The sequence below is a fragment of the Oncorhynchus mykiss genome, chromosome 15 (assembly GCF_057628025.1).
Source record: "Oncorhynchus mykiss isolate SJ-2025 chromosome 15, ASM5762802v1, whole genome shotgun sequence".
Lineage (NCBI taxonomy): Eukaryota > Metazoa > Chordata > Actinopteri > Salmoniformes > Salmonidae > Oncorhynchus > Oncorhynchus mykiss.
The window spans coordinates 70,882,276-71,007,829 of NC_143036.1; the positions used below are offsets into that span (position 1 = coordinate 70,882,276).

General features: G+C 45.6%; 2 protein-coding genes across 6 annotated transcripts; both read right to left on the bottom strand.

Moving 5' to 3' along the window:
* Nucleotides 1-10,620: 10,620 nt before the first annotated feature.
* Nucleotides 10,621-99,880, bottom strand: LOC110490621 (voltage-gated potassium channel KCNC2). 3 transcript variants are annotated; one of them, XM_090200988.1, is made up of 6 exons: nt 98,561-99,665; nt 20,061-21,000; nt 18,896-19,072; nt 15,347-15,409; nt 13,104-13,194; nt 10,627-12,172 (listed from the first exon to the last, which is right to left on the bottom strand). In XM_090200988.1, exons 1-5 carry the CDS (start codon nt 99,110-99,112, stop codon nt 13,136-13,138), a joined length of 1,791 nt encoding a protein of 596 aa, XP_090057114.1. In that variant the 5' UTR covers nt 99,113-99,665; the 3' UTR covers nt 10,627-12,172; nt 13,104-13,135. The 3 variants fall into 3 exon arrangements, with proteins under 3 accessions (XP_090057113.1, XP_090057114.1, XP_090057112.1); XM_090200987.1 differs by lacking the exon at nt 15,347-15,409 and having other exon boundaries at nt 10,621-12,172; nt 98,561-99,880; XM_090200986.1 differs by lacking the exons at nt 10,627-12,172; nt 13,104-13,194 and having other exon boundaries at nt 14,840-15,409; nt 98,561-99,677.
* Nucleotides 99,881-107,408: 7,528 nt separating this feature from the next.
* On the bottom strand, nt 107,409-114,055 carry LOC110499783 (uncharacterized). 3 transcript variants are annotated; one of them, XM_090200989.1, is made up of 6 exons: nt 113,657-114,055; nt 113,129-113,361; nt 112,802-112,874; nt 112,501-112,591; nt 111,855-111,964; nt 107,409-110,534 (listed from the first exon to the last, which is right to left on the bottom strand). In XM_090200989.1, exons 1-6 carry the CDS (start codon nt 113,793-113,795, stop codon nt 110,230-110,232), a joined length of 951 nt encoding a protein of 316 aa, XP_090057115.1. In that variant the 5' UTR covers nt 113,796-114,055; the 3' UTR covers nt 107,409-110,229. The 3 variants fall into 3 exon arrangements, 1 of the variants encoding a protein (XP_090057115.1); XR_016486887.1 differs by having other exon boundaries at nt 109,675-110,534; nt 111,855-112,084; XR_016486886.1 differs by having other exon boundaries at nt 109,675-110,534; nt 111,855-112,122.
* Nucleotides 114,056-125,554: the final 11,499 nt, after the last annotated feature.

Consider the following 125,554-nt stretch of genomic DNA (forward strand, 5'->3'; position numbering starts at 1 on the left):
AAATCAGTTTCAATGATTGGCACCTGCTTGGGATAGAATTGGAGTGGGCACATTGCAGCCTTGGGAGAGGGACAACTCTCCATAGAGCTGCCCTCCAAAACATCTCATATAGCTGTTCTGGTTTTCTAGTATGGTGACTTTATTGACTGACAGGGGTTGGATGTTCCCATAGGATAACCCTTTGAATAACCCTTGTTTGGTTCCTGGTAGAACCCTTTTGAGTTCCATGTAGAACCTTTTCCACAGAGGGTTCTACATTGAACACAAAAGAGTTCTACCTGGCACCAAAAATGGTTCTCTTATGGGGATAGCCGAAGGACCCTTTTGGAACCCTTTTTATAAGAGTGTAGTCTTCATACAACACTTTACTAAAGGTTGACTTCATTCCACAGTTCAATCATTAGTGAGTCACCACTGCTTTACATATCTGGAGACAAACTACTATTAAACAACTAAGTTACTGCTTACTTCAACGTAGACTCCGTTAGAAGATAAACCATTCTGTCTGCTTCGTGTATAAGTCTATGAACCTATCTAACTTCAGAGTATATTAGCTTTGAGGAAATATCAGCCATCAGAATTTCTTACTGTTCATAGGAGAAGAGGAGGTTGGGGAGTCCACATCTTTAATTAACACTGTTCCTTAACGTTGTACGAGGCTCCAACAATAATAATTGAGTGCATTAGAATTTATCTCCAGGAAAGCTGTTGGCAGCAATCCAGTAGCTAATTAAAATAAGGTAAAAATGGATTTTGTGAAATACAACTTGCCATCTCTTAATTCTCCAATCGAGATCCATTTTCTCACCCATTCACACATGCTCTCCAAGGCATGAGAAGACACATGGATGTGGGCTTGGCCTAATACAACTGCTCCAAATATGTCAAAACTGCACAGTGATTCAATACACACTGTAGACCACAGTTTCCTGTCTAATTCCAGAGGCTGCTCTGATGTGGTTTCTCTGACCTACAATTCTAACATTACAGACATTACTGCAGTTTACAGAATGTTTAACTTGTTAATTCTAGGCCTGATGAAAATGAAGTTTCTGTTTGTAGTATGGGTCATGACAGATTTGATATTAGGCACAGAGCATGTTTAAATGTGAAGCATCCGGTTGGAATCTCCACTCCCCACCAAATATGGTGAAGAGAGGAAGCCCAGTGGCCGGCAGTGGGAGAGAATGGAGCGAAATGGAACTGGGCCGATGTTCTGCTGATTTTCTCATCAAAGATCTCAGTACAGTTTTCTGTTTCCAAAAGTAGAATGTGTTACGAACAGAGTGCACTAAGTCTTGTAGTCGTAACCCTTTGCCAAAGTTTCTAAACTTTGTGTTGTTTTCAAGGAGTGCAAGGGTGAATTGTGTTATTGCACACGTGCACTTCACAGAGAAGGCGTTCCCTAACGGAAATATGCAAATAAATACTACAACGCTCCAATAGAATCTCGCTAGCTCATGCTTGACTCTGCCCACCTCCTTGCTTGTTCTGTCCGCTATGTTTCATTTGCTCCACATAGAAAACGACTCAGATGAACTATCTTGGGTTAGTTAATAATATCTTTGCTAATAGGCCTATATTTTATTTAACTAATCAACCAATGATCAAGCCCTTGATGAGTTCTATCAGGTGTGTTATTAGTACTGGGTTGGGACAGAAATGTGCACTCTTGTGTGACCCCAGGATTGAAAAACACTGTCTCTAACAAAAGGACAATCTTTAAGAGACTGATATTACAAAAACAAAAAAACATTTGTTCGATGTCATTTCGAATCCTGGAAGTCACAATTCACAATGATTTCATCACTCGGATCACAATACTTGGCTTTGCCGCTGTATAAATGCAAGCCCAAATGGAATAAGATTAAGATTCGTGTGTGGCTCACACGCTCCACTATAGGAGTGGTTGGGGAAAATGACAGCTTAATTGCCTGTTACTTCATCACGTCTATAAACGCTCCACAGCGTAAATGACATGTCTGAGATGTGTTTTTCAATAACCCGCCCCATTCACAGTATGCATGGCACAATACATTGGCATATTCTTATGTGCTGTGCCTCCACCAGGAGAGCCTACTCTTCTGCATGTAGATTCAGTTTTTTGGCTGCAGGCCTAGTAAATATGAGTTCCAAATTGCACCTTATTCCCTTTATAGTGCACTATTTTTGACTAGAATATGGTGCCATTAGGGATGCAACCATGAACACATTTCAGTGAGTTATTCTGAGGCAGAAGCTGTTATAAACAGTTATTTATATTGTTCATGTTGATACAGTGGAAGGTTACTGCAGACATTAAGGTTGCTATACGGAAACCCCTTATAAACCAACGTGGAAGAGAGGCTATCTTAAATGGACACTTCGAGATTTTGGCAATGAAGTCCTTTATCTACTTCCCCAGTCAGAGGAACTCGTGGATAGAATGTTTATGTCTCTGTGTGCAGTTTGAAGAAAGTAGCTAACTAGCGCTAGTGCAATCACTGGCAGTCTACTACCTATTTCCTTCAAATCCCAAAGTATCCCTTTAAGTGCTCTAAATGGGAGAGCAACAGTGTTCTCTAATTTGCTGTCTGGCTGCACAGCAAAGCACAAATAAAAAATAAATAAACATGGCTTTGAGGTATTTAATGTATGAAAACCATTAAGATTGTGTTGACCTGAGTTAAGACAAACTAAAAAAGTAGAGTAGAGTAAAACATCCTAATTAAGTGAGTTAGAGTTCTTGCATTTTTTACGAAATCAATTGATAGTTTAGTTTAGTACCTGTTAGAGACAATAATGCATTCTCAATGTAACCTCTTTGATTTCAAACAGCTATGCAATTCCTGACAACGGAGACATCTTCTCTCGTTGATCATATCAACTCTATGTACAGTGCATTTCGGTTGAGCCCATTGCGGTGGGCTTGATCGAGCGTGTAAACACATTTTTTTGAGCTCTGTGCAATCAGATGGAGAAGATCATCAATACAAGCAGCCAGTCCTGCAGACACAGGGAACATGTTAACCTCGGCTCTGACCTTGAGAATGTAGATACATAATTCCCCATTACAATGCCCGATTTAATCAAGTCATCTGTCCAATAGTAACAGACCATTTTGTGGGCGGAGATACTGTATGTCCCCGGTGTAATGGGACCACTGCTTTGTAATTGGACGGTAAGGAACAGTTTTAAACGGCTAAGTTGTGTTATATAGTGGATAGGATAAGATGTAGATAGACATTCAGTACCAGTCAAACGTTTGGACACACCTACTCATTCAAGGGTTTTATTTATTGTTTGACTGTTTTCTACATTGTAGAATAATAGTGAAGACATCAACACTATGAAATAACATACATGGAATCATGTAGTAACCAAAAAAGTGTTAAACAAATCAAAATATATTTTACATTTGAAATTCTTAAAAGTAGCCACCCTTTGCCTTGTTGACAGCTTTGCACACGCGTGGCATTCTCTCAAACGGCTTCACCTGGAATGATTTTCCAACAGTCTTGAAGGAGTTCCCACATATGCTGAGACCTTGTTGGCTGCTTTTACTTCACTCTGCTATCCAACTCATCCCAAACCATCTCAATTGGGTTGAGGTCGGGTGATTGTGGAGGCCAGGTCATCTGATGCAACACTCCATCACTATCCTTCTTGGTCAAATAGCCCTTACACAGCCTAGAGGTGTGCTGGGTCCTGTTGATTGTCCTGTTGAAAAACAAATGATAGTCCCATTAAGTGCAAACCAGATGGGATGGTGCATCACTGCAGAATGCTATGGTAGCCATGCTGGGTGTGCCTTGAATTCTAAATAAATCACAGACTGTGTCACCAGCAAAGCAACCCTACACCATCACACCACCTCCTCTATGCTTCACTGTAGGAAGCACCCATGTGGATATCATCCGTTCACCTACTCTGTGTCTCACAAAGATAGGGCAGTTGGAACCAAAAAGTATCTTCTTATTATTGTCCTTTAGTAATGATTTTTTTTGCAGCAATTTGACCATAAAGGCCTGATTCACGCAGGCTCCTCTGAACAGTTGATCTTAAGATGTGTCTGTTACTTGAACTATGAAGCATTTATTTGGGCTGCAATTTCTGAGGCTGGTAACTCTAATGAACTTATTCTCTGCAGCAGAGGTACCTCTGTGTCTTCTTTTCCTGTGGCGGTCCTCATGAGATACAGTTCCATCATAGTGCTTGATGTTTTGTTGTGACTGCACTTGAAGAAACTTTCAAAGTTCTTGAAATTTTCCCGCATTGACTGACCTTCATGTCTTAAATTGATAATGGACTCTCGTTTCTCTTTGCTTATTTGAGCTGTTCTTGCCTTAATATGGACTTGGTCTTTTACCAAATAGGGCTACCTTCTGTATTGTAATGTTTTAAAAATGGTATAACCTGCCTTAATTCTGCTGGAGCCCAGGAAGAGTATCTGGGGTCCAGCTAGCTGGGGTTAACCTGTTATTCATGCTGTGTAATAAAACATGTATTATGTGTTATTACATTGTATTATACAATTGATAGTTTGGATCCTGGATGCTGATTGGCTGAAACAGCATTCCAGCCATGTGTATATCAGACAATATGCCATGGTGTAAAGCTAAAATAGTTGTTTACTGTTCTTTTTGAAGTATCACTACTCTGTTTGTGATACACCGAATGGAATCACGAGAGAAAAATGCCAATGTCTGTCCCTATGCCCAGCTTAATATCTCCAAGGATCTAAGAATAACCAATATGAAAGCTCCTGTTGATAATTACACACACACACAAAAAACATTTATAGCTTCCTGCGCTGGGGAATTGTCACCAACATCAGACACACTCACCGGAGTCACACTGGGATGCGTTTCTATGGTGACGTGAGGAGGGGCTGGGGATTTGCAGGATTTAAAAGCTTAATCTCTGTCATGCAGCTGTACTTCTAAACCACCAACATATGCCTGTCACTCTAACAAGGAGCTAATGGTGAACTGTTACCTGAGAATCCTGACTTAGGAGACTCGATCAACACCCAATGAGCTGCTTTTGATGACTACGATTTGCGGCTTAATGGTGGCAATGTCATCTTGGTAATGTTGCTCATCAATCATTCAAATACAACTTCTAGCTGATTGTTGTACAATAAACTAAAGACACAAAACTACATTGTTTACTGACAACCACATAAAAACATATATCTTTTAAATGTTTAACATTTCTCATGACTTTTCTCATTTTGGGTAGGCCTATTTAAATAGCAGATACATTCCATTATGTTCATTTGAAAACCAAATCTAAATGACACATTAAGAAAGTTACATTTCCCAAGAGCTATTATGGCATAGGAGGAGTTTATTTCAATGTGTAGCCAGCCGTCTGATCCAAAGTGCCCAGCAAACATTGAACAGTGTCGTCCCTTCAAGGTTCTCCTTTGGTTATTTGAGAACCACATCCACGGAACCAAATTAGCTGGGTGTTATTTGTTGAGAGGCAAATCTTCCATCTGTCTAGTTCAGGGGTGTCAGACACCTTGTCGTTGTAAAACAGATGTCAAGAATTCTGTTCATGATTTCTGTGTCTGGGGCTGCTGCAGTTCAATGTGTTTGTTAAACAAGTGGTCAGACACTATTAACCATTATTAACCTCTGACCTTGAGACTCACACCAAGGCGTCTACACAGGCCTCTGGAAAAAAGAGACATGAAACCATCTCATCATATAAGAAAATGCCCCATTTCCACATATCAGGAAAAGTCTGCAGCAACACTAAATACTAATATGACGCCTTCCCAGTAAAAGAGGTAGTATACTTCTTCTAACGAGACCTTGAAGAAAAAACTCAAGGTTCAATGTAGACGTTTTTAGCTCAACATCAAATAATTTCTGGGAAACAATTCATTAAGTACCTTACTGGGATTGTTTTCAATTCAAATTGACAAAAAGAAACATAAATAGCATATTAGCAAGAGCAATGCCTCAAGCAATAATGTATTAAGGACTTTCTGGGAGTGGTCTGAGTGGGGAGGGGAAAATTGAAAACTAGCTGTTATTGGCAGAGAAGTTTGGAACTTCCTTTCTTATTGGTCAAAACTCCATCCCACCAAAACAGGCTGAAATTTCAGGTGGTCTTTTCTAACAGCTCTTACACTAAAAGGAGATTGCCATCATTTTCACAATTTCACAGTATTATTCAACCTCATAGTGTGGAAATATACACTGAGTGTACAAACCATCTTAATATTGAGTTGCACCTCTCCCATTTTGCCCTCAGAACAGCCTTAATTCATCGGGACATGAACTCTACAATGGTGGACCATTCTTGATACACACGGGAAACTGCTGAGCGTGAAAAACCCAGCAGCGTTGTAGTTCTTGACACAAATCGGTGCGCCTGGCACCTATTACCATACCCTGTTCAAAGGCACTTAAATCTTGTGTCTTGCCCATTCACCCTCTAAATGGCACACATGCACAATCCATGTCTCAATTTTCTCCAGGCTTAAAATCCTTCTTTAACCTGCCTCCTCCCCTTCATCTACACGGATTGAAGTGTATTTAACAAGTGACATCAGCAAGGGATTATATCTTTCACCTGGATTCACCTGGTCAGTCTATGTCATGGAAAGAGCAGGAGTTGTTAATGTTTTGTACACTCGTGCATATGAAACACAGAAACATCACATGTTGGACTATACTGGACCTTTAAGGAGAAACACATTGAACACTATCAACACCACACATACACATTATACAACTATAACAGTGTTTAGCCCTATCAACACTACACTTACACATTATAAAACTATAGCAGTGTTTAACCCTATCAACACTACACATACACATTATACAACTATAGCAGTGTTTAACCCTATCAACACTACACTTACACACTATACAACTATAGCAGTGTTTAACCCTATCAACACCACACATACACATTATACAACTATAACAGTGTTTAGCCCTATCAACACTACACTTACACATTATAAAACTATAGCAGTGTTTAACCCTATCAACACTACACTTACACACTATACAACTATAGCAGTGTTTAACCCTATCAACACTACACTTACACACTATACAACTATAGCAGTGTTTAACCCTATCAACACTACACTTACACATTATACAACTATAGCAGTGTTTAACCCTATCAACACTACACATACACATTATACAACTATAGCAGTGTTTAACCCTATCAACACTACACTTACACATTATACAACTATAGCAGTGTTTAACCCTATCAACACTACACTTACACACTATACAACTATAACAGTGTTTAGCCCTATCAACACCACACTTACACATTATACAACTATAGCAGTGTTTAACCCTATCAACACTACACTTACACACTATACAACTATAACAGTGTTTAACCCTATCAACACTACACTTACACATTATACAACTATAGCAGTGTTTAACCCTATCAACACTACACTTACACACTATACAACTATAACAGTGTTTAACCCTATCAACACTACACTTACACATTATACAACTATAGCAGTGTTTAACCCTATCAACACTACACTTACACATTATACAACTATAACAGTGTTTAACCCTATCAACACTACACTTACACACTATACAACTATAGCAGTGTTTAACCCTATCAACACTACACTTACACACTATACAACTATAGCAGTGTTTAACACTATCAACACCACACATACACATTATACAACTATAGCAGTGTTTAACCCTATCAACACTACACTTACACATTATACAACTATAGCAGTGTTTAACCCTATCAACACTACACTTACACACTATACAACTATAACAGTGTTTAACCCTATCAACACTACACTTACACACTATACAACTATAGCAGTGTTTAACCCTATCAACACTACACTTACACACTATACAACTATAGCAGTGTTTAACCCTATCAACACTACACTTACACACTATACAACTATAACAGTGTTTAACCCTATCAACTCTACACTTACACATTATACAACTATAGCAGTGTTTTTTCCGACTCGCTGAAATGACCAGGCTGATGTAACTGTTATCAGGCGATGAATCATATTTTAACTGGAGGGCCATTATAGCAACACTCATCTCATTGCTGTTTGGGAGAGCTATAACGCTATCATTACTGCTGTAGTGCATCCAGCACTCAGCACACACCACTACAGCAAGCCCCTGTGGTTGTCGACAGAGGCCTCTGTGTCAGTAACTGTAATTGAGAGCATTTTCTGTGGCTTTCTGAGTACAGAACCTGAAACAATGGCTGAAAATGAGACCCACTCTATTCCCTGATTCACTTTGCTCCCTACTCAACTACACCTCTCTCATACCACAGTCATTACACTGTGATTATTAGGATTAAAGCACCACTCTGACGTTGAGAGCTTTGGTTCGATGATCTAAACTTGTTTCCATTCATCAGATATAAATATGAAGTCAATGAAGGTTGGATTCTAACTGATTCTGACAGGTTAATCATAATGGGTTGAGAGCTCATTGACCCCCGTCCCCACCCTCGTCCCAGTCCCCGCCCTCGTCCCAGTCCCCGTCCCCATCCCCGCCCTCCTCCCAGTCCCCGCCCTCGTCCCAGTCCCCATCCCCGCCCTCGTCCCAGTCCCCGTCCCAGTCCCCATCCTCGCCCCAGTCCCTGTCCCCATCCCCGCCCTCGTCCCAGTCCCCGCCCTCGTCCCAGTCCCCATCAGCGCCCTCGTCCCAGTCCCCGTCCCAGTCCCCGCCCTTGTCCCAGTCCCCGTCCCCGTCCCCGCCCTCGTCCCAGTCCCCGTCCCTATCCCCGCCCTCGTCCCAGTCCCCGTCCCCATCCCCGCCCTCGTCCCAGTCCCCACCCTCGTCCCAGTCCCCGTCCCCATCCCCGCCCTCGTCCCAGTCCCCGTCCCCTCTCATCAGTGTGTGTCCCCGTCCCCTCTCAGCAGTGTGTGTCCCCATCCGCATCCCCTCTCAGCAGTGTGAGTCCCCATCCCGGTCCCCTCTCAGCAGTGTGTGTCCCCGTCCCCTCTCAGCAGTGTGTGTCCCCATCCGCGTCCCCTCTCAGCAGTGTGAGTCCCCATCCCCGTCCCCTCTCAGCAGTGTGTGTCCCCGTCCCCTCTCAGCAGTGTGTGTCCCCATCCCCGTCCCCTCTCAGCAGTGTGTGTCCCCGTCCCCGTCCCCTCTCAGCAGTGTGTGTCCCCATCCCCGTCCCCTCTCAGCAGTGTGTCCCCGTCCCCGTCCCCTCTCAGCAGTGTGTGTCCCCATCCTCGTCCCCTCTCAGCAGTGTGTGTCCCTGTCCCCGTCCCCTCTCAGCAGTGTGTGTCCCCATCCCCGTCCCCTCTCAGCAGTGTGTGTCCCCATCCCCGTCCCCTCTCAGCAGTGTGTGTCCCCATCCCTGTCCCCTCTCAGCAGTGTGTGTCCCCATCCCCGTCCCCTCTCAGCAGTGTGTGTCCCCATCCTGTCCCCTCTCAGCAGTGTGTGTCCCCATCCCCGTCCCCTCTCAGCGGTGTGTGTCCCCATCCTCGTCCCCTCTCAGCGGTGTGTGACACAACATCATGTGGTCATCACCTGGCACAACTACTCCACAGAGTTACTAAGACACACAGTATACCACTCAACCAGCACTTACCGTCTGCCACCGACACATCCTTCTCTGTCTTTCTCTTTTTGTCGTTGTTTGTTTTTACCATCAAACCTGCAGACGATCAAAGTCTTTCACTGTAGGTTGCAGTAGTGCCCAGTTCACAGAGACTTTCAGTACAAGTCTTTCACTGTAGGTTGCAGTAGTACCCAGTTCACAGAGACTTTTAGTACAAGTCTTTCACTGTAGGTTGCAGTAGTACCCAGTTCACAGAGACTTTTAGTACAAGTCTTTCACTGTAGGTTGCAGTAGTGCCCAGTTCACAGAGACTTTCAGTACAAGTCTTTCACTGTAGGTTGCAGTAGTACCCAGTTCACAGAGACTTTTAGTACAAGTCTTTCACTGTAGGTTGCAATAGGGCCTAGTTCACAGACACTTGTCTGTGATGTTTCTCACGGCCAAGGAACAGTGCTCTGATGCTATATTCATAGTCACTATTTTGGTATTTAGAAAATTACGGTTGGTTTTTCCCCCTGGCTGTCTAAGGATGTCTCGCGCTCGCTCTTAAGGGAGTTGGGTACAGCCCGGGGTGTGTGGAGTTTCTTCCCCTGTAAAACACACTCCTATCCCCAGCTGTTTACATCTCCACGACACACGTTTGCTGTTTCCATGGTGATGGGTGTAAAGATAGTTGGGATGTCTCTGAGTTACCGGCACATAGGGGCTGATTGCCGCCGGACGCCAGCTGGAGAATTAGAGGCAGCACAGGAGAGAGAACTGGCAAAAGGCATATCATTATCACAACGACTGCTATCATTATTGTTGACGATAAGCCGTAGGAGTACAGGGTGATGCTAGATATCTGAATGAAAATGGATCCTTCTTCAATTTGTCAACAGCGTAAAATGGTGTAGCTTGAACAAAGACAATTACAATGCAATTACCTGTGTGAGTCTTATGAAAAAGGATGGACCTTAGTTGGATCAGCGTTGTGCTATAGCCGTTCCCCTATCAAAGACAGTACTTCTCCTGCATTTGTGTGAAGTAAAGAAACAACAATGGTTTAAAAGTTAAATATGTTTATGTGATTTTCTCACATGGCATTTCATTTTACACATCGCTTGGAACGTGATATATGTTGTCATCCTGTTTTACAATTTGACATGTTGTCTTTTTTTATAGCATGCACTTCAGAATGCCAACAAATGCTCCACAGATACAGACTTCGAACTAGAATTGTCCTCACATTAAAAGATACAGAACATGAAGCTGGATCAAGCCCAAGTGACAGTTGTGGACGTAATGGAGAGAAACAGTGTTGGGATACTTTGACTTTCACAAGCAAACCAAGCACTCCACAAGAGACACATAATTACATGTTCTGGATTACAAAAAATAAACACATTTAAATCACTTTTGTCATAGAATAATAGATACTGATTGGTGTCCCTTGACATTTCAGAGTTAAGCAGCATTGCACTACACAGAGAGTTGTGTGTGTGTGTGTGTGTGTGGGGGGGGGGGGGGGGGGGGGGTCCTCACTGTGCAGGTCACAGTATTCCAATCCCCCAATTACTGATGGTCAAAATCAACCCTCACTATCAAGTCAATGGAGGGGTGCTTTAGCATTGTCCTGTTATATAGGCTGTACTAGACCAGTGTATCATTTCTTGTGGCAGGTAGCTAAATTCACAGTGCAAATCGGTGCCTTTTGTTTGGGTGTCATTATTGCAAATTGTATCTGATTGTTGGGGTATGGTGTCCAGGATAACACATCTCTACAGGGTACTTTAAGCTTCCTTGTTATGTGTTCAAACTAGCTGGAAGAGTGAAATGGGTCTCTTATAGGTTTTCATTTTTCTGCTTTACAACTGCATGTTGTCTAGATGTTACCCTGGAGTTGAAAACACACGCATGTAAACGCACACCACAGCAATGTCATGGAATCCACCAAAACGTCTAAGGGAAACAAAAGCATTGATGAAACCCTATGTCACATTTATTCAACTTATCCCACGTTATTCTCTCTTCACTGTATATGAAGCAGAATTCACATATTAATACAGTCCATTTTCAGAACACGTAGTGCCTGATGCATCATAATAACACTGATTACGAGGAGGCAAACCACAGAGACTGATTCATCTGGAGGTCTAAGCAGGACCTTGTACCTGGCTCGCAATCCAGAGGACAGATGAGAGAGAAAGGAGCTCCTTGACCCATGTGCTGTATCATGTTATTATTTACAAACACAATATCTAGATAAAGTAGCTGGCCTCGTCTTCCAAGAAGGGTCCTTTTTCTTCTTCTTGTGACAGTTTTATGCTTCACTCAATATCCATGACATTGAGAATCTGGGAAAAAGACAACTTCCCCTGTCCCATCTATTCCCAGAATTCCAATTGACCTCAGTCTTGGACAGTTCCTGTTTTCCCAGGCAGCGTCATTGGACCTGACGCTTGTCAGTCAACAATCCTTCACCGATGTGAGTGTTCTGGTTGGTTCACGTCCTTGAGTGACGCTGTGTGATCCAACAGGATCCACACACCAATAGGTCTTGTTAGTCCACTGATTGGCTGAGGACTGCTGTCATTCCAATAGGACACGTAAACAGCTAAACAGAATGTAAAGCAGGTCACATCTCTAAATATCAGAAATGCGTCTCTCTAATGATACTAATCTATAGTCATTATATGAATAACCACATGCAGATTCATGCTATTTTTGTGTTCAGATATTTGCTTCTCATTTACAGTTTATATGTAATGATGAATATATACAAATCGATGGCATTCTATGAAGTCATGATCGTAAACACTCAATCAATGAACAGTATTGCAATGGGAGTAGGGGGTGATTCAATAATTATTTTAATATAGAAATATGGAAAGCGCTGGTCGTGAGCTTTTCGTTTGAATTAGGAGACAGTTTGTGTGTTCAGCAACTGTGAGATGCGTCTGACTATGTGCCAGTTGCTTAGCAACCTTCCTGCTACTAGTATAGACAAAGGATTGGGTGAGGCACATTGCTGAATGGTAATGTCCTCTGTCGTGCGACACACCTGTTAGCATCGGCAACAATTTATGTGAGTAGTAAATTCTCTCATCAATAATGAATTACATTGCTATTAATAAAACAAAAGCTCTGTTTGATAGGACCATCAAAGTCATTCCTGCTGTCTTTTAAAGAATATACAGAAATGTGTGTGTGTGTGTGTGTGTGTGTGTGTGTCTAATGTGTGTGTGTGTGTGTGTGTGTCTAATGTGTGTGTGTGTGTGTGTGTGTGTCTAATGTGGTGTGTGTGTGTGCACACGCCTGTCAAATGTTTGTGTGTGTATATGAGTGCACATGCACGCATGTGTGTATAAAGCCATGAGTCATGATGCAGAGGGGGTGCCGATGTCATTTCCGTGACTACAATTGTTGAATTACCCCCTTCTGCACACACACTAAAACAAAAGGCCATTAGCCAGAGGTGACCACCAGGGATCAGCAGCACAGTGTTCAGCAGGCAGTTCACATGCCATTCAGAATGACAATGTTACCTTTCCACCAGGGATGTGCCTTCCCCCAGCAATTAAAGAATGCTGCTCTCTGCTTGCGTGAAACCAGTAAAGACAATCTCTTTGCAGTTATCTGTGAGTAAACAATATCAGAGACACTTCAGCTTGGCAACACAGCGATTGACAGTTAAATAAGATCACAGTAAAACATATGAAACAGTAGCAAACCAGCATAGCCCACATGCAGAGAAAACAGAAAAACACTGTTGTGCATTTTATGTTGTGTGTTCAGTCCCCCAGGTGGAGGCCAATGGCACGATGCAGACACACAAGTCCCATGCACAAGTCCCACGGCCCAGGCCCACCGTTTCTAACCTGTCTTCCCTTTAGTTTTTATCTCTCCTTCTCTCTTTCTCACCACACCGCTGGCAGATGATTACACAGGATGATCCATGCAAACAGGATGACCGGGCCAGCCAGAGGCAGGTGAGAGCAACAGGGTGGCAGGTGAGAGCGACAGGGTGGCAGGTGAGAGGGACAGGGTGGCAGGTGAGAGTCACAGGGTGGCAGGTGAGAGTGACAGGGTGGCAGGTGAGAGTGACAGGGTGGCAGGGGAAAGTGACAGGGTGGCAGGTGAGAGTGACAGGGTGGCAGGTCAGAGGGACAAGGTGGCAGGTGAGAGTGACAGGGTGGCAGGTGAGAGTGACAGGGTGGCAGGTGAGAGTGACAGGGGAAAGTGACAGAGTGGCAGGTGAGAGTGACAGGGTGGCAGGTGAGAGTGACAGGGTGGCAGGTGAGAGTGACAGGGTGGCAGGTCAGAATGACAGGGGAAAGTGACAGGGTGGCAGGTGAGAGCAACAGGGTGGCAGGTGAGAGTGACAGGGTGGCAGGTCAGAGGGACAGGGTGGCAGGTGAGAGTCACAGGGTGGCAGGTGAGAGTGACAGGGTGGCAGGTGAGAGTGACAGGGTGGCAGGGGAGATGGACAGGGTGGCAGTTGAGAGGGACAGGGTAGCAGGTGAGAGTGACAGGGTGGCAGGTGAGAGTGACAGGGTGGCAGGGGAAAGTGACAGGGTGGCAGGTGAGAGTGACAGGGTGGCAGGTCAGAGGGACAGGGTGGCAGGTGAGAGTGACAGGGTGGCAGGTGAGAGTGACAGGGTGGCAGGTGAGAGTGACAGGGTGGCAGGTCAGAGTGACAGGTGAGAGTGACAGGGTGGAAGGTGAGAGAAACAGGGTGGCAGGTCAGAGGGACAGGGTGGCAGGTCAGAGTGACAGGGGAAAGTGACAGGGTGGCAGGTCAGAGTGACAGGGTGGCAGGTGAGAGTGACAGGGTGGCAGGTCAGAGGGACAGGGTGGCAGGTGAGAGTGACAGGGTGGCAGCTGAGAGTGACAGGGTGGCAGGTCAGAGGGACAGGGTGGCAGGTGAGAGTGACAGGGTGGCAGGTGAGAGCGAGAGGGTGACAGGTGAGAGCGACAGCGTGGCAGGTGAGAGCTAGAGGGTGGCAGGTGAGAGCGAGAGAGTGACAGGTGAGAGTGACAGGGTGGCAGGTGAGAGCGAGAGGGTGGCAGGTGAGAGCGAGAGAGTGACAGGTGAGAGCGAGATGGTGACAGGTGAGAGCTAGAGGGTGGCAGGTGAGAGCGAGAGGGTGACAGGTGAGAGCTAGAGGGTGGCAGGTGAGAGCTAGAGAGTGACAGGTGAGAGCTAGAGGGTGGCAGGTGAGAGCGTGTGAATCAAGACATAGTCCATGACAAGTCCCCCCCCCCACAAAATAAAGTGACATTTTTCTTATTTTTTATGGAAGCACGTATGTTCTAAGTATCTAAATATAGCAACATGTAAATCTCCCTGATTATGAATACGTATTTACTAAATGTTGTGGCTGCTACTTTTAGAGCCACCATTCAAGAGTCCTTTTATTGCCATTATTAAAGTACAACAAAACTGAAGTAATGGGAATACAAAGTGATGCACAGCTAAGCTACTTCAGGGGTGGTCACCACATCTACAGTTCAAAGCAACGTTTGTATGGAAGAGGAGAAGAGCAGGGTTAGTCTGTGGTCGAAACCACTAAGGTTAGTCTCTAAAGTAGCTAACAACATTCACAAAGTATATTATATGATTCCAGGATGCTACAGAGAGCTAACGCCTATGAAGCTGGCTTCTGTCGGGTGTTTTGGGGGTGGGGGAGGGGAGTGTGCTCAGACGGAAGGCAAGCCTCGCTCTGGGCCGGGCCTCACAGGACGGATGGTATTGGGGAGCGGGAACGCCTCAGGGGGCACGGTGAACCGTAGGGTGAGGTCACTGGAGACAGCCTCAGGGCGTTGCTTAAGCTTGGGGATTTCTCACAGCCTTCGGATGAGTGGGCGAGGGAGCAGGAACGGGACATGAACACACACAGGCACGCGGTCAAGTATTCCAAGTCCAAGCCAGCCACGTGAATGAAACAAGACAGGAGACGGGAGTGAGACAGAGCAGCAGTACATACATACGGTGATTCATGCACATATGTAGTTTCTCATGACACATGTCAGACGGCAAATGTCCATTTAATTGAACATGTTGACAGAACTTTGCTTTAATTACTGCTTATGAAGTTATGCCAATATGAATGTCTCATATAATGGCATCATTACTATGTTTTGTCACACACAATTTATTCAAGCAATAATCTCATACAGATGTGTTCATATTTCAATTGCTAATTAAATATATATATATATATATATCAGGCTGAAAACTGCTTTTCATTCAGGAGCTCTAGCATTTGTGCTGAAATAAAGCCAGCATCAAAAACACAGGGCGTGCAAATGTAAAATAACTGTGCTTAAATGTAAAAGAACTGTGTTTAAATGTAAAATAACTGTGTTTAAATGTAAAATAACTGTGTTTAAATGTAAAATAACTGTGTTTAAATGTAAAATAAATGTGTTCAAATGTAAAATAACTGTGTTTAAATGTAAAATAACTGCGTTTAAATGTAAAATAACTGTGTTTAAATGTAAAATAACTGCGTTTAAATGTAAAATAACTGTGTTTAAATGTAAAATAACTGTGTTTAAATGTAAAATAACTGTGTTTAAATGTAAAATAACTGCGTTTAAATGTAAAATAACTGTGTTTAAATGTAAAGCAAGATGATGAGGAGTATGATGATTGTGGAAATGACGGTGATGATAATGGGAAAGAGAACTGATGAGCCTGTAATAATGACTGTGATGATAGACAGTAATCAGGGAAATATCACACTATCCTTAAATGGCCTGATCAGCAGGTGGTGCACACCAACTAAATGTACATTCATTTCTATCAGCAGTCCTTTTTAAATGTCCAGACGCCAGTGAGAAACAAACAAACGACAAACCAGCCAGACCATTAACAGAGCTGGCCAATCAGCTGGCACAAAGACAGAAGGAGAGGAAGAAAGACAAGCTAATGGGATTGCAGCATCATTACCATACTGTAGATGGATCCATTTGTTTCAGCGTTTACTCAAAAGGGACGGCGCGCAAATGAGTCCGCTTCAGAACCAGCCGAGCTGCCAGAACAAAGGGCAGCTTCAGCTTGTGCCGACAGGTAGTGCCGGGGACTAGAAAGGACCTCATGTTTTATGCATTAATCGCTGCACTGCTGCGACCGCCACCGCCGGCTGAGGAGGCTGAGACGAGGGCACAGCTGGACGCTCGCCTTGTGGCACCCAACTGTTCCATAGCCCATGATGAAGCAGAGTCGCCCTGTGGTGGGCACGGGTCCAGGTGGTGGGAGGCCCAGGGTTGTCTCATGCCTGGCAGATTGCCTCAAGACCCAGGTGGGCTGAGCAGGGCACAGCACTGTCCTGGTCAACACGTGGGGGGCTGTGAGGTTTATGAGTTGGTACCCCAGAGAGATTTACTGACTGGCTTTGTGTGTGTCTCCATGTAATGGATGGTTTAGTTAAACAGGAGCACTAACTGTGCAGACATCAGAGCTGCTCTAAGTCAATATCAAATCAATGAATCAACCATAACAATGTAAACCATAGAACGTATCATAATAAGAAAAGACTCCTGCAACAGTTAAAAGTATCCTATAGTAATAATGCTATAATTAACATTAACCCCAAATGACAGTTATAACCATGTCCTTCTCCAATTACACACAGAGGAGTGGGTTGATTGCCAGGCCATACAGCAGACCCAGTGTAAGCATGAGATTTAGATTGCCTTCTGGAGAGGCAGTTCACTTCTGATAAGAGGCAATTAGCAAAAGCGTAACGGAGTTCCATATTACAGTGTAGAATAGGTTAACACAGCATTAACTGCTCAAGATGACAGAGATAAAGCTTGGGAATTAAGACAGTGAAGCACGATTTAGGCCTAAACGTTCATTAGGCCCGAAATGTAATTTCTCATTCCAACAAAAAGGTTATTTTGAAGACACTATACAGTATGGTAATGACTTCTAACTCAACACAGGCACCTGTACAAACAGCAGGTCATTCTAACTCAACACAGGCACCTGTACAAACAGCAGGTCATTCTAACTCAACACAGGCACCTGTACAAACAGCAGGTCATTCTAACTCAACACAGGCACCTGTACAAACAGCAGGTCATTCTAACTCAACACAGGCACCTGTACAAACAGCAGGTCATTCTAACTCAACACAGGCACCTGTACAAACAGCAGGTCATTCTAACTCAACACAGGCACCTGTACAAACAGAAGGTCATTCTAACTCAACACAGGCACCTGTACAAACAGCAGGTCATTCTAACTCAACACAGGCACCTGTACAAACAGCAGGTAATTCTAACTCAACACAGGCACCTGTACAAACAGCAGGTCATTCTAACTCAACACAGGCACCTGTACAAACAGCAGGTCATTCTAACTCAACACAGGCACCTGTACAAACAGCAGGTCATTCTAACTCAACACAGGCACCTGTACAAACAGCAGGTCATTCTAACTCAACACAGGCACCTGTACAAACAGAAGGTCATTCTAACTCAACACAGGCACCTGTACAAACAGCAGGTCTTTCTAACTCAACACAGGCACCTGTACAAACAGCAGGTCATTCTAACTCAACACAGGCATCACCTGTATATTCTATTTCTATTGTTTCTATTTGTCAAGTGTTTAGTATTGTTCTGTGTTGTGTTCTTTAGCCTACATTTTAGTGACGGCATTTAGCATGCCTTTCAAAGATAGAAGGCTTGTCGCACACTTTGTCTGCTCTGTCTGGTGCTGCAGATGGATACTACCTTCCAGATGACCTTTAGGGCACAGTGGTGGGAAGACTGGGTCACCACACAACATGACCTTTCCATAGACACACTACAGGACTGCGCCACTGCAACATCCCCCTATAGCCTCAGGCTGGATTACATTAGCAGACGAGGGCTCCGTCTTCCTCCCTTTTCCTGGGAGGAATTCAACATGTGGGCAGATACAGGAAGGAGACTTTTCGTGGATCATCTGATCGTTGTCCATATCCCAAGGGGTGAGTAGTGTCAACTGAATGTAGCAGTAGATCTCCCTTATCACACAAGCTAGACTAGTGGATTAGGTTTGGTGGCGGTATTTTAGTGACCAATATCACAAATGAAGCAATGACAGAAACGCCTAAACGATTTAGTTATGAATCACCGTTAATGAATGATGATTTATGAATTCCCAATAATGATGTAACAATGAATAATGGATCATGGATAAATGTCAGGGAAGAACATGACATTGACATTTGCCATGCCTTTCAAAACCAAACAAAAGCCATGAAAATAGACACATCCATGATGACGAGTGCTGATGCACATGCATAAAGATCCTGATCCAGAGGGGGGGGTGCAGTACCTGTCTTCCTGACCCCACCGTCGGCAGGGCAGGTGTAGTCACTGGCAGCCAGCAGGAAGCACGTCCCCCCACTCCTCCGCTCCTGCTCTGGGGTGCTGGACCTGCGCATGGGGACCCTCTCCTCTGTGCTGGGGGACATGGTGAGATCACTGCCTCCACTGCCGTCCCCTGACAGCACTGGTGACCGCAGGGAGAGAGGAGGAGGGGCAGGAGGAGGGGTTAAGGGTGGTAGGGCGGAAGAGGGGGCGAGAAAAGGCAGGTCAAGGGATCGAATCAGGACACATCAAACAGCCTCCCACATCAAGAGTGCTTGCCAAATGCCACGAGGACCAGGCGCGCTAGGGGACAAGGGTCAAAGGTGAAATAGACAGGACCCCAATCGATGGTGTCAACGCACCTAGTGTCTGCCTATAAAAGAGCTTGCCAATGTCAAAACAAAACAGGCTGAAATTTAGCATTTATCACATCTTATAATGAAAAGGCTTAGTTAGGATTCATCTATTAAAACAATTCCACTTTGAATTCAGCATACCATTTGATTGCACACAGCAAAAAAAAAGAAAATCATGCTGGCTTCTCAACAGATTGAATCTGTGTTTGAATACATTTATTAAAGCATGTCTAGTTCTGAACTTATTAAATATTAATATTTCACATCTAATAAAGCAACATATTGCAAAGAAACCAGAGCATGTGCATAGCCTGAGGGATTTCTGGATTATAGTTCAAAGACACTAAGGAGACAAGGGTCAACACTCATTTCCATCAATATCACATGTGTCAGAGTGATTTACAGATGAACGCCTGCAGGGGAAAAACGGCCACCTACAGTCACAAATGAACAATCCCTACTTTAAAACCTTAAGAGTCAAAGGCTTTTTCTGTTTTCGTCCAAAATCTTATTAGTGAAGAAATATTTCACAGCAATCAGTCTCATCTCCGACCCATCAATTCCTTTTGCGTCATTCTCTTATCTCCGTGGCAACAGAAGTGCAAAACATTCTAAGGACATCAGTGGTGCTAGAGTCTCTCAAGAGGAAAACCATGTTTAAACATGTTAAAAGACCACTGTTTTCCACCTGAATGAAACCCCCCCCCCTTCTGTCTATACATGAATAACCCCTAACCCACTGACAAATTCCACCTTAAGTTACAATGGTCTCACCTGATTGGTTGCGCTCCAGCACCCTGCTCCCCTGCATGTTGCAGAGGTCCCCCTGGGGGCTGTTGCAGGTGGTGTTGAGGTCTACTTTGAGGCAGGTTGGGGATCCCCCCAGTGCGACCTGGGGGATGTGCCTCTTCCTCTTCTTGGGAAGCTTCTGCTTGGCCATGGCCAGCGAGTAGTACATTCCAAAGTTGTTGACGATGACGGGCACAGGCATGGCTATCGTCAGCACGCCCGCCAGGGCGCACAACGCGCCCACCAGCATGCCCGACCACGTCTGCGGGTACATGTCACCATAACCCAGAGTGGTCATGGTGACCACGGCCCACCAGAAGCCGATGGGGATGTTCTTGAACATGGTGTGTTCGCCAGCCGTGGGGTCGTTGGGGTTGGCGCCGATGCGCTCGGCGTAGTAGATTGCGGTGGCGAAGATAAGCACACCTAGGGCGAGGAAGATGATGAGGAGGAGGAACTCATTGGTGCTAGCCTTCAAGGTGTGACCCAGCACCCGCAGCCCCACGAAGTGTCGCGTCAGCTTGAAGATACGCAGGATCCTGACAAACCTTACCACTCTGAGGAAGCCCAAGACGTCCTTAGCTGCTTTAGATGACAGTCCGCTTAAGCCTACCTCCAGGTAGAAAGGCAGGATAGCCACAAAGTCGATTATGTTGAGCAGGCTCTTGACAAACTCCAGCTTGTCTGGGCTGAAGATGACACGCACCATGAACTCCAGGGTGAACCAAAGAACGCAGACACCCTCTACGTAGGTGAGAGCTGGGTCCGTCTCGATAATGTAATCAGGACCCAGGTCCGGCAGGCTGCCGTTGAGCACCGCCTCAGACTTGTTGATGATGGTGATGGTGTTGAATGCCTCATGGGTCTCCAGGCAGAAGGTGGTAATCGAGACCAGGATGAAGAACAAGGAGGCAAAGGCCACAAACTGGAGAAGAGGAGATGAGATAAGGAGAGAGAGGGGGGGGAGATTAGAGAGAGAGGGAATTAGAGAGACTTTTGAATGTCAAACTCTGTTGTGTCATTGCAGCTCATAAAGCACAATATATGCAATCTGGATAACCTTCTATTTACTAATTAATGTATTCACTCATCACACAGAGAAAGAAAGAGAGAGAAAGAGAGAGAGAAAGAGAGAGAGAAAGAAAGAAGAGAGAGAGAGAGAAACAAGAAAGAAAGAAATAGAAAAAGAAAGCGAGAGAGAGAGAGAGAGGGAGGGAGGGAGGGAGGGAGGGAGGGAGGGAGGGAGGGAGGGAGGGAGGGAGGGAGAACCATAGCAACGTTAATTAACATCACCTTCATCGAATACAATACACTCCAGAGAGAGAGAGAGAGAACAATCTATTATTACTAGCAATAAACCCAGCCAGTGGCTCACTGGGCTGTGGCCCGGCAGTCTTAATGCAGTTAAACCTGCTGACTGGCCCACTCATTCCCTCAAACCTATCGGTGAAGGTTCATTGATGCAGAAGGGCTTACAGTATTTAAGTCTTAAAAAACGTTCAGTCACTGTTATAAAGTGTGTTGGAGTGAATGAGGTGTCATCCTGTTGAGTGGATGAGGAAAGATCTGTCCAGTCCATTCGGTAGCCTGGTAGTGGGTACCAGTCTGTTTCTGCCATCATGCCACTCCTTTCCACCCTGTCATGCCATGTTTGGTTTGCATGACCGTATGGAGTAGGTACAAACAGAGAAACGATCAGGCTGGGTTTTTTTCAGCACGCGAGTCACAAATTGTAACAAATATATTTCTAAAAATACTTGATTGATGGATCTCATTGTCTGCGTTTAAACAGGCAGCACAATTCAGATTTTTTTCCTCTCCACTATTTGGTCTTTTGACCAATCACATCAGATCTTTGGGTCACAAGACACCAATTAGTATGGAAATGCAGCCCCTTGTCCTCCACATTACAGATTTACAATCCAGCCCCAATGACTGAGTAGAAAGCGGTATAGAATTGTCGTTCTACACAGCACAAGCCCACATCCTCTGTGTAATGGACTCAGACTACCTCTTCAGGTCAGTTCAGATTGTCTCTGGAAAACTAGTCTGTACACATTGCTTTAGATGAGCAGAGTGGCACAAGGGAATTCAGCTTATAGGTTAGTCAATAACAAATAGAGGAAATCCTTGAAGTATATTATTTTATAATATAATAGACAACAAAAAAACATTATTTTTTACATGTGGTGAATGTCAACCTTATATTAGTCTAGAAAAACACCTAAATAATAAAGCAATTGTGTGATTTTAACCCAAATATCTGTCACGCCCTGACCTTAGAGATCCTTTTTATTCTCTATGTTCGGTTAGGTCAGGGTGTGACTCGGGTGGGAAAGTCTATGTTTTCTATTTCTTTGTTTTTGGCCGAGTCTGGTTCCCAATCAGAGGCCGCTGTCTATCGTTGTCTCTGATTGGGGATCGCGTATAAGTTGTTATTTTCCTTTTGGGTTTTGTGGGTTCTTGTTTTCTGTTTAGTGTCTGTACCTGGCAGAACTGTGCGCTTTCGTTTTCACTTTTGTTATTTTGTTTGAGTGTTTTTTGAAAATAAAAATCATGAACACTTTCCACGCTGCACTCTGGTCCACTCCTTTGGACGAGAGTCGTTACAATATCGATGCAGAGAGAGAGAGAGACAGTGACAGAAACATAGAAGGATATATATTCCTAGGAATGAGTCACCTTTTAATTAAACATCAGCTGTTGGTGAGACACAGTGAAGATTCTTTAATCAGTCTCTCTGTCCCCTGCCTATACCTCTTTCAGTCTTCACTAGCTGAAATCTCTCTGTCACTCACAAAACATATCTCAGGGTCTGCACAGTGCCCCCACGGCAAAGTCAAGCAGAGACAGGGATGACTAAATAGCCCTCATTGGTCCTATTCATTAACCGCTGTATGTATGTATGTATGTATGCGCTGAGAGTTGGAAAGCAAGTTCAGGGAGTGAGTGTTTTAATAAAATAAACGGACCATAATACAAAACAAGAAACACTAACAGAAAACAGGCATCAAACTGAAACAGAAACAATGATGCCTGGGGAAGGAACCAAAGGGAGTGACATATATAGAAAAGGTAATCAGGGAAGTGTTGGAGTCCAGGTGAGTCTGATGACGCGCAGGTGCGCGTAACGATGGTGACAGGTGTGCGCCATAACGAGCAGCCTGGTGACCTAGAGGCTGGAGAGGGAGCACAAGTGACACCCTGGGTCTAGTTTACTGACCAAAAACCTTGTCTTTATGGACAAGCCAGAGGAAGTGGGAGACGCCAGGGGGATTGATTTCATTGGGACTATGTTGTACAGCCTCAGTGGCAGAGATTGTGACCTTTCTGGTTTACATGCATCCCTGTTCATGTTTTTATGACTACCGTGAAACATTCAATGAATTAGTGTATTCTTCAGTGGAAGGCTTTCAGCTTTGCCCTTTAAAAGTAGCCACTGTATGTATGAATGTCAACAGCATGGTCGCTACACAAAACAATTTACTTCAGAATGTCCACTGCAGCCAGACCTGTTGTACTCAGAAACGGATTTCCTTGGCAGACAAACTTCAGTCTGTTTGACCCAGATGTGTAGACTGTGTGCGTGGGCGTATGCATTTGTGTTTCTATGTGCAAATGGAGCTGGGTCCAGAGAGGTGCACAATTTGCTCCTCTCCCCCTCCATCGCTCTCCCTCCATCTCTCCTAGAGCTCAGAGGAAGTGGTTTCACACCCTCCCTTGTTTTGAATTGTATACGTTTCTGGTAGAGCACTATCTAGGGAATAGTGTCCCATTTGGAACGCAGGCTATGACTCATGCGGTCTCAGAACGTCATTCTGCACTCATGAAGTGTATCTGTGCATTCATCCTGGCAGTCACTGGTTGCATGCAGCCTTTCACATGTATTATTTATGTCTATTCCAGAACGTGACTTTATTCATAAACTTTCTGTATTTTTTTCACCAGGAGGACAAGTTCTAAAAAGGCAGCAGGCATCAGGCAACTGAGAGAAACTATAAATGAAAACCCCTGAATTTACTTTGCAAAGTTAACAAGCATTCGTTGTTACAGAACCGAGGTACTAGCTATTTAATAATGGATCTCTAGAGCGAGCCAAGTGAATAGTCAAGGCCGCAACAGAACAGAACATGAAATCGTGAAGCACATTTACCATTTTGAAGTAGGAGGCACGGGAGCCATACAATGGACAGAAGCTCAGATGTTTAGTGATTTACAATGTGCCGCAGTGCCATCTGTTCCAGACAACATCTTTACTTTCCAGAGTTTCACAAAAGCCTTCACGTTTTTCTACTGCATCTATTTCAACATAATAATGAGCACCGAAGACAGATTCATAACGCGCTTCCCCCTAACCACAATCTTGTGCAACTTAGGCACAAAAACACCACTTTAACCAGAAAAACTGTGCGGCGGTATCAACAACAGCCGGGTTAAGTGTGTAAACTGGTCCTCAAAATGGAGAATATCCTCCTTTTAAAGTAACAACCTTACTAATAAATATCTAATGTATCTTGAGAAATAGTATAAGTTATTGTATGAGTTATAAAACTATTTATCTTTCTTCTGCCATTCTCATGAACACAAAACAAGAAGACTGGCGGCCATGATGCTTTCTTCCTTCCTACCCATGAGGCTCCCTTCTTTCATACCCATGATGCTTCTTTCCTTCCTTCCCATGATGCTTCCTTCCTTCCTACCCATGATGCTTCTTTCCTTCCTTCCCATGATGCTTCTTTTCTTCCCATGATGCTTCTTTCCTTCCTACCCATGAGGCCCCCTTCTTTCATACCCATGATGCTTCTTTCCTTCCTTCCCATGATGCTTCCTTCCTTCCCATGATGCTTCCGTCCTTCCCATGATGCTTCCTTCCTTCCCATGATGCTTCCGTCCTTCCCATGATGCTTCCTTCCTTCCCATGATGCTTCCGTCCTTCCCATGATGCTTCCTTCCTTCCCATGATTCTTCTTTTCTTCCTTCCCATGATTCTTCTTTCCTCCCTTCCCATGATTCTTCTTTCCTTCCTTCCCATGATTCTTATTTCCTTCCTTCCCATGATTCTTCTTTCCTTCCTTCCCATGATTCTTCTTTCCTTCCTTCCCATGATTCTTCTTTCCTTCCTATGATACTTCTTTCCCTCCCATTATGCTTCTTTCCTTCCTTCCCATGATTCTTCTTTCCTTCTTTCCCATGATGCTTCCTTCCTTCCCATGATACTTCTTTCCTTCCCATTATGCTTCTTTCCTTCCTTCCCATGATGCTTCCTTCCTTCCCATGATGCTGTGAAGAATAATGGCAACTGTCATTTCACGCTGTGGTGTAATTGTCTCGAATACGCACACACACATCATTCCCAGAGATGGGGCATATTATATAGTCTTCCCAGCTTCTGTTGATTAATACATACCCGTCTGCCCCCTGATGACCTGTAACAACTGAATCATGTCATGTAACAACTGAATCATGTCATAAATCAACTAAATCATGTCATGTAACAACTGAATCATGTCATTTAACAACTGAATCATGTCATATAACAACTGAATCATGTCATGTAACAACTGAATCATGTCATGTAACAACTGAATCATGTCATGTAATAGAGAGGGGCTGCCGTTGACACACAGAATACACACATGAATTATGTAAGATATTAACTGAATCATGTCATATAACAACTGAATCATTTCATATAACAACTGAATCATGTCATATAACAACTGAATCATGTCATAACAGAGGGGCTGCCGTAGACACACAGAACACACACATGGGAAGACATACATAATGCACACATATACTCTCTTGCATACAGACACACACGCAAGCATACACACATCCTCTCTCTCTCGCTCTCTCTCACACACACACACACACACACACACACACACACACACACACACACACACACACACACACACACACACACACACACACACACACACACACACACACACACACACACACACACACACACACACACACACACACGTTATGTATGACAGGCATCAAAATGCAGAAAAAGAGATGCTGCTTCCATTCCATCTGATGTAAACACTCTAAACACACTTAGTAGGCCAAATTAGTTCAGGGAGCATTAGCACGTGGAAAGCACACCACCATATAAATCCTACTTTGTGGTGCGTGGAGGTTTGACGCCGTCCCTCCTGGCTGAGTGTTTGGCCAAATGCTCCCCGCACTGAAACAAGTTCCATCCCTCTTAAGGCCTCCATAGTGGCTTGATCTAATCAGAGGGCTCCATCAGCCAACCCAAACACTTGATGGGAAGCAATCTCATGCCCTGGCAGAGAAGACGGGGTAAGACAGGCCCTCTTGACAAGATGAATCACTGCACTTTGCCCGTGTGCATCTGTCGCCGCCTCTTGGACCTACGCATGTTTTCAGAGACTTGTGAGGAAAGGGGCCATACGACACAGTTCCATCAGACCACTGCCCCACAGATGAGTTTAACCCCTTTGACTAGAGAGCTGAGAGGAGAGCCAAGCTGCACCCCAAATGGCACCCTATTCCATACATCGTGCACTCCTTTGGACCAGAGCCCTATGGGAGCCACGACCTGCCCTATGGGAGCCACGACCTGCCATATGGGAGCCACTACCTGCCCTATGGGAGCCACGACCTGCCCTATGGGAGCCACGACCTACCCTATGGGAGCCACGACCTGCCCTATGGGAGCCACGACCTGCCCTATGGGAGCCACTACCTGCCCTATGGGAGCCACTACCTGCCCTATGGGCCCTGGTTAAAAGTAGTGCAATACACAGACGAATCAAATCAAATCAAATGTTTTTGTCACATACACATACACATGGTTAGCAGATGTTAATGAAAGTGTAGTGAAATGCTTGTGCTTCTAGTTCAAACCATGCAGTAATATCTAACAAGTAATCTAACCTAACAATTTCACAGCAACTACCTTACAAGTGCAAAGGAATGAGTAAGAATATGTACATAAAAATATATGAATGAGTGATGGCCAAACGGCAGAGGCAAGATGCAGTTGTTGGTAATCAAGCCTACCAAAACTATCGGCTTGTATCGAATCTTCCATTCCTCTCAAAACATTTTGAACAAGCAACTCACTGCCTTCCTGAAGACAAACAATGTATACGAAATGCTTCAGTCTGGTTTTAGACCTCATCATAGCACTGAGACTGCACTTGTGAAGGTGGTAAATTACCTTTTAATGGCATCAGACCGAGGCTCTGCATCTGTCCTCGTTCGCCTAGACCTTAGTGCTGCTTTTGATACCATTGATCACCACATTCTTTTGGAGAGATTGGAAACCCAAATTGATCTACACGGGCAAGTTCTGGCATGGTTTAAATCTTATCTGTCGGAAAGATTTCAGTTTGTCTCTGTGAATGGTTTGTCCTCTGACAAATCAACTGTAAATGTCAGTGTTCTTCAAGGTTCCGTTTTAGGACCACTATTGTTTTCACTATATATTTTACCTCTTGGGGATGTCATTTGAAAACATAATGTTAACTTTCACTGCTATGCAGATGACACAGAGCTGTACATTTCAATGAAACATGGTGAAGCCCCAAAACTGCCCTCGCTAGAAGCCTGCGTTTCAGACATAAGGAAGTGGATGGCTGCAAACTTTATACTTTTAGACTCGGACAAAACAGAAATGCTTGTTCTAGGTCCCAAGAAACAAAGAGATCTTCTGTTGAATCTGACAATTAATCTTAATGGTTGTACAGTCATCTCAAATAAAACTGTGAAGTACCTCGGCGTTACTCTGGACCCTGAACTCTCTTTTGATGAAAATATCAAGACTGTTTCAAGGACAGCTTTTTTCCATCTACGTAACAATTGCAAAAATCAGAAACTTTCCGAGCAAAAATTATGCATAAAAATGTATCCGTGCTTTTGTCACTTCTAGGTTAGATTACTGCAATAATCTACTTTCCAGCTACCCGGAAAAGCACTAACTCCAGTGCTAGCCTCCCTACACTGGCTTCCTGTTAAGGCAAGGGCTGATTTCAAGGTTTTACTGCTAACCTACAAAGCATTACATGGGCTTGCTCTTACCTATCTTCCGATTTGGTCCTGCCGTACATACCTACACGTACGCTACGGTCACAAGACGCAGGCCTCCTAATTGTCCCTAGAATTTCTAAGCAAACAGCTGGAGGCAGGGCTTTCTCCTATAGAGCTCCATTTTTATGGAATGGTCTGCCTACCCATGTGAGAGACGCAGACTCGGTCTCAACCTTTAAGTCTTTACTGAAGACTCATCTCTTCAGTAGGTCATATGTAGACTGGCCCAGGAGTGTGAAGGTGAACGGAAAGGCTCTGGAGCAACGAACCTCCCTTGCTGTCTCTGCCTGGCCGGTTCTCCTCTCTCCACTGGAATTCTCTGCCTCTAAGCCTAATACAGGGGCTGAGTCACTGGCTTACTGGTGCTCTTCCATGCCGAGGGGTGCGTCACTTGAGTGGGTTGAGTCACTGACATGATCTTCCTGTCTGGGTTGGCGCCCCACCTTGGGTTGTGCCGTGGCGGAGATCTTTGTGGGCTATACTCAGCCTTGTCTCAGGATGGTAAGTTGGTGGTTGAAGATATCCCTCTAGTGGTGTGGGGGCTGTGCTTTGGCAAAGTGGGTGGGGTTATATCCTTCCTGTTTGGCCCTGTCCGGAGGTATCATTGCATGGGGCCACAGTGTCTCCTGACCCCTCCTGTCTCAGTAGATTATGTGTCGGGGAGCTAGGGTCAGTCTGTTATATCTGGAGTACTTCTCCTGTCTTATCCGGTGTCCTGTGTGAATTTAAGTATGCTCTCTCTAATTCTCTCTTTCTTTCTTTCTTTCTTTCTTTCTTTCTTTCTTTCTTTCTTTCTTTCTTTCTTTCTTTCTTTCTCTCGGAGGACCTGAGCCCTAGGTCCATGCCTCAGGACTACCTGGCATGATGACTCCTTGCTGTCCCCAGTCCACCTGGCCGTGCTGCTACTCCAGTTTCAACTGAACTGCCTGCGGCTATGGAACCCTGACCTGTTCACCGAACGTGGTACCTGTCCCAGACCTGCTGTTTTCAACTCTCTAGAGCAGGAGTGGTAGAGATACTCTTAATGATTGGCTATGAAAAGCCAACTGACATTTACTCCTGGGGTGCTGACTTGTTGCACCCTCGACAACTACTGTGATTATTATTATTTGACCATGCTGGTCATTTATGAACATTTAAACATCTTGGCCATGTTCTGTTATAATCTCCACCCAGCACAGTCAGAAGAGGACTGGCCACCCCTCATAGCCTGGTTCTTCTCTAGGTTTCTTCCTAGGTTTTGGCCTTTCTAGGGAGTTTTTCCTAGCCACCGTGCTTCTACACCTGCATTGCTTGCTGTTTGGGTTTTTAGGCTGGGTTTCTGTACAGCACTTTGAGATATCAGCTGATGTAAGAAGAGCTATATAAATACATTTGATTTTATTTTATGTATAGAGTACCGTATATACATATGAGATGAGTAATGTAAGAATGTAAACATTATATAAAGTGGCATTGTTTAAAGTGGCTAGTGATACATTTATTACATACATTTTTTCATTATTAAAGTGGCTAGAGTTTAGTCAGTATGTTGGCAGCAGCCCCTCAATGTTAGTGATGGCTGTTTAACAGTCTGATGGCCTTGAGATAGAAGCTGTTTTTCAGTCTCTCGGTCCCAGCTTTGATGCACCTGTACTGACCTCGCCTTCTGGATGATAGCGGGGTGAACAGGCAGAAGTTCTGGAGGGCAGGTAGTTTGCCCCCGGTGATGCGTTGTGCAGACCTCACTACCCTCTGGAGAGCCTTACGGTTATGGGCAGAGCAGTTGCCGTACCAGGCGGTGATACAGCCCAACAGGATGCTCTCGATTGTGCATCTGTAAAAGTTTGTGAGTGTTTTTGGTGACAAGCTGAATTTCTTCAGCCTACTGAGGTTGTAGAGGTGCTGCTGCGCCTTCTTCACCACACTGTCTGTGTGGGTGGACCATTTCAGTTTGTCCGTGATGTGTAAGCAGAGGAACTTAAAAACTTCCCACCTTCTCCACTACTGTCCCATCGATGTGGATAGGGGGGTCCTCCCTCTCACCTCCTCCCTGTAGGCCGCCTCGTCGTTGTTGGTAATCACTGTAGTGTCGTCTGCAAACTTGATGACTGTGTTTGAGGCGTGCATGGCTACGCAGTCATGGGTGAACAGGGAGTACAGGAGAGGGCTGTGAACGCACCCTTGTGGGGCCCCTGTGTTGAGGATCAGCAGGGTGGAGATGTTGTTACCTACCCTCACCACCTGGGGGCGGACCGTCAGGAAGTCCAGTACCCAGTTGCACAGGGCGGGGTCGAGAACCAGGGTCTATGGTGTTAAATGCTGAGCTGTAGTTGATGAACAGCATTCTTACATAGGTATTCCTCTTGTCCAGATGGGTTAGGGCAGTGTGCAGTGTGGTTGCGATTGCGTCGTCTGTGGACCTATTGGGGCGGTAAGCAAATTGGAGTGGGTCTAGGGTGTCAGGTAGGGTGGAGGTGATATGGTCCTTGACTAGTCTCTCAAAACACTTCATGATGACGGAAGTGAGTGCTACGGGGCGGTAGTCATTTAGCTCAGTTACCTTAGCTTTCTTGGGAACAGGAACAATGGTGGCCCTCTTGAAGCATGTGGGAACAGCAGACTGGGATAAGGATTGATTGAATATGTCCGTAAACACACCAGCCAGCTGGTCTACGCATGCTCTGAGGACGCGGATGGGGATGCCGTCTGGGCCTGCAGCATTGCGAGGGTTAACACGTTTAAATGTTTTACTCACATTGGCTGCAGTGAAGGAGAGCCCGCAGGTTTTGGTAGCGGGCCGTGTCGGTGGCACTGTATTGTCCTCAAAGCGACCAAAGAAGTTTTTTAGTTTGCCTGGGAGCAAGACATCGTGGTCCGCGATGGGGCTGGCTTTTCTTTTCTAGTCCGTGATTGACTGTAGACCCTGCCACATACCTCTCGTCTCTGAGCCGTTGAATTGCGACTCTACTTTGACTCTATACTGACGCTTATTTTGTTTGATTGCCTTGCGGAGGGATAGTGAATAGGGTTCCATTTGGAACACACTCCCAGTCCAGCCAACAGACACTATAGTTATACTACTGAGCTGCAGCCGTATCGGATACCACGAGAGCTTTAGCGAGGAGTAGGACATGTTGTTGGTACTGTATAGACATCCTGGATGCAATTTCTACTGGACGCAACAACATACTTACAATTGAGCTATAACTTTACCATAGGGAGTTTGTGAGAACAAATGCATTCAAACCCTGGTCTGTGAGCCACAAGCTTGCTAACTCTCTGAGCTAATGCCATAGGCTTGGGGAGCTAATACGAGTCTTCAGGTATCCGGAAAGGTAATTCGTCATGTGTGGTTCACCAAACCTCTGTTACACTTACAATGAAGCACTATACAGCACAGTCATCCCAGTGGGGGCAAAAACCAGACGGATCCATCTCAGCCTGGAAACAGAACGTCCATCTTGGCTCCAAGTCCACACACATTGCTTTGACTGCTGGCACAACAACAGACGTGGATGGAAAAACCCTGGCGTCAGTCCATCAGAAGAAAAACCCGATCCTCTGCTATCCGTGTCATCGACAGCCCGACACATTCGACCAATCAGAGGGCCCATTAGCCCTATTCAGCACTGAGCCTTTGTGACGTCATCACCCACCAAGGGGAACCCAGAGGTTTCTGACATTAACATGGAATATTTTCAAAAACCCTGCTTTCCAACCCAGGGGGGCACTGTGCATCTCCTAAAATGATTACTGTCGCACACAGACCCCCTCATCAAACATGCCATATGGAACATGGAGTATGCTGGTGGTGGGGGGTGTCATGTAGACGGTTTGGTTTCATCTGAATGTGTTAAAACAGAGGATAACAAGTCAAGAGAGGGATGATTGGTATCACTGGTGCACCACCATACATACTAATACTGAATAAGATAAATTAATCATGTCAACCATATTTGCTCGTCTTGTCGGCTCCAGTTTCCTGTGCCTGTTCCAGAAATAAACAGTAGTTAAAACCTACATCATGTACCGCAGTTTCCGGATCTGTTAATTTACAAACGACGTAACACATATGTAATTAACCTGCCAAATAATAGATTTTCATCTCAGCTGAATTCTTCAGAGACCTTGAAGAGTCTGGGGTTCATAATAAGGTGAAGCTGATGAAACAGTATTCCCAGGGAATATCCTCGGGAGGAAACAGGAGTGAATTGTCCCCATGTAACAATGAAGTCCCACACAAAGCCATTGTCACACACCCTGCCTGCTCTTCTCTCTTGATCAAGTGCATGGCGCCGTGGCAACGGCAACTTTTTCTGACAACTTGGCATGGTAAAGTCTTGTTGTCGAGAGAGAGACCAGGCTGAAGAGAGAGGGAATGAGAGAGACCAAAAGAGAGAATGGGGGGGGGGGGTGAATGGATGTGTTCCTGGCAGAGAAAGGAAAAGGGTTTCCTCCTCCTTTCCCCAAACACAAACGCAGCGGAGAAGAGATTTCTGTGCTGACAGACTAAGAGAGAATCCATTGAGGTGAAAAGAGAAAAGGTGGAATCAACCTCAACTGAAGATGATTAGAGGTAGAGAAAGCCCTTCCTCTATGAGAGACATTTGCTATTCTCTCCCTCGCTCTTTTTCTCTCCCACTCTACTTCACTGTCTCCCTCTCACACTTACCCTGGCTTCCGTTCTCATTATGCATCTCGCTGTGACATGACAGCAGATGCGCTCGGGGAACCCTTCTAAAACCCCATAGCTTTTGGCAACCAGCCAGATACCGGGTCTAAAAATAGCCTATCAAACCTTTCCAGACGTTCTAATTTGAATAATTCATTATTACTTTCCCTCATAAAGTCGACGTGGGTGGATGAGAAACTGACAGTTGGATCCTTGCCAGACACAATACTGTCAGTCCATGGAGCTTCGCAGGGCCCCGCAACAATAATACTCAAAGCAGCTGTCCAATAGAGACGAATTGTAAACGGCAGGCCTACACGTGTGCCCTACCATGTGTAGGAAATTAGTCGGAGAAGAAACGCTGACCCATTAGAGGTCAGAGGTCAGGGATGACACAACTACAAGACCAAGGTCATCCTGCTGCTGGGGCAATGACATCAATAGCGGAGACATACACGACAACAGCAGGTAAAAATAGACATAGTTGGTGGCCTGCCCAATGGGGAAACTATTTGGTTGTCATTCACAGGAATGGTGTTTCTAGGAAAGGAGTGTTTCAAACACCTTAACAAGTACCAATGTGCAGTTTGACACGTTACAGAGACTGAGGAATGGGCATTCTGAACATGTGAGTACGTATGGGGCATCAGTGAAGGTCTTTCTTGAAATACCCTCCACATAGAACATCCATGTGTTGTCATGCCAACATCACACACAACATACTCTATACGCCGTACTGTTCTTCATTCACTCATCTGGCCATCAATATTTCAAGGCGTGCTTCTATCGCAGACATGCTATTGACTCACCAGAGCTTGTGTTTATGAGAACGCATGATCACTAATCACCCACAAAACGCAGGTGGGAAAAGACTACCTAAGTATGATTCTCAATCAGAGACAACGAACGACACCTGCCTCTGATTGAGAACCATACCAGGCCAAACACAAAACCACAATATAGAAAAAGGAACATAGACTACTCACCCCAACTCACGCCCTGACCATACTAAAAAAAAAGGTCAGAATGTGACAAAAATACAGAAATCAACCCGTAGGATGCATTTTGCTAAAACTAAAATATAGTTTTTGGGTGGAGTTTTCCTTTAATAAAAGACAACTCTCCTCAGACTAGTCTGTAAAGTTCTAGTCAGGTTCCCTTCCTCCCTGACTAAATATCAACACATAGAGAAGGCTGTGGCCGGCAGACATCTTTAGCCTGCAGTCTTCTCCAGGTTGAGAACAAAAGGGAGATGAAAGCAGTACATGCTCCAGTTTCCTGATCAATAGCGTGTGTGTGTGTTTATATATGTGTGTGTGTGTTTATATACGTGTGTGTGTCAATGTCAGAATCCAGGCTTTTTTCCTCTTTGATAAAACCTAGTTGGCAGGCATTTGTTCAGCCCTCCCAGAGCTTCCAGAATACATGAATATATTATTGTCATTTTGAAAACCAACATGCTATCACCGTGTGAGGAGAAATACATGGGGGGAAAATCCTTACAGCATGTGTCAGTGCCTTGTCAGATGTATAACACACACACACACCCTGCATGAACTCAAGAACAGACATCCACATTCACGTGTACACACAAACACACACACACCTTCCTCCCGGCATGTCTTGATGAAAAATATCCACTCCTCGAATAAATAGCTCTTTAATTTGTCACTTAATGGACTGATGAATAGTTTGTTCCAGATTTAATATGATGCTTTTTTTAGTATAGCATTAGCAAAGTGGGTCACCCAAAAATAGTGGGTTGGGAGGAAGGTCAGAGGTACAGGCTGTCTGGGTAATTTCCCTTCCCACTAGCCCCGGTGCTGTTGGCTGATTGGCGTTGGCATAAATCATCTGTTTACCATCCACAGTGTCCAGGCCATCCGTTATACAGCCAGAGGGAGTGGATACTGTGTATCCTGTACCATCCACGGTGTCCAGGCCATCCGTTATACAGCCAGAGGGAGTGGATACTGTGTATCCTGTACCATCCACGGTGTCCAGGCCATCCGTTATACAGCCAGAGGGAGTGGATACTGTGTATCCTGTACCATCCACGGTGTCCAGGCCATCCGTTATACAGCCAGAGGGAGTGGATACTGTGTATCCTGTACCATCCACGGTGTCCAGGCCATCCGTTATACAGCCAGAGGGAGTGGATACTGTGTATCCTGTACCATCCACGGTGTCCAGGCCATCCGTTATACAGCCAGAGGGAGTGGATACTGTGTATCCTGTACCATCCACGGTGTCCAGGCCATCCGTTATACAGCCAGAGGGAGTGGATACTGTGTATCCTGTACCATCCACGGTGTCCAGGCCATCCGTTATACAGCCAGAGGGAGTGGATTCTGTGTATCCTGTACCATCCACGGTGTCCAGGCCATCCGTTATACAGCCAGAGGGAGTGGATACTGTGTATCCTGCGGACCTGAGAAATAAAGCTTGATAGGGCATTTAACAGTTTAGAGGTCAAGGCTATGGAGGATGGGAGGGAGGATGGGAGAGAGGGATTGAGGGAGGATGGGAGGGAGGTAGGGAGGGAGGATGGGAGAGAGGGATTGAGAGAGGATGGGAGGGAGGATGGGAGAGAGGGATTGAGGGAGGATGGGAGGGAAGATGGGAGGGAGGATGGGAGAGAGGGATTGAGGGAGGATGGGAGGGAGGATGGGAGAGAGGGATTGAGGGAGGATGGGAGGGAGGATGGGAGGGAGGATGGGAGAGAGGGATTGAGGGAGGGGTTACATTTCTGCCTGGCTGGATTTCCCTTGCCCTTCCCTTGTTTGCTTGACCCCAAAGAGGACTGGTCATGATGACAACAACATCTAGTTTGCATCCCAAATGGCACCCTATTCCCTACATAGTGCACTACTTTTGACGCAACCCTTGACTAAATGACTGTTCAGCAAGCAGAGGTTTTTTTTGAATTACATTTGCAAATGTCACATTAATTCAGAGATGTTTTGATCTCGGAGGAGTACAAACAAACAATTATGACCAGAACCGGCATCTCAAATTGATGGAGACATGCATTTAAAATGTAAATTCACATCCACATGATATAGTTGAGTTATTAGGGAGTATTCCACTCTATTGAGCATGTCCACCCCCCTCCCCCCGAGTCATAATAAAACAAGCTGCCAGATCTCTTCCTGAGGGAGCAGCACTGGGTCACTCTACCTGCCAGATCTCTCCCTGAGAGAGCAGTACTGGGTCACTCTACCTGCCAGATCTCTCCCTGAGAGAGCAGCACTGGGTGACTCTACCTGCCAGATCTCTCCCTGAGAGAGCAGCACTGGGTGACTCTACCTGCCAGATCTCTCCCTGAGAGAGCAGCACTGGGTGACTCTACCTGCCAGATCTCTCCCTGAGAGAGCAGCACTGGGTGACTCTACCTGCCAGATCTCTCCCTGAGAGAGCAGCACTGGGTGACTCTACCTGCCAGATCTCTCCCTGAGAGAGCAGCACTGGGTCACTCTACCTGCCAGATCTCTCCCTGAGAGAGCAGCACTGGGTCACTCTACCTGCCAGATCTCTCCCTGAGAGAGCAGCACTGGGTGACTCTACCTGCCAGATCTCTCCCTGAGAGAGCAGCATTGGGTGACTCTACCTGCCAGATCTCTTCTTGAGGGAGCAGCACTGGGTCACTCTACCTGCCAGATCTCTCCCTGAGAGAGCAGCACTGGGTCACTCTACCTGCCAGATCTCTCCCTGAGAGAGCAGCACTGGGTCACTATACCTGCCAGATCTCTCCCCGAGAGAGCAGCACTGGGTGACTCTACCTGCCAGATCTCTCCCTGAGAGAGCAGCACTGGGTCACTCTACCTGCCAGATCTCACCCTGAGAGAGCAGCACTGGGTCACTCTACCTGCCAGATCTCACCCTGAGAGAGCAGCACTGGGTCACTCTACCTGCCAGATATCTCCCTGAGAGAGCAGCACTGGGTCATTATACCTGCCAGATCTCTCCCTGAGAGAGCAGCACTGGGTGACTCTACCTGCCAGATCTCTCCCTGAGAGAGCAGCACTGGGTGACTCTACCTGCCAGCTCTCTCCCTGAGAGAGCAGCACTGGGTGACTCTACCTGCCAGATCTCTCCCTGAGAGAGCAGCACTGGGTCACTCTACCTGCCAGATCTCTCCTTGAGTGAGCAGCACTGGTTCACTCTACCTGCCAGATCTCTCCCTGAGAGAGCAGCGCTGGTTCACTATGTCTGCCAGACTGAGACATTGCCCACCCGAGAGCCATGACTGATTTTCTAAACAGCTGGGTTATAATGCATTTATTTTTATGTTGTTTTTCTCTCTCCCCGACACCTACAAAGGAATTTAAAAATAGAATGTTGGGGTTAACTGCAGATACGTATAATGCCCACGACGTGAAGTCTGTGTGATCACATTTTCCAGTTTTAGCTTTGAAGCGCGAATAAATATAATATCAGGACAACTATTAAAATCTTAATCTTATCGCACACACTGATAGTCCAACATAGTCCAACAGATAACAGCACTTTCAACACTTTCTCCTCTTCCTTTGACATGTAATCTAGAAGCATCGTTGCTATCATCTATGACTTATTATTGGGGCTGTGGCCCTGGCTGGAAGAGACGGATGAGGATGATGTAGTTGCTATGGTGATGCGGAGCATTAGGCCGGGGTTACATAAGTTGTCATTGAGGAAGCGTTCTGAGGACAGAGGACAGGTGTGACGAAGCCTGCCCGTTGTCCCAAAGGCTAGCGGCTGATTGTCATTACTTTTGACAATGTTCAGTCAACGTTCAGAGGACCTTATCGCAACTGAAAAACTCCCAGAGGAAAGAAACCTTGAGAGGAACCAGGTTCAGAGAGGAGGCCCATATTCTTCTGGCCACCCTTATCCCACGCCCAGGCCAGTTGATATGACTCCCCTGCATTTTCACACTTATTTATACACAGTGAGATGGACTCCCAGAGGTAACCACTACTATTCCACACAGTGAGATGGACTCCCAGAGTTAACCACTACTATTCCACACAGTGAGATGGACTCCCAGAGGTCACCACTACTATTCCACACAGTGAGATGGACTCCCAGAGGTAACCACTACTATTCCACACAGTGAGATGGACTCCCAGAGGTAACCACTACTATTCCACACAGTGAGATGGACTCCCAGAGGTAACCACTACTATTCCACACAGTGAGATGGACTCCCAGAGGTAACCACTACTATTCCACACAGTGAGATGGACTCCCAGAGGTCACCACTACTATTCCACACAGTGAGATGGACTCCCAGAGGTAACCACTACTATTCCACACAGTGAGATGGACTCCCAGAGGTAACCACTACTATTCCACACAGTGAGATGGACTCCCAGAGGTAACCACTACTATTCCACACAGTGAGATGGACTCCCAGAGGTAACCACTACTATTCCACACAGTGAGATGGACTCCCAGAGGTAACCACTACTATTCCACACAGTGAGATGGACTCCCAGAGGTAACCACTACTATTCCACACAGTGAGATGGACTCCCAGAGGTAACCACTACTATTCCACACAGTGAGATGGACTCCCAGAGTTAACCACTACTATTCCACACAGTGAGATGGACTCCCAGAGGTAACCACTACTATTCCACACAGTGAGATGGACTCCCAGAGGTAACCACTACTATTCCACACAGTGAGATGGACTCCCAGAGGTAACCACTACTATTCCACACAGTGAGATGGACTCCCAGAGTTAACCACTACTATTCCACACAGTGAGATGGACTCCCAGAGTTAACCACTACTATTCCACACAGTGAGATGGACTCCCAGAGTTAACCACTACTATTCCACACAGTGAGATGGACTCCCAGAGGTAACCACTACTATTCCACACAGTGAGATGGACTCCCAGAGGTAACCACTACTATTCCACACAGTGAGATGGACTCCCAGAGGTAACCACTACTATTCCACACAGTGAGATGGACTCCCAGAGTTAACCACTACTATTCCACACAGTGAGATGGACTCCCAGAGGTAACCACTACTATTCCACACAGTGAGATGGACTCCCAGAGTTAACCACTACTATTCCACACAGTGAGATGGACTCCCAGAGGTAACCACTACTATTCCACACAGTGAGATGGACTCCCAGAGGTAACCACTACTATTCCACACAGTGAGATGGACTCCCAGAGGTAACCACTACTATTCCACACAGTGAGATGGACTCCCAGAGGTAACCACTACTATTCCACACAGTGAGATGGACTCCCAGAGTTAACCACTACTATTCCACACAGTGAGATGGACTCCCAGAGGTAACCACTACTATTCCACACAGTGAGATGGACTCCCAGAGTTAACCACTACTATTCCACACAGTGAGATGGACTCCCAGAGGTAACCACTACTATTCCACACAGTGAGATGGACTCCCAGAGTTAACCACTACTATTCCACACAGTGAGATGGACTCCCAGAGGTAACCACTACTATTCCACACAGTGAGATGGACTCCCAGAGGTAACCACTACTATTCCACACAGTGAGATGGACTCCCAGAGGTAACCACTACTATTCCACACAGTGAGATGGACTCCCAGAGGTAACCACTACTATTCCACACAGTGAGATGGACTCCCAGAGGTAACCACTACTATTCCACACAGTGAGATGGACTCCCAGAGTTAACCACTACTATTCCACACAGTGAGATGGACTCCCAGAGGTAACCACTACTATTCCACACAGTGAGATGGACTCCCAGAGTTAACCACTACTATTCCACACAGTGAGATGGACTCCCAGAGGTAACCACTACTATTCCACACAGTGAGATGGACTCCCAGAGGTAACCACTACTATTCCACACAGTGAGATGGACTCCCAGAGGTAACCACTACTATTCCACACAGTGAGATGGACTCCCAGAGGTAACCACTACTATTCCACACAGTGAGATGGACTCCCAGAGGTAACCACTACTATTCCACACAGTGAGATGGACTCCCAGAGGTAACCACTACTATTCCACACAGTGAGATGGACTCCCAGAGGTAACCACTACTATTCCACACAGTGAGATGGACTCCCAGAGGTCACCACTACTATTCCACACAGTGAGATGGACTCCCAGAGTTAACCACTACTATTCCACACAGTGAGATGGACTCCCAGAGTTAACCACTACTATTCCACACAGTGAGATGGACTCCCAGAGTTAACCACTACTATTCCACACAGTGAGATGGACTCCCAGAGGTAACCACTACTATTCCACACAGTGAGATGGACTCCCAGAGGTAACCACTACTATTCCACACAGTGAGATGGACTCCCAGAGGTCACCACTACTATTCCACACAGTGAGATGGACTCCCAGAGGTAACCACTACTATTCCACACAGTGAGATGGACTCCCAGAGTTAACCACTACTATTCCACACAGTGAGATGGACTCCCAGAGGTAACCACTACTATTCCACACAGTGAGATGGACTCCCAGAGGTAACCACTACTATTCCACACAGTGAGATGGACTCCCAGAGGTAACCACTACTATTCCACACAGTGAGATGGACTCCCAGAGGTAACCACTACTATTCCACACAGTGAGATGGACTCCCAGAGGTAACCACTACTATTCCACACAGTGAGATGGACTCCCAGAGGTAACCACTACTATTCCACACAGTGAGATGGACTCCCAGAGGTAACCACTACTATTCCACACAGTGAGATGGACTCCCAGAGGTAACCACTACTATTCCACACAGTGAGATGGACTCCCAGAGGTAACCACTACTATTCCACACAGTGAGATGGACTCCCAGAGGTAACCACTACTATTCCACACAGTGAGATGGACTCCCAGAGGTCACCACTACTATTCCACACAGTGAGATGGACTCCCAGAGGTAACCACTACTATTCCACACAGTGAGATGGACTCCCAGAGGTCACCACTACTATTCCACACAGTGAGATGGACTCCCAGAGGTAACCACTACTATTCCACACAGTGAGATGGACTCCCAGAGGTAACCACTACTATTCCACACAGTGAGATGGACTCCCAGAGGTAACCACTACTATTCCACACAGTGAGATGGACTCCCAGAGGTAACCACTACTATTCCACACAGTGAGATGGACTCCCAGAGGTAACCACTACTATTCCACACAGTGAGATGGACTCCCAGAATAAACCACTACTATTCCACACAGTGAGATGGACTCCCAGAGGTAACCACTACTATTCCACACAGTGAGATGGACTCCCAGAGGTAACCACTACTATTCCACACAGTGAGATGGACTCCCAGAGGTAACCACTACTATTCCACACAGTGAGATGGACTCCCAGAGGTAACCACTACTATTCCACACAGTGAGATGGACTCCCAGAGGTAACCACTACTATTCCACACAGTGAGATGGACTCCCAGAGGTAACCACTACTATTCCACACAGTGAGATGGACTCCCAGAGGTAACCACTACTATTCCACACAGTGAGATGGACTCCCAGAGGTAACCACTACTATTCCACACAGTGAGATGGACTCCCAGAGGTAACCACTACTATTCCACACAGTGAGATGGACTCCCAGAGTAAACCACTACTATTCCACACAGTGAGATGGACTCCCAGAGGTAACCACTACTATTCCACACAGTGAGATGGACTCCCAGAGGTAACCACTACTATTCCACACAGTGAGATGGACTCCCAGAGGTAACCACTACTATTCCACACAGTGAGATGGACTCCCAGAGGTAACCACTACTATTCCACACAGTGAGATGGACTCCCAGAGGTAACCACTACTATTCCACACAGTGAGATGGACTCCCAGAGGTAACCACTACTATTCCACACAGTGAGATGGACTCCCAGAGGTAACCACTACTATTCCACACAGTGAGATGGACTCCCAGAGGTAACCACTACTATTCCACACAGTGAGATGGACTCCCAGAGTTAACCACTACTATTCCACACAGTGAGATGGACTCCCAGAGTTAACCACTACTATTCCACACAGTGAGATGGACTCCCAGAGGTAACCACTACTATTCCACACAGTGAGATGGACTCCCAGAGGTAACCACTACTATTCCACACAGTGAGATGGACTCCCAGAGGTAACCACTACTATTCCACACAGTGAGATGGACTCCCAGAGGTAACCACTACTATTCCACACAGTGAGATGGACTCCCAGAGGTAACCACTACTATTCCACACAGTGAGATGGACTCCCAGAGTTAACCACTACTATTCCACACAGTGAGATGGACTCCCAGAGGTAACCACTACTATTCCACACAGTGAGATGGACTCCCAGAGGTAACCACTACTATTCCACACAGTGAGATGGACTCCCAGAGTTAACCACTACTATTCCACACAGTGAGATGGACTCCCAGAGGTAACCACTACTATTCCACACAGTGAGATGGACTCCCAGAGGTAACCACTACTATTCCACACAGTGAGATGGACTCCCAGAGGTAACCACTACTATTCCACACAGTGAGATGGACTCCCAGAGGTAACCACTACTATTCCACACAGTGAGATGGACTCCCAGAGGTAACCACTACTATTCCACACAGTGAGATGGACTCCCAGAGGTAACCACTACTATTCCACACAGTGAGATGGACTCCCAGAGTTAACCACTACTATTCCACACAGTGAGATGGACTCCCAGAGGTAACCACTACTATTCCACACAGTGAGATGGACTCCCAGAGGTAACCACTACTATTCCACACAGTGAGATGGACTCCCAGAGGTAACCACTACTATTCCACACAGTGAGATGGACTCCCAGAGGTAACCACTACTATTCCACACAGTGAGACGGACTCCCAGAGGTAACCACTACTATTCCACACAGTGAGATGGACTCCCAGAGGTAACCACTACTATTCCACACAGTGAGATGGACTCCCAGAGGTAACCACTACTATTCCACACAGTGAGATGGACTCCCAGAGGTAACCACTACTATTCCACACAGTGAGATGGACTCCCAGAGGTAACCACTACTATTCCACACAGTGAGATGGACTCCCAGAGGTAACCACTACTATTCCACACAGTGAGATGGACTCCCAGAGGTAACCACTACTATTCCACACAGTGAGATGGACTCCCAGAGTTAACCACTACTATTCCACACAGTGAGATGGACTCCCAGAGGTAACCACTACTATTCCACACAGTGAGATGGACTCCCAGAGGTAACCACTACTATTCCACACAGTGAGATGGACTCCCAGAGGTCACCACTACTATTCCACACAGTGAGATGGACTCCCAGAGGTAACCACTACTATTCCACACAGTGAGATGGACTCCCAGAGGTAACCACTACTATTCCACACAGTGAGATGGACTCCCAGAGGTAACCACTACTATTCCACACAGTGAGATGGACTCCCAGAGGTAACCACTACTATTCCACACAGTGAGATGGACTCCCAGAGTTAACCACTACTATTCCACACAGTGAGATGGACTCCCAGAGGTCACCACTACTATTCCACACAGTGAGATGGACTCCCAGAGGTAACCACTACTATTCCACACAGTGAGATGGACTCCCAGAGTTAACCACTACTATTCCACACAGTGAGATGGACTCCCAGAGGTAACCACTACTATTCCACACAGTGATGTTGGCAGGTGTTTCACCACTAACTGTAATTTGACCCCTGTAGTATACATAGCTATTCTCCCTATTATATTTTTTATTTTTTTTTATTTGATTTCATCTTTATTTAACCAGGTAGGCAAGTTGAGAACAAGTTCTCATTTACAACTGCGACCTGGCCAAGATAGAGCAAAGCAGTTTGACACATACAACAACACAGAGTTACACATGGAATAAACAAACATACAGTCAATAATACAGTAGAAAAGTCTATATACAGTATGTGCAAATGAGGTAAGATAAGGGAGGTAAGGCAATAAATAGGACATGGTGGCGAAGTAATTACAATATTGCATTTAAACACTGGAATGGTAGATGTGCAAGGTCACTCAGGGAATGCAATCCTTGTAGACAGCATCACACAACGTGTGAATTACATGGATGCTTGGTGGTGCCATGACAATGGTGAAGGAATAGACCATTCTTTTTGCATTTATAGGGATGTCCACATAACATTTATAAGCACAATGGGATGGCTTGACTTGTTGAGGGAGTTCTCACTTCCTAGTGGACAACCCAATAATTTAAACCGTGGGACAAACCACTACTATAACGGAATTATTTCAGTGACTGAAATAATGTCAGACAAAGCTCCATTGGAAAAAGGCCATTTATGCTCCAATTCGCCGCCCCCTCCCTCTCTTCTTAATTACCCAGCCTCAAGGACAAGAGATTCACACACCCTGGGAGGCCTCAGCCAATGCTAGCCCAAACTGGTCTGTGATTGTCCACCCGTGTATGCTGGCCATGGTATAACTATGTCTGGGACTCCCCTGTGGGACCTAAACATGGGAATGGACTTCTGATTGATGAGTAGCCCCCTGGCTGAATGGAAAATACATTGTTTTTCCATTTGACAGAATCATAGGGAAATATATTTAGTTCACTAGGTCCCTGCCCACTGGAGCAACTAAGCAGCAGCGGAGATAAATGGTCCATACGATAAATAAATGATCCACTGTCAGATAGCAGGCTGCTGGGGTCTATACAGTATATTCTACTGGGAGACTATGGGTTCTGGTCTAAAGTAGTGCGCTATATAGGGAATATGGTACCATTTGGGACGGAACCGTGGTACAGACTGCAACAGGCTTGTTCGTTCAGACACCGGAGACACACATGACCTCAATCCAGAGGTCATTGAGAGTGCATGATGGGAGGTGTTGTATCTAAGAGAACAGCCTCATGCTCTACATCAGAATAATGACTGTATAATAACATGCATATGAATGCACACCTTATTCCCTGTTACTACAGAGTATGAAATTATGAAGGCCTTTAACTTTAAGAAGAATACATCACAATACTCATGCATGTGAACTAAACTGGATAAATCTAGACCTCTGTATATTTCATTATCAACAAAATATTGATAATAGATTCATTATATCAACCAACCAACCAACCAACCAACCAACCAACCAACCAACCAACCAATAAATCAACCAACCAACTAATCAAGCAACTAATGAATCAATGAATAAACCAATCAATTTACTGAGCATTCTGTGTGGATATTATTAGTATCATTCTATGACTGTTTGATTTCAGTGGGAATTTATGACACTGCTCCACAACCTTTAGATTACATTTGTTCTTTAAACAGGATCAAAGTGAACAGAGCGACAGCAAACTGGTGTTTGTCGCTTCGCCATTAATCTATTCATGGTGTTTCTGCTGAATTATTAATAGCACTCGTGCTTACAGTCTGATCCCAGATCAGCACCAATTAGTGCACAGGTAAAAAGTCTTGCCTAATTCCCTAAAACAAATGTCAGTTTACTCTGTGTTGCTAAGGCTGTGTGTAAAATGTTGATAACACTGAAATGAGCCATGTGTTTATAAATGGTATTTAGACATCCATTTGTACTAGGTGATCCTCATTTAGAGTCAGTCCAGGTAGGAGGTGCCAGTTGTCCGTATCTTTCAGGGTCAAATTATTTTCTATCATTAAGACTACAGGTGACACAGTCCTTGCAATTGACTACACAAGGTGGCACAACCATTTACCAAACTGCATGTTCATGAAGTAAACTGATATTCTAATTCAAATTTTCCTCATTGGTTTTCAATTTCAGTTGACTTCCTGTGTTGATTGAACTGAAATGCATCTATCATAGCTCTGGACTGTGGAATTCAGAATGGGAATTCCGTTAATGGAACCCCCAGTCTGGAAAACTCTAATGAAGAGGGATGATGGATGAGCTAGACCCCCAGAAACCAGCCCAACAATCCATCTCCAACCCTCCTCCTTCAATAATGGAGTTCAAATGAAAACACTCAGCATCCACGCTACTGAGTGGAGCAGCGGTCTAAGGCACTGCATCTCAGTGCTAGAGGCATCACTACTGACCCTGGTTCGATCCCGGGCTGTATCACAACCGGCCGTAATTGGGAGTCCCATAGGGTGGCGCACAATTTCCCCAGTGTCATCCGGGTTAGGGGAGGGTTTGGCCGGGGTAGAGGAGGGTTTGTCCGGGATAGGGGAGGGTTTTTGTCCGGGGTAGGCCGGCATTGTAAAATAAGAATTTGCTCTAACTGACTTACCTAGTTAAATAAAGGTTAAATAAATACAAAATCAATCAAATCACTCAAATGCAGAAAAAAATAACCTGATTAAGAAAGATTCGTGAAGATCCCAGTCACTGTCACTGTATATAAGGTTCTAGGGAAATAGTGTGTCGTACTGGAGAGTTCTGAATGACTGAAAACAGTCCTGTGACATGTATCCTCAAAGTGACACATTTTTAACTACAACGCAAATTCAATCTACAGGGAACACTTCAAGTATAGCATCTAGTCATCCATAAGGATGTTTCAAACACAATGCATTCAGATTAGCAGTCCTAATGATGCACGAACTTGGATTTGGTGCATTTTAATAAGAGTGTTTAGTGAATTAACATGCTTGCCTGACTTCTGTGCAGGCTGCCATGCAACCTGAGAGGCACAAAACGACATTTGGGAGCAGCATTAGCTCGGCTCGCTAGCAAGTGCATCACGCAGGCACGCACTGGCAGACAGCGCACGGTCGTATGCATATGCCTGCCTTACCTTGCTCAGAGGCAGGCAGAGAGGTAGGCAAAGAGGAAGACAGGCAAATAGGCAGGCAGGCAGAGAGGCAGGCAGAGAGGCAGGCAGGCAAAGACTACAATCCCCTAGCGGATACATATCAACTCTTAGCATTAGGGGGAAGCTATCTAGGCATTTCACATCCAGTTAGCCCAATTAGTCTGTAGGGAGCCAGGGAGCTCATGGAGAGCAGGGTAGAACAGTACAGTACACAAAGAACTATGGAGCCTCACGGCACCAATTACCAGTAGTGGGGGTGGAGGAGTGGGAGGGGTGGGAGGGGTGGGAGGGGTGGAGATGGGTGGAAGGGTTGTAGGGTTTGTAGGGGTGAAGTGGGAGGGGTGGGAGGGTTGGAGGGGTGGAGATGGGTGGAGGGGTGGAGATGGGTGGAGATGGGTGGAGGGGTGGAGATGGGTGGAGGGGTGGAGATGGGTGGAAGGGTTGTAGGGTTGTAGGGGTGAAGTGGGAGGGGTGGGAGGGTTGGAGGGGTGGAGGGGTGGAGATGGGTGGAGGGGTGGATTAGGGCGACTGCACTTCTTGATTTGGTCTCATTTCGAAGATTGCTCATTAAGAAATGCTAGTGGCCATATGACTGAAGCCAAACGAAAGCTGTCTTGGGGGTGTGGTTTGATGTGGGTGTGTTATGGTCGTATACTGTACCCTGGCTGGTACTCTTGTTTGTCCCTCCGTAGCAACAACATAGCCACTTCCTCAAAATAGTCACTTCCTTAAAATAGTCTGAATTAATCTAAGATAAAGAAATCTGTAATTAATTTAGACTTTTCTTCCTAGATGTTCTTAATGACACAATTCTACATTTAGCTAAGGTGTTTGGTGCAGCATTTCTCATGTAAAAATAGACATTGTACTGCATACAGTCTATCGAGTCGGGAAAGTCTGGCTGTGTGCTCAGGACTGATTTCTGAGAACAATAACACGTCTACAACTTGTCGAACAAGTTGCCAAACTATCGTAAATGAAGCACAAGCTACAGTACACGCTTTTTATCAGTCCCCAAAATCTCTTGCTAACTAGCTAAGTTCCAACTGTGTTTGTTAATGATGCTAGCTAGTAGTAGCTAACAGGCACTTCGAGCATCTAGGCCACAATCAGCTTATCAAGTCACTGGTGAGTGGCGACCTGTGTGCTTCCGTACTGTTTAGTTAACTTTCCCACTGTCTTTTACCAGAGTGTGCATCTGTCTGGCAGTGTTTCACTGGGAATCATGTTACAAATCAGATCACAAGACACAAGATATTTATACAAATAGGTTTTGGAATATTGACAAGTTGCAGTTGGTATACAAGTGCTCTCTGATCGTCTCAATTCTCATTTTGCCCCAAAAAGTGGCAGACTGGAGTGATTGACACTGTCAAACACATCAGCAAGTGGCCACTCCATAAAGGGCCTAGGGCCTGAGGTTATTTCAACATAACTTTGGTGACGTGATGTCTTACGAAAACAAGGCGCTGTGTAATGGGCAGGTCTGTCTCTGTGTGGAGGTTCTGGGAGCTGTGATTGGATAGAGCGTGTGCAGCTGATAGAGTGCAATCAACACAGCTGCTTCTGTCTTGTTAGTGGGCACGGTGCCAGTGGGCATGATCTTAATCCACCCTCCAGTAAGTCGTGGAGAACTCACCTACAAAACTCAGCTTTGGACAAGACAAACTTTACGACCAAAATTATCCTATTTATACTTTGTAGTCAATTTTGAAACTAGAGTTTAAAACCAGAGGAGCAGTTGACCTTTTTACGGGTGTCAGTGCAACAGACATCCCACTGGGCACAGATGTCAGTTCAACGTCTATTTATGCTTAAATTGTCAACTAACGTGAATTCAACGTGAAAAATAAAATACAAAGTCACAATGTTACTGGATTTAGGTAAAAAGTTAGGTATAAAAAAAACGAAATGTCTTGACTTTTTGCAAATCCAATCAGTTTTCCACGTTGATTCAACGTCTTCACATATCACTTTTTTGTTGAAATGATGTGGAAACAACATGGTTTCTAATAGTTTTTGCCCAGAAGGATTGATTTAAATGTGCTTTGTATAAAAATACAAATCCAAATTCAGCAGCATCGCTGTGAGGCAGAATGGATCATGTGTACAGTTGGTTATCCCAACTCGACTATGATAAGCATCACAGCAAGGCAGCGTGCATGCAGAGCACAGCCCTGGAGATTGACGTGGGGTAAACATTAAAGGGGTTGCTAGCGGGATGCGGACGGCTACAGTTCAGATAAGAAATCAAATAGCAGTGCAGAGTGTTGTTGTTGTGTGTAAATGAACCGCTGTGTGTGTGCGTGTTTGCGTGTACCTGTGTGCGTGTGTGTGTGTGTGTGTGGACAGAAGCAGTATGGACACTCAAAAGACTATGTCTGTGGCGTTACCAGTACCCTGCCTCCTGTCTGTACTGTGCCCTTGCACTTGGCTGCTGGTGGGTATCACCTTGCGTAACCAAAGCACACACTTGCTCGCTCTCTCTCCCCTAAATCCCTAATGTGAGGATCCTGGACTGCTCCTTCGAACAAACGGGTGAAATGAATCCCTTAAAACACTCCTCGAGTTCCTTCGCCCCTCTCCCCAAGTCTCCAAGTGGATGATTCCTGTAATTCCCAGCTGCTTCAAGGTCATTGTTTCTCCATGTCAGACAGAGAGAGAAGAAAGAAAGAGTAGAAGGGAGGGAGGAATGAAGGGAGGGAGAAAGGTAGGAAGGGAGGAATGAGTGCATCATCCACTCGCTCCTTGATTTCCTCAGTCTCTCCAGGCCCGAATAAAGGCCATCTCATAAATCGCCTACGGCAACCATCAGTCACACCCCGTCGCCAACCGGCGATGAGTGATGACCAATGTCGCTTCTCCATTGTGGAAGTGTGCGCTACGTCCTAGCGCTCCTGGCCATCCCAGGCAACAACACCATTTGAACTCTCTGTATGTGCTATTAACAATCGTTAGAATTTCTAACCCCTCAGGGAGGCCATAGTGCTTTTACCACTGGCAGGTGGACAATGGGTGATATTCTTATGAAGTGACAAGTTGAGTGATGTGGGGTTTTCAAATGAGTGGAGTCATGTTGCTTCACACCAATGGAAGTCTAAGTGGCGATAGGGTTCGTCTCAGAAGGTAACAGCCGAATGTCTCCTCTAATGGCACTTCTAAAATTTCTCAGTCTTCATGACGAACTGACCAGTCTTAATCCTTAATGAGAAACATGCCATTAGAGGCATGCTGGACACCCAGTGGAATATCACCCCTGTAGAGAGGACAGTGTGCAATTCTGAGGAGAAAAGCTAAAAAGGAGCTATTCACTATGAGAGTCCATGATGTGAAGGCAAGCCATGTGGAATGGTGGGATATTTATGGGTTAGTGTGCAGGCAGGGCTCATGGCAGCCTGTGACAGGTGTTAGATGAAGGAGACCCTGTAAGATATGGAGAGCCTGGAGCTGCCTGGGGACCCGGACAGCACCACCCTGGGCCCAGTCTTCCAGTAGATTGGCTGGAGATGACTTGGCAGTCAAACAGGGCTATTTCTGTTTTTAAAGTTTCATTTACTGCTGCTGGCTGGTGACAAATGGTCAATATCTGACCTCTCAGGCTTGCCATTTTCCACCTTCACATGGAGTTTTCACTTCACATTTAAAAATATTGACGCTTGAAATAACAAACCACCTCCACGCTCCCTCGGTGTGAGAGGAAAATAAACCCATTGAAAGGCGTTGGTTGGCTAAAGACCCAACAACTGAAGAAGTCTATGAATAAATAGAGCCATGCTGTGAGAATTGGATGATACAGCCCACCAAACGCCTTCCCTGGGTTTCTTGTGGTACAGACGGAAAGTGAGAGGCAGAGAGATGCATGCTGTCTCATAAAAACAGGGTGAAACACTTTTTCTTCAGTGGGAGAGGAGGAGAGGATTAAAGGAGGTGTGCCAGGGGATCAGTGCCAGCCAGACTTGCAGCGGAACTTGCCACGTCTTGTCTTACAGCACTGGGCGGGGGGCCGAATAGCGCTACAGGGGGGATTACATGGGGGGGAAAGGGGATATGGGGAGAGAGGGAGGTGGGTTGGGAGACGCACATGGATTGGACTGTTCACACTGTTCCATAAAAGGGGAGAAGTCCAGAGGAGAGTCAGAGGATGGATGGGGTGGAGGGCTGGGGTACTAAAGGCTCGAGGGGGATGGGGTGGAGGGCTGGGGTACTAAAGGTCCAAGGGGGATGGGGTGGAGGCCTGGGGTACTAAAGGTTCGAGGGGGGTGGGGTGGAGGCCTGGGGTCCTAAAGGTTCGAGGGGGGTGGGGTGGAGGCCTGAGGTACTAAAGGTCCAAGGGGGATGGGGTGGAGGCCTGGGGTACTAAAGGTCCAAGGGGGATGGGGTGGAGGCCTGGGGTACTAAAGGTACGAGGTGGGTGGGTGGAGGGCTGGGGTACTAAAGGTCCAAGGGGGATGGGGTGGAGGCCTGGGGTACTAAAGGTACAAGGGGGATGGGGTGGAGGCCTGGGGTACTAAAGGTACGCGGGGGGTGGGGTGGAGGGCTGGGGTACTAAAGGTCCTAGGGGGATGGGGTGGAGGCCTGGGGTACTAAAGGTTTGAGGGGGGTGGGGTGGAGGGCTGGGGTACTAAAGGATCGAGGGGGGTGGGGTGGAGGCCTGAGGTACTAAATGTCAGAGGGGGGTGGGGTGGAGGTCTGGGGTACTAAATGTCAGAGGGGGGTGGGGTGGAGGTCTGGGGTACTAAGGGTCAGAGGGGGGTGGGGTGGAGGCCTGGGGTACTAAGGGTCAGAGGGGGGTGGGGTGGAGGCCTGGGGTACTAAACATCCGAGGGGAGTGGGGTGGAGGCCTGGGGTACTAAGGGTCAGAGGGGGTTGGGGTGGAGGTCTGGGGTACTAAGGGTCAGAGGGGGGTGGGGTGGAGGCCTGGACTACTAAAGGGTGAGGGGGGTGGGGTGGAGGATTGGGGTACTAAAGGTGAGAGGGGGGTGGGGTGGAGGGCTGGGGTACTAAAGGTTCGAGGGGTGGTGGGGTGGGGTGGAGGCCTGGGGTACTAAACGTCCGAGGGGGGTGGGGTGGAGGCCTGGGGTACTAAAGGTTCGAGGGGGGTGGGGTGGAGGCCTGGGGTACTAAACGTCCGAGGGGGGTGGGGTGGAGTCCTGGGGTACTAAGGGTCAGGGGGGGGGGGGGTTAGGAGGTCTGGAGTACCAAGGGTCAGAGGAGGGTGGGGTGGAGGTCTGGAGTACCAAGGGTCAGAGGGGGGGTGGGGTGGAGGTCTGGAGTACAAAGGGGCGGGGGGGGCAGAGGGGTGGATGTCTGAAGTACCAGGGGTCAAGGGGGGTGCAGGCCTGGAGTATTAAGGGTCAGAGAATGGGTGGGGTGGAGGCCAAGAGTACTAAGTGTCAGGGGGTGCTGTTGATGATGATGATGAGGATGGTAATGATGATGGTGACGAAGATGATGATGCCTTTATTTGTATCCGTTAGGTAATGATTTCTGTCACACAGTCACACAGCATACCAATGCATACCTCTGTGATCCCTCTCAATACTAAAACCATCAGAGCAAAAACTCTCTATAATATCACAAAGCTGCCTTTAGAATCATCAAGCTCAATTATATGAAAATGTAGGTCAAGGTCAAATGTGGCACAGTCAAAGTCACAGAGGACAGGACTTTTTTGGTAAACCCCAGCATGTAAAGAAACAGCCGATCAACGGCCAACGTTAACTTTTTAATTGAGGCTATGACAGTCTAGGGAAGTTCACAAGATCATCAGGCTATAGTTTTGGATGATCTTCTGTGTAGAAAATAACATCATCATTACACATCTTACACGGCTTGGGGACATTGTGGAGTCTTTCAGAGAGTCTTTCAGTGATGGGGTCAAAATGTGTGTGTGTGTTCTACCTGTTCTGACAGATCACCTCAAGTTTCCACAAGTGAGAGGGCGCTCCATTCTCATCATATGCCCTGGGATGGGCCTGACTGCACAATTAGGTGAGATTGAGGAGCTCTGGGAAACAGCAAACACACACACACACACACACACAGGTCATCCAGGAACACAAGGAACGCTCCTCTCCCATCCTCTCACTGTGGATTACATTACTTCATCATTACGGGGTGGAGTGCGGCTGACAGCATCTGTCTCAAATAAAAAGTGATCCCATTGATGGGTAATCATCTTGGTCTTCAGGTTTATTCTGGGTGACAGCTCCTCCCCCTTCTCCCTCATTTACAGCGAGACAATGCGTGTTTAAGAGGTAATAGCTACATGTCATGTTCCTGCTTTATCCTCAGCGTTTAGTGAGACTTGGCCCCTGTTCAGGGCTATGTTTGACCTGACTGAAAAGTACACACCGAGCCACTTTGAGTCATTGTAAGCGCGTAGTGTTAACATTTCCCCGAGCACTTAAACATTTGCCCTCTGGTTTAATGGCTATTGATTGGACTTCCCTGTTTAATACATATAAAAAAACACTGTTATAAAACAGTGCCGACTGAAGCCGGTGCCAAGCCATAGGGAAAATATAGAAGTTGGCCAGCAGACAAGGATTCCCAGAATTAAACCGTTAACTATTGAAAAGAAGCATCCCCCTTTCTGAGAACGGTTTCCTGTGTAGGTTGGCACCGTTTGCCATTAGAACGCAGTGAGGGAGGAGGCATTTCGGAGAAAGTTCCCTTGGACTCCTTGAAGTCATCATTTAGCAAAGCCCCTTCAGTGTAGGCCTCCTCTCTCAGTGATATACAAACCAGGGCTATAATACTGTTAAGAATATAATACTATAATATAATACTAATATAATAATCAATATCATTAGTAATTAATATAATATAATAATTAATATAATAAAATAATAAAATAATAATATATTATATATAATACTATATATAATACTGTTAAGAATATAATACTATAATATAATACTAATATAATAATCAATATCATTAGTAATTAATATAATATAATAATTAATATAATAAAATAATAAAATAATAATATATTATATATAATACTATATATAATACTGTTAAGAAGTCAACGATGTGTCAACAGTGGTCTCCTGCTCACTCGTCTCCCGGGGCTGGGGCTGTGGCACTGCCGATGCCAGGATATATCAATGAGTAACTCTATGACTCCTGGTTGGAGTTGGATAGGATGTACGGCCAGAGGGTGACAGACCGGGGCTGTAATGGCCTTGTCACAGTGACAAACGGTGCAGCGTTGCTATTGGGTCATTCTCATGAAACGGACATTTGACCAACAAATTCTCAAGTGTCATTTTCACAAACGTTCCTCTTGGATCACTGATTTTAGGATCTGTATTTAGCTATTTCAGAATTATTATGATGTTTTTTCATCCGATTTGATGCATTTTATCACAAGTGCCACAAAATACCAAAACAGTCCTAATATATTTTTTAACATTGCTCCCCTAATGAAAAGGCCTGATTTAAACATTACACTGAAATTACAAATATTCCACTGACACTGTGTTTGTACGTAATAAATATTATAGTTTAACATAAACTTCAACAAGTATACCATTTTTATGATTTATGGACAAACTACAGCAACACATTTTGTGTTTCATTCAAATAAATTAGTTTTTTTCTGTTTACAATTATATAAAATGACCTGAGAATTTAATCTGGATGCATTTCAGTAATGACAGTTTAGGGTGAAAATGTTAAATGTATTTAAAATAAGACATCTTAGTCCTCAGAATAGTAGTTGATTTTTGCAGATGCATCTTTACACAATCTCCCTATTATGAGAGCACTGGGTTAAGTGTAAAACAATGCCACTGTGGTAGTTCACCGTGTCATTGGACTCCACAGGCCATAATCACCTCTATTTGGAGGGGTTAGGCGAGAGGACTGTAAAACGTGACCTTTCCTTGGGTGCTAGTGATTCTCGTGGGGCCAGAAACCTTACATTCCTATCCTGACAGGTTGAAACCTCCCTGATGACACTATGTAGACAGGAGGACCGTATTCAGCCACAGTCCCAGCTACAGGCTTGGATAATATATAGGCAGGAGGACAGTATACAACCACAGTCCCAGCTACAGGCTTGGATAATATGTAGACAGGAGGACAGTATACAACCACAGTCCCAGCTACAGGCTTGGATAATATGTAGACAGGAGGACAGTATACAACCACAGTCCCAGCTACAGGCTTGGATAATATGTAGGTTGGGGGAAGGGGTGAGGAATGGGGGGGGGGGTGAGGAAATTGAGAGAATTAAGGGGGAAGAGGAATTGGGGATGAGGGGGATGTATTCACAGTCACACTGCGAAACCGCATCTGAAAGAATCTGCTCATAGAGTTGTTTTACCCATGATGACTTACAAAAGGAATTCTGGACTTCTCGGAAAGAATCCAGTCCTTGGATTTGTCCGTTCTTGTCGTTAACTCTAGATAGGGCATGGCTATAAATACTGAGTTGCTGGATTTTTGACCTTATAAGCCAAGTCTTCTCAGAGACTTCTTGTCAAACATGCACATCACAGACTGCCAGGGAAGGAAATAGCTCAGTTTGTCTCTCTCTCTCTTTCATTTAGTCTCTCTAAGTTATGGCCAAGAATATCCTAACCAATCTGAGTTTCTGAACAAGAGAGAACACATGCCACCTTCACAGAGAGACAGACAGAGAGAGAGACAGAGAGAGATCATTTAATCAATTTTAGAAGAAGGCTGTAACGTAATAAAATGTGGAAAAAGTGAAGGAGTTTGAATACTTTCTGAATGCTCTATATATTATGACACATGTTATGACGTTTTTGTTCAATTTGGTGTTCGGCAGCGTTCGATAGGGATTTTTTTGGGTGGTCGAGCACACCATTTTTTTTCTTGAATCTCGTCGAAGTTCAGTAGCCAAAGTCTATGCCCCTAAGTCTGTGATTGGTCAACAGTAGGGATTTTTCAATGAAATGTTTGCAGTTAGATGTAAAATTGCTCGACTAAGACCTTGGCAAAAACGTCTAAATTAATTAGAGATTTCTTGAGCCATCTTAGATTAATTTGGGCTATTTTGAGGAAGTGTACTGGCTATGGCATCTAAAGAGGGACAAACAGTAATACTGATATTTTTTTCTCAATTTTCAAGCGAACCTATGTATGCAAAACCCTTTATATATACTCCTGTAACACCTGAATCCTCTTTATGAGCTGGCCAATGTCCACTGACGCTACAGTTGAGTTGAGTCCCAAAGGACACCCTATTCCCTACATAGTGCACTACTTTCGACCAGATCCCTATGAATTAGTGCACTATATAGGGTGCCATTTAGGGTGCAACATTGGCCTCTGTGTGACAGCCCACGCTGGCTGTCGCTGGGCGTTAGGGTGGGTTGGAACCCACAGTCCAAACACATTGCATCCTGGGTGTGTGGAAGTGAGACCCTGAGGGCCATGGCAGGGATGTCCCAGAATACCACTACCGTTGCTGGGCAGGAGACGCCACCTTTCACCCCTGTCCGCCACACCACCATCACCACCCCCTCACACACACGTGGCAACAACACCCAGGGTTGTCAAAGTCACTGGTTTCTCCAGAGTGGTTTTATACGTCAGGGTCCATAAAGAGGCCCACCACATATTATACCTCCTCAGCCGTGGGCTCAGAGGTTTACAGTACACAGGTCAGGGTTCTTCCATCAACAACAGTACAGTGATATTTGAAAGCATCCAGAAAACAAAACGTAGTTGAACCTTGTGATAAAGAGAGGATTACCAGGGATACTGTGGTGCTTATGGAACCGTTTAGACAGCATGGGTCAGGTATATTCCATGCTTGATAGAGTGTAGTGATATCAAGTATACCCAAAACGAGATGGTGGTAGTTGTACAGCGTGGTTTCTAGACAGAGGATCTGTAAATGCAGAGGTGCTATTTTGTTGAACCACCTCAGACATGTGGTCACTGTTAAGATACCAAATGAATGACTGAAGTGCATTATGCAACAAGGGGGAGATAGTGGACTCAGTCTCTCAACGGCAGTGGTTCCCAACCCCTCACAGTTTACCGGGAGGGTCGTTGGGCCTTACTTGATTTGAGAGGTGGCATGAAATGCCTCAACTGTGAGATATGTGAAATAGGGGTCCCTGGGGGGAAAAGCTTGGGAACCTCTACTCTAAGGTACAAAATGGCATACGTTATTGCTCCGCTTCTTTGCGTGCTATGGACTAACAACGTCATACTTATTTCCCCGCTGTCTCTCAGCAGATCCATTAGATCCAGTCAGCCTGCCTCGCCAGGGTTCTGGACAGACATCAGGGCAGCGGCATGTCGACAGTCACGAACAAACAATGCATCGTGGGAAAGATCAAGGCAGCGACTCTGACATGTTCAGCCGAGGGAGCCTCAGATCTGCCGTGAGCGATTAGGCCAGAGCTGTGGAGACAACGAGGCTTTTTCCTGATGGCTAGTGATATCGTCTCTTAACATTTACTATGAGCCGATCGCAAATTTATTTATTTTCTCTTTTCTCTCTCAGGACTCTCGGGAGTCTGAGGTGTGATGCTGTAATGTTATGTCTGTATGTCTGCCTCTGGCTGTCTATCAGTCTGTCTCTCTGGCTGTCTGGCTGTCTGTCCCTCTCTCTCTGTCCATCTGTCTGCCTCACTCGCTGTCTGTCTCTCTGTCTGGCTAGCTCCTGTAGTTTAGGAGTGGGGAGTGACGTTGGTGGCTCATGTGATCTTTCGCTCGCTTGGCTAGGCCGAGCATGGCACAGATGGTGTCAGTGCAGGGCTTCTCCAGTGCCACAGATATCCTGTGGTATATCACTCACTCTAAAACTGTCCAGTCAGTAACATAACAATGGTCTGTTTACTGAAAGGGAAAGAAGACTGAGAAATATGACTGAGAAATCCCACCCTAATTGAACATTGATAATAGTAAAAACATTTACATATTACAAAAAGCACACGACACCTCAAACAATGCGCTTAGAAAGTGCAATAGCGGTTTGACATCTACACCATCCAATTAGCTGGATGCTACATTGAGGGGTTGAGAGATCCATGGGAGGCCAAGCAAAAGCTAACTGGAGTCAGTGGCTCTGAGAGCAACACACACTCTCATTACAAATCACTAATGAGAAGCGGGCAGGAGGACACAAGACTGTGAGATAGCAAGATAGTCGCTAGACAGCGCGAGGAGGAGCTGCTATAGTGATGTGTTCTGGAGTGCCAGGAGAAGAGGGAGGACAAGTTCTGCATCCTAAATGGCACCCTATTCTACTATATAGTGCACCCTATGGGCCCCTGGTCAAAGCTAGTGCACTGTATATATGAATAGGGTGCCAGACGAGCTATTACGCAGACGAGCAGTGTAATAGACATGGATACAGATGGGGGGCCCTCCACCTCCCTGTCGAATGTCTCATTGGTGTTGATAGCCACTCAAATGGAGTGGACCTAGAGCTCAGTGAGAGACCCTCTAACAAGAGTCACTCCAGCACTGTGCTAAAGGGACTTCTAGACTGCGTCCCAAATGGAAACCTATTCCTTATATAGTACTCTATGGTCCCCGGTCAAAAGTAGTGCACTATATAGGGCATAGGGTGCTATTTGGGACGCAGGTATAACAAGAGAAATTCACGGTTCAGGCAGTGTGTTTGGCTGTGAATGGAGTGAATAGCACAATTGTCTGAGGAGGGAGGGGATACGAAGGTGTTGGAGTGAAAAGGGTATATTTACGTGCTTCTACACCTGCATTGCTTGCTGTTTGGGGTTTTAGGCTGGGTTTCTTTACAGCACTTTGAGATATCAGCTGATGTACGAAGGGCTATATAAATACATTTGATTTGATTTGATTTGATGCTGAGAGTGTTGTGAATGTAGCTAGACACAGAACAACGTTTATACCTGATACTGTCGTTAGTAGGACAGTACAGCTGTCAGACACAGAACAACGTTTATACCTGATACTGTCGTTAGTAGGACAGTACAGCTGTCAGACACAGAACAACGTTTATACCTGATACTGTCGTTAGTAGGACAGTACAGCTGTCAGACACAGAACAACGTTTATACCTGATACTGTCGTTAGTAGGACAGTACAGCTGTCAGACACAGAACAACGTTTATACCTGATACTGTCGTTAGTAGGACAGTACAGCTGTCAGACACAGAACAACGTTTATACCTGATACTGTCGTTAGTAGGACAGTACAGCTGTCAGACACAGAACAACGTTTATACCTGATACTGTCGTTAGTAGGACAGTACAGCTGTCAGACACAGAACAACGTTTATACCTGATACTGTCGTTAGTAGGACAGTACAGCTGTCAGACACAGAACAACGTTTATACCTGATACTGTCGTTAGTAGGACAGTACAGCTGTCAGACACAGAACAACGTTTATACCTGATACTGTCGTTAGTAGGACAGTACAGCTGTCAGACACAGAACAACGTTTATACCTGATACTGTCGTTAGTAGGACAGTACAGCTGTCAGACACAGAACAACGTTTATACCTGATACTGTCGTTAGTAGGACAGTACAGCTGTCAGACACAGAACAACGTTTATACCTGATACTGTCGTTAGTAGGACAGTACAGCTGTCAGACACAGAACAACGTTTATACCTGATACTGTCGTTAGTAGGACAGTACAGCTGTCAGACACAAGGAGAACATGTAGCAGAACGTATTTGGTAACACTTGTAGTTACTAAGTGGTTACTATGTAACTGCATGTTAATACAATGCTACTACAGTTATTACTGTGTAGTAACATACAGTGTAGTAACATACAGTGTAGTAACATACAGTGTAGTAACATACAGTAATGGGGACAGATTAAGGCAAAGTGTTACCATGTTTTTTTACTCCATAAACTGGCCGTGTAAAGTAATGCTATTTTGAGAGGAAACACAGTATTGCTTGAAATCAGATATAAATGAATTGCAGAAAGACGGCCATGGAAAAAGTAGCGAGGATAAATAGACAGCGGTCTTTGAAATTCTATCTGTGTGACAGATGACATTTGAAGCCTGTGATGTCTTCAGTGCTGTTTGTCCACTACTAACCTAACGTAGCAGGCGTATAAGAAATGCCTGAAACTAGATGCCCTACATACTGGTCTTGACAAGAAGAAAAAACCTGTCGGGGGAGGTTCTCTTCTGCACTGTTCAACCAATCCAGTAAATGTGGAGGAGGGGTTAAGATGGAGTGTCGCCTTGTTAACGTCAAATAGTGGAAGTTGCCTCGGAGGCTCTCTTTTCCTTTCAGCAGAGGCTAGTAGTCAAACGTATATTTCTGGGTGGCCGAAGGGAAAAATATCCTTTTGTGTCCTTCAACTAAAGTCTGACTGACACGTTCAGCTTACTACAGCAGGACTTCCAACGGACTTCCCCTAGAGAAAGCTCAAAAGTTTGAGAGAGAGAGAGAGAGAGAGAGAAAGAGAGAGAGAGAGAAAGAGAGAGAGAGAGAGAGAGAGAGAGAGAGAGAGAGAGAGAGAGAGAGAGAGAGTTTGCCCAGTTCCTGAAGAAGGATCCAAAAAAAGGAGCTACCTCTGACAGGGGCGGTCTGATCTGATGGATCACCACAGCAACCAAAGACCGGGTTACCGGGGGAACAGGGTAAACTGGAGACATTACACTATAGTCCAACATGGCTGAAATAGGCTTACACCAGTGATGAGTTAGTACAAGGGAAGCTATGGTAAATATCATTATAAAAGGTGCCCTTCACGAAACGTTTATTTCATTGCGCTCTGACATATTTGTGGGGGTGTACTGTGGACGTCTCAAATTAACTTTAAATTCCTTATCATACCTTTCCCAGCCATCCTGTCTCACTCCCAGCCTCCAAAACAGGTTGCCAGGGTTAAAGGACAGCGTATCATCATGGCTCACCTACAAGAGGGAGGTAGAGGATTAAAACGCCCTGTGGTTCAGCCTCGTCTATTTAAAAACACTTCCTTTTTATAATTACTCTGAGGAGCGCCAGTGAATGCATCCAAAATGGCACCCTATTCCCTGTGTAGTGCTCTACTTTTGACCAGAGCCCTATGCCATTTGGGATGTAGCCTTAAGAAACAGCATATGCCAAGAAGCATTAGTAGCTGGCACGCATCTGGTTAGATAAATCCTCTCACACGCTGTAGAATATTTTCTGTCCAACAAGGCTTGGAATTAATGGAAACGGTGCATTTCGCTAATGTCAGGCGTGGCCGAGAGGGTCAATCTCTCACGGCTGGAGCAACATTGGAATCAGGCTGTTAAAATGGCCCTAGCCCACAGCGCCTGACAGTACTGCTCTAGACCCATCTATCTGGTTTCCTCATTCACCTCAACTGTGGAAGTGCATCAAATGAATTAGCGTGTTATCTGTCGGGAAAAATGCTTCATCCAGATGCTTTCTAGTCATTCTACTACAGGGAGAGGAGCCATGGTGCTGATCCCAGGTCAGAATGTGTCAAGACAAGGAATGCTTAAAGGGTCAGCAGTTGCTACATCCATTTTTGGACCTCATAAATGAATGATATGTAGGCATCAATTGTTGAAGAATATAACTTATAAATGTGTCGAGTTTAACAGTGTTAACAGAAGCCAAAATATAAGAATGTTGTATTTCAATGTTTGTAAACAGTCTTTTTTATTTTATTTTATTTAACCTTGTTTTACTAGGCAAGTCAGTTAAGAACAAATTCTTCTTTACATAATAGTACATTTCAACAAACACTATATAGCCTCAAAACATGGTTACAACTATAATTTTGATATGGTCAGTCCTTGCATCCATAGCTCTGTCTATGAATTTGAGAGTGGTTACATTTCTCCAGGTCCATGATTGTTGCTTTAAGGAAGATGGTGGTACAGAACAATGAGCTGTGCTGTTGTTAAGCTTCACCACATTGGAAATAACCACATTTAACAGTTTTATGTGTTATCCTGTGGGATTCCTTTGTACTTTTTAAACTGTACGATCAATCAATCATGTATTATTTTTCAGTTTTCTACTCTGCATGTCTGTAAATGAACAAATTGTTCTTCTTCTCCAGTCCCCTCCCCTCCTACACCAAAGACTGTTGAAGGGCATGTGTATTTTTGCGAGGACAAGCTTTATACATGTGTGGTCAGCTGCCTTGCAAAATAACAGGACATGAGGTAGGCGTCTGAGTTTTTTTACCCCTGCTTTTCAGTCAAAGGTCAAAGGTCAAAAAGCATCCTCAATTAAAGTGCGTGTGTGCTGGCTTCACACAGAAAAACATTTAAATTACATTTCTCTCAGAAATCTCTCAAAATGATCAAGCAAATCATTTGTTATTGATTGAGTCACAGTGCAGTGGGAGAAAAATGTACCTCTTGGGCCCACCGAGCGAGAGAACCTCTCTCAAGCCCAGAGATTTCCCCTGCTGCTTGTATTTTCTGAATGCTACTTTATCGTTCTGACTTCGCTCAATAGTGCTCCACAAAAACATTGCCCCCTGGGAACCTATTCAGAGGGGCGGGAAGAGCAAAAAGGTCACTCAGTGCTAGACTCAGGTGCAGTGGCCAAACTCAGTGGTAGTGGACGCCAGGGGGGCTGGCCCAAAAGATCTGCCACCCGCCCTGTGGGGCGGGACCGACCGCCTTGCCGGTTTACAACACTTTGTGTAAGGCCCAATGCGGCGGCCATTATTGTTGCTCTCCAAAGTGCCTCTTCATTTGACCCATGTCTCTTTCTGAGCCATAACAACTGTGTCTCTCCTCCCTTCAGCAACTTAGAGGATGACCCGCTGATGACCCTAACCTGTCAATCACCCAGCCACCTCCTGTTTCTCTGTCTTCTGATTGTAATATAAAGTCAATATAAAGTGTTATGGGCCAACAATGGTATCAGTAGGTTGAATGAATGGAGCTTGTAATTTAAAGGTGGCACGCTCTAACGCCTAAGGGGCCCTTGAAAATAAATGTTTATGGCACTGTGTTAGTGCCTCAAGACCCCAGTTTGAGACAGTTTGCTAAAGGAGGAAAACAATCCTTCCATTAACAGGTCATGTGAATTATTATGTGGATTATAATTAATGGACATTTTTGAAGGGGTTAATACATTTCTCGTAAGGGAAAATCAAGTCTGGAATTTCAAAGTGGAAATGACAGACTTCAGAAGCCTTTTTAAACCTCAAATACACTACACGTTGTACATTTCCTAAAAGTTCTCCTGAACTGTATTAAAGGGAGAGGATTATTAGTGACCTCCTCCCAAAGGTCCATGTAGGCTCCTGCATGTCTGCTTGGCTGTTCCCATAAACACCTCTTTCTTCCTTTAGACAGGTTTATCTATTTCTCCCCTCTTTTTATATTATTCAGGGGAGCCCAATCGACACCAGAGTCTCATTTTCAATGGTGCCCTGAGGACGTCAAAGAAAATATAAAACTACAAGATACAATAACAGGTACATTACATTAGAACATCACAAACATCACAGGCATCATAAAACAAGTTATTAAAGTCAATCAATCAAAACAATTGCACACCTCGGTGAACACGTTTATCATCAGGGTTTTAAACTGCCCTAGTGGCACCAGAGAATCCAAATGTAATGAATTTTGTAAGTGATTCCCCCCAAAATAAAATAAAAATACAGATATATCTAGTTCTGTGGTGACCCGAGGAACCTCAAGGGTTGACCAACCCTGTGAATGGGTTTGGCATTTCATGTTTTAAACTTTAACAACAAAGTCAGACTGTAATGAGGACCAGCCAACTTACGGGACTGTAATGAGGACCAGCCAACTTACGGGACTTTAATGAGGACCAGCCAACCTTTTGATAAGGGTACAGTGGTGAGTATTGAAACTGTTACCTGTGATTAAACGAAAGGCGCCATTGTAGACGGCATGTTAAGGTGCGTGAATGAGGACCCAAAAGCGAATTAACGTAAACAGAGCTTCTTTAATAACAAAACAAACGTAGGCTCAGATGGACCGGCAGGTTCCGACAGGACAGGACAAGGTTGCAGCAAACATGACGATAGTCTGGTTCAGGCATGAACAACACAAACAAGAATCCGACAAAGACAGGAGCAGGAACAGAGAGAGATATAGAGGACTAATCAGAGGGAAAAGGGAACAGGTGGGAAAAGGGGTGACGAGGTAGTTAGGAGGAGACAAGGAACAGCTGGGGGAAAGAGGGGGAGAAAAGGTAACCTACAACGACCAGCAGAGGGAGACAGGGTGAAGGGAAAGGACAGAAACAAGACACAACATGACAATACATGACAGTACCCCCCCACTCACCGAGCGCCTCCTGGCGCACTCGAGGAGGAAACCTGGCGGCAACGGAGGAAATCCTCGATCAGCGCATGGTCCAGCACGTCCCGAGAGGGAACCCAACTCCTCTCCTCAGGACCGTACCCCTCCCAATCTACTAGGTACTGATGACCACGGCCCCGAGGACGCATGTCCAAAATCCTACGGACCCTGTAGATGGGTGCGCCCTCGACAAGGATGGGGGGGGGGGGGGGGAAGACGAGCGGGGGCGCGAAGAACGGGCTTGATACAGGAGACATGGAAGACCGGGTGGACGCGACGAAGATATCGCGGAAGAAGAAGTCGAACTGCGACAGGATTAATGATCTGAGAAATACGGAACGGACCAATGAACCGCGGGGTCAACTTGCGAGAAGCGGTCTTAAGGGGAAGGTTCTGAGTGGAGAGCCAAACTCTCTGACCGCGACAATATCTAGGACTCTTAGTTGTACGCTTATTAGCAGCCCTCACAGTCTGCGCCCTATAACGGCAAAGTGCAGACCTGACCCTCTTCCAGGTGCGCTCGCAACGTTGGACAAAAGCCTGAGCGGAGGGGACGCTGGACTCGGCGAACTGAGATGAGAACAGCGGAGGCTGGTACCCGAGGCTACTCTGAAAAGGAGATAGCCCGGTCGCAGACGAAGGAAGCGAGTTGTGGGCGTATTCTGCCCAGGGGAGCTGTTCTGACCAAGACGCAGGGTTGCGAAAAGAAAGACTGCGTAAGATGCGACCAATAGTCTGATTGGCCCGTTCTGCTTGACCGTTAGACTGGGGGTGAAAGCCGGAAGAGAGACTGACGGAAGCCCCAATCAAACGGCAAAACTCCCTCCAAAATTGAGACGTGAATTGCGGACCTCTGTCCGAAACGACGTCTGACGGAAGGCCATGAATTCTGAAAACATTCTCGATGATGATTTGTGCCGTCTCTTTAGCAGAAGGAAGCTTAGCAAGGGGAATAAAATGAGCCGCCTTAGAGAACCTGTCGACAACCGTAAGAATAACAGTCTTCCCCACTGACGAAGGCAGTCCGGTGACAAAATCTAAGGCGATGTGAGACCACGGTCGAGAGGGAATGGGAAGCGGCCTGAGACGGCCGGCAGGAGGGGAGTTACCGGACTTAGTCTGCGCGCAGACCGAACAAGCAGCCACGAAGCGACGCGTGTCATGCTCCCGGGTGGGCCACCAAAAACGCTGGCGAATGGAAGCAAGCGTACCCCGGACGCCAGGGTGGCCGGCTAACTTGGCAGAGTGAGCCCACTGAAGAACGGCCAGACGAGTAGGAACGGGAACGAAAAGAAGGTTCCTAGGACAAGCGCGCGGCGACGGAGTTTGAGTGAGTGCTTGCTTTACCTGCCTCTCAATTCCCCAGACAGTCAACCCGACAACACGCCCCTCAGGGAGAATCCCCTCGGGGTCAGTGGAGGCTACTGAAGAACTGAAGAGACGAGATAAAGCATCAGGCTTGGTGTTCTTAGAGCCCGGACGATAAGAAATCACGAACTCGAAACGAGCGAAAAACAGCGCCCAGCGCGCCTGACGCGCATTAAGTCGTTTGGCAGAACGGATGTACTCAAGGTTCCTATGGTCAGTCCAAACGACAAAAGGAACGGTCGCCCCCTCCAACCACTGTCGCCATTCGCCTAGGGCTAAGCGGATGGCGAGCAGTTCGCGGTTTCCCACATCATAGTTACGTTCCGACGGCGACAGGCGATGAGAAAAATACGCGCAAGGGTGGACCTTGTCGTCAGAGAGGGAGCGCTGAGAAAGAATGGCTCCCACGCCCACCTCTGACGCGTCAACCTCGACAACGAACTGTCTAGTGACGTCAGGTGTAACAAGGATAGGTGCGGATGTAAAACGATTCTTGAGGAGATCAAAAGCTCCCTGGGCGGAAACGGACCACTTAAAGCACATCTTGACAGAAGTAAGGGCTGTGAGAGGGGCTGCCACCTGACCGAAATTACGGATGAAACGACGATAGAAGTTCGCGAAGCCGAGAAAGCGCTGCAGCTCGACGCGTGACCTAGGGACGGGCCAATCAATGACAGCTTGGACCTTAGCGGGATCCATCTTAATGCCTTCAGCGGAAATAACAGAACCGAGAAATGTGACGGAGGAGGCATGAAAAGAGCACTTCTCAGCCTTCACAAAAAGACAATTCTCTAAAAGGCGCTGGAGGACACGTCGAACGTGCTGAACATGAATCTGGAGTGACGGTGAAAAAATCAGGATATCGTCAAGGTAAACGAAAACAAAGATGTTCAGCATGTCTCTCAGGACATCATTGACTAATGCCTGAAAGACAGCTGGAGCGTTAGCGAGGCCGAAAGGAAGAACCCGGTATTCAAAGTGCCCTAACGGAGTGTTAAACGCCGTCTTCCACTCGTCCCCCTCCCTGATGCGCACGAGATGGTAAGCGTTACGAAGGTCCAACTTAGTGAAAAACCTGGCTCCCTGCAGGATCTCGAAGGCTGAAGACATAAGAGGAAGCGGATAACGATTCTTCACTGTTATGTCATTCAGCCCTCGATAATCTATGCAGGGGCGCAGGGACCCGTCCTTCTTCTTAACAAAAAAAAACCCCGCTCCGGCGGGAGAGGAGGAGGGGACTATGGTACCGGCGGCAAGAGCTACAGACAAATAATCTTCGAGAGCCTTACGTTCGGGAGCCGACAGAGAGTATAGTCTACCCCGGGGGGGAGTGGTTCCCGGAAGGAGATCAATACTACAATCATACGACCGGTGTGGAGGAAGAGAGGTGGCCCTGGACCGACTGAACACCGTGCGCAGATCGTGATATTCCTCCGGCACCCCTGTCAAATCACCAGGCTCCTCCTGTGAAGAAGAGACAGAGGAAACAGGAGGGATAGCAGACATTAAACATTTCACATGACAAGAGATGTTCCAGGAGAGGATAGAATTACTAGACCAATTAATGGAAGGATTATGACAAACTAGCCAGGGATGGCCCAAAACAACAGGTGTAAAAGGTGAACGAAAAATTAAAAAAGAAATGGTTTCGCTATGATTACCAGAAACAGTGAGGGTTAAAGGTAGCGTCTCACGCTGAATCCTGGGGAGAGGACTACCATCCAGGGCGAACAAGGCCGTGGACTCCCTTAACTGTCTGAGAGGAATGTCATGTTCCCGAGCCCAGGTCTCGTCCATAAAACAGCCCTCCGCCCCAGAGTCTATTAAGGCACTGCAGGAAGCTGACGAACCGGTCCAGCGTAGATGGACCGACAAGGTAGTGCAGGATCTTGAAGGAGAGACAGGAGTAGTAGCGCTCACCAGTAGCCCTCCGCTTACTGATGAGCTCTGGCTTTTACTGGACATGAAGTGACAAAATGACCAGCAGAACCGCAATAGAGACAGAGGCGGTTGGTGATTCTCCGTTCCCTCTCCTTAGTCGAGATGCGGATACCTCCCAGCTGCATAGGCTCAGCACCCGAGCCGGCAGAGGAAGATGGTAGTGATGCGGAGAGGGGGGCAATGGAGAACGCGAGCTCCTTTCCACGAGCTCGGTGACGAAGATCAACCCGTCGCTCAATGCGAATAGCGAGTTCAATCAAGGAATCCACGCTGGAAGGAACCTCCCGGGAGAGAATCTCATCCTTTACCTCTGCGCGGAGACCCTCCAGAAAACGAGCGAGCAAAGCCGGCTCGTTCCAGCCACTGGAGGCAGCAAGAGTGCGAAACTTAATAGAGTAGTCTGTTATGGATCGATTACCTTGACATAGGGAAGACAGGGCCCTGGAAGCCTCCTCCCCAAAAACAGATCGATCAAAAACCCGTATCATCTCCTCCTTAAAGTCCTGATACTGGTTAGTACACTCAGCCCTTGCCTCCCAGATTGCCGTGCCCCACTCACGAGCCCGTCCAATAAGGAGAGATATGACGTAGGCGACACGAGCAGTGCTCCTGGAGTAAGTGTTGGGCTGGAGAGAAAACACAATATCACACTGGGTGAGGAACGAGCGGCATTCAGTGGGCTCCCCAGAGTAACACGGCGGGTTATTGATTCTGGGCTCCGGAGATTCGAAAGCCCTGGAAGTGGCCGGTGGATCGAGGCGGAGATGGTGAACCTGTTCTGTGAGGTTGGAGACTTGGGTGGCCAGGGTCTCAACGGCATGTCGAGCAGCAGACAATTCCTGCTCGTGTCTGCCTAGCATCGCTCCCTGGATCTCGACGGCTGAGTGGAGAGGATCCGAAGTCGCTGGGTCCATTCTTGGTCGGATTCTTCTGTTAAGGTGCGTGAATGAGGACCCAAAAGCGAATTAACGTAAACAGAGCTTCTTTAATAACAAAACAAACGTAGGCTCAGATGGACCGGCAGGTTCCGACAGGACAGGACAAGGTTGCAGCAAACATGACGATAGTCTGGTTCAGGCATGAACAACACAAACAAGAATCCGACAAAGACAGGAGCAGGAACAGAGAGAGATATAGAGGACTAATCAGAGGGAAAAAGGGAACAGGTGGGAAAAGGGGTGACGAAGTAGTTAGGAGGAGACAAGGAACAGCTGGGGGAAAGAGGGGGAGAAAAGGTAACCTAAAACGACCAGCAGAGGGAGACAGGGTGAAGGGAAAGGACAGAAACAAGACACAACATGACAATACATGACAGTACCCCCCCACTCACCGAGCGCCTGAGCGGCATCCAAAGGTTTAAGTGATGTCACCATAGTCAAGAACTGTCAGGAAAGTTGACTGTACAATCTGCTTCCTGCTATTTAGAGAGAGGCAATATCTATTTCTAAAAAAGAAGCCCACTTTAAATCTTAGCATTTTAACAAATTCATCAAAATGTTTTTTAAACTTCAAATCTTTATCAATTCAAATGCCCAGATGTATATAGGTGGGAACCCGATCGATGAGAGAACCATCCAAGGAATGAAAATGTAGTCCATCTGAAATGTTTTGTTGAGAATTAGAGAACAACGTGTATTTAGTCTTGCCGACACAACACAGCCTGCCTCTCAAATGGTGCACTATTCCCTATATACTCCACTACTTTTGGCCAGGACCCTGTAACGGATGTTGGTGGAAGAAGGTGAGGACCAAGGTGCCGAAACAGTTCTGTCTGGTGCAGACACAAAAACAAAGCAACAACCCACAATACCCTGGTGGGAAAAGGCTACCTAAGTATAGTTCTCAATCAGAGACAACGATAGACGCTGCCTCTGATTGAGAACCACACCCGGCCAAACACAGAAATCCAAAACATAGAAAATGAACATAGAATGCCCTCCCTAGTCACACCCTGGCCTAACCCTGGCCTAGAGAATAAAAGCATCTCTATGGCCAGGGCGTGACAGACCCATAGGGTCCATCTGGGACAAACCCAGATTCTACTCCCACTTACAGTGCGTTCAGGAAGGATTCAGACCCCTTCCCTTTTTCAAAATGTTGTTAACTTTACAGCCTTATTCTAAAATGTATTCAATATTTTTTTTCTCATCAATCTACATACAATTATGTACCATACCATTATGACAAGTGAAAACAGGTTTTTAAAAATGTTTGACATTTTATGGAGAAAAACTCCCTAAAATATCTATGTATTCAGACTCTTTGCTATGAGACTTGAAATTGAGCTCAGGTGCATCCTGTTTCCATTGATCATCCTTGAGCCGTTTCCACATCTTGATTGGAGTCCACCTGTGGTAAATTCAATTGATTGGACATGATTTGGAAAGGCACACACCTGTCTATATAAGGTCCCACAGTTGACAGTGCATGTCAGAGCAAAAACCAAGCCATAAGGTGGAAGAAATTGTAGAGCTCCGAAACAGGCTTGGGTCGAGGCACAGATCTGGGGAAGGGTACCAAAACATTTATGTAGCATTGAAGGTCCCCAAGAACACAGTGGCCTCCATCATTCTTAAATGGAAGGAGTTTGGAACCACCAAGACTCTTCCAAGAGCTGGCCGCCCAGCCAAACTGAGCAATCGGGGGAGAAGGACCTTGGTCAGAGAGGGCTCCAGAGTTCCAGAGTTCCTCTATGGAACTCATAGAGTTCCTCTATGGAGAAGAACCTTCCAGAAGGACAACCATCTCTGCAGCACTCCACCAATCAGGCCTTTATGGTAGAGTTACCAGACGGAAGTCACTCCTCAGTAAAAGGAACATGACAGCTCGCTTGGAGTTCGGCAAAAGGCACCTAAAGGACTCTGACCATGAGAAACAAGATTCTATGGTCTGATGAAACCAAGATTGAACTCTTTCACCAGAATGCCAATCGTCACATCTTGAGGAAACCTGGCACCATCCCTACGGTGAAGCATGATGGTGGCAGCATCACGCTATGGGGATGGTTTTCAGAGGCAGGCACTGGGAGACTAGTCGGGATCGAGGGAAAGATTAACGGAGCAAAGTACAGAGAGATCCTTGATGAAAACCTGCTCCAGAGCATTCAGGACCTCAGACTGGGGCAAAGGTTCACCTTCCAACAGGAATGGCTCTGAATGTCCTTGAGTGGCCCAGCCAGAGCCCAGACTTGAACCCAATCGAACATCTCCGGAGAGACCTGAAAATAGCTGTGCAGCGACGTTCCCCATCTAACCTGACAGCGCTTGAGAGGATCTGCAGAGAAGGGATGGGATAAACTCCTCAAATACAGGTGTGCCAAGCTTGTAGTGTCATACCCAAGAAGACTCAAGGCTGTAATCGCTGCCAAAGTTGCTTCAACAAAGTACTGAGTAAAGGGTCTGAATACTAATGTAAATGTGACATCTCCCCCCAAAAATATTATACACTTGCAAAGATTTCTAAAATACTGTTTTTGCTTTGCCATTATGGGGTATTGTGTACAGATTGATGAGGGTAAAAAACAATTTAATGCATTTTAGAATAAGGATGTAACGTAATAAAATGTAGAAAAAGTCAAGTGGTCTGAATACTTTCCGAATGCACTGTAGACTTAGGGATCCAAGTGAAGGCAAGCCACACTCAGGGAACAGATATCCAATGAATAAGGATATTGCCAAAAATAGTTCACCCTCTACGGATCCCATAGCATATGGCTTAACCCCATCTATTAGGATTTATTTACCATACTCAATCAGATGCTGAGGACTTCATGATCCTGCCAGCACACCCACCCAGAACATGAGATTATATAGATGTGCATAGATCATAGATTGAAATTGAATTATATTTTCCAAATCTGACAGAAAGAGGTCCGGGAAAGATCTTGGAAATCAGCCATCCAGAAAAGCACGTGTGAACAGTGATCAGAGCTGGGACGATTAACTGAAAATGATTGACACTGACTATAACGACCACTTATCATGGTCATTTTGCTGATATTGCTCATTACGAAAAGTAGCCTATACAAGAGAAATGTGAAGTTTTAAATTAAATTAGAGTGCTAATGTGGGTGATTGTTAATGGGACAATTGATAGCTACAACATTCAATCAAGTAGCAGTAGTTTAACCTCTCTTGGGTAGGGGGCAGTATTTTCACGTCCGGATGAATAGCGTGCTCAAAGTAAACTCAGGCCCAGAAGCTAGGATATGCATATAATTAGATAGATTTGGATAGAAAACACTCTAAAGTTTGTAAAACTGTTAAAATAATGTCAGAACTGATATGGCAGGTGAAACCCAGAGGACAAACCATCCCCCCCAAACAATTCAGCCTACCACTGTTTTCAATGGCTGTCACTTTTTTTACAAGGCGAAATCCTCCCAGATTGCAGTTCCTAGGGCTTCCACTAGATGTCAACAGTCTTTAGAAAGAGTTTCATGCTGGTTTTTGGAAAAATGGCTCCCATTTTGTCTGTAGTGTTTCCAAGCGCGTAAAATAGAGCACGTTCTTTGGTATTATTCTGCGGTAAAGACAATAACGATTCTCAGTATTAAATTGTATTGTTTATTTACGTACTAGGGTACCTAATGTTTAATTATAAACGTTTTTTGACTTGTTTGGAAAAGAAAAAGGACCATTTGTGATGTATCTGGGACCTTTTGGAGTGCCAACAGAGGAAGATCATCAAATGTAAGGCATTTATTATATCGCTATTTCTGACTTTCGTGGCGCACCTGCATGGTTGAAATATGTTTTTCATGCTTTTGTACACGGGGCGCTGTCCTCAGATAATCGCATGGTGTGCTTTCGGCATAAAGCCTTTTTGAAATCTGACACAGCGGCTGGATTAACAAGAAGTTAAGCATTATTTTGATGTATTACGTGATTTTATGAAAGTTAAATATTTATAATTCTGTAGTTTGAATTTCGCAATCTGCAATTTCACTGGATGTTGGCCAGGTGGGACACCACCTGCCCATAAGAAGTTTAAAGGGTAGTTAAAAAGATCTGTGGTTGACATTAATGTTGTAAATGTATGATTATATTTATCATTATTGTATTAATTCACGCAATTTATTGCAATATGGATTTTTTTTATAGATATGCTAAAGAGCCCATCTTGAATCTATACAATGGCCTCTTCTGTCACACCCTGATCTGTTTCACCTGTCTTTGTGATTGTCTCCACCCCCCTCCAGGTGTCGCCCATCGTCCCCATTATCCCCTGTGTATTTATTCCTGTGTTCTCTGTTTGCAGCCTGGGAACTACCGATGGATCTCGACTCACTCATCGCCTTGACCATTCGGATGGATGGACGACTACGGGAATGAAGGAAGTAGAAGAGAGTCGATTCCACCTCGCCTCCGAGGTATCCTGGAAATCCCCGATGGCTCCGTTACCGAGGGAACCCGAGGCTACCCAAGCTTCCATGAGAGCCTCCGAAGACTGACGATTCACCTCTTTCCGAGCCCATGCAACAAGGCAGAGATAGGCTGTCTCCAGCTGAACGTCTATACAGGCTTTACACTAAGAGTTGCCTGTATTGCGGGACTACTGGTCATATTTGTCTCCACCTGTCCACTAAAAGACCAGGCTCACCAGTAGGAGCGAGTACTCTGGTGGGCCATATGGAGAACTTTTCCTCTTGCCTTACTCGCATTCCTTTTCATGCCATGTTGCTGTGGGGGAACCAGGCAAAATCTCTCTGGGTACTCCTCGACTCTGGGGCTGATGAGAGCTTTATGGATGCTACCCTGGCCTCCGAGCTGGATATCCCCACTCAGCCTCTCTCCATTCCCATGGACGTTAGAGCACTGGACGGGCACTCTATTGGCCGGGTCACCCACAGTACCACCCCCATCAACCTACGTGTGTCAGGGAACCACAGTGATATGATCACATTGTGGACTCCCAAGCTGCCGGCTTCATCCGTCCTTTTGCCTCCCCCGTCAGCACAGGGTTCTTCTTTGTGGAGAAGAAGGACAAAACCCTGCGTCCGTGCATCGACTAACGAGGTCTCAACGACATCACGGTGAAGAACCGCTACCCGCTGCCTCTCATCTCCTCAGCCTTCGAGCCACTCCGGGGTGCCACCGTGTTCTCCAAGCTGGACCTACAGAACGCCTACCACCTGCTGCGGATACCGGAGGGGAATGAGTGTAAGACTGCCTTCAACACGTCCAGTGGCCACTACGAGTACCTGGTCATGCCCTTTGGCCTTACCAATGCCCCTGCTGTGTTCCAGGCTCTGGTTAATGATGTTCTCCGCGACATGTTGAACCAGTTCGTCATTGTCTACCACGATGACATCCATGTCTTCTCCTGCTCCACCCAAGAACATGTGCTCCACATCTGACAGGTTAGAGATGCCGCTTCAAGGTGCGGGACTCTAACCCGGAAGCTTACAAGAAGAAATCCTGCTATGCCCTGCGACGAACCATCAAACAGGCAAAGCGTCAATACAGGCGAGCTAAATCACTTCTATGCTCGCTTCGAGGCAAGTAACACTGAGGCATGCATGAGAGCATCAGCTGTTCCGGATGACTGTGTGATCACACCTTTAAACAGGTCAACATACACAAGGCTGCGGGGCCAGACAGATTACCAGGACGTGTGCTCCGGGCATGTGCTGACCAACTGGCATGTGACATTTTCAACATGTCCCTGATTGAGTCTGTAATACCAACATGTTTCAAGCAGACCACCATAGTCCCTGTGACCAAGAACACAAAGGCAACCTGCCTAAATGTCTACAGACCCGTAGCACTCACGTCCGTAGCCATGAAGTGCTTTGAAAGGTTGGTAATGGATCACATCAACACCATTATCCCAGAAACCATAGACCCACTCCAATTTGCATACTGCCCAAACAGATCCACAGATGATGCAATCTCTATTGCACTCCACACTGCCCTTTCCCACCTGGACAAAATAAACACTTATGTGAGTATACTATTCATTGACTACAGCTCAGCGTTCAACACCATAGTACCCTCAAAGCTCATCACTAAGCTAAGGATCTTGGGACTAAACATCTGCCACGCTGATCCTCAACACTGGGGCTCCCCAGGGGTGCATGCTCAGTCCCCTCCTGTACGAGACAGCCTATAGGGAGGAGGTCAGATACCTGGCCGTGTGGTGCCAGGACAACAACCTCCCCCTCAATGTGATCAAGACAAAGGAGATGATAGTGGACTACAGGAAAAAGAGGACCGAGCACGCCCCCATTTTCATCGACGGGGCTGTAGTGGAGCAGGTCGAGATCTTCAAGTTCCTTGGTGCCCCTACACATTGACTCTGTACCGGTACCCCCCTGTATATAGTCTCGCTATTGTTATTTTACTGCAGTTCTTTAATTACTTGTTACTTTTATTTCTTTGTATTATTTGTACTGCATTGTTGGTTAGGGGCTCATAAGTAAGCATTTCACTGTAAGGTAATACCTGTTGTATTCCTAGCAAGTGACTAAAAACATTTGATTTGATTTACTCTGCGCTGCCTGGTCTCAGCCAACCCCACCACCTGGAGCCAGCAGCTTGTGTGGGTCGAATACGCCCACAACACCCTTCCCTGCTCTGCCACGGGCCTACCACCTTCTGAGTGTTCCCTTGGGTATCAGCCCCCGCTCTTCCCTGAGCAGGAAGAATATCATATCTTCTGCCCAGATGTTTGTCCGCCATTGTCGTCGTACCTGGAGGAGAGCCCTCCTCAAGACCACATCCAGGTATTGACGACAAGCGGGTCACCACCGGACCCCGGCTCCCCGGGTATAGTCTCGGGCAGAAGGTATGGCTGTCCACCCGGGATCTGCCCCTACAGGTGGAATCCAGCAAACTCTCCCAGTTTATCAGCCCATTTTCCATTACCAAAATCATTAGCCCCTCTGATGTTCGTCTTCTGTTGCCTCGTACCCTTCGTATACATCCTACCTTTCATGTGTCCAGAGTTACACCTCTGTCTCACAGCCCTTTGTCTCCTGCTTCCTGCCTGTTTCTTGCTCCTGTTTTCTAGTCCTCGCCCTCTAGCCACCTCTATGTGTGAATGGCATGGTATCAAGGGCACAGGAAAAATAAATCACGGTTCTGATAGTTTTGACATTGAACTTCACAAGGGGTTCTCCAAATCTCCAGGAAAGTATACCGGGGGGCAAATCATTAGGACTCATGGACATGTCAAATGCCACCTCTGACGCACAGATGGAGCAGTGACTAACAAATAGTTTTCTGATCAATATAAATTGCTGTTGAGTTTTGCATGTCATAATTGAGAAGTGTCCAAGCTTGAGTTGAAACATAAAAACTATGGGTAGGGAAGTTTGATTGCTGAACACAAGGTATGTTAAACATCAACCTAATCAAGTCGCAGTACAGTACTGTATTATTCTCAGAACCAGAGTATGTGAGCGGAGCTGAAAAATAGACAATATGGCAGGCCTATTGGGCCAAATTCAATTATAGCCTATTGTATAGATAATATAACCTCTAAGAGATCAGATTTTTTGTTTATAAACACTTTGTTACAATAACACACTTAGCTAGCTACCCACCTCATTCCTTTCTGCTAGCATATGCACGTAGTAAGTACACAATCATGCTTTCCGGATACGTGTTTTTTCAGATTCCACAATGATTCTTTAGTTGTGGCCACTACATCACAGCACACCTTCTCTTGCTCTTGGTCCTCCTCATCTTTGTAAGTCACCTTGATTTTGCACCTGTGTGTTTCATCAGTTTCTATGAAAATATTTAGCGAACTCCATGACAGTAGCTAAAGCAAGGGGACATAGCAGCACACAAGTAGACTACAAATGCATGCTGGGCCGGTTAAAATCCCTGCCTCCACTTCAAGCACCATGGAATGTGACTATGTGAATATGAAAACCAACTCTGAACTTAAAATAGTAAGTAAAACAGTTCTATTCCAAAATCTTTATGTATCAGCTATTTAGGGATGTTTTTGTAGAAGCATAGTGAAATAATGAAAACCGATTGGATGCTAACATTAGCAATGTGCCAACATGACAAACTAGGACATCCAATCTCCTTAGGTAATAAAACGGTGGTTTGATTCTCCCTAGGTAATAAAACAGTGGTTTGATTCTCCCTAGGTAATAAAACAGTGGTTTGATTCTCCCTAGGTAATAAAACGGTGGTTTGAATCTCCCTAGGTAATAAAACCGTGGTTTGAATCTCCTTAGGTAATAAAACGGTGGTTTGATTCTCCCTAGGTAATAAAACAGTGGTTTGATTCTCCCTAGGTAATAAAACGGTGGTTTGACTCTCCCTAGGTAATAAAACAGTGGTTTGATTCTCCCTAGGTAATAAAACAGTGGTTTGAATCTCCCTTGTTAATAAAACGGTGGTTTGATTCTCCCTAGGTAATAAAATGGTGGTTTGATTCTCCCTAGGTAATAAAACAGTGGTTTGATTCTCCCTAGGTAATAAAACAGTGGTTTGATTCTCCCTAGGTAATAAAACAGTGGTTTGATTCTCCCTAGGTAATAAAACAGTGGTTTGATTCTCCCTAGGTAATAAAACAGTGGTTTGATTCTCCCTAGGTAATACAACAGTGGTTTGATTCTCCCTAGGTAATAAAACAGTGGTTTGATTCCCCCCTAGGTAATAAAACAGTGGTTTGATTCTCCCTAGGTAATAAAACAGTTGTTTGATTCTCCCTAGGTAATAAAACAGTGGCTTGATTCTCCCTAGGTAATAAAACAGTGGTTTGATTCTCCCTAGGTAATAAAACAGTGGTTTGATTCTCCCTAGGTAATAAAACAGTGGATTGATTCTCCCTAGGTAATAAAACAGTGGATTGATTCACCCTAGGTAAGAAACCGATTCTCGCTAGGTAAGAAAACGATTAAAAACCTATCTAACTGTCCTCTGTCCTACTTCCACACAAAAGTTAGAAATATCAAACTTTGATTTCACCTTGGATGATGAAATGCCAAACTTGGCCGCGGGCCACAGTCCTCTTCCTCTAATGAGCCGGTTCTCTCTCGGGCTAGAACCTCGATGTATGATGTTCACACATCTGTCTAAAGAACATGGGGGCTGCCTTTGAGGAACAAAGCTACTCATCACAGGCAGCGCGAACATAGATATATCGTCCCTGACACAGATAAGGCTACTGTCCTGCAAAACCCTGTGGCTCAGACTGACTCCGTAACGGAGCTCCTGATTGTGATTGGTAAAACACAAAACGCACCCGAGCGGGACTCTTCCTGTCAGGGTCAAGAGGGGTCGAGGAGGAGGGGTGGGGGCCCCAGGGGTGTGCGCCAAATGGAGGATTTTTAATAGCGATGGTGGGGTATCTACCTGGCCTGGATCACTGGGCCGTATAGAGGACAAGAGACAGGCAGGGATAGTGCTGTTACTGTTATACTGTATATTCTCCAGGTTGGATTCCCTAACTCCTTGGTAGTCAAAAGAACTGGTCTATACTGTACATTCTCCAGGTTGGATTCCCTAACCCCTGGGTAGTCAAAATAACTGGTCTATACTGTACATTCTCCAGGTTGGATTCCCTAACCCCTGGGTAGTCAAAATAACTGGTCTATACTGCCATGTCCTATTGAGATGTGTGACACTAGGAAGCACATTATAGAAGCCTTGATCCAGGCTTTTTCCAAATATGACACTGACAGGGAAAGGACAGTACTTTTCAAGAATCATGTAAATAAATGTTACTACTAGAGGGGAAAACTAGCCAACCATGAAGGATCTTCTCAACAGTTGGTGTCAGATCTCAGCCTTAATAAATTGTCACCAAGCCCCATGGCAGTACAGTAGATTTCAGCCTTAATAAAGTGTCACCAAGCCCCATGGCAGTACAGTAGATCTCAGCCTTAATAAAGTGTCACCAAGCCCCATGGCAGTACAGTAGATCTCAGCCTTAATAAAGTGTCACCGAGCCCCATGGCAGTACAGTAGATCTCAGCCTTAATAAAGTGTCACCGAGCCCCATGGCAGTACAGTAGATCTCAGCCTTAATAAAGTGACACCAAGCCCCATGGCAGTACAGTAGATCTCAGCCTTAATAAAGTGTCACCGAGCCCCATGGCAGTACAGTAGATCTCAGCCTTAATAAATTGTCACCAAGCCCCATGGCAGTACAGTAGATCTCAGCCTTAATAAAGTGTCACCAAGCCCCATGGCAGTACAGTAGATCTCAGCCTTAATAAAGTGTCACCAAGCCCCATGGCAGTACAGTAGATCTCAGCCTTAATAAAGTGTCACCGAGCCCCATGGCAGTACAGTAGATCTCACCATGGCAGTACAATAGATTTCAGCCTTAATAAAGTGACACCAAGCCCCATGGCAGTACAGTAGATCTCAGCCTTAATAAAGTGTCACCAAGCCCCATGGCAGTACAGTAGATCTCAGCCTTAATAAAGTGTCACCGAGCCCCATGGCAGTACAGTAGATCTCAGCCTTAATAAAGTGACACCAAGCCCCATGGCAGTACAGTAGATCTCAGCCTTAATAAAGTGTCACCGAGCCCCATGGCAGTACAGTAGATCTCAGCCTTAATAAAGTGTCACCAAGCCGCATGGCAGTACAGTAGATCTCAGCCTTAATAAAGTGTCACCAAGCCCCATGGCAGTACAGTAGATCTCAGCCTTAATAAAGTGTCACCAAGCCCCATGGCAGTACAGTAGATCTCAGCCTTAATAAAGTGTCACCAAGCCCCATGGCAGTACAGTAGATCTCAGCCTTAATAAAGTGTCACCAAGCCCCATGGCAGTACAGTAGATCTCAGCCTTAATAAAGTGTCACCGAGCCCCATGGCAGTACAGTAGATCTCAGCCTTAATAAAGTGACACATATAGCAGATGGAGAAGGCTTGTCACAATTATACAGTTGATCTGTGCCTGAGAGAGGAACCGCCTATGAATCTGCCCTTTACCATCCTTAGTGGTGCCATAACCTCACTAATACAGCACTGTGATTATTATTTTATTTTTTCCCCCAATTTCGTGAGTACGATCTTGTCTCATTGCTGCAACTTTTGGGGGTTTTTGGTTACACAGCTTCCAATTTTTTCACTGTGAGAATATCATTTTTGCCCCCTTGATTCCTTGCGTCTTCTCCTCGCCTCCTTTTTAAAACACATTGGAGGAGGTTCCATGGTACTTCCCCTAATCTACTCCTTCGATGCATTTTGAGGAAGGCGTGAGGAGGGGGGACACGAGGACGTGAGGAATCAAGGAAATCCCATTGAGAATTCCACCATCTCTGATGGTGTGTGCCTGATCCTTCCTCTGACGTACAGCAGAGCAGAGATTGACATTCTGATTTCTGCCAGAGGGCAGAGGCAACTCATTGACCCTCTGTGCAACTTGCTTCTTCCCTGAGACGACCTCCAGAGAAGCTTATGTTACATGGGGCCCGTCTCAAATGCACCCTATTCCCTAGAAAGTAAACTATGTTCACATTCTGTATACACCTTATGGGCCGTGGACAAAAATAGTGCACTATGTATAGTAAATAGGGTACCATTTGGGATGCACATGTTCAGTCAATACTCAAGCTGACTGGGCTTTCGCACAGCACCATTTATAATTGTCTTCAAGACACCCACTTGACAGGTAACTAAGATATGTAGATGTACATAATTGGGTCATAGTATATATCAGTATAGCATCCAATTCACTTGAGAAACTACCTCACTGATATGATATATTGCATGGATTGAGTGGTGCAGTTAAACGTATATAAATATTGTATTGTGTCATTAATCAATATCAGGTCAATTACATATAATATAGAAGGCGAGGTTGTCAGTATCCCCCCCACTGATCCTGTTGAATTCTTATAAATCTAGGCCCATATTCATAAAGAATAAGAGAGCTGATCTAGGGTCAGTTTTGACTTTTAAGTCATAATGAATAAGAAGGGGGACCTGATTCTAGAGCAGTACTCTAGGATGATATGTGAATACAGGCCCAGATCTTATTTAAAAATAATGGGCAAACACATACTGAAGTCCAACTTTAACAACAGCTTTGCTGTTCTTACACTGATCACATAATGTGTGTATTAATAAGGCATCTGCCCTCAACGAACCCATTATCACAGAGACACCATTTACCCTGGCACACTGCAGAAGGGCTGAGTTTTGTGCCATGATCAATCATCCATTTCAAGCTCTCGCTCTGCCTTTTGGTTTTCTGTACGTCCAAAGTTGAACCACGTCTCGTCTAATTGGCCACCGAGCTCCAGTTGGCTATATTAAATAATGGGCATGTCTTTCAAGCCACGTCTTTGGACCAATGGAAATGATCAGTGCAGCAAGTTGAAAGTCGCATAGTTCATTTCCCAGGATAACCAGGCGTGCAATTAGCATTTGACAAAGATGGGGAAAAGAAATGGCTTCCTTCAGTGTTTGGAGGCCGGTATTTAGAAGGGGGAGGAAGAGAAATTAATGGACTCTGTGGCTTTTTGCTTCTTCAATCGAACCCGTGGCTATCTGACGGGGAGGCAGACGGCCCACCCCTGGTTACGAGGAATCTGACGGCGAGGCAGACGGCCCACCCCTGGTCACGAGGAATCTGACGGCGAGGCAGACGGCCCACCCCTGGTTACGAGGAATCTGGCGGCGAGGCTGACGGCCCACCCCTGGTCACGAGGAATCTGACGGCGAGGCAGATGGCCCACCCCTGGTCACCGGGAATCTGACGGCGAGGCAGATGGCCCACCCCTGCTCACGAGGAATCTGACGGCGAGGCAGACGGTCCGCCCCTGGTCACGAGGAATCTGACGGCGAGGCAGACGGCCCACCCCTGCTCACGAGGAATCGGACGGCGAGGCAAACGGCCCATCCCTGGTCACGAGGAATCTGACGGCGAGGAGGATGGCCCATCCCTGGTCACGAGGAATCTGACGGCAAGGAGGATGGCCCATCCCTGGTCACGAGGAATCTGACGGCGAGGAGGATGGCCCACCCCTGGTCACGAGGAATCTGACGGCGAGGCAGACGGCCCACCCCTGGTCACGAGGAATTTGTCGGCGAGGCAGACGGCCCACCCCTGGTCACGAGGAATCTGACGGCGAGGAGGATGGCTCATCCCTGGTCATGAGGAATCTGACGGCGAGGCAGACGGCCCACCCCTGGTCACGAGGAATCTGACGGCGAGGAGGATGGCCCACCCCTGGTCACGAGGAATCTGACGGCGAGGTGGATGGCCCACCCCTGGTCACGAGGAATCTGACGGCGAGGAGGATGGCCCACCCCTGGTCACGAGGAATCTGACGGCGAGGCAGACGGCCCACCCCTGGTCACGAGGAATCTGACGGCGAGGAGGATGGCCCACCCCTGGTCACGAGGAATCTGACGGCGAGGCGGATGGCCCACCCCTGGTCACGAGGAATCTGATGACGAGGCGGACGGCCCACCCCTGGTCACGAGGAATCTGGTGGCGAGGAGGACGGCCCACCCCTGGTCACGAGGAATCTGACGGCGAGGCGGACGGCCCACCCCTGGTCACGAGGAATCTGACGGCGAGGCAGACGGCCCACCCCTGGTCACGAGGAATCTGACGGGGAGGCAGACGGCCCACCCCTGGTCACGAGGAATCTGACGACGAGGAGGATGGCCCACCCCTGGTCACGAGGAATCTGACGGCGAGGCAGACGGCCCACCCCTGGTCACGAGGAATTTGTCGGCGAGGCAGACGGCCCACCCCTGGTCACGAGGAATCTGACGGCGAGGCGGATGGCCCACCCCTGGTCACGAGGAATCTGACGGCGAGGCAGACGGCCCACCCCTGGTCACGAGGAATCTGACGGCGAGGCGGATGGCCCATCCCTGGTCACGAGGAATCTGGTGGCGAGGAGGATGGTCCACCCCTGGTCACAAGGAATCTGACGGCGAGGAGTATGGTCCACCCCTGGTCACGAGGAATCTGGTGGCGAGGAGGATGGTCCACCCCTGGTCACGAGGAATCTGACGGCGAGGCAGACGGCCCACCCCTGGTCACGAGGAATCTGACGGCGAGGAGGATGGTCCACCCCTGGTCACGAGGAATCTGACGGCGAGGCAGACGGCCCACCCCTGGTCACGAGGAATCTGACGGCGAGGAGGATGGTCCACCCCTGGTCACGAGGAATCTGGTGGCGAGGAGGATGGTCCACCCCTGGTCACGAGGAATCTGACGGCGAGGCAGACGGCCCACCCCTGGTCACGAGGAATCTGACGGCGAGGAGGATGGTCCACCCCTGGTCACGAGGAATCTGACGGCGAGGCAGATGGCCCACCCCTGGTCACGAGGAATCTGGTGGCGAGGAGGATGGCCCATCCCTGGTCACGAGGAATCTGGTGGCGAGGAGGATGGTCCACCCCTGGTCACGAGGAATCTGACGGCGAGGAGTATGGTCCACCCCTGGTCACGAGGAATCTGGTGGCGAGGAGGATGGTCCACCCCTGGTCACGAGGAATCTGACGGCGAGGAGGATGGTCCACCCCTGGTCACGAGGAATCTGACGGCGAGGAGTATGGTCCACCCCTGGTCACGAGGAATCTGGTGGCGAGGAGGATGGTCCACCCCTGGTCACGAGGAATCTGGTGGCGAGGAGGATGGTCCACCCCTGGTCACGAGGAATCTGGTGGCGAGGAGGATGGTCCACCCCTGGTCACGAGGAATCTGGTGGCGAGGAGGATGGTCCACCCCTGGTCACGAGGAATCTGACGGCGAGGAGTATGGTCCACCCCTGGTCACGAGGAATCTGGTGGCGAGGAGGATGGTCCACCCCTGGTCACGAGGAATCTGACGGCGAGGAGGATGGTCCACCCCTGGTCACGAGGAATCTGACGGCGAGGAGTATGGTCCACCCCTGGTCACGAGGAATCTGGTGGCGAGGAGGATGGCCCACCCCTGGTCACGAGGAATCTGGTGGCGAGGAGGATGGCCCACCCCTGGTCACGAGGAATCTGACGGCGAGGAGTATGGTCCACCCCTGGTCACGAGGAATCTGGTGGCGAGGAGGATGGTCCACCCCTGGTCACGAGGAATCTGACGGCGAGGCAGACGGCCCACCCCTGGTCACGAGGAATCTGACGGCGAGGAGGATGGTCCACCCCTGGTCACGAGGAATCTGACGGCGAGGCAGATGGCCCACCCCTGGTCACGAGGAATCTGACGGCGAGGCAGACGGCCCACCCCTGGTCACGAGGAATCTGGTGGCGAGGAGGATGGCCCATCCCTGGTCACGAGGAATCTGGTGGCGAGGAGGATGGTCCACCCCTGGTCACGAGGAATCTGGTGGCGAGGAGTATGGTCCACCCCTGGTCACGAGGAATCTGACGGCGAGGAGTATGGTCCACCCCTGGTCACGAGGAATCTGGTGGCGAGGAGGATGGTCCACCCCTGGTCACGAGGAATCTGACGGCGAGGAGGATGGTCCACCCCTGGTCACGAGGAATCTGACGGCGAGGAGTATGGTCCACCCCTGGTCACGAGGAATCTGACGGCGAGGCAGACGGCCCACCCCTGGTCACGAGGAATCTGGTGGCGAGGAGGATGGCCCATCCCTGGTCACGAGGAATCTGGTGGCGAGGAGTATGGTCCACCCCTGGTCACGAGGAATCTGGTGGCGAGGAGGATGGTCCACCCCTGGTCACGAGGAATCTGACGGCGAGGAGTATGGTCCACCCCTGGTCACGAGGAATCTGACGGCGAGGAGTATGGTCCACCCCTGGTCACGAGGAATCTGGTGGCGAGGAGGATGGTCCACCCCTGGTCACGAGGAATCTGACGGCGAGGAGGATGGTCCACCCCTGGTCACGAGGAATCTGGTGGCGAGGAGGATGGTCCACCCCTGGTCACGAGGAATCTGGTGGCGAGGAGGATGGTCCACCCCTGGTCACGAGGAATCTGGTGGCGAGGAGGATGGTCCACCCCTGGTCACGAGGAATCTGACGGCGAGGAGGATGGTCCACCCCTTGTCACGAGGAATCTGGTGGCGAGGAGGATGGTCCACCCCTGGTCACGAGGAATCTGACGGCGAGGAGTATGGTCCACCCCTGGTCACGAGGAATCTGGTGGCGAGGAGGATGGTCCACCCCTGGTCACGAGGAATCTGACGGCGAGGAGGATGGTCCACCCCTGGTCACGAGGAATCTGGTGGCGAGGAGGATGGTCCACCCCTGGTCACGAGGAATCTGACGGCGAGGAGGATGGTCCACCCCTGGTCACGAGGAATCTGGTGGCGAGGAGGATGGTCCACCCCTGGTCACGAGGAATCTGACGGCGAGGAGTATGGTCCACCCCTGGTCACGAGGAATCTGACGGCGAGGAGGATGGTCCACCCCTGGTCACGAGGAATCTGGTGGCGAGGAGGATGGTCCACCCCTGGTCACGAGGAATCTGGTGGCGAGGAGGATGGTCCACCCCTGGTCACGAGGAATCTGGTGGCGAGGAGGCTGGTCCACCCCTGGTCACGAGGAATCTGACGGCGAGGAGGATGGTCCACCCCTGGTCACGAGGAATCTGGTGGCGAGGAGGATGGTCCACCCCTGGTCACGAGGAATCTGGTGGCGAGGAGGATGGTCCACCCCTGGTCACGAGGAATCTGGTGGCGAGGAGGATGGTCCACCCCTGGTCACGAGGAATCTGACGGCGAGGAGGATGGTCCACCCCTGGTCACGAGGAATCTGACGGCGAGGAGTATGGTCCACCCCTGGTCACGAGGAATCTGGTGGCGAGGAGGATGGTCCACCCCTGGTCACGAGGAATCTGACGGCGAGGAGTATGGTCCACCCCTGGTCACGAGGAATCTGGTGGCGAGGAGGATGGTCCACCCCTGGTCACGAGGAATCTGATGGCGAGGAGTATGGCCCACCCCTGGTCACAGGGAATAAGAGGTGAGAACTTAATTTCGTCGCCACGCCGTCAAACGCCTCTGCCAACGTCTCATCGCGGCCATGACGTTTTCAATTTTCTGCCTGGCCTCCAACCGCGTCTGGAAATAAATTCTCTCTCCTCCAAGTGTTAAATGAACAATTGGATATGCAAATCACAGGCCTGCTAAGATGGCCTTCTGCCATGAAGGGAGGAGAGGGGAGTCAGTCCCCAGAATATCCCTTGCTCTAAATATGACAACTTCACTGATTCATTAGTCTGAGTTTTAAACAACATGGGCGCCCCTGTGAAAAGTGTGCCAATTGACTAAAGACCTCCAGAAGGCCTTTAAATCCTTACAGACAAAAGCTAACCTTAAGTATGACATACTGTCATGCGAGACACAATTAGTATTACCAGAACTCAAACACTCCAACTTTCCCACAGTTTTACTATTCACTGACGGCCAATTGGGGGTTTGATTTGGAGAATTTTTTAAATCAGTTTTATTAATCACGTTTTAAATGTGTGAGCATAAGAGTTGAGGGATGGTGCTGGAAAATGTCATGCTTAATATGCCCATTGTCCTAAGGAGGCACTTGATCTTGGTGAACAGTAGGAACATCAATAATGTAGCAGAACTCCCAGACAAATGGCATTTCTATTAAAACTAATGTGGCCCTGTGTTAGCATCACCCACGTAGGTACCTTTACGTACACTGTATCTGCACGTGTGCACAAGAGAGTGCTTCCTGCTTCATACTTGCTTTGTTTGTGTCTGAAGCCGGGCATTTGTGGTAATGTCACATTGATGAATGGAGGCCGTTTCAGCTTTGGTAAGATCTTTGGTCAGAGGGCACTAGTATGGACAGAGGTTTTAATAGGAGACGTTTTGAGGTGCTGGAACCTGAAAGCTACCAAGTGGTTCTTCACATTCATGTATTCTGGAATAAGCACCTGTGACCAACCAAAAGTATCTTGTTCACCAAAGGGCTGTTTTAGCCCACTGAGCTCAAGCCTAAATATCGTCTCAGGGAGCTAACGCAAGTCTTCATTCTTCAGGTCGTTAGCTTTTGATTGTTTTTGATAACATGCATGAGATGCCGCATTCATACATATTTCAAATGCATATCATTCAGAGGGGGTGTAACATTAACCCCCCACTCCCCTGAACATTAACACTAGGTGGGAATTTGCTTTAACAGGTCAGAATCTCTCAAGGACAAGGGGAAGACTGTGTGGCAATGAATGACTTCCACAATCCATCAGGCTCCTGTCCTTCCTGAGCGATGATGGAGGTCGTTATTCCATCCTGACACCTCCACGCCACAGCCTCAGTACATGACAGGGCAGACGCCCTCTACTCTCTGAGGCGTGGGTTACAGGCGTGGATCAGTCACCTGTCATGGATCAGTCACCTGTCATGGATCAGCCACCTGTCATGGATCAGCCACCTGTCATGGATCAGCCACCTGTCATGGATCAGTCACCTGTTATTATGTGGTTGACTACCATCTTGGATCAGTCACCCGTCATGGATCAGTCACCCGTCATGGATCAGTCCTACATCATGGATCAGTCCTACGTCATGGATCAGTCCTACATTATGGATCAGTCCTACGTCATGGATCAGTCCTACATCATGGATCAGTCCTACGTCATGGATCAGTCCTACATCATGGATCAGTCCTACGTCATGGATCAGTCCTACATCATGGATCAGTCCTACATCATGGATCAGTCCTACGTCATGGATCAGTCCTACATCATGGATCAGTCCTACGTCATGGATCAGTCCTACATCATGGATCAGTCCTACGTCATGGATCAGTCCTACATCATGGATCAGTCCTACGTCATGGATCAATCACCTGCCATAATGTGGTTGACTATCATAAACAACAGTAGGAAAATAAGTCCACTTGTGAGCACTTGATGATGACGAGTCCAAAATAATAGCTCCTTAACAACATGGCTCTCCACTCTCTCTAATATTGTGAGTTATTACACTCCAAAGGAGAGGAGTGTGGGATGATTGACGGGAGAGATTAACGTGACTGGCAGTGGCTACAAACATACCCAGCGACGTGCCGACGCCACCCACGCAGAGGCAGGCATTTGCCTTTCCTCCTCTTCCAGCGTCAGGTCCATTCTGTTTACACATCAGGTTGAATTCCCTCAAAGGGCACAGCAGTCAGTTTTTACCACATCACCGGGTTACCTTGCACTCCTAAACTTAGACAGAATAAGCCTATAGGTGCTTGTAATGGCAGAACAGACCTATAGAAAGGCACAACGGGCATATTATGTGCCAACATTGACACAGGCAAGCTCTCTCTCACACACCTGTAGCAGTGACAATTCACCACAGAAAGAAGCAGACTAAAAAAACCTCCTTCATCCATCTAGCTGCTCAGACGATCTTATAGGAGACAATATTAAAAAGGCATGCATAAAGATGACGGCCCTATTGGCACTCAAAAACATTTAATACCTTTTTTGCATCCAATATGCAAGTACATAAACAGTTATGGAGCGGTGGGGGTGGGGGGTTCATATTTGAGCGGATTCCTGAAATCAAATGGTTTCATGGAGCAGGCAGCTCTGAATGAAAACAGGAAGAGAGCGAGCATGTTGCCATGACAACAGGCTGAGCGAGCACAAGCCTGGGCCGGGGTCGGAAGCATCTCCAGGCGCGCGGCGGGCGGGCGGTAGCGGCAACCCAGACGGTGTGGGTTTAACCTCTTAAGTGGCGGGAAGCAAAGCGCCAGTCTCTGATGGGATCATGGGAAATGAAAGAAAGCGTAGGAAAGAGTCAGAACCTGGGCGTAGGGGGACCTCCGCCTCGAGTCACTGTATGCAAGCACAAACAACATGATAATGGTAATGAGTTGTTTTACCACCCCAATCCTGCCACGGCCAACTACAGAGATACAAGGATAGACAAACAAACTGATTAGCAGCACAGGAAAACACACAAACACAACTGGGCATAACTTAAGGGGAGAGGCCGCTCAGCGTGGGGAGAACAGTATGGATTCATGAATCTGTAGGACACACACACACACACACACACACACACACACACACACACACACACACACACACACACACACAACTGCTGTTGTTATCAGCTAGCATAAGCATTCACAGATGGAGGAGCACATTGACATTTGGAAGCCTGCTATGTGACGTCAGCAGGGGGGATTTGAAGGAGCTAATTCTAAGGGTTTTCCTCCAATCAGTAATCGGTTCCCAGCACTACCAGAATTCTCTGAGCATTCTAAGGCCAGTTCTAGCTCCTATTCAATGAGAGAGTTTCAATGAACACTGGGCAAATAGACACTAGACACTAGAACACATCTGTAGAATGATGTCAGAAATGGAGAAACTCGAGTCATATGGAGCTGTAGCTCTTGCACCTTCACATACTGTGCAAACTCATGGTGTGCATCTCAAATGGCACCAAGTTCTCTACATGCTGTGGGAATAGGGTGCCAGGGAATAGGTTGCTATTTGGGACGCACCCATATACATTCTAATTTTATTGGTCACATACAGATGTTATTGTGGGTGTAGCGAAATGCTTGTAATATCCATACACACGTATCATCATAATCACCACCCCAACTACTGTTGTCATTGTCACCATCACCATCATAACCATGCACCACACTGCCCTGTAAACAGAAGCAGCATTGTTCAAAACACATTATCCTCCCTACAGCAAATCCCAGACTGAGATCCTGACTGTGGTATTGTGGTCTTCCTGTCTGTTTTAGCAGAGGTCCAAGTTGAGGGGCAAGGAGGTCGTCAAAGTTTAGGGGCACGGAAGAGGTCAAAGTTGAGGAGCACGGAGGAGGTCAAAGTTGAGGGGCACGGAAGAGGTCAAAGTTGAGGGACACGGCAGAGGTCAAAGTTGAGGGGCAAGGAGGAGGTCAAAGTTTAGGGGCACGGAAGAGGTCAAAGTTGAAGAGCACGGAGGAGGTCAAAGTTGAGGGGCACGGAAGAGGTCAAAGTTGAGGGACACGGCAGAGGTCAAAGTTGAGGGGCCCGGAAGACTAGATTGCGTTGAGAGAACTCATAATATGACTACCTCAAATGGCAACACCAGTGTTAATTAAAACAACTGGAGATAACTTCTCAAGCTTTAGCATTTATATGTGACAGAAAACAAAGCCAGGATAGGGGACGGGGCCTGTGTTCTGGGACCTGTCCTTGCTTTCATCCGTCATTCCTGAAAGGCATGTGAGATGTGGGGATTTGAGTCAGTTCTGGTAGGAAAAGACAAGTGCATTTTTCACTGTCTAATCCGTGGGACTAATTTAAGATAATGCCCACTGGCATCAGTCGTTCTCTGGTATAACAGTGACTGAGGGGAAGGCGGTGGTGGCTGGAGTTGCAGCAACGCCAACCAGCCATCTAATTTACATGGGAATAAGTCTTCATTATTATACTTTAACACCCTGTCAAGGGAGGATTAGGAGCCTGTGGGTTCTCTAGCACACGCAGTCTGGGGAGGTGAGAGATCTCAGCCTCGCAGCGCTCAGGGGAGAAGTGAAGCCCAGGAGCACAGGAATAACATGAGAGAGGGGCTTAGGCATCAAAGTGAAGCAGTCAGGCAGCCTCCTCCACCACACTGAGACATGAGATTACCATGAGCATCATCAGAGGAGCATGGGGGAGCGAACTCTATGAACGCAATTACAGAAATACTGTAGTTGAAGGCTGAGTGGGGGCTTTGTTTGTAATTTCTTATCTGTGTCACTCCGTTCTGACTCCTGAAGAGAGAGAGAGAGAGAGAGAGAGAGAGAGAGAGAGAGAGAGAGAGAGAGAGAGAGAGAGAGAGAGAGAGCGTGCGTGCGTGTGTGGTCATCGTCATAACCCCTCCCACTAACAGTTCGCTAGGTATTGACTGACTGGAAGAAGGCGACAACGCCTCCATTCCTTCCTCCTTGCCACTACCTTAAAAATGTAGATTGCCGGCAGACAGAGCTTCGGATTAGACGGTTGGGGAAATAATGAATTATTGACTGAATCAATGGTCCAGACGTTTTATCGCCTTGTGTGGTGCTCTCTGTACTCCTGGTGTGGTGCTCTCTGTACTCCTGGTGTGGTGCTCTCTGTACTCCTGGTGTGGTGCTCTCTGTACTCCTGGTGTGGTGCTCTCTGTACTCCTGGTGTGGTGCTCTCTATACTCCTGGTGTGGTGCTCTCTGTACTCCTGGTGTGGTGCTCTCTATACTCCTGGTGTGGTGCTCTCTATACTCCTGGTGTGGTGCTCTCTATACTCCTGGTGTGGTGATCTCTAAACTCCTGGTGTGGTGCTCTCTATACTCCTGGTGTGGTGCTCTCTATACTCCTGGTGTGGTGCTCTTTGTACTCCAGGTGTGGTGCTCTCTGTACTCCTGGTGTGGTGCTCTCTATACTCCTGGTGTGGTGCTCTCTATACTCCTGGTGTGGTGCTCTCTATACTCCTGGTGTGGTGCTCTCTATACTCCTGGTGTGGTGCTCTCTGTACTCCTGGTGTGGTGCTCTCTGTACTCCTGGTGTGGTGCTCTCTATACTCCTGGTGTGGTGCTCTCTATACTCCAGGTGTGGTGCTCTCTGTACTCCTGGTGTGGTGCTCTCTATACTCCTGGTGTGGTGCTCTCTATACTCCTGGTGTGGTGCTCTCTATACTCCTGGTGTGGTGCTCTCTATACTCCTGGTGTGGTGCTCTCTATACTCCTGGTGTGATGCTCTCTATACTCCTGGTGTGGTGCTCTCTATACTCCTGGTGTGGTGCTCTCTATACTCCTGATGTGGTGCTCTCTATACTCCTGGTGTGGTGCTCTCTATACTCCTGGTGTGGTGCTCTCTATACTCCTGGTGTGGTGCTCTCTATACTCCTGGTGTGATGCTCTCTATACTCCTGGTGTGGTGCTCTCTATACTCCTGGTGTGGTGCTCTCTATACTCCTGATGTGGTGCTCTCTATACTCCTGGTGTGGTGCTCTCTATACTCCTGGTGTGGTGCTCTCTATACTCCTGGTGTGGTGCTCTCTATACTCCTGGTGTGGTGCTCTCTATACTCCTGGTGTGGTGCTCTCTGTACTTCTGGTGTGGTGCTCTCTATACTCCTGGTGTGGTGCTCTCTATACTCCTGGTGTGGTGCTCTCTATACTCCCCCGGTTTGGGGTCAAAGACAGTTATCTACTGGAGACTTTGATTGACAAGTTATGTCAAGATGCAGGAGAAAGAGAGGGATCAAATAAATAAATAATGTTGTTATTGACTGTATCTATGTATCAAAAGCAAAAGGGAGAGTGGCCAGGTCCTTTATTCATAAAGAGTCTCAGAGAAGGCGTGCTGATCAAATCAAATTGTATGTATCACATGCCCTGAATAGCCCTGGTGTAGACTGTACAGTGAAATGTTGCTTACGAACCATTCCCAACGATGCAGAGTTTAAAAATAATAATATAAAATAAAATAGTAACTAACACAAGAGGAATATGATCAAATACACAATGGAGCTATATACAGGGAGTACCAGTACCAGATCAATGTGGAGCTATATACAGGGAGTACCAGTACCAGATCAATGTGGAGCTATATACAGGGAGTACCAGTACCAGATCAATGTGGAGCTCTATACAGGGAGTACCAGTACCAGATCAATGTGGAGCTATATACAGGGAGTACCAGCACCAGATCAATGTGGAGCTATATACAGGGAGTACCAGTACCAAATCAATGTGGAGCTACATACAGGGAGTACCAGTACCAGATCAATGTGGAGCTATATACAGGGGGTACCAGTACCAGATCAATGTGGAGCTACATACTGGGAGTACCAGTACCAGATCAATGTGGAGCTATATACAGGTAGTACCAGTACCAGATCAATGTGGAGCTATATACAGGGAGTACCAGTACCAGATTAACGTGGAGCTATATGCAGGGAGTACCAGTACCAGATCGATGTGGAGCTATATACAGGTAGTACCAGTACCAGATCAATGTGGAGCTATATACAGGGAGTACCAGTACCAGATCAATGTGGAGCTGTATACAGGAAGTACCAGTACCAGATTAACATGGAGCTATATACAGGGAGTACCAGTACCAGATCAATGTGGAGCTATATACAGGTAGTACCAGTACCAGATCAATGTGGAGCTATATACAGGGAGTACCAGTACCAGATCAATGTGGAGCTATATACAGGGGGTACCAGTACCAGATCAATGTGGAGCTGTATACAGGAAGTACCAGTACCAGATTAACATGGAGCTATATACAGGGAGTACCAGTACCAGATCAATGTGGAGCTATATACAGGTAGTACCAGTACCAGATCAATGTGGAGCTATATACAGGGAGTACCAGTACCAGATCAATGTGGAGCTATATACAGGGGGTACCAGTACCAGATCAATGTGGAGCTATATACAGGGAGTACCAGTACCAGATCAATGTGGAGCTATATACAGGGGGTACCAGTACCAGATCAATGTGGAGCTATATACAGGGAGTACCAGTACCAGATCAATGTGGAGCTATATACAGGGAGTACCAGTACCAGATTAACGTGGAGCTATATACAGGGAGTACCAGTACCAGATCAATGTGGAGCTATATACAGGGAGTACCAGTACCAGATCAATGTGGAGCTATATACAGGGAGTACCAGTACCAGATCAATGTGGAGCTATATACAGGGGGTACCAGTACCAGATCAATGTGGAGCTATATACAGGGAGTACCAGTACCAGATCAATGTGGAGCTATATACAGGTAGTACCAGTACCAGATCAATGTGGAGCTATATACAGGGAGTACCAGTACCAGATCAATGTGGAGCTATATACAGGGGGTACCAGTACCAGATCAATGTGGAGCTATATACAGGGAGTACCAGTACCAGATCAATGTGGAGCTATATACAGGGGGTACCAGTACCAGATCAATGTGGAGCTATATACAGGGAGTACCAGTACCAGATCAATGTGGAGCTATATACAGGGAGTACCAGTACCAGATTAACGTGGAGCTATATACAGGGAGTACCAGTACCAGATCAATGTGGAGCTATATACAGGGAGTACCAGTACCAGATCAATGTGGAGCTATATACAGGGAGTACCAGTACCAGATCAATGTGGAGCTATATACAGGGGGTACCAGTACCAGATCAATGTGGAGCTATATACAGGGAGTACCAGTACCAGATCAATGTGGAGCTATATACAGGGAGTACCAGTACCAGATTGATGTGGAGCTAAAAACTCATTTTTCAACCACTCCACAAATTTCTTGTTAACAAACTATAGTTTTGGCAAGTCGGTTAGGACATCTACTTTGTGCATGACACAAGTCATTTTTCCAACAATTGTTTACAGACAGATTATTTAACTTATAAATTCACTGTAGCACAATTCCAGTGGGTCAGAGGTTTACATATACTAAGTTGACTGTGCCTTTAAACAGCGTGGAAAATTCCAGAAAATTATGTCATGGCTTTAGAAGCTTCTGATAGGCTAATTGACATGATTTCAGTCAATTTGAGGTGTACCCGTGGATATTTTTCAAGGCCTACCTTCAAACTCAGTGCCTCTTTGCTTGACATCATGGGAAAATCAAAAGAAATCAGCCAAGACATCAGGAAAAAATTGTAGACTTCCACAAGTCTGGTTCATCATTGGGAGCAATTTCCAACTGCCTGAAGGTACCACGTTCTTCTGTACAAACAATAGTATGCAAGTATAATCTCCAGACTAAACTCCGGACCATGCAGCCATCATACCGCTCAGGAAGGAGAGGTGTTCTGTCTCCTAGAGATGAACGTACTTTGGTGCAAAAAGTGCAAATCAATCCCAGAACAACAGCAAAGGACCTTGTGAAAATGCTGGAGGAAACCGGTACAAACGTATCTATATTGACAGTAAAACAAGTCCTATATCAACATAACCTGAAAGGCCACACAGCAAGGAAGAAGCCACTGCTCCAAAACCGCAATAAAAAAGCCAGACTACGGTTTGCAACTGCACATGGGGACAAAGATCGTACTTTTTGGTGAAATGTCCACTGGTCTGATGAAACAAAAATATAACTGTTTGGCCATAATGACCATTGTTATGTTTATAGGGAAAATGGGGAGGCTTGCAAGCCAAAGAACACTATCCTAACCGTGAAGCACAGGGGTGGCAGCATCATGTTGTGGGGGTGCTTTGCTGCAGGAGGGATTGGTGCACTTCACAAAATAGATGGCTTCATGAGAAAGGAAAAATATGTGGATATATTGAAGCAACATTTCAAGACATCAATCAGTAAGTTAAAGTTTGGTCGCAAATTCGTCTTCCAAATGGACAATGACCCCAAGAATACTTCCAAAGTTATGGCAAAATGGCTTAAGGACAACAAAGTCAAGGTATTGGAGTGGCCATCACAAAGCCCTGACCTCAATCCCATAGACAATTTGTGGGCAGAACTGAAAAAGTGTGTGCGAGCAAGGAGGCCTACAAACCTGACTCCGTTACACCAGCTCTGTCAGGAGGAATGGGGCAAAATTCACCCAACTTATTGTGGGAAGCTGTGAAAGGCTACCCGAAACATTTGACCCAAGTTAAACAATTTAAAGGCAATGCTACCAAATACTAATTGAGTGTATGTAAACTTCTGGGAATGTGATGAAAGAAATAAAAGCTGAACTAAATCATTTTCTCTACTATTATTCTGACATTTCACATTCTTAAAATAAAGTGGAGATCCTAACTGACCTAAGACAGGGAATTTTTTACTAGGATTAAATGTCAGGAATTGTGGAAAAACTAAGTTTAAATGTATTTGGCTAAGGTGTATGTACATCCGACTTGAACTGTATATACAGGGAGGACCAGTACCTAATCAATGTATAGCTATTTACATATTTACATGTACATGAAGGCAGGGTAAAGTGACTAGGCATCAGGATAGATAATAATAAGGTATTTGAGGTAGATATGTACATGAAGGCAGGGTAAAGTGACTAGGCATCAGGATAGATAATATTAAGGTATTTGAGGTAGATATGTACATGAAGGCAGGGTAAAGTGACTAGGCATCAGGATAGATAATAATAAGGTATTTGAGGTAGATATGTACATGAAGGCAGGGTAAAGTGACTAGGCATCAGGATAGATTATAATAAGGGTAAAATAAAGAACGGAGTAGCAGCAGCAAATAATGAGTGTAAAAGTGTGTCTGTCTGTGTGAATGTGTGTGTATGTACAGTATGTATGTATGTGTGTGTGTTTGTGTTGTGTCGGTATGCGTGTGTGTGTGTAGTGTTTGTGAATGTGTGAGGGTTTTGTGTCGGTGTAAAAGCTTAGTGTGTGTGAGTGAGTGTGTATATGGTGTGTATATAAAGTGGATGTTCGCAGGGTCAGTGCAAGAGTCAGTACAGACAGTTCGGGTAACATTAATTGTAGTCTGGCTATTTAGCAGCCTTTATGGCTTGGGGTAGAATCTGTCTCTGAGCTTGTTGGTCTGAGAGCAGATGCTTCGATACCGTTTTCCGGTCAGCACCACCCTTTGTAGCGCTTTGCTGTCAAGGGAGGTGATATTGCCATACCAAGTGGTGATGCAGCCAGTCAAGATGCTCTCAATGGTGCAGCTGTAGAACTTTTTGAGTATCTGAGGGCTCATGCCAAATCTTTTCAGCCTCCTGGGGAGGAAGAGGCACTGCTGTGCCCTCTTCACAACTGTGCGGGTGTGTGTGGACCATTTTAAGTCATTAGTGACGTGGACACCAAAGAACTTGAAGCTCTCGATCCGGTCCACAAAAGCCCTGTCACTGTGGATGGGAGTGTGCTCTCCCCTCTTTCTCCTATAGTCCACAATCAGCTCCTTGGTCTTACTAACGTTGAGGGAGAGATTGTTATCCTGGCACCACACTGCTAAGTCTCTGACCTCCTCCCTGTAGGCTGACTCATGATGATGGTGTTGAAGTCATGCACGGCCACACAGTCGTGGGTGAACAGGGAGTACATGAGGGGACTAAGCACACACCCCTGAGGGGCCTCGTGTTGAGGGTCAGCGTGGCAGAGGTGTTGTTGCCTACCCTCACCACCTGGGGCAGGCCCGTCAGGATGTCCAGGATCTAGTTGCAGAGGGAGGGGTTCCGTCCCAGGGGCCCAAGCTTGGTGATGAGCTTGGAGGGGACTATTATGTTGAACGCTGAGCTGTAGTCTATGAACAGCAATCTCACATACTTATTTCCCCTCTTGCCCAGGTGGGAGAGGGCAGTGTGAAGTGCAATTGAGATTGTGTCATCTGTGGATCTGTTGGGACGGTATGTGAATTGGAGTGGGTCTAAGGTGTCTGGGATGATGATGTTGATGTGTGACATGACCAGCCTTTCAAAGCACTTCATAATTACAGATGTGAGTGCTACAGGCACTTAGGCAGGTTACCTTGGAGCTCTTGGGAACAGGGACAAGGTGGTCAATTAAAATGATGTTGGGATTACAGACTGGGACAAGGAGAGATTGAAAATGTCTGTGAAGACACCTGCCAGCTGGTCTGCGCATGCTTTGAGAACACACCCTGGTATTCTGTCTGGCCTGGCGGCCTTATGATTGTTAACCTGTTTTAACGTTTTGCTAACATCGGCCATGCAATGCGAGATCACACAGTCATATGGAAAAACAGGGGCTTTCATGCAAGGCACAGTGTTAAATTCCTCGAAACGAACATAAAAGGCCTTTAGCTCGTTTGGGAGTTCTGTATCGCTGGACAGCTCATGGCAGGGTTTCCCTTTGTAATCTGTTATCGTCTGCAAACACTACCACATACAACGAACGTCGTAGCCGGTGAACTAGGATTACACCTTCCTGCTATATTGTCTATTTGCATGTCTTGCATGTTTGATGTCTCTCGTCAGAGGTCGTAGCGGGATTTATTGCATGAGTCCATGTCCATGTCCCGTTCATTGTAAGCGGTAGCGGTAGACTTTAGCCCAGCGTGGATCTAGGATCAGTTGTGCCTTTTAGATCATAATGGAAAATTATTACATGGGCAGTGGGGATCTGATCCTAGATCAGCACTCCTACTCTGAGTGACAAGCTTTGTGGATACGGGCCCTGGCTTCATTATTCTATTAGCCCAAGACAGCCCTGTCTGTTTCAAGGCACCATCAACAGCACAATCTCCCCAGGGAGATGCTATTAATGGGCCTCCTACTAGTGAGAGATGAGCTGGATATAAACAAGGCCGTTTAGGCAGGAGGGAGATGAGACAGGAGGTCATTTTAGAGTCTGTAAATGATGGGGTATACATTGTGACATGACAGTGGCCAGGAGCCTCTGGAGCTCTGACTCCACAGCCAGTCGGCCAATGAGATGGTTATTTACTGCCTATTGAGCAAAACAACTGTATGACAGTAAACACTAGTCCTTCACTGGTCATGTGAGCATACAGTTGGCATGGATAAGGTAGGTAGATATGTCGGAGGCTCACCCTAACATTTCAGTAAGAGAAGACACGTTTGCCAGGTGTACAATGAACAAATGATTGACAGCAACCTATAGAATTCGACAAGAAATCAACAAGAAATAACTGATAGATAACCAAGTATGTAAAAGAGAATTGTAAGTGACAATTAGTCTAATGGCCTCTGCGATACGTAAATATTCTGAAATACTTTCTCACACAGGCTGTTAATATACGGGGCACATCTCACTCCAACGTGTAATATTCTCCATGAGCATTTCAATCTAAAGCAATCCATTCAAGGTCCTGTTTTAGTGTTTACATTGTTGCACTGATCGAATTTAGGCTCATGTCGTGAGTTATTGCGGTAAACATTACAAATGAATTGATATGTTAAACTTATATTTTGAAATGAATTAATAATTTTAAATAAATCACCGCCCGAAACTTGTTCGTAAAAGTAGGCTTAAGGCCAAATTCGTAATGTTTCTGGTATAGGATTGCAGATAATTGGTACAATTTGGGAATATGGTGGTGTGGCTAACCACAGGTTCTACATTAGCCTATTTCTGTTGAGCGATGGACCATTCCATCACCCATCTATTATATGGCATGCTCAATATCAAACAAACCCAACCGACAGAAGAAAAAAACGAATTTGGTGGTATCAGAAAAAAAAACAGTAATCTAATTCGTGAAATATTTCTACTTGATTCTCATTATCATGGATAGGTAGTGTAGCTTAACTTAAATATGTATTTACGCACCTATAGTGCATTGATATGTTTAAATGCATACTTGTGTATGACATAAAGAGGAAAAAGATCGAGTTGAATTATTTGAACTATATCCAAGTTTAAAAGGTCATTATGAAAGCGGTCGTGGGGAAATCATCTTTGACGCACACTGAAATGTGAATAAGCAGACAACCTACGTCCCTTACAGCGAATGTAAAATGTTAATAATGTATGTTATATTTGTGTAATATTTTTTATTTTGTTAGAAGGAATTGATGTCTAATGTAATTACACTTTTCTGTGCAAAGAAGGAATCGGGGGAACTTGTTGTGCATATGGACTGTTATGTGAGCTCTCCACATAAGCGCGCGCTCTTACCCTGGCTGCTCTGGAAGAATAGGGATCCTCAAATAGATTCCAAATCACAGGTCGCCACTTTTTCCAGCGGCTGATATTAGGATCAACCACGTCCTCAATGCCGAGTCTTTTCCCCGTCTCTTCGTCGTCGTCTCCATTGTCAACGTTTATGTCGAACACATCGAGCGCCTCCTCGGCGTCCCTGTGTTGGCGATAGGTCATCCAGCAGCAAGGCTCCACGTCCGTCTCATCGATTCCCCAGAAGGACAGCTCTTCCTCGAACAGCGGACCACAAACATCTGCTGGGCAATGGAGTTTCCCGGTTCGATAGTAGTTAAGGACATAAGCGAATACCCCTGGGTGGCGGTCAAAAAAGTATTCGTTGTCCCGCGTGTTGTACTCTATGAAGCCGGGGACTTGTTGCAGCTGATCCAAAACGGACTCGATGTCAGAATCGGAGGCAAGAAGGGCCAGCCGAGTCCCCGGCAGTGTCCTGAGCGTGTTCTTGTACGTCTCGTGCCTGGTTCCCCCAACGTTGAGGATTATCCTCTCGTTGTCGTCGAACTTACCCATCGCTCTGTATAAGACATGACTTGGTAAATAAGGTATATCGAGTGCAGTCCAGAGTAACAGCGGGCACGGTGCTGTACACACCCAGTTGGGTTAGAAAATCTCACGAAAACCCTTTTGGTTTCAGCTGAGAGCAGCCACTCCAGATCCAGCCTGGAGCTCTCATTACGCTTGGTGAAGGTGCTTTACCAATCTCGTCGTTGTTGGTGATTTGGAAGAGAGGATCTTATCGCTTGTCAGACTCCCTCTAGTTCCTCCTTGTGCGAAGGATCTGTCAGCCAGTAGCTCCAAGCACAGGCAGCGCTAGTGATGTGTGCCTTGGGGGTGTCTTGACTCTCTTCTCCGCTCCACACTTGGACAGGTGAAGTCAAACGAAACCATTCCAATTATTGATTTGTAACCTTGAGCTCTGTGCCCTTTTCGTTAAAGTCATGACAATGCCGTGGTGAATAGCAAGTAAGCAAACCTGGATATGGTTCTCTCCGAAATGTGAGTCTTTGACGAGAAACGACGTCAAGGGCACACCCTCTCCCTTTCTGCACACAGGTTGTCTGTTGCTATAGTGTGTGTGTGTGCGTCCGTGTTACTAGCGATCCTCTCACACGTGCTCATGTTGCTATGTAGCAACGATCGCTCATTACATTTGGATTGGCAATCAAAATAGTTCAAATCTATGCCAACGAATATCTAGTGCAACTTTTTTCAGCTTTTATGATTCGCCGAAATAAGATGTTGAACGTGAGTGTTCTCAACAGGTCAGATTGCTTGACTGAGAAACATGTCTCATGTGGATCCCGTTCTATTTCCATCACAGAGTGTGGTCCTACATTTCATAGTGCAATTATTTATAGGAATTATCTTCGATCTAGTTTCACACTGACGCGAGATGCGCTTTCAAAGCGAGGGAGCTGTCCTTTCAGCACCTTACATCTGTGACATCATCAACCGCAGGAAAATAGTTCAATTTTAGGTTTCATTTGTTGGGTTCTATTTCAACACGTTGATTTAGCTTACATGGCATGCTGAGTGGTTTAATTCTAGCAACATAAGCTATCAATTACATTCTCATAATAACTCGTGATTCGGACCAGTTGCCAAGAGCAGAACAGAACTGGTCAGGTCAGTGTCTCTCTCTCTCTGGTTAATTTATTGAATAGATCGGCCACAATACACTCTTAGAAAAAAATGTTCTGGATTTAACCATCATTTTTTATTTTGGTTCCAAATAGAACCCAATATGGAAGCCTATCTGGAAAGCAATGGTTCTATATGGAACCATTTTCGGTTCTATACAGAACCTTAAGTGTTGCCATATAAGAAGCAAGCATAGAACCCTTTTTGGAGTAACATAACTCATAGGCCTATGTACTAACGCAATAGCTATAGGCCTATACGCTACTAAAGTGCTGGGAATTAGCCAATGCGGAAAATAAACAAAATAAAGACATCGTGAAATCAAGGCACTCAAGCCTAAAATGTGACATCTCTTTGAATGCCTACACTTGGTTGGGTGGCACTAGAGAGCGAGTCTCATTTGATGTTCTCAGCGCAGCTCAATCAACGCGATGAGGCCTTGAGAGGAGGATAGCTATAATTATGCGCATCATATTCCCCGATGTACATGCAGTGAAAACGTGCCACGCTCTGATTGAACAGTAATGAAAACGAATTTCTCATCTACAAAGGGGGAAAACTCCACTCCCATTCAAAGTTTATTTGTTAGATTACAATTTACAAATCGTAGCCAATGAAAAGAGGAGAAAAGGAGAAAAAAAAGAACTAGGCTTTTTCTCAAAATGGAGCCTCAATCTGTGAGATGGCTCTGATCAGAGCAGTTTAACCGTCTGTTTCAATGGCGTTTTGTTTAGTACTATTGGGAGCCATTCATCATGCAACATTATGGCCCTCAGTACATGTGGACTGAAAGGATCTTTCCCAATAATCAGCTCACTGGGCACAGATGCCAATTCAATGTCTAATCCATATGTTGGTTCAATGAAATTTAATTGAAATGACATGGAAACAACGTTGATTCAACCAGTGTGTGCCCAGTGGGAGGTATTCTTCCACATGACCAATACAAGAACCAAACAACCAGCAGCACCTATCTATTTCCCCCCTCTCCCACAGCTCTTTGCTAAAAATAGAACAGCCAGACTGCCAGAGAGCTGATCTTTATCGGGAAGTGAAGGGTAAAAAATAAGTTTCAGAGAGCCAAGGTGGTTCCTAGGCTGCCATACCATGTGGATCTGCATGGACATTTCTCCAGGGAGGGTTCTTGCAGCCTGGGTTTGAATGCATTTGGGTTCAAGTGCAAGTTAAATTTTTACACAATAATTTTTTCATATTTTAAGCCACCCCAGAGGCACATTTAGATGCAGAAAGTACAATGTCCAAACTCTTTAAATATATGTCTCTGGTCTACCCACCCTCTCTGTCTAGTAGGCCTAATAACTATATCACAGATATAGGTAGAGTCTACCCACCCTCTCTGTCTAGTAGGCCTAATAACTATATCCTGGATATAGTTCATCTGAATCAACTAGAACTTAAGCAGATAATATAAACAATATAATGAAAAATCTTTCAGAAAGATTACATTTTTATAAAACTAGGAGGGGGTTTGTATGAGTAGAGACATTTCCTAAAAATACCCTTCAACTAGCTTAGCTTAATGGCTAATGTTTGACCTTCCATTGTGTGGTACTCACAGCTTATTTTACACAGTTGAGACAAATTAATATTTTCGGGGCAAATCGACTAAGACAAATTCAAATGGCACTAGTCTGAATGTGTCAAATCAGGCCTGATACAAAAACAGAACAGATAGCAGCACTTAGATAACATTTAACATTTGTCAAGGAGCTATGGCAACAAGATGCTTTCTTCAAGAGCAAGGAGCCATAGTATTGTAGCGAATGGCGGGGCAGGGAAGTGAACCCGGGTCGCTGGCGTGAAAAGCAAACACTCATTGCGCCAAAAGGGTTAAGCCACTTGGTGGGAATTGTGACATGGCTCATATATAGCGAGGATCGCTACACTGCCCCCTCTGAAAGGGAAGGCACCTCCCCGTGCTTCGACTGCTCAGCCTCCTCACACATCCGGGCTGTGCTCTCCGATGGCTTCAAAGCAGCCATCCCACTTCTGACACCAGCATAGCAAACTGCAGGGTATGGAAGCTGGCTTGAAAGGTCGCTGGCTTGAAAGGCAAACACCATACACATCGCGCCGACAGGGTTAACACACTTGATGGGAATTGTAACATGGCTCACGTCCAGCATAAGGACCACTGGTATGTTTTGTTCACTGTAAGCTACTCCCATTTGACCAAAGACATTATTATAGTCAGGAAACTAAAAGGTTTTCATGGATATTAGCCTAATCAAAAAAATGAATTTTGTTCAAAAGAGTTTGACCAGTTTGGCTCTGAGGATGAAAATGAAAGATAATTGGTTACAATTGTGATAGAGAAGGCTGTTAAGAAGAGATTCATTCTATACAAAGTCCTGAGAGCTTGCTGAATCGGCAAAGCCTTGCCAATATGAAGCCTTTTCAAACATCAGCTAACACTTTCACAGAACTATGAGAAAGTGACCTTGTGAAGGCTGAGATGCAGTGTTCCTGAACACACACACAAACACACAACCTCCTTGCCTTCATTTCAGCATGAACTTTTTGTGCCGTCCTGTTCGGCCTATCCTAATTTTATCCCAGATCATGAGCTCTCCCTGCTCTCCCTCTCTCCCAGTAGACTAGCTTGCTGACATTTAAGATGCCCAATGAACAAGCATCTACAATTCTCTGTTCGTCCTCCACGATAAAGGTGGAGAGAGGACACAAAGAATCAAGGAAAGACTACATTGCAAACTTGTCCAAGACAAGACCCTGGCAGACAATGGGCATCTTTAGGCCACACAGAGCTCCAGCAAACACCATGTGCTGCTTTCCAGGATACAGATGAAGCCTTGTCCTGGACTAAAAAACATGGTCAATTGAGAATCTCCATGAAAAATTGGTTAGTCCAGGACTAGGCTTAATCTGTGTCTGGGAAACCAGCCCTTTGAGAAACGTGCAGGGCTTTTTAGTTTAGTGTAAATTGGCAGACAAAGGAATAACGATTAAAAGTTGTGTACCCACAGGACCACTGATCGTCAGGCTAAACAATTGGTGTCTGTTGTCTATGCCTCCAATTAATATGGGAGCAACTGTTCCTAAACAGATAGTTGACTCAAAACGAATCAACATCTAATTTGTGCTCTGTATCTACTGAAAGTGCTCCATAGCAGCACCCACCCGTAGCACGCGCTCCAGCAGGTATATCTCACTGGCCACCCCCAAAGCCAATTCTTCCTTTGGCCACCTCTCCTTCCAGTTCTCTGCTGCCAATGACTGGAACATACTGCAAATATCACTAAAGGTGGAGACTCTTACATCCCTCACTAGCTTTAAGCACCAGTTGTCAGAGCAGCTCACAGATCACTGCACCTGTACATAGCCCATCTTTAAATAGCCCATCCAATCTACCTCATCCCCATACTGTATTTATTTATTTATCTGGCTCTTTTGCACCCCAGTATCTCTACTTGCACATTCATCTTCTGCACATTCTACCATTCCAGTGTTTAATTGCTATATTGTAATTACTTCACCACCATGGCCTATTTATTGCCTTACCTCCCTTATCCTACCTCATTTGCACATGCTGTATATAGACTTTTCTACTGTATTATTGACTGTATGTTTGTTTATTCCATGTGTAACTCTGTGTCGTTGTATGTGTCAAACTGCTTTGCTTTATCTTGGCCAGGTCGCAGTTGCAAATGAGAACTTGTTCTCAACTAGCCTACCTGGTTAAAAAAAGGTTAAATAAAATTAAAATAAATCTTGAAAACTTGACTACTGACATGCAAGACTGTTTGGGATCGTATTAACAGTGGACTATTAAACAAACAAATACTAAGACAGTTTGAGTGAACCATCACAATAAACTTCTGGACACAACCCAAATTAGTAAGGGCTTTGGTATAGTTTGCTTCCGTTTGGTGACATAGCTTATCTTCTGCCTCTATTAGGCTGAGTTTACACAGGCAGCCCAATTCAGATATTCTGCATATCTGATACCTATTTGAACTTCTCCCTAATGTGTAAACAGCAACAACAACAAAAACACATGGAATCTGATCTTTTGACTTCCGAATTTATAGCACCAATCCTGATACAAATCCCATCCTCCATATGCGACCTCTGTCTAGAAGCTCAGATCAGATGTTTTTGCTCTGAAGTGTTCTTTTGTGTGTTTTTTTTTTTTGCACAGTACCTTCTGTTACCATGACAACCACCCCAACATATAAAATGAACATTGCATCGGTGTGCTGGTTCAGAGGCTACATCAGTGTGAATACGCAAATCTGATATGGGTCACATGTAAATCTGAGTGTGGACTTTCAGAAAAATAGACTGGATATAGGATGAAAATCGGTTTTGGGTTCTTAGGGTGGCTGTGTAAACACAGCCTTAGGCTAAACAGCATATTCATATGCATTATTCAAGTTTGGAAAGTGATTTGAACCCTACATTTCGAATGACGTCAGTTGCACTATTAACCTGTAGTTTCCTTAACAGGGTTTAGTGGGTGTGGAAAAGAGGACCACAACAAGCAGAACCGCAGGGTGGTGTTCAATATGGCATAACTCAAAACATTTGGTGCCTGATGAACACGACCCTGGTATCATAGCACTGCTTACATGTGAAAGGACTCCCTTTGCTGCCACGGAGTGTAATTGAAGTTTATTTAACTAATTGACGAGCTCGGGTATTGCAGTGAAAGTCGGTTGAATCTCTGGGGTAAATTTTGACCTGATTAGATGGAAACGGAGGTGCGTTCTGCTAATTAAAAGAGGCATATTAATTTGTGGTGAATGACTGTGAACCTTCACAGTTAAGCTACAAGCATACAGTACATGTCTAGCTAATATAGCTTCAGGATATTATTTAGGGATTTTAATGTTTCTTAAAAAATGTCTTCCCTCTTGCTGAAACATCTGGTCAATTATTTTTGAAGTGTTTGTCTGACATTCAGTCAAGGCAACGCGGTTCTGACTGCGATACAGCTCAGTTGGTAAGAGCATGAAGGAAGCAACATCCAGGATTAGGTTGTGGGTTCAATTCCTGCAGGGAATCACATACACATAGTGTAAGTTGCTTTGGATAACAGTGTCTGGTTAGAGGCATATACTGTTATAGAAAGGCAACGGTCAGACTATTTGTGATGTTTTACATTTGAACTGACATTTTGATTTCGCTCAGATAGAAGCAGGTCTAAAAGTATTGAGTGTCTGAATAAGATTCTGCTGGGGAATTGCGTTGAACCATTGTGTTCCTCTACCGCCATCTTCTGTATACAGAGGAACATTACACACAGAGCAGTCTGACAGCTCTTTTCTCAGTGTAATTATAGCAGTAGATATCCACTGCCTGCTGTGGGTTGGTGTTTTACTTAAAGCTCTATTGTGCTTAGCTCATTCAACCACAAATCAGCCTGAGGGATGAATGAAACTGCAAATCATTTAAACGTGTTAACCCTCGCAAGGCTGCAGGCCCAGACGGCATCCCCAGCCGCGTCCTCAGAGCATGCGCAGACCAGCTGGCTGGTGTGTTTACGGACATATTCAATCAATCCTCATCCCAGTCTGCTGTTCCCACATGCTTCAAGAGGGCCACCATTGTCCCTGTTCCCAAGAAAGCTAAGGTAACTGAGCTAAACGACTACCGCCCCGTAGCACTCACTTCCGTCATCATGAAGTGCTTTGAGAGACTAGTCAAGGACCATATCACATCCACACTACCTGACACCCTAGACCCACTCCAATTTGCTTACCGCCCCAATAGGTCCACAGACGACGCAATCGCAACCACACTGCACACTGCCCTAACCCATCTGGACAAGAGGAATACTCGTCATCAAGCTCGAGACCCTGGGTCTCCACCCCGCCCTGTGCAACTGGGTACTGGACTTCCTGACGGGCCGCCCCCAGGTGGTGACATCTCCACTCCACTGATCCTCAACACTGGGGCCCCACAAGGGTGCGTTCTGAGCCCTCTCCTGTACTCCCTGTTCACCCACGACTGCGTGGCCATGCCGGCCTCCAACTCAATCATCAAGTTTGTGGACGACACAACAGTGGTAGGCAAGATTACCAACAACAATGAGACGGCCTACAGGGAGTAGGTGAGGTCGCTAGGAGTGTGGTGTCAGGAAAATAACCTCACATTCAACGTCAACAAAACAAAGGAGATGATTGTGGACTTCAAGAAACAGCAGAGGGAGCACCCCCCTATCCACATCGATGGGACAGTAGTGGAGAGGGAGGTAAGTTTTAAGTTCCTCGGCGAACACATAACGGACAAACTGAATTGGTCCACCCACACAGACAGCGTTGTGAAGAAGGCGCAGCAGCACCTCTACAACCTCAGGAGGCTGAAGAAATTTGGCTTGTCACCAAAAGCACTCACAAACTTCTACAGATGCACAATCGAGAGCATCCTGTCGGGCTGTATCACCGCCTGGTACTGCAACTGCTCCGCCCACAACCGCAAGGCTCTCCAGAGGGTAGTGAGGTCTGCACAACGCATCACCGGGGGCAAACTACCTGCCCTCCAGGACACCTACACCACCCGATGTCACAGGAAGGCCATAAAGATCAAGGACAAAAACCACCCGAGCCACTGCCTGTTCACCCCGCTATCATCCAGAAGGCGAGGTCAGTACAGGTGCATCAAAGCAGGGACCGAGAGACTGAAAAACAGCTTCTATCAAGGCCATCAGACTGTTAAACAACCACCACTAACATTGAGGGGCTGCTGCCAACATACTGACTCAACTCCAGCCACTTTAATAATGGAAATTTATGTAAAAAATGCATCACTAGCCACTTTAAACAATGCCACTTAATATAATGTTTACATACCCTACATTACTCATCTCATATGTATATACTGTACTTGATACCATCTACTGCATCTTGCCTATGCCGTTCTGTACCATCACTCATTCATATATCTTTATGTACATATTCTTTATCCCTTTACACTTGTGTGTATAAGGTAGCTGTTGTGAAATTGTTAGGTTAGATTACTCGTTGCTTATTACTGCATTGTCGGAACTAGAAGCACAAGCATTTCGCTACACTCGCATTAACATCTGCTAACCATGTGCATGTGACAAATAACATTTGATTTGAAATCCAATCAATCCATCAAATAGATTCATGAAATGGAGTAAATATTCACACAAAAAGGGTTGCCACATAGCACCTTTATTTTCTAGTAAGGAGTGGAACATTTTCTCCCATCTTTCAACATTCCTCAATTATGCCCAAGAGCACAGCTACACAAAATAAATAGAGTTAGCCGAACAAATGACCTCTCAAACAGGAGACAAACATCGCAGTGTTTCTATAGTTTCCAGATATATGAATTGTGTGTTCGCTAAACATTTGCTCCAAAGCTATAGTTATCACAAGACAAGATATTTGTCAGTGTTTTGAAAAGTCTTGTGGTACAGCATTTCTACACAAACGTGATGATTTGATTGCTGGTACAGTATTACTACACAGATCATGTCACCATATTCCCTACTTTTGACCAGAGGCCTACTATATAGGGAATAGGTAGGGTGCAATTTAAGACAAAACCAATGAGATAATTTGATTTCTGTTCTATCCTGTAGTTTCACTGGGTTGGTTCTAACCAGAGGCTAACTTCTGTGTTAACTACAGTCAACGATAGATCACATAAAATACTTAAAAAGGAAACAAATATAAAACAGAGCAGAATGCATGTTTGTGTTGGCTAAATACACATATCGTGCTTAATCTGAACTACATAACTAGACAAACACAAATTAATTCAGACCAGGCCTCACCAACTCTGCTCCTGTAGAGCTACCCTCCGGTAGGTTCCCACAAACCCCTTATAACTAACTGGATTCCCCTTATCAACCAGCTAATTATTAGGAACACGTGTGCTAGATTAGGGTTGGAGAGAAACCCACTGGACTGTAACTCTCCAGGAACAGGGTTATAGAGAAACCCACTGGACAATAGCTCTCCAGGAACAGGGTTATAGAGAAACCCACTGGACAGTAGCTCTCCAGGAACAGGGTTATAGAGAAACCCACTGGACAGTAGCTCTCCAGGAACAGGGTTATAGAGAATCCCACTGGACAGTAGCTCTCCAGGAACAGGGTTATGGAGAAACCCACTGGACAGTAGCTCTCCAGGAACAGGGTTATAGAGAAACCCACTGGACAGTAGCTCTCCAGGAACAGGGTTATAGAGAAACCCACTGGACAGTAGCTCTCGGGGAACAGGGTAATAGAGAAACCCAGTGGACAGTAGCTCTCCAGGAACAGGGTTATAGAGAAACCCACTGGACAGTAGCTCTCCAGGAACAGGGTTATAGAGAAACCCACTGGACAGTAGCTCTCGGGGAACAGGGTAATAGAGAAACCCACTGGACAGTAGCTCTCCAGGAACAGGGTTATAGAGAATCCCACTGGACAGTAGCTCTCCAGGAACAGGGTTATAGAGAAACCCAGTGGACAGTAGCTCTCCAGGAACAGGGTTATAGAGAAACCCACTGGACAGTAGCTCTCCAGGAACAGGGTTATAGAGAAACCCACTGAACAGTAGCTCTCCAGGAACAGGGTAATAGAGAAACCCAGTGGACAGTAGCTCTCCAGGAACAGGGTTATAGAGAAACCCAGTGGACAGTAGCTCTCCAGGAACAGGGTTATAGAGAAACCCACTGGACAGTAGCTCTCCAGGAACAGGGTAATAGAGAAACCCAGTGGACAGTAGCTCTCCAGGAACAGGGTTATAGAGAAACCCAGTGGACAGTAGCTCTCCAGGAACAGGGTTATAGAGAAACCCAGTTGACAGTAGCTCTCCAGGAACAGGGTTATAGAGAAACCCAGTGGACAGTAGCTCTCGGGGAACAGGGTTATAGAGAAACCCAGTGGACAGTAGCTCTCCAGGAACAGGGTTATAGAGAAACCCAGTGGACAGTAGCTCTCCAGGAACAGGGTTATAGAGAAACCCAGTGGACAGTAGCTCTCCAGGAACAGGGTAATAGAGAAACCCAGTGGACAGTAGCTCTCCAGGAACAGGGTTATAGAGAAACCCAGTGGACAGCAGCTCTCAGGGAACAGGGTTATAGAGAAACCCAGTGGACAGTAGCTCTCCAGGAACAGGGTTATAGAGAAACCCAGTGGACAGTAGCTCTCCAGGAACAGGGTAATAGAGAAACCCAGTGGACAGTAGCTCTCCAGGAACAGGGTTGGAGAGGCATGATTTAGACTACGTCATCAATACATTCATGATTGTCCTGCATCTCCCTCTAGTAAGAGAACTCATGCAGTTTTATCCACCAGGACATTCAAGATCAGTTGCAGAGAAAAACACATGCATAAGATGTCTGAAAACAAGCAAATCATACCACAAGCCAAACGTCACAAGCTTGCACTTGTAGACTCGAGTACGTAGTAGAAAAACTAAATGTAGCTATTTATAGTTAACTATGTTTGACATTTTTTTTTATTTAGACTATTCTATGACATACGGATGGCAGTTGTAAGATTGCATAACACATTGAGGTCTTGATAGTTAGGGCTGAAATGACCACTTCTAAAAGATGGCAGCATGATGTATAGGGTTTCCAAGCAGCAGTCACGTGATGAAAACACATTTACAGGTGCCTTACATACTAACTAACGTTTGGTTCAAGGATGGAAAACTCAGGCCTCATACTTGGAGCCTGACAAGGAAAACCTCCAGACCTAAGTCAAATGTTATATGGAGTTAGGCTTCTGGGGATTTTATTTGTCAGGAGTAAGTCCTAACCCTACACATTGGCCTAGTCAGGGATTTGTTATGCTTTAAGGGATGGAACAGAAGAAAAATAATCACCTTCATCACACACAACCTTGGACAAAATTCTTATTCAACTGCGAGCCAAAAGCAAGAGCATTACTGAACAGACTGCAGTAGTGCCATTAAGAATGAGAAAATACATGTATGGCTTTATTCATGTACAGTTTAAAACAACCCCCTTTTTTCTGTTCATTCCAGCCTGTTGCGTCGTCTGAGCCCAGTTGTAGGCATTTCTTCTAGAATGTTCTGGGCTAGGCCTATGTCCTCAATGTTTGTCTCACAAGAATCCTCCAAGGAGGGCATGTCCTCCTCCTCAGCGTCGGTCACTGAGTGCTCATCCTTGGATTCAGGGTGGTGCTGCCGGTGGACTGGCTCCTCCTCTTTCACCACAACACGTTGATAGTCTTCCGCAGGAGCAACCACCTCTGGCGAGGTGTCGCCGTGGGCTGCCAGAGACTCGATGAGGTCATCCAGGTTCCTCTCGCACTGCGGCTCTGAAAGACGGAAAAGGGAAATGTTGCGACCATACGCCATAGTCACCCCATTTCAGGATGGGTGTGTTTGAGTCATGATGTCAATACTGCTCATGTATGATGGGGTGTGTGACTCTTGCTGCCCAACTCATTTCCCCCAAGACAAATAAAGTTAATTTAATTTTGCACCCCCCAAAAAACTTTCTATACACGTTTGTTCACTGTAAAATAAAAATATATAAAAAAAAGAGTCAGAAAGTTACTTTTTGGAGCTGAATGCCAAACCATTCAGGAGAGAGCGGTGCTCCAACCTGGCCCATTTTTAGATACCATACCAAGAAAACCAGAGTGATATGAAATAGGGAACACGACAGAAAACATTTAAAATTTGTATTTTTTTGTTGCAACGGAAAACAAAATAGTTTACTTTTATCCAGGGGCCTCATTTATCAATTGTGCTGAATTTCAAACTAAATTCTGGGCACGTGGAGATCCTAGAATTTGCATACGCAACAAACTGTGGAGGTGTTGGCAGAATGTTTTAATCTTTTTACAGTGACTTTTTCAAACTAAACAGGCGAGACCCAAACTCTGGCTGCGATTTCCGTAAGATTGACTGTCTATTTGAGAAATGTTAAACTAAGTGCTACAGCCCACACTGCTTCAACACAAAAGACCAACTGTTGTTCAATATTTTGTTCATCAATATCTCCTGCCTTGGTATAGGCTCAGAGATGAAATATGTTATGAGGTCACACTCCTGCACGGTAATACTCCATAGCCTACTGTTAAATACTTGAAATAGTCTAGGCTGCTGGTCTATTTCCTGTCAGGAAGCTTGACCTATTGAATGGTAAATATTTGTTGTATAGTAGCAGGAATAAACCATTCATGTCAGAAAAGGACAGATGTCCTGCAATATGATTGAATTGCATAATAAACATACAAGCCCAGTGATCTCCTTACCAACGGAAAATCCGCTTTGTGTTTATCAGCATTGTTAGTAATTACAGTAATTCCGGTGTCACCGAGCAACGCAGCTTCCACAAAATTACAATATTTGCTTGCAATACAATTCTTCAACCACAAGAAGTTGTGTGGAGGCAGAGTCTGAGATGTGTGTGTGTATCTCCACACACTTTCCTGTCGAGGTCAAATATGTAAATACCAACCATAGCGGGAAAACTTGTAGAACGTAAGGTTTAGTCTTTTATTTTTGTCTTTTTTTGTGTTCTTTTTTACAAACCTTTGATAAATGAAACCCAAAGTAGTCCCTATTTGTCTATATTCTTCCATTTGGTGCCTAATGAACATGTCCCAGCAGGAGGTGGGGCCACATACCTTCAATGTTAAGGGGTGGACAGTCCATGCCTCTCTTCTTCATCAGGTGGCGGATGGACTGGAGTTGGGACATGATCTCGTTCTTCTGTTCCTGGGCCACAGACTTGACACTGGAGAGGAGCGAAATGGCCAGGAGAGAGCGGGGTCACTGAGGACAGAACTCTGGGAAACGCAGTCCCTGACCGGTTGCCCTTCGTAGGTTCAGTTCATAGCTCCGGGGTGAAGTTTCTCTAGGTACAGATCTAGGATCAGCTTCCCCAATCTTAACCTTTACCATTAGTCGGGGAAATGCGAAACAGACTCAAAAATCGACGTCTAGGCCCTAGGGGCCACTTCACCCAACACCCAGTTGATACAGAAATGTGCGTCGGTAAGACACTATCTCCCATTTGGTGCCTGGTCAACACACCCCAGAGTCCCATTACCATAAACGCTCTTAGATTCAGCAGGGTCAATAGTGTCAACAGTTTATCAAGACCATGCAACGTCCCCTAATAACTGCTATTACTACCTGGTCAGGATAAACTGGTCTTAATCACGACAGAAATGTATTTAATTACATGGGGTGTTATTTACAGAGCAATATTACACACAAACGGAAGACAAACCGGAGCTCTGTGGTTTATGGGTAAGTTGGCTTACTTACCAACTTGTCAATGGGTCCAGTTGGGTCAGAATGGAGTTGAGCATCTTCTCTGTTTGCGCTAGCCGCTGCTCCAGCTCTGTAAGCTGATTCTCTATGGAAAGAGACAAAGCCACCATGTAAAACAAACAGCTGATTCTCTATGGAAAGAGACAAAGCCACCATGTAAAACAAACAGCTGATTCTCTATGGAAAGTGAAAGCCACCATGTAAAACCATGTAAAAAAGCATCTGCATGATGGGTAAGATGAACAAAGGTATGCAAACAGACCCTTGTGGCACACCACATGGACACAGCACACACCTGTCTCCTCCGACTTCTTGGGACCTTTGGCATCCTTGTTATTTTGGGCTTGGGAGTCATCTGCAGACTTTATCTTAGAGAGAAGGGAGATATCAAAAGACTGAGCCGTATGTGTGTTTAGTCCACTCAGGCTCAGACTGACAGTATTACCATAGTTCACCACAATCACGTTTGCTCTGATTAGCAATCTACTCCAATCCAGCTCTCTCTCTCTCTCTCTGTGTAGGCGTTTGCACGCATGCCTGTTTAGATATCCCCAAGCAACCCCATCACAATCCTCACTGCTACAATATTTTTCAGTGGTGGAATTCCTGCTCCAGCCTATACCTTCAGAAATTTGTACGCTGCAAAGAGGCCGACTCCGATGGCGTAGAGCGGCATCAGCGTGAACACGTAGCCCTTGTTGCTGTTGGTTTTGTATTTGTCACCCTTCATCTCCTGCTCCATCATCACCTTCATCTGCTGCATGTTCTCCAGGGTCTGTGCTTTGCTCATGGAGCCAGCAGTGTTCTTGTTGACCGGCTGCCCTCTCACTGCACCCGGTCCTGGTCCCGGACCCGCTGAGAAATAATATGAGAGAATTAGAAGACGATGGTGATGATTATGATGATGATGAACAGGCCTATTCATGACATTTGTCTTATTGCAAAATCCTTAAGAGGCTACGATATTGCACATTTTTGCAAATTAACATATCTTGTTTTAAATACGTTTGACAATTTTGAACATAGTAAAACGTTAGGCTACTAAACAAATATACCATGGCAGGAGCAAAACATTGCATAGGCTAGGCCTACACAATATGACGGTGCAGACCCATTGCCAATTCAAAAACTATTTTAAAATTCATGCTACCTTTTCTGTTGTAGCGTGCATCAAAACCTCTTGTTTCCTTCGCTCCGGATCCTACGCCGAACATTCTAGGGAACACCACAAACGCAAACAACACCGCCGTAAATGCGACCACCACTTGCTGGGACGATGAGAAAACCATATCCTTCTGCACCGTAAAGCACCAGAACAGCGACGAAAACAACCGGAGCCTTTGGTCCAGACGTGCAACACCGAATCTTTAGCGTTTCTAGGCTATTACGCAGAAGGGAAACTGACTCATTGCCATTTCAAGCTGAAAACCAGGTAAATCTTGTGCTGACTATTGATGTAAATATGAACCGTGCTGACTGAGGATAAACAGCTGCTTCTTATTTTTCTTCGTCGTCATCTTCTTCAGGATTTGGTTGACGGATCGCATCCAATTTCTAGCTCTATACACCGCCACCTATTGTACTGGAGTGTGAGGCCAGTCACGGTCTATCTATTCGGATACAAATATATATGCAACATGTAAAGTGTTGGTCCCATGTTTCATGAGCTAAAATAAAAGATCCCAGAAATGTTCCATATGCACAAAAAGTTTCTCAAATTGTGTGCACACATTTGTTTAAAAATCAAATCAGAGGAGGGGTTTCTCCCTTGCCAAGATAATCCATCCACCCGACAGGTATAGCATGTCAATAAGCTGATTAAACAACATGACCAATACACTAGTGCACCTTGTGCTGGGGAAAATAAAAGGCCACTCTAAAATGTGCTGTTTTGTCACACAAAACATGCCACAAATGTCTCAAGTTTTGAGGGAGTGTGCAATTGGCATGCTGACTGCGGGAATGTCCACCAGAGATGTTGCCAGATAATTGAAAGTTAATTTCTCTACCATAAGTCGCCTACAACATCGTTTTAGAGAATTTGTCAGTATGTCCAACCGGCCTCACAACTGCAAACCATGTGTATGGCGTTGTGTGGGTGAGGGGTTTATGGATGTTGTTAACAAAGTGCACCATGGTGAAGGTGGGGTTAGGGTATGGACAGGCTTAAGCTTAAGCAATGGCATTTTATCGATTGCAATTTTGATGCACAGAGGTACCGTGACGAGATCCTGAGATCCTTCTAAAGAAATGTACTTTTTACTCCATACATTTTCCCTGACTCCCAAAAGTACTCGTAACATTTTGAATGCTTAGCAGGACAGGAAAGGGGTCCAATTCACACACTTATCAAGAGAACCTCCCTAGTCATCCCTACTGCTCTGATCTGGCGGACTTACTAAACACACTTAATTTGTAAATTATGTCTGAGTGTTGGAGTGTGCCCCTGGCTTTCCAGGAAATGATGCATGTGCATCATACAGAAATAAATAAATTAGGCCCTAATCTATGGATTTCACATGACTGGGGATACCCAGTCATGTGAAATCCATAGATTAGGGCCTAATTTATTTATTTCAATTGACTGATTTCCTTATATGAACTGTAACTCAGTAAAATCTTGGAAATCATTGCACGGTGCGTTGTTATTTAAAAAATATTATTACCTTCAGTAGTCCTCTTCCTCTAAGAAAGTGAAATATAGCCCGAGACACCACCACCTACACTCATTAAAAACACACTGCCCCATTCCACTACTTTGACCCTATCTGCTGGTGCACTATGGCCTGGGAGGACGGACAGCACCCCTCAACACACCCTGGAACAAAGACACAGAGCAGGGGTTGATTTCGGGCTTAGGGAGGTCAGTATGGGATTGATGCTCAAGCCTCCATTTTCTAACAATTCTATCCACAGGTGCCTGCTGGGAGTGGGTAGTTCTTACCGTGAAGACTGACTCACCTCTCCCGAGGCGAGTTCTAGGCCATAGAGGGATCTGCCTGCTTCCTTCTACCACATTAGGTAAGTTTGCTCCCTTCTTGTGACCACCCCAACATACGTGTCCCATGTTCCCCGGCTAACCTCTCAGTTCTTCTCCCAAAGGACAGTCCTGTGGTCTTCCTTCGCCTAGTAGGTTGTTTCTCATTACCTCTCTGCATAAAGTATAAAAACCCACATTCAAACTCTGTCCTTCTCATAGGCTCAACCTGACTCCCGAACAGTTCAGTGGTTGATGTAGGCTTTCTAAACACTAAAACCTGGGTTCCTGGCCTCTTACTCTGATTTCCAATTTGTCTCACCATTTGTATCCATTTGTAGTTTTCCTCAGATCACCCAGGGGGACCTGTGGCTGCGCCAACAAGGAGACCCATGGAAAGGATGATGAGGAAAACAAACCACCAGACCCAGTGTAGTCTCTGCCTCCTAGTTACAGAACCTCAGTGTGAGTGTGAAATGATGTCTCTTTCTTCTGCACTTTGGCTAGAGCCTTCTTTTTCATCTTTCTTTCCAGCCTTTTGGTCTGGGCCCTCTGCTTCTGTCCAGTCGCTCATCCATGGCTTCCACTTTGGGAGATGCTTGCAGTGGGAGAGATGAAGCCAGCAGGACCTCTCTGCTACCCGGATTGAAGTCGGTGTTGCCATGGTCACCTGGAAGGGTCCCATCCATCTTGGCTGGTTCCATTTTTTTTTATGGACTCGTAGTTCCACCCAGTCTCCTACGCAGATGGTCAGAGCATCTGGATCCTTTACCTGAGATTGGTTCTGCTGCTTTCCTAGTGTGACAGTGGAGAAAACTGACAATATAAGTTAATTATTTAATGTACTCAATGTGATCACACTGTGCCTCAGTTATATCTGTCGGTCAGTCATAGGTCTCACCCCTGGGGTGTTCATTGGTCGTCTTGTTAACATTCCATAAGGTGTACACCCAATACCTTTGTTAAGGCTGCTGCGCATTTTCATAAGGACAATTCCTGTGGAATGGCATAGTTTGGCAAGGGAGCCTTTCAGGGTCTGATTAGCCCTCTCAGTAACTCCTGTTACTCCGCGGTTGATAGATGGACACAAACTTCTGGTCAACACCCATCATTTTGGCCACTTGGGCAACCACATCTCCTATGAGATGGGTGCCATTGTCTGCAGACAAAACCTCAAGCACTCCGAACCTGGGTATGATTTCCCTGACTAGCAATTTTGCAACTGTTCGCGCAACACAATTGGTAGTGAGAAATGTTTCCACCCACCTGGTGAACCTGTCAATTATCACCAGGCAGTATCTCTTTCTTTCTTTTCACTCTACCATGTCTATGAAATTCATAGCAAGGTGGACAAAAGGTCCTTTTGGAGTGGGGAACTTCCCTGGTTGTAGTGGAGTTCCCTTGTCTGTTATATAACAAACATGTTGCGCAACGGTAAATTAACTGTTTTATGTGCTGATTCAAATCCGGGCAAAACCATTGGGCCGAAATCTTCTCCTCCTTCATATCCCCCCTTGACGAATGGCTCACTCCATGAGCCAATCGGCAAATAGTAGAGATCATGGTTGATGGTAAACAGGGCATGTCAGACAAAAGATGCAGCCATAAGCCAGTCCTAGGAAAAAGAGCACACCCTCTCTCCCTCCACACTTGGTGATTGAGAATATCAGCCTGCTGCTGTTTCTCAAGATCATTAGTTTCAGATGACTCAAATAGAATGCATGTGTGTGACAACGGGAAGCAGCCAATTTGGCCGCCTCATCAGCTATGCTGTTACCAATACTAGCATAATCACTCCTACCTGGGTGTGCCTCTACCTTAACAATAGGCAATTTGTTAGGTTTTCGCATTGCTTCAATCAACTGTTCAACGTATGTCCTATTCGTAAACTCTCTAGGGTGCTCAAACGTCCCACCTGACCAACATCCAGCGATAGTGTAGGGCGCCAAATTCAAACATCAGAAATCTCAGAATTAAAATTCCTCAAACATACATGTATTATACACCATTTTAAAGATAAACGTGTTGTTAATCCCACCACAGTGTCCGATTTCAAAAAGGCTTTACCACAAAAGAATACCATGCGATTATGTTAGGTCTGCACCTACTCACAAAAAAAACACAGCCATTTTTCCAGCCAAAGACAGGAGTCACAAAAAGCAGAAATAGAGATAAATTGGTGCGACACTATATATTGCTTCCAAAACATCCGGTGATTTTTCAGAGAGCCACGTCAATTTACAGAAATAGTCATCATAAACTTTAATATGAGATACAAGTGTTATGCACAGAATTAGAGATATACTCCTCCTTAATGCAACCGCTGTGTCAGAGTTTTTAAAAACTTGACGGAAAAAGCAAACCATACAATAATCTGAGTACAGCGCTCAGACAACAAATCAAGAGCCATGCAGATATCCGCCATGTTGGAGTCAACAGAAGTCAGAAATAGAGTTATAAATATTAACTTCCCTTTGATGATCTTCATCAGAATGCACTCCCAGGAATCTCAGCTCCACAATAAATGTTTGATTTGTTCGATAAAGTCCATCATTTATGTCCAAATAACTCCTTTTGTTAGGGCGTTCAGTTCACAAATCCAAACTCACGACACGCAGGCAGGTCCAGGCAAAAGTTCAGAAGAAAAGTCATATTACAGTTTGTAGAAACATGTTAGAAGATGTATAGAATCAATATTTAGGATGTTTTTATCATACATCTTATAATAATGTTCCAACCGGAGAATTCCTTTGTCTGTAGAATTGCAATGGAACGCAAGCTAACTTTCACGTGAAAGCGCGTCACCAGCTCATGGCACTATGGCAGACCACTGACTCATTCAGCTCCCATTACCCCCTCCTTTATAGTAGAAGCATCAAACAAGGTTCTAAACACTGTTGACATCTAGTGGAAGCCTTAGGAAGTGCAATATGACCCCACAGACACTGTATATTTGATAGGCTAAGACTTGGAAAACAACAAACTTCAGATTTCCCACTTCCTGGTGGATTATTCCTCAGGTTTTTGCCTGCCATGTGAGTTCTGTTATGCTAACAGACATCATTCATCAGAAACTTCAGAGTGTTTTCTATCCAAATCTACCAATAATATGCATTTCCTAGCATCTGGGCCTGAGTAGCAGGCAGTTTACTCTGGGCACGCTTTTCATCCGGACGTGAAAATACTGCCCCCTACCCCAAATAAGTTAATAGGTGTTCCTGTGGTGTCAGTAAACCCTCTTGTTCTCCAAAACCCCACACCATGACAAACAAACCCCAACAGCATATGCTGAGTCTGAATAAACAGTAAGTGTCTTCCCTTCCCCTAGTTCACAAGCTGTTTTCAGAGCTAATAAATCTGCTTGTTGTGCTCATAAATGTTCTGGTAGGGGCTGTATAATCTCAATATCATTTTCCACATCTACTACAGCAAATCCTACATGTTTTTTTTACCTGTACTTTGATCTATATTTGCAGAACCATCAATGGACAGCCCCATGTCAGAGTCAAGCAGAGGTTCATCAACAATCTTTTGTCCAGTACACATTCCTGGGCTGCCCCGATGGCCCTGTTACTGATGATTTGCTCAGGGAAGCCCGAACACCTTGTCCAGGTTTGCGTACGTAACAGGGTTGCCTCTAAAAAAAGGTGTATTTAATGTTCAAGCATTCTTATTGGTTGGTTCAGCTCTGATGACAATAAGGCGTGTTGTGATTGGCCCGCTTGCAGATAGGGGGAGATCGTGAATGTCAGGTCTCCACAGTATGAAAATGTGATGCAAGGGGTAGGTCACGTTCTGAATACTGTTTTCTATTTTCTATTTTACAATGTGTACAAGTTTGCTGTACATTACTAATTTACACATGTGTGGGTATATGGTACCTGTTAGGGATTGAGGAGCTTTCTGGGATGTGAGTCTGCCACTAGCACAGTCAGTGTAGTTAGCTCAGCTATCCCCATTGAGACCGTGTCTGTGCCTCGACCTAGGTTGGGAAAAACTAAACATGGCGGTGTTCGCCTTAGCAATCTCACTGGAATAAAGACCTCCTCCATTCCTGCCATTATTGAAAGAGATCGTGATACCTCACATCTCAAAATAGGGCTACTTAATGTTAGATCCCTCACTTCCAAGGCAGTTATAGTCAATGTACTGATCATAATCTTGATGTGACTGGCCTGACTGAAACATGGCTTAAGCCTGATTAATTTACTGTGTTAAATGAGGCCTCACCTCCTGGTTACACTAGTGACCATAGACCCCACGCATCCCGCAAAGGTTGCTAACATTTACGATAGAAAATTTGAGTTTTCATCCTTTGAGCTTCTAGTCATGAAATCCATGTAGCCTACTCAATCACTTTTTATAACTACTGTTTACAGGCCTCCTGGGCCATATACAGCGTTCCCTGAATTCCTATCGGACCTTGTAGTCATAGCAGATAATATTCTAATTTTTGGTGACTTTAATATTCACATGGAAAAGTCCACAGACCCACTCCAAAACGCTTTCTGAGCCATCATCGACTCAGTGGGTTTTATCCAACATGTCTCTGGACCTACTCACTGTCACAGTCATACTCTGGACCTAGTTTTCTCTCATGGAATAAATTTCCTCATTCCTCAAATTTCCTCATAATCCCGGACTATCGGACCACCATTTTATTACGTTTGCAATTGCAACAAATAATCTGCTCAGACCCCAACCAAGGAGCATCAAAAGTCGTGCTATAAATTCACAGACAACACAAAGATTCCTTGATGCCCTTCCAGACTCCCTCTGCCTACCCAAGGACGTCAGAGGACAAAAATCAGTAAAACACCTAACTGAGGAACTCAATTTAACCTTGCGTAATACCCTAGATGCAGTTGCACCCCTAAAAACTAAAAACATTTGTCATAAGAAACTAGCTCCCTGGTATACAGAAAATACCCGAGCTCTGAAGCAAGCGTCCAGAAAATTGGAACGGAAATGGCGCCACACCAAACTGGAAGTCTTCCAACTAGCTTGGAAAGACAGTACTGTGCAGTATCGAAGAGCCCTCACTACTGCTCGATCATCCTATTTTTCCAACTTAATTGAGGAAAATAAGAACAATACTAAATTTATTTTTGATACTGTCGCAAAGCTAACTAAAAAGCAGCATTCCCCAAGTGAGGATGGCTTTCACTTCAGCAGTAATACATTCATGAACTTTTTGATCATGATTATTAGAAAGAAAATTACGGACTCATCTTTAAATCTGCATATTCCTCCAAAGCTCAGTTGTCCTGAGTCTGCACAACTCTGCCAGGACCAAGGGTCAAGAGAGACACTCAAGTGTTTTAGTACTATATCTCTTGAAACAATGATGAAAATAATCATGGTCTCTAAACCTTCAAGCTGTATACTGGACCCTATTCCAACTAAACTGCTGAAAGAGTTGCTTCCTGTGCTTGGCCCTCCTATGTTGAACATAATAAACGGCTCTCTATCCACCGGATGTGTTCCAAACTCACTAAAAGTGGTGGTAATAAAGCCTCTCTTAAAAAAGCCAAACCTTGACCAGAAAATATGAAAAACTATCGGCCTATATCGAATCTTCCATTCCTCTCAAAATATTTTTAAAAAGATGTTGCGCAGCAACTCACTGCCTTCCTGAAGAAAACACCAAGTGTCACATTCTGACCTTTATTCCTTTGTTTTGTCTTTATTTTAGTATGGTCAGGGCATGAGTTGGGGTGGGCAGTCTATGTTCGTTTTTCTATATTTTCTATTTCTGTGTTTGGCCTGATATGGTTCTCAATCAGAGGCAGCTGTCTATCGTTGTCCCTGATTGAGAACCATATTTAGGTAGCCTGTGTTCTATTGTGTTTTGTGGGTGGTTATTTTCTGTGTATTCCACACGGAACTGTTTCGGTTTGTTATTTCACATTATTATTGTTTGTATTTTGTTGTGTTCAGTTGGTTGATTATCTGAGTTAGTTCTGCACCCCACCTAAGGGCACAGCTGATTTTATACATGTGATCCCTCCCTAGTGGTATGATCACCTACGTCTATGTATGCATCAATAAGCTGAGGTTACCTTATAAGGCAACCTAGTACAGTAGCTTCTGAATTTCTTAGAATTGTCCTCTGTCACACAAGATCAAAATGTCAAAACCAGACAGTGGTTACTTTTTATCTAGTTTCGGTGACTCAGACCAACCTGCAAACCCACTCTCACAACAGCCAGGGCTTAACCATAAAGACTAATATAGATAGCTTGTGCAACGTATTGTGGCAGAGTTTTTAGACACATCGCAACAGTATATTATTATAAGGCCTGCAGCAAAACATGTGAATCTTAAGGTCCCCTTAATAATGGGGAGGGTCTTTGGGACACACCCCCTACAACGTCCTCATTGATGACAAGCGCGCTCTCGGTTGACATGACATCCTCCTTCACACAGGCAGGGGGAGCGGGGCCGCCCCATGCTTCAAAGCGGGTGAAGAACTTGTTTAGTTAATTGGCTGTAGAGAGGCACACCCTCATCTGGGCAGGGATAAAAATCTCACTTTGAAGGGGGCATTTGCCATATTCTTAAAGCTCATCCAGGCAGAGTCTCCCTGTGACATATGTTGCACCTTGTCCTTGTACTGGAGTCTCCCTGTAACATTATCCGTTGCACCTTATCCTTGTACAGGCATCTCACCTTTTTTATCTATTTTTTCACCTCTACCTTTTTTCTCTCAAGTGGATTTCCTGAGGCAAACACTTGATTCTTCTTGTTAATAAACACCAACAATTAGTTCACTGCTCAATGCAAATGCACAAAGACTGATCTCTGTCTAAACTTCAAATTCCAAAGTGTCAAGTCAACATAAGTCTGCACAAGGTAATGCTCTTTATTATTTATGCTTCTCTCTTAATATTTGCTATGTTGTGACTATTAAGAAATGTACATTGTTTAAAGGTGACAGACAAAAGTTGTTTAAAACTTATGGCTGGGGGGCAGTATTGAGTAGCTTGGATGAATAAGGTGCCCAGAGTAAACTGCCTGCTCCTCAGTCCCAGAGGCTAATATTATTAGTGTATTTGGATAGAAAACACTCTGAAGTTTCTAAAACTGTTTGAATGATGTCTGTGAGTAAAACAGACCTCATATAGCAGGCAAAAACCTGAGAAAAAAATCCAACCAAGAAGTGGGAAATCTGAGGTTGGTCGATTTTCAACTCAGCCCCTATAGAAGATACAGTGGGATATTGGTCATCTTGCACTTCCTAAGGCTTCCACTAGATGTCAACCGTCTTTATAAACCTGTTTGATGCCTCTACTGTGAAGTGGGGCCGAATGAGAGCTGTTTGAGTCAGAGGTCTGGCAGCAGTCACACGCATTTCACATGAGGTATCTCCCGTTCCTTTGCTTTTCTGAAGACAAAGGAATTCTCCGGTTGGAATATTATTGACGATTTATGTTTAAAACATCCTAAAGATTGATTCCATACATCGTTTGACAAGTTTCTACGGTCTGTAACAGAACTTTTTGACTGCATCTAGTGAACGTGCTCCGTGAGTTTTGATTTGTTTACCAAACGCTCTAACAAAAGTAGCTATTTGGACATAAATGATGGACATTATCTAACAAATCAAACATTTATTGTGGAACTGGGATTCCTGGGAGTGCATTCTGATGATCAAAGGTAAGTGAGTATTTATAATGTTATTTCTGACTTCTGGTGACGCCAGCACAGCGGATATGTATTTGTTCTCTGAGCGCCGTTCTCCGATTATAGCATGGTTTACTTTTTCCGTAAAGCTTTTTTGAAATCTGACACAGCGGTTGCATTAACCTGTTATGGCTGCAATCCCGATACCGGGATCGATATGATAACTACCAGTGAAAATAGAGGGCGCTAAAATTCAAACCACAAATCTCATAATTACAATTCCTAAAACATACATGTGTCTTATATCATTTTAAATCTATTTTCATTGTTAATGTGTCCGATTTTAAATAGGCTTTTCAGCGAAAGCACTACAAACGATTGTTAGGTCTCCACCAAACCACAATAAGCACAGCCATTTTCCAGCAAAATATAGCCTTCACAAAAAACAGAAATAAAGATCAAATTAATCACTAAACTTGAATTATCTTAGGACACTTAGACACTCATAGGACTTCATGTTACACAATACATGCATGTTTTGTTTGATAAAGTTCACTAGTTCCAAAAACATCAAGTGATTTTGCATAGCCACATCATTAAACAGAAATACTCTATATAAATATATATAAATATAGTTATACACATGGAATTATAGATATACCTCTCCTTAATGCAACCGCTGTGTCAGATTTCAGAAAAACTTTACAGAAAAAGAAATGCATGCAATAATCTGAGACGGCGCTCAATTTAAAAACACCACAGCCGCAAGGATGGCGTCAACATAAACAAGAAATTACATGATAACTATTCCCTTACCTTTGATCTACATCAGAAAGCACTCCAGGAATCCCAGGTCCACAAATATTTGTTTTTGTTCGAAAATGTCCGGTATTTATGTCCAAACACCTTCTTTTGTTAGAGCGTTTGGTATACATATCCAAACCCTAATTCTGGTCAGCGTTAAATCGGACAAAAACTTCAAAAAGTGATATTACCGGTCGAAGAAACATTTCAAAGTACAGACTCAATCATTAGAATGTTTTGAACATATAGCTTCAATAAAGTTCCAACTGGAGTATTCTTTCTGGTCTTCGTGAGCAATGGAACACAAGTGACTACCATGAGGAAAAAGTGGGATCACAAAATGGCTGCTTGATGGACAGCTGATATATTCTGCTCTCATTCACTCCCACAACAACATAGCCTCATTATAATTTATATTGATGGTTGACATAGTGGAACCCCTAGGCAGTGCAACATTCATATCTCAAGGGGATTTCATTGGGGACTCTGGTGAATACATACAAGCTCAGATTTCTGACTTCCTGTTTTGATTTCAACTCAGGATTTTGCCTGCCAATATGAGTTCTGTTATACTCAGACATCATTCAAACAGTTTTAGAAACTTTAATGTTTTCTGTCCAATACTAACAATAATATGCTAATATTAGCAACTATGACTGAGGAGCAGGCCGTTTGATATGGGCACATTTTCATCCAAGCTACTCAATACTGCCCCTGCAGCCATAAAAAGTTAAGGAGAAGTATATCTTTAATTCCATGTATAACACTTGTATTTTCATCAACATTTATGATGAGTATTTCTGTAAATTGATGTGGCTCTCTGCAAATTGACCGGATGTTTTTGGAACTATTGAACATAACACGCCCAATGTATACTGAGATTTTTTTATATAAATATGAACTTTACTGAACAAAACATACATGAAGTCCTATGAGTGTCATCTGATGATCATCAAAGGTTAGTGATTCATTCTCTGTCTATTTATGCTTTTTGTGTCTCCACTCTTTGGCTGGAAAAATGGCTGTGTGTTTTTGTGACTTGGGTCTGACCTAATATAATCGTTTGTGGTGCTTTCGCTGTAAAGCCTATTTGAAATCAGACACTGTGGTGGGATTAACAACAAGATTACCTTTTAAAATGGAATAAGATACATGTGTGTTTGAGTAATTTTAATTATGAGATTTCTGTTTTGAATTTGGCGCCCTGCACTTTCACTGGCTGTTATATTGATCCCATTAACGGGATTTCAGCCCTAAGAAGTTAACAGATAAATACATTATAATATTGAATTTATTTCGCTACAAACATATACAGTGAGATGTACATTGTATTCTCAGAGGATAGCACTTGATTCTTCTTGTTAATTCTTCTTGTTAATAAACACCAACAATTAGTTCACTGCTCAATGCAAATGCACAAAGACTGATCTGTCTAAACTTCAAATTCCAAAGTGTCAAGTCAACATAAGTCTGCACAAGGTAATGCTCTTTATTATTTATGCTTCTCTCTTAATATTTGCTATGTTGTGACTATTAAGAAATGTACATTGTTTAAAGGTGACAGATTCCAAAACATCCGGTGATTTCAAAACATCCGGTGACTTTGCAGAAATACTCATAATAAACATTGATAAAAGATAC

Bases quoted from the DNA above. Each gene is read 5' to 3' on its own strand.
- LOC110490621 (XM_090200988.1), bottom strand. From the start codon at position 99,112: ATGGGTAAGTTCGACGACAACGAGAGGATAATCCTCAACGTTGGGGGA. The intron at 19,073-20,060 runs GTGAGACCATTG...TGCGGTCACCAG, and splicing joins GCTGGAGCGCAACCAATCAG to TGCTGTCAGGGGACGGCAGT. The intron at 13,195-15,346 runs GTTCACCGTGCC...GTTTACTCACAG, and splicing joins TCCAGTGACCTCACCCTACG to ATAACTGCAAAGAGATTGTC.
- LOC110499783 (XM_090200989.1), bottom strand. From the start codon at position 113,795: ATGGTTTTCTCATCGTCCCAGCAAGTGGTGGTCGCATTTACGGCGGTG. The intron at 112,875-113,128 runs GTATAGGCTGGA...CTTCTCTCTAAG, and splicing joins CAGCGTACAAATTTCTGAAG to ATAAAGTCTGCAGATGACTC. The intron at 111,965-112,500 runs GTAAGTAAGCCA...GCTCCTCTCCAG, and splicing joins CTGGACCCATTGACAAGTTG to TGTCAAGTCTGTGGCCCAGG.